General features: G+C 41.7%; 4 protein-coding genes and 1 long non-coding RNA gene across 10 annotated transcripts; 3 read left to right on the top strand and 2 right to left on the bottom strand.

The window, feature by feature from the left end:
* Positions 1-6,302: 6,302 nt before the first annotated feature.
* On the top strand, positions 6,303-99,009 carry LOC134224891 (vacuolar protein sorting-associated protein 16B). Of its 6 annotated transcripts, none has more exons than XR_009983097.1 (8): positions 6,308-6,506; positions 6,585-7,102; positions 7,167-7,194; positions 7,257-7,404; positions 33,794-34,332; positions 84,387-84,579; positions 87,042-87,152; positions 98,810-99,009. XR_009983097.1 is itself a non-coding variant. In XM_062704536.1 (7 exons), exons 1-7 carry the CDS (start codon positions 6,438-6,440, stop codon positions 98,873-98,875), a joined length of 1,578 nt encoding a protein of 525 aa, XP_062560520.1. In that variant the 5' UTR covers positions 6,303-6,437; the 3' UTR covers positions 98,876-99,009. The 6 variants fall into 6 exon arrangements, 3 of the variants coding, with proteins under 3 accessions (XP_062560520.1, XP_062560521.1, XP_062560522.1); XR_009983098.1 differs by lacking the exon at positions 98,810-99,009 and adding an exon at positions 97,556-97,693; XM_062704536.1 differs by lacking the exons at positions 84,387-84,579; positions 87,042-87,152 and adding an exon at positions 97,556-97,765 and having other exon boundaries at positions 6,303-6,506.
* LOC134224893 (uncharacterized protein K02A2.6-like) lies at positions 37,544-38,626 on the bottom strand. The gene has a single exon (XM_062704540.1). It carries the CDS (start codon positions 38,624-38,626, stop codon positions 37,544-37,546), a length of 1,083 nt encoding a protein of 360 aa, XP_062560524.1.
* On the bottom strand, positions 47,122-48,244 carry LOC134224892 (copper homeostasis protein cutC homolog). Its single transcript, XM_062704539.1, has 2 exons — positions 47,508-48,244; positions 47,122-47,415 (listed from the first exon to the last, which is right to left on the bottom strand). The coding sequence occupies exons 1-2, from the start codon at positions 48,054-48,056 to the stop codon at positions 47,188-47,190; spliced, it is 777 nt and encodes a 258-aa protein (XP_062560523.1). The 5' UTR covers positions 48,057-48,244; the 3' UTR covers positions 47,122-47,187.
* On the top strand, positions 89,187-90,444 carry LOC134223565 (uncharacterized). Its single transcript, XR_009982621.1, has 4 exons — positions 89,187-89,789; positions 89,929-89,982; positions 90,141-90,342; positions 90,404-90,444. It is a non-coding gene; the product is annotated as an uncharacterized LOC134223565 (long non-coding RNA).
* Positions 99,010-103,706: 4,697 nt separating the features above from the next.
* Positions 103,707-106,641, top strand: LOC134225342 (unextended protein). Its single transcript, XM_062705331.1, has one exon. The coding sequence runs from the start codon at positions 103,856-103,858 to the stop codon at positions 106,439-106,441; it is 2,586 nt and encodes an 861-aa protein (XP_062561315.1). The 5' UTR covers positions 103,707-103,855; the 3' UTR covers positions 106,442-106,641.
* The last annotated feature ends 14,370 nt before the right edge of the window (positions 106,642-121,011 follow it).

Here is a 121,011-nt window from a genome sequence, read left to right as displayed (position 1 = left end):
AAACGACGATTTGACGAATCTGATAGCTCTTGCGTGGGAGAGCTATCAGATTCGTCAAATTGTCGTTTGAATCTTTGTTTACAAAAGCAGATAAGTCGTTTTGAAAATTTTGTCTTGATTTGACGAATGTGATAGCTCTCCCACGCAAACCAACACCACCAATAGGTAGGTGAAATTTTCCGCTACCTGTTGATGGTGTTGGTTTGTGTGGGAGAGCTATTAGTTTCGTCAAATCGTCGTTTGATTCATTGTTTACAAAAGCAGATAAGTCGTTTTGAAAATTTTATATTGATTTGTAAAGTGAATTGGTCTGATTTTCAATCAATCCACTTTACAAATGTGGGACTTTGCTGAACAGCAACATAGGTAAAAATTATAATAAAATAGGTAGATTTTAAATACATTTAATACATTTAATATATACATGATGCTGAGCAAACAATGATCTTTGTTCTTTTATTTATAAATAACTATAAGGCTATCTGACGTTTAATCATCTTTCTCTTGCACGCGCACGTAAAGGATAGGATTTGTTTTCATACGTAAACGCTTAGGAAACGTTTCCGTATGAAAACAAACCTTATCCCGTCTGTGCGCGTGCAAGAGAAAGATGATAAACGTCAGATAGCCTTATAGTTGCTCAAACCAAAAAAGTATTAGGAAATTTTATATAAATCTGAACTTAATCACCACTGATTTTACTGATTACTGATTCTCAAGAATCAACTTCTCATTGGTACTACTGCGATATGGGCATAACTTATGTTGCAAACAAATTGGAAGAGAAATTCCTACTAAATTAAGCATTCCCTGAGAAAAACAAAGGAATGTATCCGACAGAAAAAGCTATTCTCTATCAGGTAAGGTAATAAGTTTTGGAGAAAAACGCTTGCAGTCCATGGAATTCATGAAATAATGTTTGTTTACAAAATAAATTACGCCCAAATAGCAATCAGTCCCGAATTGTGAGATTTATATATTCTGGAAGAGGGTAGTGCGTCTTAGGGCCGATTTCTTCACCTCCGCTTAGGCCTTAAACCAGGTTTAAACGTATGGGTAAGCACCGCTTAAGAGTTAAGCGAAGGTGAAGAAATTGGCCCTTAGAGCCAATTTATCCACCTCCGCTTAACTCTTAAGCGGTGCTTACCCATACGCTTAAACTTGGTTTAAGCACTAAGCGGAGGTGAAGAAATCGGCCCTTAATTATTGTAATTCCATAGGATTTAATACTTTTTACGGCCTACCGATAACTACCGTTTTTTCTATACAGTTAAGGCTCCGTCAGACGTTGCAAGCAAATCACTCGTGCGAGCGAATGATTTCTGAGAGCACTCGCAATTGCAGTCACACGTAGCAGTTTTTTACTTTAAGCAAATGACAGATTTACTCTCATGCAAATATAAACAAAAACGAAAAACTTGTTTTTCGGCCACAAAATCTAATTTCATTCCTATTTTTGCAGTGCAACACTGCTACCTGAAAACGTTTTCACTTTTGCGAGCGAAAAATTTGCAAGTGCTGCACTAGCAAGCGCAATTTCATTTCTGCGAGTTGAAAAATTTTAACGCTAAGCAGTCACACATTGCAAGCGAGCGTTTGCTTACGAGTTATCATTTGTTTGCATGCAAACACTTTCAGTGTAGTCAGACAGGCAAATTTTTGACAGTTGTCACTTTCTGCGAGCAAAATGCTCGTTGCGAGTGATTTGCTTGCAACGTCTGACGGCACCTTTATCGTTCTAGAGGCATTCCACGGGGGCATGTCAGTCGATCCTGAGCGACCATTTCGAAAATATTTGAAACTCTGCACAGTTTTTCAATTTCATCTAAATCGTCATTTTTCGATATCAAATCTTCATATTGAGTCACGACTAACTTTTCAAAAGGGTGTATGTGAAAATGGTTCAAAAATATTTAAAAAGCTGCACAGCAAAACGGAATGTTCGATTATTATGATTTTTTCAGCAAAGTTAGACAACTAAATAGTGACTCTTAAGAAAATGTGCACAGTAAAAAAAATTTTTTGCCTTTAAAAATATCATTTTGTCACAAAAACTCAAATATCTCAAAACCATATCTTTTTTCGAACGTAATTTTTTAGGAAAACGGTCCATTATATTAGCTATCTACCATAAAAATTTGGTGATGGTAAACTAATAAACAAAAAAGTTATGACATTTCAAACATTTCACAATTTTCACATTTAGTAAAAAAAATTTTTCTGTGTAAGTTATTTCGAGAATTGCAGTTTGATGCAGATTTTATTGTTAAGGGACGTGATTTAAACAAGTTGTTTTCATGATATTTTGATTTAATTATTCATAGCATCTATAAGAAACTTAGACACGATCCAGTGTTGTGATCAAAAGTATTGATAGTGTCATAATTTTCATTGCACGTGACTGGCGAAAAATTCTTTTAATAGTGTTGAAACCTGTTGATAATAACGTTGATAGAAACATATCAGAAATGTTATTTTTAAGACAAAAGCTGCAAAATCAAAGATTTATATACACGTGTACGTCTATAGTTTACCTGCAAAAAATATACCTCTTAGAGAATAGACTTTATGATCGGGAGGAAACGGGTATCTTCAACAACAACAAATGCATGATAGGTACATACCATGACAATGCTCACGAAAAAGCAAAAAATTACTACTACTAAGGTTGTTAAAGATCTTATAGTAATTTTTTTCTTCAGTCAAGCAAATGACACCAAACTAGTCAGTAAAAACTTAAAAGTGATTTTGTTTATTGAAATATTACGAACAACATGAGTAGCCGCTTTCTCGACTGTTGTAGGCCGTTTGATGGAAAAAAGTGTTCAAAAGAGTTACGAAATCTCACCGAAAGCACCATAGATAAACTGAAAGCGACTGGTTATGCTCCAATGTCCACATTGAATACAAATTTACGCATTTGCACGTCCTGCCGTCTAAACGTTGACAAAAGAGCAATCTGTATATCATCGGTTGAGCAGAGCGCAGGAAGTTCGAAAACGACAGCAACTGAGGAATTGCCAGATGTATCGACAACAACTGAGGAATTACCAGAAGTATTAAGTGCTGAGAGCCTTGCCACCGTACCATCAGCGAAATCTGTTTCAACAAATCAATCGGAAGATGAGTGTATCCAAAAGGTCAACATCGAACGCTTTAACGAGGGCATAGCTGGGATAAAAGTGACTCCGATTAAATGGAGTAAGATGGACTACGTTTATTACCCGGAGAAAAAATACCGTGAAATAAACGAAGCTGTACGAAGAAACCTCTTCAAATTAGGACCAGATGATGTGGAAAATACAGACTACGATGAGGTAATTATAAATATGAAGGAAAGGTTCTCGAATGCAGCCACGACAAGGAAAGAAAAATTATTGATTTTGTCGATGCTGCCAAGTTCTTGGTCTATTCAGGATGCCATTGATGAGTTCAAAACCAATAGAAATACAGTAAAAGAGGCAAAACAATTGAAGAATAACTGTCTTTCAACCAAAAATACTAGGTCTAGTACTGCATTAACAGATGAGACAAAAGAAATAGTAGTTCAATATTTTGAAGATGATGAAGTAAGTCGAGCTATGCCTGGTCAAAAGATTATGTATCAGTAAAAAAGATGGAAAGCGTCAAGCAATCCAAAAACGATTAATGATGACGACTTTGAAAGAAGCGTACACACGCTTCAAGGAAATTCACGATAATATTAAAATAGGTTTTCCTCATTTGCAAGCCTTCGGCCAAGGCAATGTAAGCTTCTTTCCAATTCAGGAACACATAATGTGTGTGTGCACAACCCATGAGAATATTAATCTTCTTTTACATAGTTTGAAAAGAATCAATTTAACAAAGGATATTAAAATGTTAACTGGTAGTCTTTTGTGTGAAAATACAACATCAAATTGCTATCTACGATCTTGTTCGGATTGTCCAGATTCTTCATCATTGGAAAATACTTTATTCGCTGAGTTTGAAGAAAAATATATTGATCAGTTATTATTTGAGCAATGGGTGACCACGGATAGGTGTGACATAGAAACTATTGTAAAACCTGTAGATGAGTTTGTGTCATATTTTTGCTTGAAATTAGAAAGTTTAATCCCTCACGATTTCATTAAAACAGAACAATCCAGCTTTTTTAAAAAATACGAAAAATACATTACAAAATGGTGAATTTTTAGTCATTTGTGATTTTTCTGAAAATTACAGCTTTGTATTGCAAGATGAAGTGCAGTCCCATCACTGGAACGTACAACAAGCTACAATTCATCCATTCGTTATTTATTTTAATGGAAGTACGCAAATTGAACACTTAAGTTTTATTATAATTTCCGCAGATTTAAGACACGATTCAGTATCCGTAAACTTGTTCATTGAAAAAATGATTAACTTTTTACGCGTTGATAAGCATAAAGAAGTCAAAAAGATATATTTCATGTCTGATGGAGCAGCGTCGCAGTACAAAAATCGTAAAAATTTTTCGAGCCTATGTCAATTTAAATCAATGTACGGAATTGATGCAGAATGGCATTTTTTGCTACATCACATGGCAAAGGTCCTTGTGATGCTATTGGAGGAACAATAAAGCGCATGGCCACAAGAGCAAGTTTAGCCAAAGAACGTGAGCATCCAATTAAAACTGCGAAAGAACTTTTGATTGGGCAAATCGTAGAAAAGAAAAGATTTAACCAAATTATCATTTTGTTTTACTACTACTGAAGAGTACGAAATAAAGGCTTCAGAGCTCAGCGAGCAATTTAATAACGCGAAAACGATCCAAGGAACCCAAAAATTTCACTGTTTCATTCCATTGTCGGAAAATAAAATTAAAGCAAAACTATACTCAAACTGTGCTGATAATAATTCAAAAGTGTTCGATATTTTAAAAATTTGAATAAAAATAAATAAAAAATAAGTATTAATAAACTGTTTTCATGATATCATAACCCATACCAAAATTCAAACCCAAAACTCTTAGAGTTTCTATAACAACATTGTGTAACTGCCACATTTAATTTAATACTTAGGATAATATTAATTCATTTTTATTTCTTTATACATATAATATTTATACATATAATATACATAATATCGATGAATACATAAATATGGAATATCATACAAACAACTTGTTTAACTCACGCAAGGCCTTTAACAATAAAATCAGCATCAAACTGCGATTCTTGAAAAAAAAAATACACGGAAATTTTTTTTTTGTTTACTATATGTGAAAATTGTGAAATGTTTGAAATGTCATAACTTTTTTGTTTTTTAGTTTACCATCACCAGATAGCTAATATAATGGACCGTTTTCCCTAAAAAAAATACGTTCGAAAAAAGATAGGGTTTTGAGATATTTGAGTTTTTGTGACAAAAATGATATTTTTAAAGGCAAAAAATTTTTTTTTACTGTGCACATTTTCTTAAGAATCACCATTTAGTTGTCTAACTTTGCTGAAAAAATCATAACAATCGAACATTCCGTTTTTGCTGTGCAGCTTTTTAAATATTTTTGAACCATTTTCACATACACCCTTTTGAAAAGTTAGTCGTGACTCAATATGAAGATTTGATATCGAAAACTGACGATTTAGATGAAATTGAAAAACTGTGCAAAGTTTCAACTCAATAGAAAATCATGAATTAAAAATTTTCTTAAATGTTGATGCTGTTGCTTGGAATCGCTCTCTACCAAAATATAAACTGGCCACCCTGGTTCCCGCCCTGACACATGAGATGTTATTAATGTTGTGCACTCCATTAGGGTCTCGCCCAGAGTCTATTATATATAGAGTTACGCAAAGAGTGAAGCCAAATCTACCTATTGAACTGTCAAACCGTCTACCTATCGAGCAAAGTAAACAAATGCTTGTTGGTAAGGCGGAAGTATTGTTATCGCCTAATGATTATTATGGCGAATTAAAACGCATGAATTGATATGTATTAGATTGGCTCTAGAAACAGCTTCAAAAAACTTCAATACACCCCTTAATAAAGTAGCAACAAGAAACTAACGTGTTTGCACTCTGTGGGTGACTTGGTTATCGAAATAAAAAACTTTAGCAGTGAACACTCCCGTGAAGTCACTTTAAGGGTTGAACAAAAATGAAAGTTGCAAACACAATAACAAGAAGATCATTCAGAATAAGTGTAAGAAGATCCTCTTTGCGCAACTCTATATAATAGACTCTGGTCTCGCCGACATTTCTCACCAACACGAACGCAGGTTCGTGGTTGCAAACAATCCCATTTGATTTTGCCGTGACCGCCGTGACAGCTGCTCGTGGCTGCAAACAAACCGAGTAAAAGTGTGAGTGAAACGTGCGTGTACGTACACGATCGCTGAAAGCCTAATGGAATCTGCTGATGGGCGATGGGTCTAGTTTTGTTTCTTCTGTGATTAAAGTTTAATTTATTCCAATGACTCTTTATTAACCGAAATGGAATCGAAAGATGATGATTACTGGAACGACTCTAGTAATAAATCTTTCAACTTCGATGAGGAGGACGTGAGTTAATTTTTGTATATTTTAAATCGTTGCTCAACAGGTCAACCGTATTTTTATTTACCTATTCCCTGTTAACAGGTGGCTGTTCTTGAACTCCCAAACGGATCTAGAAACCGGCGAAGTCTGTTTGGTGACGATACCGCATCGGAAGTCAACTACGTCTATGTCCAAAATGAATTGCCCTTGCATTTGGTAATCTCGGAAGCGGATCTTACATCCATATTAGAAGATCAGTCCCGCAAAGAGATTCCCCTGCCGAAGGGAATCGGCATGGAGGAGGAGGTGAAATGGCTTCGGAAAAAAATGCAGGAATTTAACTTTGCTCCTTCGGCCTCGTTCGTAGTAGCCAAGCTTATTCTAGGAAAATGCTGTTCACTGGAAATGTTCAGATCGTTGCATGAGAAGGAATCATTACTGGACGAAGCCATAGCCAGTGGGAATGGAAACGCTATACTGAAAGTTATGCTTTTCTTGGAGAGTACATTGAAGAAGAAATTGCTCTATCGATTACTACAAACAAGGCCGGGTGCAGTGAATCATTATATAAACTACTTGGCCTTGAGACTACAGGTTACCGAATGCACAGACTTGCTAACGTAAGTAGACAAGAAATGATCGTTCGCGAACAGACTCTTAACGTTGGTAACATTTTCAATTTAGGTACCTTGGTAGACATCATGAAGCAAGTGTAAGTTAAATATTTGAATGCAAACATCACGATGTACTAACCTCATGCGTGAATCGTTCCAGTTGCTGCAATTTTCCATCTATGTACGAAGCACTTCAAACATTGAATTCAAACGACAAAGACTGAAAAAAATCTATTGTGATTACTTCTCACAGCCCGGAGCAAATAGTTTTTACGCTGGTTTGGTTGCAAATTATATCAATCTACTAGGTATGGAAATTATCGATTTTTTACCTTTCTAGTATTTTTTTTATATATGTATAGTAAGTTTGATTCTAGTTCCAGTCTACGACTGTTATGTTCTTACTCCGGAGGTGATATTCCCTTGCTTCGGCGATCGAAATGCGCTGGTTGAATGTTCAAATTGAACTGTCTTTATTCATTTATTATCGAGTTACAGGTTTACCTACGGAAGGTTCTTGGAGTCATTCTCTGGTTGATATCGTGAGCGAATTTAGGGAGAGTACGAAGTTGATAAGAGAGTAGCCAAATGGAGAAGGCGAGTAATGGCCTTTGCTTTGCTATCTCAGCAATGGGTAAACCATTGCCGATGTGGAATATGATCATGTCTATTGAAAGTCATCGAACTACTTTGTGCACGTATTGCATTTGTTGCAATAGCAGTTCGATGGCCTAGGAATATTATATTTTCTCACGATGTATTTGCATTGAGGTTTGTTGCCATGTGAAATGCACACGTTACACCATCCCCCTAAAGGAAGAACAGGAATAATTTATACTAGACTCCAAAGACCTTTCACAGATTTAAATCTACATAGTATAAAATGACAATTTCTTTTCTTCTTTTTTTTTCGAAACATTCCTTCCCCTGAGGAAGAGTTATGTATTATTATATTATTTGAATTTCACAAGTCTAGATTTATGAACTGTAAGACACTTGTTATTACAATCATTAATAGTTACGTTTGAAACTTCTACTTGAATTACTCTATATGGACCTTCGTTAACTTCATCCAATTTATTACGATTTTCTAATTTAAGGTAAACTACGTCATTTACTTTTATTTCGTTTTCTTGAATATTTTCATTTGCTTTAATGGTACGTTTGATTTTACTTTTTTGAATGGCATCCAAAACATTTGCGTGTGCTACTTGCAATCTAAACTTCATTTCTTTATCGTATGCTTCATGATTATACAATGGGCTTATTTCTGATAACATGCTTTCAAAAGTATTAGTTTTTCGACCAAAAAGTAGTTCAAACGGTGTGTAGTTGTGATCAAGGTTTGGAGTTGTATTATAACAAAAACTATAATACGGTATCCAATTATCCCAATCACTATTTCTATCGTTGCAGAAAATTCTCAGGTACTGATTAAAACACCTGTGATTCCTCTCCAACGCGCCTATTGTCTGTGGGTGGTATGCAGCGGAAGTTTTGTGCGTAATATTTAACATTTTACAAACCTCATCAAAAACGGCTTTAAATTCCGTACCTTGATCGGATATTTTTCATTGGACCATTAGCAAGTATACATTTTTCTACAACAGCTCTTGCCACAGTTGACGCAGATTTATCAGTTATTGGTGCAATTATAACATACTTAGTGAAATCACACTGCATTGTCAGGGCATATCTGTTTCCGTTGACAGATAATGGAAACGGTCCTACCGTGTCTATCGATACAACGTCGAAAGGTTGTATTGGTGTAGTTGTTATGATAGAGCGTGTTTTAACTGGGATGAAATGTTTATTCGATAAGCATGAAGAGCAAGACTTCACGTATTCTGAAATTGTCTGTTTCATGTTCAACCAGGAATACATTGCCTTAATCTTCTTGTACAGTCGATTAATACCTAAATGTCCTCCTATTGGTGTATTATGATATTGCTTTAAAACGTTTTCGATTTCGTTAATGTTCGTCAATATTTTTGGCTTTTCATAAATTAATATGGTACAACTCCGAAGAATTGTATTACCTAGTTCTTTGAATGAGTTCATATCCATTAAATTGAAAATGTTATCATTTTTAGCTATAGCTATTCGTTGAATTGTGCTTGTATTCCTTGATTTATTTTTACGTTCGTTCATTTTTGCGACTGAGGCCTCAATCGTTCGAAATATTTGTTGCAACTTATTTATTTTATTTCTATGCATTTGGAGGTTGCGCCCTAAGACCAACTCTCCTGTGAATTTTTTCTTGTATAGTAAAATATTTAAATTATTCATATCGTACCAGAATGATAATTTTGGTAATTCAAAAGCTTCATAGTTGTTCAATGTCTCATAAACATGGAGTTGATCAGGCTCCTGTTGTTGAGTATTAAACTTAAACTTTTTTTCTTTAGTCATTGCACGTGTTGTAACGTACATGTTTTTGAGAGATTCTGTATTAATTTGTACCCTTGAAAGTGCGTCAGATATAACATTAGTTTTTCCTTTTATGTATTCGACTTTGAAATCATATTCTTCTAAATCCAATCTCATTTGAGTGAGTTTGGATGAAGGTTATTTCATGGAGAATAAATACACGAGAGGGCGATGGTCGGTTCGTACAGTGAACTGTCTCCCATAAAGGTATGGTCGAAAATATAGCACGGCCCAATGAATGGCAGTAAGCTCTTTTTCAATTGTAGATTTATTCAATTCGGTACCATTGTGTATTTGGGCAAGCACTACTCCACAGGCTACTTTCGAGGCATCTGTAGTCAGTATAAATTCTTCTCGAAAGTTAGGATATTGGAGTATATTTGGAGATATTAAACATGCTTTTAAGGTTTTAAATGCTTCTTGACATTCAGTATTCCATTTAAATAAAACATTTTTTCTGAGTAACATATTCAGTGGACTGCAAATATGAGCAAAATTAGGGATGAACCGTCGATAGTAATTGCAGAAAGCAACAAATCGACGTGTTTCATCTGAATTGGTTGGTTCTGGATAATTTAAAATAGTTTCATATTTATTTTTATCAGGTTGTATGCCAATGTCGGATACGTGATGTCCTAAAAAGGTAACTTCACTTCTGAAGAACTGACATTTACTTGGGTTTAATTTCAGATTGTGTTTTCTTAAGCACTGAAATACTTCTTGTAGATTCGAGATATGGTGTTGTATGGAACATCCGATGACAATTATATCATCATTTTTGCACATTCCGGAGGGAGACCACTTAGTGCAATGGTCATCATCCTCTGGAAGCTGTTTGGGCTGATATTTAACCCAAACGGCAATCTGTTAAATTCGTAGTGTCCTGTGCTCGAAGAAAAGGCTGTGAGATGTTTACTATTTTCTGTTAATGGTATCTGATGGAACCAGCTGTTTTACATCTACACATCATTAGCGATTAATATGTAAGTAATAAAAATGGGAACTACCGAAACAAAAGAAGCGAAAAACAGTGGTGATCCCCAGGTTCAGATCCTGAACCAGTTGAATTGTCATGAAGAACGTCACGCCGAACATGAAGTGAAGTTGAACATTATAATTGTAATCGTTATGCTGCAATTGTTGATAACGATATACCGGATTTACAAAAAGAACGCGCGGGTGCACAGGCCTGGTAGCGAGTCACTTTTTAGTGACTTGGTCACTATTATGAGTCTAGTCACTAAAAAGTCACTATTTACATCCAAAAGTCACTAAAGTCACTATTTTTTGGATAATGGTCACTAAAGTCACTATTTTTGCATTGCCTGTTGTAAAAAAGTTTTAAAATAAAAATCATTTGTACCTAGGTATTCAGAGTTGGCATAGCACACGCACGATCCACGCAGAGCACACATCTTCCAACGATTTGTGTGTAGAGCGCTGTTTCTCACTACTGCGAACAAAACCAACCACTCACTCCCAAGCTCCATGACGCTGCGCGAGAGAAGGTTTGTGTGAGCAACTAAACATTTGATGTGAGAGCTGCTGCGTTGCGAATGGCTGCCTTCGGTTCTGCGTCGTATCTGAGCGGGAGCAAATGATGGCTCAGTGCCGCAGCGCTGCGCGTACACTGCTGCGTGCACTTTTCTGTGCTCTCGCAGTGTTAAAGAAAAAGCTAATTAATCGGCGTGCTAAGTGTAGTATGAGCGTCGATCAATAAGTTGGTTTGCTTGTTTGGTGTCTTTGCCAATGGATTATTTTCGTAAAGATAAAGGTCCCACATGGGGTGGTTTGAGAAATGTCTTTATAATTCAATGCAAGTAAACGACATTTGCATTTTTTTTTTCTTGAATTAGAAATGAAATGATAATTATTCTAAACGTTGAAGAAATGGACTTTTGCGCTTTTACTGTTTTTCCGATAATTTTGACTTTTGGTTAAAACTAATTTAATTTCAAACGTGACAACAAGGTTGAATGCCGTCAAATTTCCTGGAAGCATAATGTGGAGGCACAATTATTATCTTCTTCTTTTTCTTCTACCGTGATGTGCCCTAATTTCGCGCGCGCCCTAACTTCGCGCATTATAAAATCATTAATTTTTTTCAATTTTTGGGTACCAGTCAAAATTGAAAAATCTGGAGGATATCAAAATATCATTGTTGTTGAATGTTTTTCACGAAAGAATTTGAAAAACAAACTTGGTTTAGTACCCCAAATAAAATTATTTTCAAGAGGTGAGCCAGCCTAGGGCTGCAAACCTCTATAATAAAGACATAAAAAAAAATTATTTCAATTTGGTCCTCCCATCGACCGCCATATTTGCTTGTGCTTAGCACAGAGACGAAGAACATGACCCAAGTAAACAAATGATTTTACTGTACAAAACTGGCTACTTTTTGGAAATATTTGTATCCATTATGCTCAGTTGGATATGTTCATTCATCCGTACTATTGAAAAGTGTGAAATTTTATGTATTTTGTGTTTATTTATCCTTTTGCTTTGTGCGCGAAATTAGGCATATGAGAGTGATTATTGTTTACGTTTATTATTGTTACGTAGTTTCATTTGCAACATTCTGATGAAACAAAAGCAATAAAATGCACTGGACAGTTTTACACTGAATAGAACCCGAAGAGTTCATTCACATACGCTTTTTATCTAATTTTTAAGCGTATAACCACCGACATTGACTAATGCTAATGATGCTAAACTTAAGTCGAGGATAAAACTACAGCAGCTTTTTAGATAATGTATTGAGATTCTCACGTCCGAATGTGTGAGTGGCGATAAAAGGAAAACAAACACTCCTAGATGGTGCTACTCAGCAAAGTTTGGGTAAAAATGAGTATATTTCCATATAATTTTTGACTCCTTCGCAACCATTGTGATGACTCGATCAATTTTGAGGTTATGAGCAGAAGGAAAACAAACATGTATTTACACATGCCGAATTGCACATCAGTGTGTGAGCGTTAAACGTCACTCATCTCTATATAATATTGAAGATTTCTTATATAAAACACATATTTGAAGATGTCCTATGTAAGAGATAGCAGAATTTAAGACGTTTATACATGTCTCGAAAATTAAAAGCTTTTTTAATACACCAGCTAAACATTGATCATACAATGCCTTTTTTTTTTTCCTAAAATATGGTTTATATTTAAGAAAAAACGATATTCAAGAATTATGACTTGCGTCAACTAAAATTCATGAAGTAAACTCCAGGGTCGAAATATAGTGGCATACCATTTCGACTGAAGAATGGGTCACTGACGGCTGTCTGATACCGTTATCTGCATATTTTGAACAATGGATGCATGCTTCTATTTGTCAATTGATTATATTGCATCAAACCAATAACGATATTCAATTCCAAACATGAGCGAAGTTAGGAACACTTTTGCGCAAAATTAGGAACTATCCTATTTTCATGCGCGAAATAAGGAACATACAACGGTCTTAGATTCATACCGCATTTTTTTTAAATAGCAGCCAAATTTGCAAGTAACATTTTTTTTTGAGAAACTAGAATCCTTCTACTATACGATGCAGTAGTAAATGTTCCCAAATGGCCACTACAGCGTCAATGCTTTAGAGCCACAGATGATAAATTCACAGCTGTTATTGATATATAAACAACTGCACCGGTATGAAATAAAGAATACAATAACTTCATGTTATCGTGTGACCAACTCCAAAAAAAATTCCTAACCGAAAATAGAGAAAGAGTAGACACGTGGGGAATAAAGAGAGTCTGAAAAATTCATTTGCATTTTGTTGGTTACATTAATGGATAAAGTGGAACGTATTTCTTATTTCATGATAAAAATAATGAAATAAACTAAAATATTTAAAAATTACATTAATAGAAAAAATGATAATGAACTTGAAATTCAATCGTTGTTGGCATTTTAAATGCCAGCATACTAAGAAGCTAATGAGAAGAAATTTGAAATTCAATCTCAGTAGGCTGACAGGAATTCTAGATGATTCGAACGGTGAAAATAAACGATCATTCAGTGTTATGTTTTTGAGGCGTGAACATGCGAATTATCCTTCGGTGTTCCGCGCTTGTTTTCGTTAGTAAAAGGAAATTCGGAAGACGGATTTGCTTGGCTACGACAGTGGCTATCCTTAATAACACGTAGGTCCCAATTTTGCCGATTTTTAGTAGAATTTCATTGAATAATAATGAATAATAACAATAATGTTGTTCACTTACGCATGCATGGGGAAATATTTTCCTTTATAAGAGTTTAAAAAAAACTTTCACAGAATCAGGCTTTGTGTGCGCAAAATAAGGTACTTCTGCGGTAATGTCTTATTAGCTCAAAATATCATGCGGTATTGAGCTTAATCTATAATTAAAAAACACAATAATAAAGTATAAAAACATCAAAATATCACGCAACGCTTTCTGCACCCTATTTACTCGATTCTTTGGGGAATTATTATTCCCTAACGGAACCGCAAATCAAGTCAATTTTGGGTTCATTTCATTTGAATCTGCCTTCACAGTGGAAAAAAGCCAAATTTAAGTAAAATGCAAGAAATCGGAGAGTACAAACTTTGCCCACCACAACCCACCACAAGGTTTTATCAATTCAAATTTATATTATTTTACTTTCGACATGAGCTTGAACCTCTAAGGGTTCGTTCACAAATTACGTAAGGCTAAATTAGGCAATTTTTGACCACCCTTCGTAACACTTTTTGTGTAAGTGGTTTCATTTTTTGTATGAATCGTGATGCTCGGTGTGATCTCTCCCCTTATATCCTCTCCCCGTTACGTAATTTGTGAACAGCTCCTAATGGTTAAAGTCTTCTACCGTGTAACACCAAATCCACCGTTTTGTAGCTTATTTGACTTCCATTCCTATATAACATTTCATTATAGCAGTAACTTCATTAGACATCTTCCGTCTTCTGCAATGAACGAACTCTACTCTTTATCTCAAACATAGCTAAGCGCAGTGTGATCTGCGTACGCTGCTCTGCGCACTCAGCGCTGCGCGCTTAACTGTGCTCTTATTTTATTTTATCTGCTGTGCGTGGATTTTTGGCTCCTTTTCACTTTTGCTTTCGCACACATTCGATGCGAACTGTGTGGAATAGCCGGGATCGTGCGTATCGTTTGAGTGGAGAAACATAACAGCGCGCACTCCCTCTCTCACTGAAAGTAAATGTGTGCTGTGCGCGAAATCTCTTGCTCTTGATACGCACTGGGGAGTATGCCATCTCTGTGTATTATGATCAACCAAATCAAATGTGTTAACTGGCTTGGTGGTCATGGTGTGGCTACAACTTCTGCCTCTTACGCAAAAGGTCGTGGGTTCAATTCCAGGCCCATTCTATTTCTATCTTCTACGTTACATCTTGACTAGTTCAGGCGGTTCGATATCTGAGCGACAAAGCTCGTTTCTGGTGTCCAATTTACATATACCACCTTTCCATCACTACCACATTAGCAACAACCCGTTAACCAAGACGAACCTATGCCATGAAAACCCATAGATTTCAATAAAATTCCGCATGAACTCGTGGCTAGTCCAGATGCGTTCTCGGCTTACAGTGGGCGAGTGACTGCATCATCAATTCCTTCCCATCCTCGATAGACCGTGAGGACGTGACCAGCGCCGTTATCTACCATTCAAAATACAAGAGCTCTCGGACTGCGTACATTGAAGTTGGAGAGTAAATCCCATGCTTCTATCCATTGGTTCCCTGTGCAATTACGATTGTTCTGGTCAATCACGGAACTACAAAGTGCACGGTCATCTTACCCATGATCAATCAAATCAAATGTGGATCTGGTAGTAATATATTAAATTAGTGAAATATGCACCCGAAAAGTTCCAAGTGTGTTGTGGAAATCGTGAGGTTATTTCCGATTCATGTCAAGTAAACTATGATCTTTTTTCACGAATTTTGTTAAAATGCGAAATACGAACCTCAAGTAAAGAGTACAGAATCTAGAAGTTTTGGTACCAGAACCACATAGTCTGCGTAGAATAATGAGCAATAAGGGCGTCGATGTTAAATGGTTGTTAAATCCGTTTATGGTTGTTAAATCCGCCTTGCGACCTTTCTAGATAAGTCTCGAAGAAAAAAATGTAGAAGTGATTCTATTTATTAACAATTAAGAAAAGATACCCAAAAAACTAGTGTGGAGGTGAATGAATTGGTCGGAGTTTTTAAATCTAAAACAAAACCAAAAAACTAATTAGATTTAAAAGATTTTTTAACTCGAGATTTTTGGCCACATATTTTTAGTTAATTTTGATACTAAAGTCTGCCATTTAGAAATTAAAGTTTATTAGAATTTTTGGATTGGTTTTATTGGATTTTCAAAATTTTTCTCAGAATGCCACGGTGAAAACTTCATTTAAATTTGTTATTAAACCATAGTTCAATAACAGGTAAAATCGTATTTTAAAAATTTCTTCATCATTTTAATTACTTTGTATTTTTTTCAAACAAATGATCATATTGTACGTGGATTTCTCGCTTAACTTTTCAAAAGGTCCTAAGTAACATTTTTTTCATGAATTAATTTGAGTACCGCAATCAACAGACCAATATGAAAGCTTTTGATTGTACTACTCAAATTAATTCATGAAAAAAATGTTACTTAGGTCCTTTTGAAAAGTTAAGCGAGATTTCCCTATTGGACCCGACCGTTCGAAATAGTCGCTCCTTGAACGGTCGTTGAAATCGCCGTTTTCACCTTCACACCCATCTTCATAGTAAAATCTGTCAAAACTGGCAAGTCTGCCACGTGCTTTTTGCTGTTTCCCTCGGACTTCTCTTTCTTTTTCCGATGTTTTGACATCTGTTTCGATAGACAAGGAGCAAAAAACAAGGTAATCTACCAAACATTTATTGAGTTTGGCAAACCTTGCTGGAAAAGGGAACGTTTGAAACAGGCAAGTGAACCGACCTTCGAATCCATTGGTCAAGTAAATCCACAATAACAATTATTTATAAACTTTGTGAGTCCAAATAGTCTAGGAATCTATAAGATAAATTTATATAATTCTTTAGCTGTAACTTCGAGCTCATACTAAACAACAAATGTTGTTGTAATCATCCACATAATTTTGTGATACTCATGAGAGTGTCGCAGACGCTGGCCTCTTGCTTTCATCCTCTCCCTTCTTACTTCTTCTGATAGCATTCTACATAAGGATTTCAAAAATAACACACTAGTTTGCAATCTACGAATTAACAATGCTAATGCAACTTGTAGTTCTATACTGCCGTTTTACGCATAATTGTCCCATGTATATAGGGAATCCCAGCAAACATGGGACAAATATGCGTATGACGGCAATATACCCGGTTCAAAACAACATACAAAAGTCACTCTTTGGTCACTTTTTATTTGTAATTGAAAAGTCACTATTTGGTCACTTTTTTGTCATCGTTGGTCACTAAAGTCACTATTTTGAACGGCATTCATCGCTACCAGCCCTGGGTGCAGGCTCTCAAAGCAGCCAAAAGCGTAGCTGACATATCCAGAATTTGAAGTGCATCCAGTGTGAGCGGAACTATCCATACAAGAGTGCGCGAACAGAAACACAAACGTTTATAAACACATGACTTCATGTAAAATTGTGCCGCGCAGTGTACTGGTGCAAAATATGCGAAAAATGGCGGTGCCGGAATGACGAGAACAACATGTACATTTCATACGAACATTAGCGGTGCCAGAATGACGAGAGCAACGAATGGCATACTGATGGAACCAGCTGTTTTACATCTACACATCATTAGCGATTAATATGTAAGTAATAAAAACAAAAAAAAAACAAAAATTTTTTTTAGTAATATCCAGTGTAAAATTTTGTAATCTTTTAAATGTTCGAAGACTTAGAGGATAACGTACAATATTTAATTAAACTACAAACGAACTTATCAAAATCGAAAAATAATAGAATAAGGACCAATACCCTTCAGGAAAAACTGTTCTTGGCAATTCAACTATATTCAAATATAGAAGAAAGTTTACTTATTCATGAAAAGGAAATTCCAGAGAAGAAACTTCATTTCTTTATAAAAGCTTCTAGGGACGCTCTTTATGAAATTAACCAAATAATAAAACAAAAGATTAGGGAAAACGGTGAGGAAGCAGAATCCGTGAATATTGAAAAAATGGCTTCACCTAAAGTTGACTTGAAATTGAAAACTGCTTTAGTCCAAACTTATGATGGCTCGGCAGAGCACCTTACAACATTTCTTGACGCAGTGACGCTTTTCAATTCTAGTGTAGAAGAAACTTTTGCGGATGCAACTGCAGTCCAAAAGAATGCCGCGGAAACAACCGTTGTTCGGTTCGTCCGTACACGCTTGACTGGTAAAGCCCGTCAGGTAGTAACAGATAATCAGACACTCGCAGAAATTTTAGACGCAGTAAAAACCCACTGCGCATCGATAGTTACTGCTGAAAATTTAATTTCCAAAATGTCTACAATTAAACAAAATGATGATGTATCTAATTGTTTATTTTTTTATTTTATTTTATTTTATTGATGTATAAGGGGGCCGGGGGCCAAGTCACCGATGTGAATTTGAAATTCATATCGTCCATGATACACCAGGGACTAAAGGATAAGGCTTCAAAACATCTTTACCCATGGGGGTTTTAAGTTTTGCGGGATATACTGCTAGTATATCACTGCCTTAGGAGTATGGGCAGGTTGGGGATATTTTTATGATGAATATTAAAGCTGTGGAGAGATGTCGGTTATAATATTTGATTATATGTATTAACTTTGATTCTAATTATAAATCACAAAGAGCTTCCCTTGTATTTAGGCGGTTAAACAAATGTGTTTGTTAGTATGTCGTGTTGATATCTGTATTCTTCCAGTTAGAGTTGTCTGATGTTACAAATTTTAGTTGTCCAGCAAGGTAACCCTTACAAATCCTTACTCCTAAATGATCAGTCTATTCGTCATTACAGTCTGCTGTTAAGGCCTGATCTAAACAGTTCTTATAGTCTCTTTCAATATTGTTCGGAGTATTCAGTGTGAGTGGTATTGTTTCGAAGTAGTTTTCTCATCAATAGCGTTTAAGTAATGTCCCCATCAAACAGAAGAAGCTTTAAAAGTTTGTTCAAAATCTTAATTTTCAATCGCGAGTCAGTGTTAATACAATTATGTTGATGTGTATATGGTATAGGAATTGCGATACATCTCGTTAAATTGGAATTGCTGACTATATTTCAAATAAACACCTTTCATGAAAACGTATTTTGAAACTAAAATATCGTATTACAATTTGATGAATATCAATAATCGTCCAAAGTTTTGAAAATTATCTAGTGAAAGCAGTCGAAATTGAATCGAAAAGCCAAAATGGGCCACAGTTCAGAACCGTTCACCAAACAATCTTAAAAAGTTTGAGCCTGCTATTTTAACAACTACATATTTTGAAGAACCATGTTCCAAGAAAACGCCTGATACTATCTTTGTGGACTTATGACGCCCTTGCATAGCATCATCATCGTCTCGGAACTAGATTCAGTCAGTAAAGATTTCAAACCATTTCGTGAGCTTCCATTTGATGATGGGCTTAAAACGACATTGATTGATCCTCCTCACGACCTTAGGTTGTCAAACTATTAGTCATGTAGAGAAAAGGATAGTGGATGAAAGCATCATATGGTCTATTCTCATGCACATAGGTGGCTAAGGTCTCAGTTAAACGTGACTCTATCTCTTGTTTTACCGTCTAGCGCTGATCATGAGTTCATTCCCTATCGATCGTTAACTGTGTTATAAGATAGTCAACTAATTTTATTTGTCTTTCAGAATACACTTAGTAACGTCTCCTATGCCCTTCAATCTTTCTTTACATTGGAGTATGTATTATTTTTCCTAACCCGAAAATAAAATAAGAGCGAAACAGGTTTGTTTATACGTTGATCCATGCAGTGAAAGTAAGAGTAAAACAACAAAGATTACTGAGAAGAAATAACGGATACAATCACCATATATAATGCAAAATTAGTAAATCTACAGTATCTACTTTCACTACTTACTGTATACTGAACTATGAACTACAATTGGTGCAATGGATGATCGTTTGCTTCCCAGTCTTTTGTGTTAGTATTTTGTTAGTTAAGACTGGTACTAGACCCTGCCGGAACCTCCGCAGCATATACTCAAGAAAATGTTGTTAGATCATGCGACACCTTCTATAAGTATTTGCAAGGAGGTATGATATATCAAGTGTTTAATTATTTTCTATATATTGGCAAAAAATACTCGACGCGTTTCTGTTAATTTGAAATGTTACCGGGTTTAAAGTACATACTTCAGTACTGCTTAATAGTGTAACCATACTCGGATGCAATTAAATTCATCTCGTTTTCGTCTAACGGTAATGTGTTGAGTACTAATAATACTAGCAATGTGTACTATAAAAGAACAAATTATTTCACAATTTTAACAATATACAGACACTTGACTTATCAACGTTGACCCCATCATCCATGGACAGGGAAATGATGATGTATCTAATTGTTGTGACCAAATTGAAAAAAATTACTACTCAATTAAAATCAGTCTATATGACTGACAAAATACCAGAAATTACGGCACACAAGATGGCAACGAAATGTGGAGTAGATGCCCTTGTCTAAAATTTCTGCGAGTGTCTGATTATCTGTTTCTACCTGACGGGCTTTACCAGTCAAGCGTGTACGGACGAACCGAACAACGGTTGTTTCCGCGGCATTCTTTTGGACTGCAGTTGCATCCGCAAAAGTTTCTTCTACACTAGAATTGAAAAGCGTCAATGCGTCAAGAAATGTTGTAAGGTGCTCTGCCGAGCCATCATAAGTTTGGACTAAAGCAGTTCCCAATTTCAAGTCAACTTTAGGTGAAGCCATTTTTTCAATATTCACGGGTTCTGCTTCCTCACCGTTTTCCCTAATCTTTTGTTTTATTATTTGGTTAATTTCATAAAGTGCGTCCCTAGAAGCTTTTATAAAGAAATGAAGTTTCTTCTCTGGAATTTCCTTTTCATGAATAAGTAAACTTTCTTCTATATTTGAATATAGTTGAGTTGCCAAGAACAGTTTTTCCTTAAGGGTATTGGTCCTTATTCTATTATTTTTCGATTTTGATAAGTTCGTTTGTAGTTTAATTAAATATTGTACGTTATCCTCTAAGTCTTCGAACATTTAAAAGATTACAAAATTTTACACTGGATATTACTAAAAAAAATTTTTTTTTTGTTTTTATTACTTACATATTAATCGCTAATGATGTGTAGATGTAAAACAGCTGGTTCCATCAGTATGCCATTCGTTGCTCTCGTCATTCTGGCACCGCCAATGTTCGTATGAAATGTACATGTTGTTCTCGTCATTCCGGCACCGCCACTTTTCGCATATTTTGCACCAGTACACTGCGCGGCACAATTTTACATGAAGTCATGTGTTTATAAACGTTTGTGTTTCTGTTCGCGCACTCTTGTATGGATAGTTCCGCTCACACTGGATGCACTTCAAATTCTGGATATGTCAACTACGCTTTTGGCTGCTTTGAGAGCCTGCACCCGCCCGTTCTTTTTGTAAATCCGGTACCGTGGACCCCCGGTAATATGACCGCTTTTAATCTGAACACTTTTTAATTTGAACCCGTTCGTTTGAACATCGTTCGAATTAAAAATTGTTCAAACGTCATTTACCACGTGAAATCGAGAAAAAAATGGAACATCGTAAAACGGAACGCAGAATCAAAACAAACCAGCAAAGAGAGCAGCCAGAAACCAGTTTTTCTGATGCAAATAGAGTAACCAGAAGTTCAAATTAAAAATGAACCCCGTTAATTTGAATGAGGTAGCGTTCAAATTATCGGGGGTCCACGGTATATCGTTATCAACAATTGCAGCATAACGATTACAATTATAATGTTCAACTTCACTTCATGTTCGGCGTGACGTTCTTCATGAGAATTCAACTGGTTCAGGATCTGAACCTGGGGATCACCACTGTTTTTCGCTTCTTTTGTTTCGGTAGTTCCCATTGTTAAAATAAAATTTCAAACACTTTCACGCAGCAATGTTCTAATGTATGGCATTTATCGCCATTTCATTAATTACTTTGATTTCTTCTACGTATTCAATGAAGTTTTTCACCAGGGTTTTAATTATTGCCGTTATGATTATCGCCAGGGTTACAGCGACGAAACACTTTGTAATTCTCATTTTCTTTAATTAACCACCTTTGTTCACTGATTCTCCTGCTCGCGGTTCGCCATGTTATATTCTTACTCCGGAGGTGATATTCCCTTGCTTCGGCGATCGAAATGCGCTGGTTGAATGTTCAAATTGAACTGTCTTTATTCATTTATTATCGAGTTACAGGTTTACCTACGGAAGGTTCTTGGAGTCATTCTCTGGTTGATATCGTGAGCGAATTTAGGGAGAGTACGAAGTTGATAAGAGAGTAGCCAAATGGAGAAGGCGAGTAATGGCCTTTGCTTTGCTATCTCAGCAATGGGTAAACCATTGCCGATGTGGAATATGATCATGTCTATTGAAAGTCATCGAACTACTTTGTGCACGTATTGCATTTGTTGCAATAGCAGTTCGATGGCCTAGGAATATTATATTTTCTCACGATGTGTTTGCATTGAGGTTTGTTGCCATGTGAAATGCACACGTTACAGGACTGTGCTTAATATCAAGTTGCACGGCCCTCCTTGGTCCAGCGACAAGACGCGCGGCTACAAAGCAAGACCATGCTGAGTATGGCTGGGTTCGATTCCCGGTGCCGGTCTAGATAATTTTCGGATTGGAAATTGTCTCGACTTCCCTGGGCATAAAAGTATCATCGTGTTAGCCTCATGATATACGAATGCAAAAATGGTACCTTGGCCTATAAACCTCGCAGTTAATAACTGTGGAAGTGCTGAATGACCGATTCTATAACATCCCCAGAATGCACAATATCCCAGTTTTTTTTATATCTTTATAAAGATTCCTGCATCGCAGAAAAAAGATTTTGGCAACTAAAAAACTGGTACAGTATGAAGAGAATGGCTCGGAAAAAAACTACTAAGAAGTACCGTGATGTGCCCTAATTTAGCGCGCGCCCTTACTTCGCGCATTACAAAATCATTTATTTTTTTCAATTTTTAGGTACCAGTCAAAATTGAAAAATCTGGAGGATTACAAAATATCATTGTTGTTAAATGTTTTTCACGAAAGAATTTAAAAAACAAACTTGGTTTAGTACACTAAATAAAATTATTTCAGTTTGGTCCTCCTATCGACCGCCATATTTGCTTGTGCTTAGCACAGAGACGAAGAACATGACCCAAGTAAACAAATGATTTTACTGTACAAAAGTGGCTACATTTTGGAAATATTTGTATCCATTATGCTCTGTTGGATATGTTTATTCGTCATTACTATTGAAAAGTGTGAAATTTTGTGTTCATTTAGACTTTCGCTTTGTGCGCGAAATTAGGCATATAAAGTAATCAGGGTGCCTAATTTCGTTTATTGTAGTTGCGTAGTTTCATTTGCAACATTCTTATGAAACAAAAGCAATATAATGCACACGACAGTTTTACACTGAATAGAACTCGAAGAGTTCATTCCCATACGCTTTTTATCCAATTTTCAGGCGGATAACCACCGACATCAACTAATGTTGACTTGAAAAATCTTATAGATTAGTGCCTGCAATAGCTATCGAATCCGATGTGTAAAATGATGTTAAGCTTAAGTCGAGGATAAAACTATAGCAGCTTTTTCGATAATGTATATAATATTGAAGATGTCTTATATGAAACACATATTTGAAGATATCCTATGTAAGAGATAGCGGAATTTAAGACTTTCATACATGATGTCTCTAAAATTAAAACTTTTTTTAATACACCAGCTAAACATTGCTCATACAATGCCTTTTTTTCCTAAAATACGGTTTATATTTCAGAAGAAAACGTTATATTAGGAATTATGACTTGTGTCATGAAGTAAAATCTAAGCAAAGCTTCAGAGGGTCGAAATATAGGGGCATACCATTCCGACTAAAGAATGGGTCACTGACGGCTATTTGATTCCGTTATCTGCATATGTTGTACAATGAATGCATGCTTCTATTGGTCAACTGATTATATTTCATCAAACCATCGTCACTGTGGGTGTGGTGGATCAATCTGTTTTTTTTTTATATTGAATCGTTTGTGCGAGAATTATGTCTCTATTTATGGTTTCTTCTTGTAAGTAATTATCGTCCTTACATTGAGGAGAATTTAAATAACCATACAGGGGGTACCTCATACATTGAAATTTTCTGAAGAGGTACCACAGAAGAAAAAGGTCTACACCGCTGGTGTAGATAATCATCTTTGGCGTTAAGATTTTTGTACAATTCATAATACTATTTTTATTAGATATTTATTTGGGGTCTTGCGAGCAAAGGCGTAAACCAGAGAAATAGACGGCTCACTTAGAACAAAATACTTTCCCGTAAAAATCGTATCTCGTTGATTTGTCTCAGTCGATCCTTTGGCTTATTTAAGGTCAACTTTTGCAAAAACCCATATCTGTTGAAGCCTCTGACTATTTTTAAAAACGAAAACAAAAACCAAAAATTCACCCGATTTTATTTATTTACTAGCTTTATGTACCCGGCCTTGCTCGGAATTGCCAGTTTGATTCGCAGTTTTTTTTTCACAATCGGAAAATGAATAAACCAATTGGTCAACAGGATAATTGCGTTATCTTATCGATACTTCATCATTTGATCAAAAGAAGGCAGATTTCATTTGAAAACATTGACTGATTTTGGAAAAGGGAGCGAACCCATAATCGCCATATTCCGGGCAAACGTCTATTTCTAAAGAAGGACAAACATCCACCGATGCCTTATTCCGAGCAAACGTCTATTTTTAAAGAAGGGATCACATTCACCATCCAGAAGGAAACACATTAATCATTGCTTTTTACGTTGGGCAAACCATGATTTCGATAAATGGTTGAATTGATCGATAACTAAACAATACAATAATGGGTTCAGAAGTTAGGCTGGAGCACACACACAAACATACAAACATTGAGTTTTATATATCTCGGCAACTTATTCAAAACGACGTATGTGATTTTGTAAACAAAGATGCATACGTCGATTTGTCAAATATGATGACACTCCCACGCAAACCAATACAACGAACATGTAGCCGAAACCTCCCCTACCTGTATGTGGCGATAGTTTGCGTGGGAGTGCTATCAGATTGCAGAAATCAACGTTTAAATTTTTGTTTACAAAATCACATACGTCACATACGTTGAATAAGTATCCGAGATATATAGATAGCTAATAGCTATATGTATCCGGCTTTGCTAGGGACTGAAAAGTAAATTATAGAATTAAAATGTCCAATGCTGTAGCACGAAACCCACAGAGGTAGATCTACCGCTCATAGAATTGAACCTTTGTATCAATATATTTTTATATCTTTGTTTGGCCCTACCTTTTCAATAAACATCTTCCAAAAATAGAGAATAAGTGTACCAAATCTGGTTGGAATTTATCCTGGGAGTTACACTGAATTGCTCATTTTTAAAGACAACCTTCCCCATAACTTTCCTTTTCCAAAATGACCCTCCACCTTCTTTGTTATCTTCTCCTTAGAATAGAAAATGTGTGCACCAAATTTGGCTGAAATTGGTCCTGGGAGTTGGGTGTTACACTGAATTGCTCTTTTCTAAAGACAACCTTCCCCTTACCCTCCCTTTTCCCAATGATCATCCCACCCTTTGTTATTTTCTCCTTAGGATAGAGAATGTGTGTACCAAATTTGGATGAAAGCGGTCCAGGGTTCAAAAGAAACACTGAATTGCCTGTTTTCTGAACAATACCCCTCCCCCCAGACCCCTCCCCTCTTTCCCAAATTACACTTCCATGTGATCGACTTCTCTTAGTGAATATGTGTACAATATTTGGTTGATATGGGTACTGGAAGTTGGGAGTAACACTGAATTGCTCGTTTTATAAAGACAACCCCATACCCTCCCTCTTTTTACAATGACCGCCCCACCCCCATTTGTTATCTTTTCTTTAGGGTAGAGAATGTGTGTATCAAATTTGGTTGAAATCGGTGCAGGGGTTCAGAATTTACTCTAAATTACCCGTTTTCTGAACAATACCCTCCCTCCAGACCCTCCCCTTTCCCAAAATCTCTCATATGATTGTTTCCTTATAGTGAATATGTGTACAAAATTTGGTTGAAATCGGTCCTGGGAGATGAAAGTTACACATAATTGTTCGTTTTCTAAACAAAACCCTCCCCTTTCCTAAATGACCCTCCCACCCCTTTGTTAACTTCCCTGAGGATAGAGAACGTGTGTACCAAATTTGGGTGGATTCGGCCTAGTGGTTCAGAAGTAGTTAGCGAACATACATACATAGATTGGTTTTTATATATATAGATTTAATTTATTATTATCAGACTAAAGCCGGAGTGGCCTATGCTGCACATAAAAGTCTTCTCCATTCAGCTCGGTCCATGGCTGCACTTCGCCAACCACGCAGTCTGCGGAGGGTCCGCAAATCGTCGTCCACCTGATCGATCCACCTTGCCCGCTGTGCACCTCGACTTCTTGTTCCCGTCGGATCGTTGTCGAGAACCATTTTCACCGGATTACTGTCCGACATTCTGGCTACTTGCCCGGCCCAACAGCTGATGCAACTCGTGGTTCATTCGCCTCCTCCACGTACCGTCCGCCATCTGCACCCCACCATAGATGGTACACAACACTTTCATTTCGAAAACTCCCAGTGCGCGGTGGTCCTCCACGAGCATCGTCCAGGTCTCGTGTCCGTAGAGAACTACCGGTCTTATAAGCGTTTTGTAGATAGTCACCTCGATTTCGTCACCACCGATAGAAATTCGTGGTGGGTGGCTTACATTGACCTCTCTTGAGCCTCTTCCTATCATGTACTTCGTCTTCGACGTGTTGATGACTAGTCCAATCCGTTTAGCTTCGCTTTTCAGTCTGATGTAGGCTTCCTCCATCCTCTCAAAGTTACGTGCCATGATATCAATGTCGTCGGCGAAACCAAATAACTGGACGGACTTCATGAAAATCGTACCACTCGTGTCAATCCCTGCCCTTCGTATTACTCCCTCCAAAGCGATGTTGAATAGCAGACACGAAAGACCATCACCTTGCCGTAACCCTCTACGCGTTTCGAAGGGACTCGAGAATGTCCCTGAAACTCGAACTACGCACATCACCCGATCCATCGTCGCCTTGATCAACCGTATCAGTTTATCCGGAAATCCGTTTTCGTGCATTAGCTGCCATAGCTGGTCCCGATCGATTGTATCATTTGCGGCTTTGAAGTCGATAAATAGATGATGTGTGGGCACGTTGTATTCGCGGCATTTCTGCCATACCTGACGTATGGCGAACCTCTGGTCTGTGGTAGAGCGTTCACCCTTAAATCCCGCCTGGTACTGCCCCATGAACTCTCTTGCAATTGGTGTTAGTCGGCGGCATAAAATTTGGGAGAGTACCTTGTAGGCGGCGTTCAGTAGTAGGTAGTAGTTGCTACAATCCAGCTTATCGCCCTTTTTGTAGATGGGACACACGGCACCTTCCATCCACTCCTGCGGCAGAACCTCATCCTCCCAAACCTTGGTAATCACCCATGCAGCGCTCTAGCCAGTGCTTCACCACCGTGTTTAAACAGCTCTCCTGGTAGTTGGTCAACTCCAGGGGCTTTGTTGTTTTTCAGCCGGCCGATCTCCTCCTGGATTTCCTGAAGATTCGGAGCTGGAAGTCGCATGTCCTGCGCGCGTGCTCCTAGGTTCATTACCATACCGCCCCCGTTGTCTGCCATATCGCCATTCAGGTGCTCTTCGTAGTGCTGCCGCCACCTTTGGATCACCTCACGCTCGTTTGTTAGAAGGTTCCCGTTTATGTCCTTACACATATCGGGCTGTGGCACGTGGCCCTTACGTGAACGGTTCAACTTCTCATAGAACTTTTGTGCGTTATTAGCGCAGTACAGTTCCTCCGTCTCTTCACGGTCTCGATCTTCCTGCTGGCGCTTTTTCCTCCGGAAAATCTAGTTTTGTCTGTTCCGCGCCCGTTTGTATCGTGCCTCGTTCGCCCTCGTGCGGTGTTGCAGCAATCTCGCCCATGCTGCATTCTTCTCCTCACCTAACTGCTCATATCCGCCGTCATACCAGTCGTTCCTCTGCTCCGGAGCCACCGTGCCTAGTGCAGCGGTTGCGGTGTTTCCAATTGCGGATCGAATATCTCTCCAGCCATCTTCAAGAGATGCTGCGCCTAGCTGCTCTTCCGTTGGGAGTGCCACTTCCAACTGCTGCGCGTAGTCTTGGGCTAGTCTGCCGTCTTGTAGCCGCCCAATGTTAAGCCGCGGGACGAGTCCGACGCGTGTTGATCACCGTCGAGAGTTTTGAGCGCAGACATACTGCAACGAGGTAGTGGTCGGATTCAACATTTGCACTGCGGTAAGTTCGTACGTTCGTGATGTCGGAGAAGAATTTACCGTCGATTAGAACGTGGTCGATTTTGTTTTCCGTCACTTGATTAGGTGATTTCCATGTGGCCTTGTCTTGCGGGGGAAAAAATACTTCGAACTATCATTCCGCGGGAGGCTGCAGAGTTTATGCATCGTTGGCCGTTGTCGTTCGATACGGTATGCAGACTATCCGGTCCGATGGCCGGTCTATACATTTCCTCCCTTCCTACCTGAGCGTTCCTGTCACCGATGACGATTTTGACGTCCCGCAGTGGGCATCCATCGTATGTCTGCTCCAGCTGCGCGTAGAACGCTTCTTTCTCGTCGTCGGATCTCCCTTCGTGTGGGCAGTGCATGTTGATGATGATGATAGTTGAAGAAACGGCCTTTTATTCTCAGCTTGCACATCCTTGCGTTGATTGGCTGCCACCCAATCACGCGTTGGCGCATCTTTCCCAGCACTATGAAGCCGGTTCCCAGCTCGTTGGTGGTGCCACAGCTTTGGTAGAAGGTAGCCGCTCGATGCCCGCTTTTCACACTTTCTGTCCTGTCCAGCAGATTTCCTGCAGCGCTACGACATCGAAGTTGCGGGGATGTAATTCATCCTAGATTATCCTGTCGCAACCTGCGAAGCCTAGCGACTTGCAGTTCCATATCTGTTGAAACCTCTGACTATTTTTCAGAGGCGTCGCGTCCGCATGTGCAACCTGTGCACTGCACATGTTGCAATTTTATCCCCAACATTTAAACTCTAGATAGATTTCTTGTCTTTCTAATCCAAGCATGTATTTGAACTATGTGCATTTGAAAGATGTTTCATGCAAATTTGACTATTAGATACATACGGAAAATATTCATGTTTTTTTTATAGGCGGCATGTGATATGAGGCAACCAAATGCTGCGATGGGGACGCGTTATATTTTTCTCTACGATACCGAACCGACCCACCGACACCCCATGTTGTATCAACACGGAACCTTCAGTCGAGAACGTTTTGTCATGCATCATACACGCATTATTTTGTACACAGAAAAAAAATCCATGGTAACGGTTACTATTTTGTAGACTACGCCATGTTTTTAAAACAACCACAAATTTTCAGTTAAATTAACCAGGCATTCGGACAAATTCACCACTGATTCAGTTCATGCAACAACATTCCACCAGGACCACAGTTGATTTTTACTGCGCGCATGGTAAAATCAAACGGGTTTGTTGTCTGCTGAAAATCGTCGGTGCATATTCTTAATTTAACCCTCGGAATGGTAGTTTCGACCGTAACATTTTTTTGCGTGTATGTGTGGATCATCTGCTCTAACCGCAATCAGCGATGTATAGGTAGTCAAAGCGTTCCTCGCAGGCAGTACAGTGAACGTTCGCTAGTTGGGTTTTTTCTAGTTGGGGCGCTTTTTAGTTGGGGGTTCGCTAATTGGGGCGAAACCCAATTAAAAAGCAGCTAACCAGCAGAATGTGATGTGAAAAACGCGTTGACGTTTTGTTTCCGTGTTTGAGAGAGAGAGAGAGAGAGAGAGAGAGAGAGAGAGAGAGAGAGAGAGAGAGAGAGAGAGAGAGAGAGAGAGAGAGAGAGAGAGAGAGAGAGAGAGAGAGAGAGAGAGAGAGAGAGAGAGAGAGAGAGAGAGAGAGAGAGAGAGAGAGAGAGAGAGAGAGAGAGAGAGAGAGAGAGAGAGAGAGAGAGAGAGAGAGAGAGAGAGAGAGAGAGAGAGAGAGAGAGAGAGAGAGAGAGAGAGAGAGAGAGAGAGAGAGAGAGAGAGAGAGAGAGAGAGAGAGAGAGAGCGCGAGAGAGAGAGAGAGAGAGAGAGAGAGAGAGAGAGAGAAGAGTAAAGCGCGAGCATTTCTGCTTCCTCAAAGCGTTCTATGACGAAAGTTCCCCTTTGTATAAGCAACGCGAAGCAAAAGCGCTTTTGATAGGGACACGGCAGGTATTTTCGTCTGTTCGTCATAGTCTCGAAAACCAATAAAAGAGACGCTTTTTTGTAAAACTCATACGTACCAAATCGTAAGCTCAGGAGAAACGTTCTGCTATAGTGGAGTTCTAGCAAATGTACGTTGCTTTCGTTGGTTTTAGTCCCTACGACGATGGACGGAAATACCTGCCGTGTCCCTATTTGATGTTAAATGGGATGGCCCGTTTACCCATCCACTAATCCTGACGACAATCTGTCCGATAATACTAACGTGACATTAGCTCAATTTAAACAGAAATTGTCATCTGCTAATAAGCGCAATAAATTCTGTTTACAAATACGCCTATTATATTAGACATTGAAGTATCCGACAATATTAACATATTGTAAACAGACATTTCATCTTCTGATGAAAATCTATATTGTCGCAGAATTAGCGAATGTAAAACGGGTCAACATTTTTAAAGAAATTTATTTTTAAAGGTTTTTTTTTTCGAGAAATCCAATATATTTAGTTAGGGAAGGGGTAAGTCAAACGTCAATGGTCCACACAAATTTATGAAAACGACATCTGTCGGAAAACTTCTCGACATCTGTCCAGTCCTGAATATTGATCAAAGATATAAATTGTAATTAGAATAATTATTAATTGAAAAGTGTAAGGGCTATGAACTTCATTGTTCTCTTTATTGTACAGCTAATTACAAATTATTATTAGAGCCTTTGCATGATTGATATATTCCAATTTCCTTTTCTGCATTTAAAACTTCCGTCTCATTTTACGAATAACTCAAATTAGAATTGAAAGTGCCAGTTCAATAATTTCCGAATAGATATACACCCGGTTCTTTTTTTACACGGGTGGGTTTTAGTTGATTACGACCTTAAGCGTTGATGAAACTAGGAGTTAACCCCATGAAAAAATTCACAAAAAATCAAAGAAAATTTAGGTGATATTTTAAAAGCTGTGAAAAATCAGGTTAACCGGGAAATTAAAGAATACCAACCGTGTAAAAAAATATTGGGTGTATTGCTTATTTGTCACATTGGAAACGATTCTGATGATAGTAATTTTTAATTTTACTTACATTTCTGTGAAGCTTAGTTAAGTTTGAGTTAATTCAGAAAATAAGAAGTAGCTTAGAACCAGTAAGATGCAACAAAATAACCAAACATATTGAGAAACGCGCTGGAAAATTATTTGTTTATCATTTCAGGTCCCTTTTATGTGTTTTTCTCGAAATATTAAAATAGTGCACAGGTTGAAGAATTGATCACGCGACGCCCCTGCTATTTTCAAAATCGAAAACAAAAACCGAAAAATTCACCCGATGTTCGTTCAAAATCAGGTCAATCTTAAAAAAGCAGCACTTTTTCGGTTTTTGTTCTAAATTTTAAAAATACTTAGAGGCGTTAAAAAATATCGAAATATCAATAAACATCATCGCCACAAAACATTATCGCCCCACGTTAAATGCATTGTGTTTGGACAAGTGGCAATCAGATGGCGGTAATAAGCAAACGTCAAACACAGCAAATCTGAAGCACTATCGGTGGCCGATCGACCACCTACAAGTAATTAAACCTTGGAAGATAATAAAAAGGTGAAGGATGGTACATGTGTTGAGTGAGGCGTCTGTTTCTCTGTTGCGTAAAGTTACCAGCCCCAAGATGGCGAGTTCGATTGTCGGCACGGTTTAGGTAGGATATTTTCGGGTGGGAAACATTCTCGATTCACTGGACATAGTGTATTCACTGTGCATACCATACCACACATACATATTCCTTCAATGGCAAGCTTGAAAAACACTTTTCAATCGATAATTGTAGAAATGTTAAGATGACACGGGAAGCACTAACAATCATCAAATCGTCATCATTTTCATCATTGAATGCTTAACTTTTTTCTACAACAAATATGATTTTGGAAAAGTATCACCGGAGCGTGCTTACTCGCAATCTACATGCTGATACATTTACAGTTACATCAAACAACTAAAAACCGAAATATGTCGCTTCAAAGTTGCGAGGTGATAATGCTAGAAAGAGACGAAAGATAGGAAAAATAACACTGTGTTTAGTGCCTCTCCGAGTCACCTTAAGGCTCTATAAACCGTAATCAATCCGATGATGACGATGATTTTATTCGAATCCGCACTAATACTAATAAAGTTTTGAACTAAATTCAATATTTTGGAGCTATTTGCCGACTTACCTCAATCATTGCATATTCATTACATTTTCATATTAATTTTTCACTTATCCAAATTAACAATCACTGAGGAATTGCTAGAAAAACGGTGAAAACTGCTTTTTCCTAGGCCGACATTCGCATTGTTATCGAACGCATACTAACTCCGAACGTTCGGAACAAACACATACACACGCACTTGATTTTTCAGTTGATCTTTTCCCACTGTTTCCTTGATTTAATCACTCCTAAAACATATTCACTAACTGAGCTCCACCTTTTTATTCAATCTTGACTACCGATTAATTCACTTCACGTCCAAAAACTGTCGAAAACTGCTTTCCAAAAATCGAAGTGAGAGACAAATTTGAAGACCGTATTGTAAATGCAATAAAATGCGGAAGATTCAAATTCACTAGCGCAATAAGTGAAATGGTGAGAACAAAATCTACGCGATGCAACTTCATTCAATTCGAACAATACAACGTATACGCCAGCCACGTCCACGCCAACACGCAAACAAAGGTGTGCATACACAAGAAAATAATCATCGCTTCACCGTTGCCAGATTTATTTATTGGAAAAAATCATTACTGTTTGTCGGATCGAACAAATAAACCAGAAATAAATATTTAAACGTGTTATGTAAGCTTCTGTTACATTCCAAGTGGTGTATACAACAATTTTAACCGGTAAATACCCATATATTTGATACACCTCGAACATATGTTATAATATAAAATAAACATTTCGTCAAGTCTGGCAACATTATGCATCAGCTGGCATATTTTTAACACCCCATTTCCACCCACCCCAGTTGTAAACAAAATTTATTTATCGCTGCTGCACTTTTCCGTACCAATTGCCTCACTATTACAAACAAGCGATACAGTCATTAATTTTCAAAACATTGTGATGGAGTCTTGAGCCTTAAAAGAGCATTGAAAAGTAATTGAAAAGTCTTTACCCTCTACAAGCAAAGATTGGAATAATTTGGATTGGAACAATTTGTCAAAGAAAAGTTTTTTGCCTTTCTCGTACAACAAAGTTGTACCAGAAGGCTATAATTTCACTCCAAAAGCCAAATTTTGATAGAAGGCTCGGAGACCCATAGTGTTATATACTGTTATATAATCGACTCAGCTCGAAAAACTGAGCACATGTCTGACTGTGTGTGTGTGTGTGTGTGTGTAGCCCCGGGAATTTTTTATTGTTAAACACGTTTCATATAGAAGGACTTGACCGATTCGAGTGCAACTAGTTTCATTCGACGGAGAAACTTTCCTAGTTGGACACTATTGTTTTTGTTTGCTAATAACTCATTCGATTTGAATAATATTTCTATTTTTCTTTTAACAAATACGCTGTTTACATGCACACTTTAAGTCATTAATCAATTTAGCCATGACGCAATCCATTACTCTCATAATAATTGCTTAAAAATGACTCAATTATTGAGTAATTTATAAGCAGCGTGATAGAGTTGCATCAAATATTTTAACCGCCAAGATGTAGGCAATTAGCACAGCATTTACAACATTAATTCTAATCCAACATATCGAATCGAGAAAGGCATAATCACCACTTGGGGATAAATTTGGGTTTTTTTCTGTAATTCTAGAACTCCAAGTGATGGGGCAACACTCTGGTAGTTCAACAATCGAATCAATGTTGGACCGTTCCGTCCTGGAAACCTTATACTACATCTGCGGTCGATACAAATGGGGTGACACATCCCTCCAAACCAACGAAAACCCCTTCAAACTGGCCGAAGCCCACCAGGTAGCGCAATCTCAGTTTGAATGGATAGCTCTGAACGAGAGAGCCAAGCGTCAAGCGTGGATGGACTTTGACTACATTTTTGAAAAGAAGACTTGGCTTAATTTAAAGCAAAGATCACTTAACATCCACATCCCCATCGACAAGACTATCCTAAGATTGTTCGCTCTGGATGCGCCAGATCCAGTGCTAAATAATTTTCTCGTTAAAGTGGAAGATCCTCATCGTAGACTGGCCTTAGCAAGGCATGTCCATGCCAAACGAGGAGTAGTGGATGCACTGGTGGCCTTGAAGGATCGCTCAGAGTTGGAAAACTTTGCCCGATCACTGGAAAGTGGAACTGAAGAAAGATACTATGCGGACAATGCCATTAAATCGTTGGTAAGTAAACGTTACATGACAGTTGACACTCAGCATTGATTAACTTCTTTGATTTCTAGAATAATAAGTGGAAAAATGATGCCATCAAGTTAATCAAATAACTTTGTTTGGTGAATAAGTAAGGTTTTCCAAATGTTTAACAATCGTAGTGCATATCACGATCCTTAAAATACGGTGATCTTTGTACCGAGAGTTGGTAATTTCTCGCACTTCCTCTTCAAATGTGTAGAGCCTTTTCCAATGAAAAAAGGGATTGATCCACACTCGAGAGCGTACCCAACAAACAATTTAAGCTGAACAAGCTAGTTTTTTTTAGCTGAAAAAACTTATTTGCCACGAAACAAGCTTTTCTTCAGCTTCCAATGTTTGTTGGGTATACACGTGCGTGTAATCAAGGCGAGAGACACATGATTGATGAAGATAGAGAATTTTTTTCGGCCGCGTGTGTTTTGCAGTTGTGTATAAAAAGGTCTACACAGATAAAAATATGTTGTGATTTTAAATGTATTTTCATGCACATATTTGGAGCATGCAAATAAACGTAACATTCAATCGATCTCACTATTCTTTCATATCGAAATAAATTTAAACGGTGCTTGCTTGTAAAATTAAATCAAATTTAATTGAATATCGAATGTTAATTCGTTTGATGGGATAAGCTGCAATATAACACGTCGTTGAATTTTCAAAATTATTTGATGTGTATGTAAAGGCGGTCAACGTTCATTTACACAGGGGCTATCTATATACCACGTGGACAATGTGATATCGGATCTTGTAGAAGAAAAACCACGTTTAATTCGTTCTACGGTCTGCACTCAACTGACTATATATTTTTCTTTATTCTCTATATTTCTTGTACATCTACGCCACAGTATTTTTTTTTTAAATTAAAAAAAAGACTTACTAACACCGACACTACACCCCCCTTTTCCTTTATAGTCTTGTACTGCACGCATAATATAGTCATCCAGATACTTCGACCGCCTTATTACTCGTCGGGTTCGCTCCTTATCAGCTGACTCCGGTATTGCAAGACGACTGTCTGTGTCGAATGCATGTTCTACGTTTTGTTGTTACCAGCGTTAATCTCTGCCCAGAACATGCAATTGATTTGCATGGGTTGTTTTGTAGCATACGACACAAGCTTACGATCCACCGATGATGTCATTCCTGCCGCTCTAGCTCGCTACCAAGTCGCTTCTTCGACTTGCCAACATCGGCATCTGCACCTGAATCGATAACTGAATCGACAATCGACAATTAGCCGTATCCGTTTCGGCTTCAAAGAGTTTACCTCAATACCAGCGGGACGCTTCACGCAGCTTTTTTATAAAATGCCCAAATTCGCCACATTTTATGCATTTTGCATTCGTTGCTCTGCAACCAACATCACCTTTAAGAGGTCCCTTCCTGCCACACGCAGAGCAAGCTCTATTCATCCACTTTGTTGCTATTGTGGGCCGGAATTCCGAATTAGGCCTTGGCCTCAAAAATTGCGGACGCTTGATCACTCTATTGATATTATCACTGGGATGACAAGCTACACCATCTTTGTCACATATTTTCTGAGTCACCAATACGAGTGTACTGCGAATGCAACATAAACAATACCGAGGGTGAAAATGATATAAAAAGAGCAAAGGCATAGACAGTACCTTGTGCAAGTGGCATTCTGGAGAATTGAAAAGTTATAAAAATATATAAAAATAAAAACAAAAATAAGTTGAACATTCCTAAGTTTGGAGCATGGAATCGAATATGGAATAGTTCTAATTTATAGTTTCCTAATTTTTTTTCTATTATATCATAATTGTATCATGTTGCATTATTGAGTAGTATGGGCGTTTTGCATCATATTCTCCTGTAGAAACGTAAATATTCAAAATTCGCGCACATACAATTGCAAAATAAATCAGTATTGGGGTAGTTTGACACTGGGGGATAAACTTATCACCCAAAAAAGAACGAACAGGCAAACCTGTCAAAATCCATAGTGAAAAAATTGGGTGTCGGTGCCTTGGATATTATCCTAAAACTTACTTTCTCTATCAAGTTCCTTCATCTTCTGTTTAACATCAGCGAGAATTGTCCCCAGGGTAACTATCTCGTCCTGAGTCATGTCCTTCGCTAAAATGTGTCGACGCAGTTCATTCGATTTGCAACTTTCCACAATCTGCTCGATCAATCTGTCATTAGTGCTGTCCAATGAGAGCTTGAAGTAGCTTGAAGTTTCTCCTTGTCCTGCTCATGCCCATTTGTTGACAAAAAAGAACGAGCAGGACGGGAACAACAACAGAGAGCGATTCCTGTCTGGCTTGGAACCGTTGGAGGTCGGACCCCGAAAGTTTGGACTGGGGCCAACCGTTCTGGATGTGGTGGTAGACTTTGCGTAGCAGCGGATCTGCCTGGGTGCTTTGCGCGACGCCTCTGAAATGAAGAGGCAACACTTTAATGGAACTAGATATAACTGACCTGAGGTCCTGTTCCAGGTTGAGGCTTGCGATGATGTAATCTTCATCGGGCTTGACGTGCTGGTTGATCAACCAGGAAAGCAGGTCCGCGTTGCCGAACTTGTGAGTGGGCACGTACTCGATGTCGAAATCGTAGAGCAGCAGGTTGAGTGCGAAGCGTTGAAGGCGGTTTGCGGTGTAGACCGGAATATCTTTCTTGGATCCGAAGATCCGCAGCAGAGGCTGATGATCCGTTTGCAAACGAAAGTGCCGTCCGAAGAGCATCTTGTGGAACTTCGTAACGGCGAAGATGATGGCCAAACCTTCACGGTCCGGCTGGCGATAACCTTGCTTCGCTTTCGTGAGTGCCCTGGAGGCATGCTGGACAACCTTGATGCTACCGTCGGGGAACTTGTGGCTGATCATCGCTCCTAGTCCAATGGAGGAAGCGTCGGCAGAGACGATAATATCCCGCTTCGGATCGTAGTGTGTGAGGTGCAGATCCGAGGAGAGGATTTGATTGATTTCTCAAACGCCTTTTGGCAGTCCAGAGTCCACTGGAATTTTGCGTCAGCTTTGAGGAGATTATCGAGCGGATATCGTAGGTTTCGCATGTTGGGGACGAACTTGCCGTAGTAGTTTATGGCCCCCAAGAAGGACCGTACACCGGATACATCGGTAGGAGGCGGTAGTTTGGATATCGCTTCGATCTTGGCCGGATCCGGGCGTAAACCGCGACTGTCGACGACGTGACCCACTTACTGTACAGGTTGCTTACGAAAAGTGCACTTGTCGACGCGGATGGTGAAACCGAATTCCTGGATTCGCTTCAAAGCAGCTCGAAGGTTGCGATCGTGTTCTTCTTCTGTTTTACCTCCGATGATGACGTCATCGAGGTACCCGGAAGTGCATTCTAGGCCGGCAAGCATCGTGTCGATGAGCTGTTGGAATGCACCAGGTGCAATCTTCACACCCGGCGGAAGACGGTTGTAGGAATAGAGGCCACGATGCGTATTGATAGTGAGCAACTTGCGGTGCTGCTCGTCAACTTCCACCTGTAAGAAAGCGTCGGACAAATCTATTTGGCTGAATACCTGACAGCCAGCGAGCTTGGCGAAGATGTCGTCTGGAAGTGGAAGCGGATACTGATTGGGTTGGAGAGCAGCATTCAATCCCGTGGAATAGTCTCCGCAAATCCGGATGGTACCGTTGGCTTTGCGAACGACGACAATAGGAGCGGCCCATTCGGAGTAGTCGACAGGAGTTATGATGTTGAGTTTCTCCAGCCTATCGAGCTCCTGGTCGACGGCATCGTACATCGCGAATGCTACCGGACGCTTCGGGCAGAAAACGGGTCGAACACTTTCTTTCAGCTCCAATTTCACTTGGGTTTTACTGCACAAACCGAGCTTTTCGCTGAAGACGTTCGGAAAGGATGACTCGAGTGAAGCTGGGGAACCAGAAACGCTGCAACAGAAGGTGTCCATGGGTACAGACCAGAGACTGAAGCTGTCAACAAGATCGGAACCGAGCAGATGTAGTTGCTTCTCGGAGACGCGGACCAGCTCGCATCGTGTACTTCCTCCGATCGTGACACTGCACTCGAATTCTCCATCGAGCGGCAGGATGTTGCCTAACGCTGTATTCGCTTTCACTGTAGCTGGTGCTAGAACAGGACTTCCGAGCTTTTTCCATATGTTCCTGCTGATGACGGTGATGTCGGACGCCGTGTCAAGCTGCAACCGTATCTGCGTTCTGGATATGACAACGGAAACAAATCTGCGCCGCTGCTGCACGCTGCACATATCAACGACCACCACCTTGCTTGAAACTTCCCGCATTCTGCGTCTGCTTCCAGGTTTACGGGACTTAGCACTGTTGCAGTACCCCTCACGGTGCCCGAATTGGCCACAATCGTTGCATTTGTGGGTTTTGTAGCCACAGTCCCGAACGAAATGTAGCACACCGCAGAGCCAGCACGGTTAGTTTGGCTTTTTATCAGTGTCACTGGAAGGACGTTTTTGTTGTTCACGTTCACGCTTTCCAAATCGTTTTCCGCTATCGAACTTGCGCACTGCTTGGACTTGGCCGAAGAGAGTCGGAGATTCGATCATCGCACTTGTGGTGTATCAGTTTCCTGCTGCGGAAGAATCGCCCCAATTCACGACCTACCCGGACGACGCACACGATGTGAAATGACCAAGCTAGGTGCCAGGCTACTGCGATGATAATCGTGTTGCTGTAACGGCGCAAGGCTGGCGTGTTGCCAGAATAGCAAACAGCAATCAAGTAACGTTTGGAGTATCTAAATCCAAAGTACGTGCTATGAACTCCCACATCTTCCCTTTCCTCCGAAAAAAAAAACTATTTGCCCTAGAAAAATGAATAAGTTATGGATTGCATTTGGTTACAGCAATGTATAAGCACTGGTGTACCGACGTGACAGCTCATAGAAAGTAATTCAATTTATTTTCCCACAATATGATTAGAAAACATTGAATACTATCGCCACCTTGATTAATGCCTGTTTATGGATATTTTAACCACTGTGTATTAACAATGACACAAGTGTATTGCGGATCTTTTCAAAATTTTCCATTTTGCGGATTCCGCAAAGTTCTTCCGCAGCTGTCAAAGTTCTACCGCAGGCCTGGAAATTTTCAATACACTGAAACAAAAACCTGATATTTGGCGTTGTCATCATAGAATGCTATGCCAAACAGTAGAAAAGTATGAAGTGACAGCTGCGGTAATTTGAAAATTGTTCCGGAAAGAGGAAAGTTTTCTCTGGGACAGCAATAAATGTTTCGAAAAGATTTGTAGTGGTTTTTCCAAGCCTACCAACAACTTACCAACCATTACGATCCCAAAAACTAAATTTTGTAGAAATTCAAGCCTCGTTACCTTTGTTCTAAAAGGTTTCAAGAAACTGTTTACCCGCGATCCACAAAAGACACTCATCAGCAACACAACATAACTGATGCATTGAACTGATCACTGTCTAGTTCATCATGAGCACGCAAATATCACTAAGTGCTTGTAAAATGTTATTTGGCTATCTTAATTATATTTTTTTCCAATATTTTAATTCACAAATGCTCAATTTTCATTGACACAAAAACATCATACACTGAAACATTGTTCCGATCCGCAAAATAGCAAAATAACAATCTTCTTCTTTATCTGTCCATGTGTTATAACACATTATTACCAAACGTTATCGACATTTTTCGTCCTTCGTTAGGGTTATTTTGGTTCTTTGGTAATATGTATACCTGGAAGTGCATCCATCTTTGAAGAATAAAAATAGAAATGCTTCTCTTTCATTCGATTGCTGAGTTCTGTCCTTCTGTTTCCTTCATAAAAGGCATTTGCTCCGAAATAACGAGCACTGGTTTCGCCACCATGACATTGGCAAAGCTGCGAAACAAGATTCGGGTCACCATCTGTACGTTATTTGTTTTGAAGCAAAATAAACAGCTTATGTTTAGGTTTTGTCGCTATGATATTTGCTCAGCGATTCGAAAGATTCGTCTGCAGAACACCATTACTCGGGCATCTGTCAATGCACCATTTGCTTTGGAGCAAAACAACCAGCACTGAAAGTTTTTTCTGTCATCACATTTGCAAAAATGCGAAACAACGACACTCGGGTAACCATCAACTCGTCATTTGCTTTGAAGCAAACCAACCAGGACTGACGTGTTTTTGATTCAGCGGCTATGACATTTGCGCAGCCATTCGAGATAATCTCACGTCTGCAAAACAACAGTTGGTCATCCGTCAAAGTCTCATTCATTTCAAAGCGAAACCATCAGCACTGTCTTGTTTTTGATTTTGCCGCTTTGTTATTAGTCTCCCACAAACCTAAGCGATTTCATCGTCGCGATGACGACAACTATTATCGTTGGGTCACTGCAGGCAATGTTCTATCTACGCTTCCATACTAATGGCGACAGAATCTCTATCGCCATGCGATAGAATCATGTCGCGACTGTTGCGTCGCGTAAGTTTGGGAGAACCTGTTAGGCTATTAGCGCAGCAGTTCAATAAAATCGCATACCTGCAGAACAACACTCGGGTATCAGTCCAAGCGCCATTTGCTTTGAAGCAAAACAACCAGCACTTCCGAGTTTTTAATCAGGTCATGACATTTGCAAAACTGCAAAACAACAACATTTAGGCTTCCGTCAATGCGTCATTTGCTTCTATGCAAAACAACCAGCACAGTCTTGGGTTTGATTTTGCCGCTATGACATTTGCGCAGAGATTCGAGAGAACCGCACGTCTGCAAAACAGCAACACTCGGGCATCTGTCAATGTGCCATTTGCTTTGAAGCAAAACAATCACCACTGCGCACTGCAGGTTCTTGGTTAGGCCAGCATGACATTTGCAAAACTGCAAAACAACAACATTTGGGCATCCGTCAAGGCGTCATTTGCTTCTTTGCAAAACAACCAGCATTGTCGATCTGTTTTATAGCTTCCCAATTTGCGTAAAGATTAAATAAAATCAGACGTCTGCAAAATGACGACTAACCAACTATGTTGCTCGCAAAATGAGTTCACTGCAGCACTATACTCACCGATACACTTTGCACCAAAACTTTTCCCGACTCGTTAGAAAAATATTCAGAAAAGTTACAGTGTTCAAGGGGCGATTCTTCCACAACGAAAACAATTCCAGGAAATTTATCTTTTTCTTTGAAAAAATAGAAAAAGTCTGGCAGGATCGCCATTTGTGGTGTATCAGTTTCCTGCTGCGGAAGAATCGCCCCAATTCACGACCTACCCGGACGACGCACACGATGTGAAATGACCAAGCTAGGTGCCAGGCTACTGCGATGATAATCGTGTTGCTGTAACGTCGCAAGGCTGGCGTGTTGCCAGAATAGCAAACAGCAATCAAGTAACGTTTGGAGCTGGGAGCTGCGGATAGAGTCAAAACGATTGTCAAAAAATCTCCAAAGCAAGGTGTCAAAAAGTATCCATCGCATCGAGAGAGCTTGTGAGCCTTCTGAGCGGAGACGAGAGAGTACACGTGTAAATCAACTCATACTAATTGTAGTTTATTTCTAATAAAACTCAAATATTTGGTGTAATTTCAAACCTATTGAGGAATTTTTAAAAGTGAACAGCATGATTTAATTTTACGATCGGCACAATAATTTATGCAATGCAGTAAATCGACGAAATCTTTGAAATTAATTTTTAAAAGATAAACATAATGATAATTCAATGTGAAAAATCGTAGCGTGTACATTGAACACTGAGAGGAAATTTGCGGGTTTCAAGCAAAATATCTTGAAAATTAGAATCGATCGAGTCCGCAGCTCCCAGGTTTGGAGTATCTAAATCCAAAGTACGTGCTATGAACTCCCACAGCACTGTCATGTTTCAAGTTGAACAGGCGCTGACACTCCTCCGAAAGCTGCCCTAACGTGACGTCATTGTTGTCCTCGATTTTTGTGAGGAGACGAGTCCGAATTTCAACGTCATTCTCCGATTTGACATCGGTATCGTCGACTGATTACCGATTCTTTTGCTCCGAAAAGGCACTTGAGCTTTGCTACTGTCTGCGCGAAGGTAAATTCCTTCGGAAGTTTAGGTAATATGTAGCTTACATACCTTTCGTGTTCGGTTAAACCCAACTTTCGCTTCATCGTCCAGCCTAGCCGCATCCTTCTCAAACAGATCGTCATAACCGGAATACCACGCAGCGAATGTGACGTTGTTTTCGGTCTCGAACCGGCATTCCTTTATGTTGCTGGCCAAGGAGTTAAGGATTTGTTCCGGGTTTGGTGGTACCTGTACATTGACGGACGATGCAATACTATTAAGGAACTGTTGCTGTTGGTGGGGCGGGAAAGCTATATACTGCATATGCTGCTGGGCAGTAGAAACGGTAACGAACGGCTGCTGGTGGTGTGTTTGCACTCCGGGAACGAAATTTGGCTGCTGTGCTGCTGGTGGACCACTGGTGCGGGAATATTCAGCGGATTAATTTGCTGCCGCTGATTAATTGCTCCCGGCGGGTCGACACCATTCCTTCCACTTTGCTCACTACCGTCGGCCATCGCACTCCACTTGCGTTTCTTTCGCGCGGGTGACGAAATGATGGGTTAGTTTCCTTTTTGCGATGGAAAAACTACCCTCACTCGCGAATTCTCGTCGCCACTTTTGTACCGCGGTAACCCCGATGGTGTTTCGGATTGTTATCCATACATCAGGGAATATAACGCGCACGAATTGTTGAATTAAAACTAATTTATTCGCAACGCCGCGGCTTACATTGGGCGGCTACAAGACGGTAGACTAGCCCAAGAATACGCGCAGCAGCAGGAAGTGGCACTCCCAATAGAAGAGCAGCTAGGCGCAGCGTCTCTTGAAGATGGCAGGAGAGATATTCGATCCGCCATTGGTAGCACCGCAACCGCTGCCCTTGGCACGGTGCCCCCAGATCAGAGAAACAACTGGTATAACGGCGAATGTGAGCAGTTAGTAGAAGAGAAGAATGCAGCATGGGCGAGATTGCTGCAACACCGCACGAGGGCGAACGAGGCACGATATAAACAGGCGCGGAACAGACAAAACTCGATTTTCCGGATGAAAGAGCGTCAGCAGGAAGATCGAGACCGTGAAGAGACGGAGCAACTGTACCGCGCTAATAACACACAAAAGTTCTATGAGAAGTTGAACCGTTCACGTAAGGGCCACGTGCCACAGCCTGATATGTTTAAGGACATAAACGGGAACTTTCTTTCACAGAAAAAATAAAAATTGTTTCAATAAATATTTTGCACTTTCATTGTAAAAAGCGTTCAGATCTCGTTGAACTGAAAGTAAAATTGATCCTAAGAAAAGTGTTTTGTTTGAATCAAAAGTATGTTTTACCTTAACTTAGAGCACATTTAAAAGTTCTCTTTTTCAAAAAATAATTTTACAACTATCATATCACCAACGCTGGCTGTCAAAATCATGACGACGTTGACCAGTACCAGTGATTTCAACAAAACCAAAATAGTCAGCTTCGCCTAAGTTATGCACATAGAGCAACATTTTTATTTATTTACTGTTTCGCTGTTTCGCTATATCTGCTTACGATTCCTTACGAGAACTTCTGCAAGGTAAGACAGATACCAAAATTCTTTCCGGTAAACAGTGAAACCTGATTATGCATTTTCCACAGCGAGCGGATGTTACCAGTTTTTACGAGCATGCCTGACGAACAGACAACCCCAGTTGGGCAGGAAATGTATTTGAAGAAAAACACCAAAAACAAGGTAGGTAAAACAGTTTGTTAAACATTTGGATTACGAATGACACAATAATCTTATTTTGCTTCATTTGACTCTTTAGATACCGAAAAACGACGGAAGACTCGGAAGAGCATTCCATTCCAGCAAAAGTCCGCAGAAGTTGTGACAGTTTCTACGAGGAAACTTACGAACGCGGTCCATCAGTCCCAGCAAACGTTAATCTCGCCCCGTTTTAATCAACCACCTTTTTTGAGAGCATAATGATTTTAAATAAAGAATAATGTTTCGAAACATGATTAGATAAATTAATTGAATATTCAGAAAAGAAAATTCAAATGAATGTAAATAACAGTCCAAACTTTTGATTTCGAAAGTAAAACATACTTTTATTTTTAAGGGTGTAAGCATTACGGTTTGACAATTCTACAATGTTCAAACTTTTAATTTTAGAGTGGTACGGAATTTTTGAGCCATGGGTGAAACAAAAGTCCGTGTACTTTTATTTTGAACATACACAACTCTCTACGAAAAAGAACCAACGCAACTTTTTAATTTTACGAACGACTTTTTTAATTTTAGTAATGATTTTTTTTCTGTGTACGAACGAGCGTGAGGTGATCCAAAGGTGGCGGCAGCACTACGAAGAGCACCTGAATGGCGATGTGGCAGACGAAGATGGCGGTATGGTGATGGACCTGGGGGAACGCGCGCAGGACATAATTCTACCGGCTCCGGATCTCCAGGAAATCCAGGAGGAGATTGGCCGGCTGAAGAACAACAAAGCCCCTGGGGTTGACCAACTACCAGGAGAGCTATTTAAACACGGTGGTGAGGCACTGACTAGATCGCTGCACTGGGTCATTACCAAGATTTGGGAGGAGGAAGTTTTGCCGCAGGAGTGGATGGAAGGTGTCGTATGTCCCATCTACAAAAAGGGCGATAAGCTGGATTGTAGCAACTACCGCGCAATCACATTTCTGAACGCCGCCTACAAGGTACTCTCCCAAATGCCGTCGACTAGCACCAATTGCAAGGGAGTTCGTGGGGCAGTACCAGGCGGGGTTTATGGGCGAACGCTCCACCACGGACCAGGTGTTCGCCATTCGCCAAGTACTGCAGAAATGCCGCGAATACAACGTGCCCACACATCATCTATTCATCGACTTCAAAGCCGCATATAATACAATCGATCGGAACCAGCTATGGCAGCTAATGCACGAAAACGGATTTCCGGATAAACTGATACGGTTGATCAAGGCGACGATAGATCGGGTGATGTGCGTAGTTCGAGTTTCAGGGGCATTCTCGAGTCCCTTCGAAACCCGCAGAGGGTTACGGCAAGGTGATGGTCTTTCGTGTCTGCTATTCAACATCGCTTTGGAAGGGTTAATACGAAGAGCAGGGATTAACACGAGTGGTACAATTTTCAATAAGTCCGTTCAGCTATTTGGCTTCGCCGACGACATAGATGTTATGGCACGTAACTTTGAGAAGATGGAGGAAGCCTACATCAGACTGAAAAGGGAAGCCAAGCGGATCGGACTAGTCATCAACACGTCGAAGACGAAGTACATGATAGGAAGAGGTTCAAGAGAAGACAATGTGAGCCACCCACCGCGAGTTGGCATCGGTCGTGACGAAATCGAGGTGGTAGAAGAATTTGTGTACTTGGGCTCACTGGTGACTGGCGAAAATGATACCAGCAGAGAAATTCGCAGACGCATAGTGGCTGGAAATCGTACATACTTTGGACTCCGCAAGACGCTCCGATCGAATAGAGTTCGCCGCCGTACCAAACTGACAATCTACAAAACGCTCATTAGACCGGTAGTCCTCTACTAAGATTGACATCAGCTACTCCGGAGTGTAGAGCGGAGCAGATTCTTCCGGAGGGACGGCTTCGTTCTTCGATTGCCGACGGAACCCAGGAGGAGGGAGCGCTGGCCATTCGCTGGTGGATGGTACCGATGTTGCTGGAGCTTGAATCGACGCAGCTGCCGCTGCCGGTGGGAGCATTGGAATCGCACGACGGGGCCGGGATGGCTGGAAAGCTCACCTCGTTGACTACAGGAACACGGTTCTTCTTCTTAAGGGTCCTGGTGGACGAATTTTCAGGAACTCGGCTCGCTTTGGGCAGCCCTTTGTGGTGGCCCGATGTTTGTCGCCACAGTTGGCGCACTTGGGATCGGCCACCTCCATTTTGTCGCACTCGTCAGACGGATGGGGTTCGCTACACTTGTTGCAGCGCCGCTTCATGCGGCAGTTCCTGGTGCCGTGCCCGAAATTGAAGCAGTTGGTGCACTGCGTGACGTCGCGGTGCACTTGCCGATATCGCTCCCAGTCAACGACGGTGTAATTTCTAACGGCAACTAGCTTCAGGTTCTTCCAGGTAGTGGAGCCATGCTCCAGATGGATCAGGTAAAGCTGGTCGCGATATCTTCTCGGCTTATCGTGACGAGCAATCTTGTACACTTCAGTCCGCAACTTTCAAGCTCTGTTTGGAGCTCTTCCTCCTTCATGTGAAGTCTTCGCAGCAAAGCCTTGAGCGACTTTGTGCCGGGGTGGTCATGAGTGTAGTACTCATACTTATGGACCTCCAGGAACTCCACGCCGGATTTATGGTGGTCCTTGTTGACCGGCATCACCTCGCTGCAGAGCCGAAATGTACATTTCAGCCGTTTAGCGATAACCTGGCGAATTTTCGGGTGCAAATCACAGGCGGGCACTTCTCCTTCCGCTGCAATTGCTGCTTCTTTCTTTTCGGCGGTTTACCGGCGTTGTCAAGCGGTAGAGCAGTGCGCTTAGGCTCTTTTCCCGCGACCGAATCGGCCACCGATTCTCTCATGACGGGTCCGGGAGAAAATAACGCCAACGCGATAAAGCGTGCTGGTGAGTGTCCGAGTCGATTGATATATAAATCTTCGAAACCCAACGAAAGATAATGGCGCTAGTAACGTTCAAAATCTTCCCTTTCAACGTAACGCTCTCGATTTCCAAAAATTTAAATGACATCGATTATAGTGAAGAAAGCCGTTAGTCCTACGACAAAAATAGGCGAAATAACTCCGGACAAAAAGTAAATTATTTGTAAAATTTTATTAAAGTTTGGGGTAGTTTGCGTATCATGTTTTTTTAGCCTTCAGTTAACGAATTTGTTTCTTGATTCTCTTCACAATCATCTCATCACACACAAGTAAGCCTTCGCTGTCAGCTGTATTCCCACCCATTGAAAGCACAGCTTCTTTGGAGCACTTTATCTGTGACCGAGAAGATGCATGAATCACCTTGCATCCTGTTCGTTGGACTATTTCCTGTGCATTATCCGGCGTCACTCCTGACCCGGGCATAATACTTATTTGTAGTTCACTGTTCTGAAAAAAAAAGATCAGGTGCATACATGATATATAATATAATTTGTATATATAATGACATATATACAAAGCAAACCCCTTAAGCAACATACATTTGCGATGAAGTTTGTCATTTCCACCAAATTTTCGATTCCTGTCATGGCCGTACTTTCCAATCCACTGCTCAATAGTGTTGTGAATCCCATCGATCCAATCAGTTTTAAATTCGCCAGCATCTTACTTCGCTTAGTGCAATCGAATGCCCTGTGGAATGTTATCGCCTTCTTATGTTTTAACGCCTCTGCAACTATCAACTCGCAGTTCGCTCGATGTACATCTCCATTTTCATCAAGCGCTCCAAACACAAACCCATCGGCGTTGTTTTCCGCTAGTATTGCTAGGTCGTGTAGCATGATCCGCATCTCAGGTCCACTGTAGCAGAAATCACTTCCCCTGCGGCATCGTATCATCGCGTACAGTAGTACATGCCGATGTTGGCTATTTTGCTCGACGAAAGCGCGTACCTCACGAAGCAATCCAACGGACGGCGTTAAACCGCCTTCACTCAGGGCAGTGCATAGTTCCAGACGATCAGCTCCCCCGAGAATCGCAGCCACAGCAGACTGGAAGGAGTCGATGCAGATTTCTAAAAGTGTTGACATGGTCGGGTACTCGTAAAAGCTCGTAAACAACTGGAGCACAAATTTGTATTTATCATCCAATTAAATAAAGTATAGTCAACACTCTCAGGTCAACACGAAGCAACTGAAGACAAAATTTTCAAAACGACTTATCTGCTTTTGTAAACAAAGATTCAAACGACGATTTGACGAATCTGATAGCTCACGCACGCAAACCAACACCATAAACCAGGTATCTGGCACCCCCTATCCTACCCACTACGTTTGACAATAGCCAACATCTTTGAGTTTCCCATTGTTCTATTGAAATTGAGTTTCCCACTGACAATTCTATTTTGTAAACAAACCATTATTCCAAACTGATTTTTTCCAAATGGACCTAAATATTTTTCACCATTTTTCGAGAACTTGTGCGAAAGTATGAATGCGAGGTGTGTTTGAACAAGACTATTGAGCCTTTAATAAATTTTCATATTTCGATCGGCGATTGGCGAAGGCCAAAATATCACGATATTTGAAACATATTTTCAATGGGAGGTTTTCGATGACTAATCATTACGTCTTCGTGTTAAATTAATCGATGATTTTGATGCTGGCATCAAAAACATGGCCGCTTCGCAGACCCCTGCCATAAACAGGTAGCGGAAACTTTCACCTACCTATTGGTGGTGTTGGTTTGCGTGGGAGAGCTATCAGATTCGTCAAATCGTCGTTTGAATCTTTGTTTACAAAAGCAGATAAGTCGTTTTGAAAATTTTGTCTTGAACTAATCATGAATATTGTTTTGTTTTGCCGTATAGGGAGAAGGACCACTTAGGCAGCACCCCCTATTCCCGTCTGCAGAGTGTCCCAAAAAACACTATGTTTGAAAAGTCATGGTGCTCAATCCTAAAAAGATTTTGACGTAGGACTACGTCTGTGTTTTCTATATTGGGGTACACTTTACGATTGCGAAAATCTGGGACCGTCACGAAAATATGATAGACTTTAAACTTTAATATCTAAGCCGTTTCTCGATGGATTTTCAATTTTGGACCATTCGATCAAGGATGAGTCAATGCTTCTTTGTATTTGAAAATACTGATTTTTAACTATTTATTATCGATAATTGATAAAAAGTTTAGAAATAGGTAAACTAACCAATCACGTACATGCATCACTAGCACAGACATCAAAAATCAATCACTTGCGGGTTTGGATCTAATCCTCAGTTTGAACAAGATTTTACGCATAGCAGACGCATCAAAGCGATCTTAGCGGAGAGAACACAGCATCACGTAGACGCTATTAACATTTTCAAAGAAAATCCATCGCATTGGTAGTGGTGCTCGATGTGTTGCTGCAGATCATTCAACCTCAACGAACCAAAATTTCATATTAAGAAAAGGTTGACCATAAAAATAGCACTGTGGCGATCCCGCACCGCCAGTGCCGATGCTGAAAATTTATTACAAATTGTGGTGTGAGTTAGTTGGAAAGGAACATTTGGAAAAGAAAATTGGTTCTTCTCAGGACCAACATTTTATAAAAAGAAAGAGTTAATTGCAAAAATAGACTGTTTCGGTGGCATCGGGTTTGGCGTGGTAGCTTGGTTGCTGTTAGTGATCCCATCCATTAAAATTTTCTACATCATCTCCCTCCGACGCGCTATCAAATTCGCTATTTACGATTGAGTTTTGAACTTTGAAGAAAGTTTATTTCGGATCAACTTTCTTTTGTATAAAATCCATGAAGACGCCACTTTGTGAAAACTATCTACCTACAGCAACTACCCATTAGTGAACGTCGCTTGGACAGACAGATGTCAAGAGATAATGTTTGGTAATATGAAGAAACTTCGTCTTGAGTCAAATTTCTGTTGTCATTCCTCGCAACAATACGCATCAACAACATCTCATAACCAAATTCAGAATCTTTCGAGAAAGTTTTATTGGATTCTTAGAATTCATAATTCTCCGAACGGTCCGTTGTCTGTGGAAACCCGATCGAAATGGCTCGCGCGCGCGGAAAAGCGGCTTTCTTATATCTAATGAAGTAATCCCATTAGCCCCGCCCCTTCATAGTAGTAGTAAAATTCTTCTTTATTTACACATTTTTTGTTCTATAATTATTTTTGACATGTACAGTGATCGGCCGGCTTGACCCTCCAACTTCAATTTTAATTATTATTATTATTATTATTATTTTTATGTTTCTACTTAATTTTTAAAATATAATGTATCATGACGGCCTTCAGGAGGCGCTAGTGTGTTTTTTAAAATTTGATAACCTAACTACTATGTACACTAATATTTTCAATAAAAATTTGATAACCTAGATTGGAACTAGCGCCCTAAGCGCTTCTTGGTCCGAGTGCAAGCAACGGACCCTGGACTTTTCTTTACACTCACCGAAGCGTCAATGTATGATTTTAATCCCAGCCAGACGGTGGACCTCAGATGTTCTTGTCCTATGATGAGTGTTGAGGATCATTCTCAGGAACGTGTTTTGCACTCGTTGAAGTTTGAGGTGGTGGGTTTTAGCGCAGCTCTCCCAGACCGGCATGCCATATTCGATCACAGGGAGGATGATTTGCTTGTAGACAGCAAGCTTATTTTTCAGCGACAATGACGACTGGCGGTTGATCAAAGGGTACAGTAGTTTCAACAAGACGTTACACTTTGTCACCGTTTTGTCAACCTGTTGCCTGAAAATAAGCTTGCTGTCGAGGGTCAAGCCAAGGTAGTCGGCCTCATTGGCCCATTCCACAGTCGTGCCATTGAGGATGATTTTACAGTCCCCAGGCGGAACAAGTTTAGGGGATTTGGAGTGGGGGAAAATGATGACCTGGGTCTTCGCCGCGTTGATACAGATTTTCCAGCTGGTGAGGTACTCTGTCAGGGCATCCAGGCCTCGTTGGAGTTTTGCCACTAGCGCTCTGATCACTCTACCGTTGTAGACGATGGAAGTGTCATCTGCGAACAGAGACAGAATGCCGCCTTCTGGAGGTTCTGGCATGTCGGAGGTGATCAGATTGAAAAGCAGGGGCCCGAGGATACTGCCCTGGGGGACGCCTGCGACGATGTTGTGCGCATTGGAACTCGCTTCGCTGATTGAGACCCGGAATGTCCTGGCCGACAGGTAATTGTTGATGATTTTCACCAGGTAGCTGGGAAGATTGTAGCGATGTAGTTTGTACACCAGGCCATCATGCCATACATTGTCAAATGCCTTCTCGACATCGAGTAAGGCCATGGCGGATGTTTTTGAGACAAACTTGTTCCGTCTGAGGACGTTGGTAACTCGGGTCAGTTGGTGTACAGTTGACCGACCGCGTCGGAAACCAAACTGTTCCTCGAGCAAGATGTTGAGATTTTCGGCAGACTCAAGTAACCGATGATGAATAGCTTTTTCGAATAGCTTGGATAACCCTGAGAGAAGGCTGATGGGTCGATAACTTTTGGGGGAGGAAGGATCCTTCCCAGGCTTCCGGATGGGGATGACTTTCGCTGACTTCCAAGACGATGGGAAGTAGCTGAGCCGGAGACACTGATTGAAGATCAGCGAGAGGTGCTCAAAGAACGGAGCACTCATGTGTTTGAGCTCGAGATTCAGGATGCTGTCGAAGCCTGGGGCCTTCATGTTCTTCGACGATTTGATATAGGCCGTCAATTCGTCAGCTGAGATCTCCAACTCCTCCGATAAGTCGTTGGGAATCAAATGGATGTTGTTAGCATGCTCGTTGACGGCTGCTTCGTGTGGACTGACGATGTTTTGCCCAAGATTGTGCGAGCTGACGAAGTGACGACCTATTTCAGTGATCTTCTCTGCAGGAGTTATCAAGCGATCCTTAGAGCCATTATTGTCTAGTGGGATCAAAGGAGGAATGGGTGATTCGATTGCAGCGTGCCTTAAGCTCAGGCAGTCCAGTACGCTGAAACTGCCTGCGAGTGACATTCCGCAATCGAATCAAATCTTTGGTGAGTGTATCGATGTTTAAGGAGTTGCTTACCGTTGCCGAGCCTTCGGGACATGCTGCTCCCGGGCCACCGAGATTGCCTCTTCGATGGCGCACAGCTGGTGGTCGATACTTTCTGGCGTCTCCGGACGCACCTCGTAATCGACGAAATTGTCGACGCACTGCTGGAACCGCTGCCAGTTCACTCGATGGTAGTTTCGCCTTGTTATCTCGTGCCGATTTACTGAGGATCCAACCTCAGCCACCACAGGATAGTGGTCCGAGCTCAGTTCTTGGAAGACGACCGGCTGGGAAACGTGATCATACATGTTCGTGATGTAGATGTCGAGCGTAGCATGGGCCCCGGACCGTGTCAACCGGGTAGGGCTGTCAGGGCTCAGGATGGTGTAGTGGCCCTCTAGTTCGTCGTTGGACCAGACGACTCCGTTCCGGTTGGAGACGGTGTTTCCCCACGATTGGTGCTTTGCGTTCAGGTCTCCGGCGATGATGAACTGCCCTGCCGCCGAGTGAGCTTGACTATGTCCCTTCGTAGCTCAGCCGACGAGCCATCGTCGACTTTGGCTTGTGTGGGACAGTAAGCCACGATGAGAGTGACGACTCCGACAGAAGTGGTGACTTTCACTCCAACGGCTTCGATGAGTTTGAGCTTGAAGTCCGGCAACAGGCGGCAGGCGATGGTGCTTCGCAAGGCGATTGCCACTCCGCCCCCTCTGGAGCTTGTTCGATCGAACCTCACCAACCTAAAACCCGGAATTGTTGCACTTACCTCGGGCTTCAGGTGGGTTTCGGTGATGAAAGCCGCGTCAATCTCCTTCTCCTGAAGGAAATCGCTGAGCTCGATGATTTTGCTCTTTAGTGAGCAAGCGTTCCAATTGACCAGACCCACCCTAGCAGCCATTTTCAATGACGAACATACCCAGGGTGAAGATCTGGTCGAAGCGAGTTTTGCAACCGCGTAGTCGCGTTGCCAGTTGGGTGAAAATCGGAACTAGCTGCTCCGATGTGTAGAGCGGTGGGTCGCCCTCGGCCGGAAGGGGCTCATTATCCTGACGACGGAATCCAGGGGGAGGAAGCGGGGGCCAATCGCTGGTGGATGGTGTTGGAACTTGAACTGATGCTGCAGCAGCCGCTAGCCGTTTGTGTGGCTGCAAAGGTGGAAGAATTGGTATCGCTCGCCGGGGAGCCTGGATGGCCGGAAAGTTCACCTCGTTGAGAGCAGGAATTCGGTTCTTTTTCGGCAGGGACCTGGTGGAGGCCTTCTTCCTGATTTCCAAAAACGCCGCCCGCTTTGGACAGTCCTTGGTTATAGCACGATGCTTGTGGCCACAGTTGGCGCATTTGGGATCAGCAACCTCCATCTTGTCGCACTCATCGGTCGGATGGAGCTCGCCACATTTGTTGCAGCGCGGTTTCATGCGGCAGTTCCTGGTGCCGTGCCCGAAATTGAAGCAGTTGGTGCACTGCGTGACGTCGCGGTGCACTGGCCGATATCGCTCCCAGTCAACGACGGTGTAATTTATAACGCCGACCAGCTTCAGGTCCTTCCACGTGGTGGAGCCGTGCTCCAGGTGGACCAGGTAAAGCTGGTCGTGATATCTCCTCGTCTTGTCGTGACGAGCGATCTTGTGCACGGCCATCGGTTTCAATCCGCAACTTTCGAGCTCAGCTTTCAACTCCTCTTCCTTCATGTCGTGGAGTCCTCGCAGCAAAGCCTTGAGCGGCTTCGTGCCGGGGTGGTCATGAGTGTAGTACTCATACTTGTGGACCTCGAGGAACTCCACGACGGATTGATGATGGTCCCTGTTGGCCGGCATCACTTTCACGCCCTCGCTGCAGAGCCGAAAAGTACATTTCAGCCCCTTAGCGATCAGCTGGCGAATTTTTGGGCGTAAATCCGGCGGATCGCCCTTCACAAACACGGGCGGGCACTTCTCCTTCCGCTCCGGTTGCACCTGCGGCAGCTGCGATTGCTGCTTCTTCCTCTTTTTCGGCGGATTGCCGGCGTCATCAAGCGGCAACGGCGAGAACACGTTGCTCTGCAAAAGCTGCTTGGAGGGGTTACCCGCGCCTCCAAGAGCAGTGCGCTTAGGCACTTTTCCAGCGACCGAATCGGCCACCGAGTCTCCCATGACGGGTCCGGGAGAAAAGAACGCCAACGCGACAAGCGAAAACGTAAACAGCGAACAAACGAGAAAAAAGAACACTTCGAAAAAATGCGCGAGCAAAAAACACGTCCGTACGTGTTGCTGTCTCGAACTAAAAATGCTCTGTGGCGTGCTGTGCTCCTGTTGACCGCCCCTTCATAGTAATAGTAGTAAAATTCTTCTTTATTGTTTCATTTTCTGTTCTACAATTATTTTTTTACATGTACAGTGCTCGGCCGGCTTGGCCCTCCAACTTCAATTTTAAATTTTTATGTTTACATTGTTATTTAAGTGTTAATATGATATATCATGACGGCCTTTAGGAGGCGCTGAGGTGTTTTTAAATTTGATAACCTAACTACTATGTACACTAATATTTACAATAAGAAATTTGATAACCTAGATTGGAACTAGCGCCCTAATTGGAGCCTGATCCGAATGTAAGCAACGGACCTAAACTTTTCTTTACACTCACCAAAGCGTTCATGTAAGGTTTTATTCCGGCCAGACGGTGGACCTCGGATGTTCTTGTCCTGGGAGGGGTGTTGAGGATCATCCTCAGGAATTTGTTTTGGAAGTTTGAGGTGGTGGGTTTCAGCGCAGCTCTCCCAGACCGGAATGCCATATTCGATCACTGGGAGAATGATTTGCTTGTAGACAGCAAGCTTATTTTCAGGGACAATGACGACCGGCGGTTGATCAAAGGGTACAGTAGTTTCAACAAAACGTTACACTTTGTCACCGTTTTGTCAACCTGTTGCCTGAAAATAAGCTTGCTGTCGAGGGTCAAGCCAAGGTAGTCGGCCTCATTGGCCCATTCCACAGTCGTGCCATTTGGGATGATTTTACAGTCCCCAGGCGGAAAATGATGGCCTGGGTCTTCGCCGCGTTGATACAGATCTTCCAGCTGGTGAGGTACTATGTCAGGGCATCTAGGCCTCGTTGGAGTTTTGCCACTAGCGCTCTGATCACTCTACCGTTGTAGACGATGGAGGTGTCATCTGCGAACAGAGACAGAATGCCGCCTTCTGGAGGTTCTGGCATGTCGGAGGTGAACAGATTGAAAAGCAGGGGCCGAGGATACTGCCCTGGGGAACGCCTGCGACGATGTTGTGCGCATTGGAACTCGCTCCGCTGATTGAGACCCGGAATGTCCTTGCCGACAGGTAATTGTTGATGATTTTCACCAGGTAGCTGGGAAGATTGTAGCGTTGTAGTTTGTACACCAGGCCATCATGCCATACATTGTCAAATGCCTTCTCGACATCGAGTAAGGCCATGGCGGATGTTTTCGAGACAAACTTGTTCCGTCTGAGGACGTTGGTAACTCGGGTCAGCTGGTGTACAGTTGACCGACCGCGTCGGAAACCAAACTGTTCCTCGAGCAAGATGTTGAGATTTTCGGCAGACTCAAGGAACCGATGATGAATAGCTTTTTCGAATAGCGTGGATAACCCTGAGAGAAGGCTGATGGGGCGGTAACTTTTGGGGGAGGAAGGATCCTTCCCAGGCTTCCGGATGGGGATGACTTTCGCTGACTTCCAGGACGATGGGAAGTAGCTAAGCCGGAGACACTGATTAAAGATCAGCGAGAGGTGCTCAAAGAACGGAGCACTCATGTGTTTGAGCTCGAGATTCAGGATGCTGTCGAAGCCTGGGGCCTTCATGTTCTTCGACGATTTGATATAGGCCGTCAATTCGTCAGCTGAGATCTCCAACTCCTCCGAGAAGTCGTTGGGAATCAAATGGATGTTGTTAGCATGCTCGTTGACGGCTGCTTCGTGTGGACTGACGATGTTCTGCCCAAGATTGTGTGAGCTGACGAAGTGACGACCTATTTCAGCGACCTTCTCTGCAGGAGTTATCAAGCGATCCTTAGAGCCATTATTGTCTAGTGGGATCAAAGGTGGAATGGGCCGAGGCTTGGATTTTAGAATTTTGGTCATTTTCCAGAACGGCTTAGCATAATCTGGGAGAGTGCGGATCTTATTCGAGAAGTCGTTATTTTTGAGGTCCACCATTCTGGCCTTGATAATTTTTGTGATTCGATTGCAGCGTGCCTTAAGCTCAGGCAGTCCAGTACGCTGAAACTGCCTGCGAGTGACATTCCGCAATCGAATCAAATCTTTGGTGAGTGTATCGATGTTTAAGGAGTTGCTTACCTGCCGAGCCGTCGGTACGTGTTGCTCTCGGGCCGCCGTGATCGCCTCCTCGATAGCGCACAGCTGGCGGTCGATACTTTCCGGCGTCTCCGGACGCACCTCGTAGTCGACGGTGTTATCGACGCACTGCTGGAAACGCTGCCAGTTCACTCGGTGGTAGTTCCGCCGTAACTGCTGGTGCCGATTGACCGAGGAGCCCAGTTCCGCCACCACCGGATAGTGATCCGAACTGAGCTCCTGGTATACAACCGGCTGCGAGACGTGGTCACTCAGGTTTGTTACGTAGAGGTCGAGCGTTGCGTGGGCACCGGACCGACTCAGCCGAGTGGGGAATCCGGGCTCAGGATCGTGTAGTGGCCTTCCTCCATGTCGTTGCTCCAGATGGTGCCGTTTCGATTGCCGCGACTGTTGCCCCAGGCTTGATGTTTGGCATTCAAGTCGCCGGCAATGATATACTGGCCTTGCCTCCGCGTCAGCTTGACGATGTCCTCCGAAGGGCAGCCGATGATCCATCGCCGGCTTTGGCTTGCGTTGGACAGTACGCCGCGATGAGCGCGATTGTGCCGACCGAAGTGGTGATTTCGACACCGATGGCCTCAATGACACTGAGCTGGAAACTTGGAAGCAGACGACAGTTGATGTTGTAGCGAAGAGCGATGGCCACACCACCTCCCTGGTCGGCCGGTCGAGTCGCACGATGCGGAAGTCCGGGATGTTGATGTTCACCTCCGGTTTTAGGTGCGTTTCGGTGATGAACGCCACGTCTATTTCCTTCTCCTCAAGGAAATCCTTCAGCTCGATTGTTTTGCTCTTTAGCGAGCAAGCGTTCCAGTTGACCAGGCCCACCCTAGCAGCCATTTTCAATGATGAACATGCCAAGTGTGAAGACCTGGTCGAATCGGGTTTTGCAGCCGCGCAGTCGAGTGGCGAGCTGCGCGAAGATCGGCATCAGCTGCTCCGGAGTGTACAGCGGGGCAGATTCTTCCGGTGGGACGGCTTCGTTCTCCGACTGCCGACGGAACCCAGGAGGAGGAAGCGGGGCCATTCGCTGGTGGATGGTGCCGACGATGCTGGAGCTTGGACCGATGCAGCTGCCGCTGCCAGTCGCTTGTGCGGCTGTAGCGGTGGGAGTATTGGAATCACACGACGGGGAGCCGGGATAACTGGAAAGTTCACCTCGTTGATTACAGGAACACGGTTCTTCTTCGGAATGGTCCTGGTGGAAGCCTTCTTCCGGATTTCCAGGAACTCGGCTCGCTTTGGACAGCCCTTTGTGGTGGCCCGATGTTTGTCGCCACAGTTGGCGCACTTGGGATCGGCCACCTCCATTTTGTCGCACTCGTCAGTCGGATGGGGTTCGCCACACTTGTTGCAGCGCGGCTTCATGCGGCAGTTTCTGGTGCCGTGCCCGAAATTGAAGCAGTTGGTGCATTGCGTGACATCGCGGTGCACTGGCCGATATCGCTCCCAGTCAACGACGGTGTAATTTATAACGCCAACCAGCTTCAGGTCCTTCCAGGTAGTGGAGCCGTGCTCCAGATGGATCAGGTAAAGCTGGTCGCGATATTTCCTCGCCTTGTCGTGACGAGCGATCTTGTGGACGGCTACTGGCTTCAGTCCGCAACTTTCAAGCTCTGCTTGGAGCTCTTCCTCCTTCATGTCGTGAAGTCCTCGCAGCAAAGCCTTGAGCGGCTTCGTGCCGGGGTGGTCATGAGTGTAGTACTCATACTTGTGGACCTCGAGGAACTCCACGACGGATTGATGATGGTCCCTGTTGGCCGGCATCACTTTCACGCCCTCGCTGCAGAGCCGAAAAGTACATTTCAGCCCCTTAGCGATCAGCTGGCGAATTTTTGGGCGTAAATCCGGCGGATCGCCCTTCACAAACACGGGCGGGCACTTCTCCTTCCGCTCCGGTTGCACCTGCGGCAGCTGCGATTGCTGCTTCTTCCTCTTTTCGGCGGATTGCCGGCGTCATCAAGCGGCAACGGCGAGAACACGTTGCTCTGCAAAAGCTGCTTGGAGGGGTTACCCGCGCCTCCAAGAGCAGTGCGCTTAGGCACTTTTCCAGCGACCGAATCGGCCACCGAGTCTCCCATGACGGGTCCGGGAGAAAATAACGCCAACGCGACAAGCGAAAACGTAAACAGCGAAAGAACGAGAAAAAACACTTCGAAAAAATGCGCGAGCAAAAAACACGTCCGTACGTGTTGCTGTCTCGAACTGGAATCTGCGTGACCCCCTTCATTAATCGTTATGAGTGCACATTATATTTACACCATATCAGCTCACAAAGGGGCGGGGCTTACGGGTTTAATTTATTAAATACAAGAAAGCTGCTGTTCAGCTCGTGAGCCATTTTGATCGTGATTCCACAGAAGGCGGTTCGACATTCGATGCAGCGAAGCGGACCCAGCAGCACGAAGTGGGTGGCAGTGTGGCAATGCTGCAAATTTACACAAGCGATTGGATGCAGTTAGTTATTGGAATGGGAATTGGGACAAGAAAATTGGTTCTTCTCAGGACCAACATTTTACGAAAAGGAAGAGTTAGTTGCGAAAATGAACTGTTTCGGTGGCGTTGGGTTTGGCGTGGTAGCTTGGTTGCTGTTAGTGATCCCATTCATTAAAATTCACTACATCATCTCCCTCCGACGCGCTATCAAATTCGCTATTTACGATTGATCTCATAACCAAATTCAGAATCTTGCGAGAAAATTTAATAGGATTCTTAGAATTTGTCATTCTCCGAACGGTTCCGTTGTCTGCGGAATCCCGATCGAAATGGATCGCGCGCGCCGAAAAGCAGCTCTCTTATATCTAATTAAGTAATTCCATTAGCCCCGCCCCTTCATTAATCGTTATGAGTGCACATTATATTCACACCCATATCAGTTCACAAAGGGGCGGGGCTAACGGGCTTAATTTATTAAATACAAGAAAGCTGCTGTTCGGCGCGCGCGAGCCATTTTGATCTGGATTCCACGACGTTCGATGCAGCGGAGCGGACACAGCAGCACGAAGGAATGGGTGGCAGTGTGGCAATGCTGAAAAATTATTTCACCCTTTGGAGGCTTAGCAAAAAACCATCAAGTGGCGGTCGGACAGTTGCAACGCAAGGTGTCTACAAGCGATTGGATGCAGTTAATTATTGGAGTGGGAATTGGGAAAAGAAAATTGGTTCTTCTCAGGACCAACATTTTATGAAAAGAAAGAGGTAATTGCGAAAATGGACTGTTTCGGTGGCATCGGCGTTTGGCGTGGAAGCTTGGTTTCTGTTAGTGATTGCATCCATTCAAATTTACGGGTTTAATTTATTGAATACAAGAAAGCTGCTTTCCAGGGCTCGACCCATTTTGATCTGGATTCCGCAAAAGGCGGTTTAACCATTTATAAGGCTATACATTATATTGCCACCAACAAATTATATGTTTTTCTGTGTATTAACAAGAGCTCTACTTATTATTTCCCATGTAGTGACTATATTTACTACCTAGTAATCCCCCAGATGAATTCGAGCCATAAAAATTGAAAAGTCAATTTGAGAACGGCTTTTTACGAACAGATCGTAAGTTTCGAGTGGAAGATGGATTTCAGTTATAATTCGTTGAAAAATGACGGCAAAGATATACTTTTTCCCATTGGTAATAATTATTTTGAATCTCATGTGCTAGATTATAGCGTGATTAGCGTGAAAAATACTTCGCCTTTCTTATATATTTGGGTTTTGGATTTTTGACAAAATTGCTTGGGAAAAAAGTGCAAAACAAAATGTTTTTCATTTGTGATACATTTTCCAACTAGGACTCTTCGCTAAAAATGTAACGTGCCTTGTTTTGATTTGTTTTACGTAAAATCTATTTTTTTTAAATCTCATTAATTTTTGCATTTTTCCCCGCTTGCAAGGCAGTGGCAAATAACATTCTCCGACATTGTCTGCAGAATTTCCATCTAAATGGCTCGCGTGCGCCGAAAACCAGCTTTCTTATATCTAATGAAGTCATTCCATTAGCCCCGCCCCTTCATTAATCGTTATGAGTGCACATTTTATTTGTACCCATATCATTCACAAAGGGGCGGGGCTAACGGGCATAATTTATTAAATACAAGAAAGCTGCTGTTCTGCGCGCGCGAGCCGTTTTGATCGGGATTCCACAAAGAGCGGTTTGACATTCGATGCAGCGGAGCGGACACAGCAGCATGAAGGCGTGGGTGTCAGTGACTATGCGGAAAATTTATTCCAAATTTTGGAGGCTTAGCGAAAAATCATAAAGTGGCAGTCGGACAGTTTCACCGCAAGGTGCCTTCAAGCGTTTTGGATGCAATTAGTTATTGGAAAGTCGCATTGGGAAATGAAAAATGGTTCTTCTCAGGACCAACAGTTTATGGAAGAAAGAGTTAATTGGGAAAATGGATTGCTTCGGTGGCATCGGGTTTGGCGTGGTAGCTTGGTTGCTGTTAGTGATTCCATCCATTCAAATTTACTGCATCTTCTCCCTTCGAGACGCTATCAAATTTGCTATTTACGATTGAGTTTTGTACTTTGAAGAAAGATTATTTCGGATAGTCGGATCAACCTTTTTTGTATAAAATGTTGGCTTTTGTATAAAATCAATGAAGACGCCACCTCAGTGGAAACTATCTACAGCAACCACCCATCGGTGAACGTCGCTCGGACAGACAGATGCTAAGAGATAATGTTTTGTAATATGAAGAAGCTTCGTCTTGAGTAAAATTTCTGTTGTTATTCCTCGCAACAAAACGCATCTTAGATAAACAACATCTTATACCCAATTCAGAATCTTGCGAGAAAATTTCATAGGATTCTTAGAGCTTGCCATTCTCCAAACGGTATGTTGTCTGCGGAATCCCGCTCAAAATGACTCGCACGCGTAGTAGTAGTAAAATCCTTCTTTATTTAAACATTTTATTTAAACATCTTGTTTTGATTTGTTTTACGTAAAACCTAATTTTTAAAAATCTCATTATTTTTTGCATTTTTTCCCGCTTGCAAGGCAGTGGCAAATAACATTCTCCGACATTGTCTGCAGAATTTCCATCAAAATGGCTCGCGCGCGCCGAAAACCAGCTTTCTTATATCTAATGAAGTAATTCCATTAGCCCCGTCCCTTCATTAATCGTTATGAGTGCACATTTTATTTACACCCATATCAGCACACAAGGGGGAGGGGCTAACGGGCTTAATCTATTGAATACAAGAAAGCTGCTGTCCGGCGCGCGCGAGCCATTTTGATTCGAGCGGTTTGACATTTGAGTAGCGGAACGGACACAGCAGCACGAAGGAGTGGGTGGCAGTGTGGCAATGCTGAAAATTTATTTCAAATTTTAGAGGCTGAGCGAAAAATCATCAAGTGGCGGTCGGACAGTTGCAACGCAAGGGTTCGACAAGCGATTAGATGCAGTTAGTCATTGGAAAGGCGCATTGGGAAAAGAAAATTGGTTCTTCTCGGGACCAGCATTTTATGGAAAGAAAGAGTTAATTTCGAAAATGGATTGTTTTGGGCGGCATCAGGTTTAGCGTGGTAGCTTGGTTGATGTTAGTGATTCCATGCAATTAATTTGAAATTGCATCATCTCCCTCCGTCGCGCTATCAAATTTGCTAGTTACGATTGAGTTTTGCACTTTAAAGAAAGTTCATATCGGATTGTCGGATCAACCTTCTTTTGTATGCATAAAGACCTTTTTGGAGGACACCATCCTCAAAAATGGCTGAAATAAAGGAGAAATAAGCAGAATCAGAAGTGGCGTGAAACCAAACGCAAATATATTTATTTGAAACGTTTGGTTTTCGCCCGCGATGTAAGCGTACGTGGCAAAGTAAGGATTGTGATGTCCCCGACTGAAAGCCAGTCGAGTGGCTTCAGCGGCCGATGAGTAATATTAATTCCACGGTTAGAGACTCAAAGTCCATCCAACTGGGAACAACTATTCAACTTCTTGATTCAGTTGGCCTCCGAGCAGTTTGCTCAATGTTAATAAAACGACACAAATTATTATGGCAAATACCATCAATTTTGAATAGCTACGTAGTCCTACGTCACCTTTGCGTACAACCCGATTGCGCTGCACCTTTAAGTTTTTTTCCAACTCTTTCCAACTTTCCAATAACGAATCTCAATAATTTCAATATTTTTTCCACTGGGTAACATAAAGGAAGAGTATATGAATCATCGACACTGATTTGATATGCAGAAGCTTGCTTCATAAGGGCCACATGATCGATTGAAAACTAAGTGCGTACTCTTGCCCCACTCTACTCTACTTGAATATTTTTTGGGACTTTGGGGTAAAATACGTAGGAACCGGTGGGGCAAGAGTACGCATATGAATCTTCAAGTTCTGATGTCAAACCCGTATCTCCGGACGAAATAAGACTTCTTCCAAAGCGTAAAGATCCACAACAAAGAAAATAGGGACAGAATTCGAAATTATAACAAGTTTTTAGGATAAGTTGAAGTAAGGTACCCCGGGGCAAGTGGAAATACGGGGTAAGTGGATACTATGACTTCAGATGAATCGATGAACGTTTTTAATGGCAACAATGTTCTAGGAAGATGAAGCAGAACTATAAACGAATTCACCCGACACAAAAATATTTGGAATCAAAATCATTTGAGGCACCATACTAATGCTATTACTTGATCATGACTTTGAACTACCGGGAAAATCTATTACTTTAATTTTAATTCAATGGATTTCCAACTAAATAGTCGTTTCTAAATTTATCATTGATGTGAAAATTGATTATTTCGAGCAACTAAATAATTGTGTGACATCGAAAACGATTCAAAATTTTTAATTAAAGCCAAAATCTGTCAGTTTCATTTGCCCTTGAATTTTATCATACACGGGGCAAGTGGGACATATTTGAACAACATTTTCGATAAAGCTATTTTAATTGTTTTTAGATGGCTGTCTAGTGAAAAATAACTTCGTCATTCATATATCATATGGATCTGAATCAGATACAGTTTGATTTTGTTTTTAAAAAGTATTGTACAGTTATTTACCAATTGTGTATTTTACATTCTGAAAATTATCTCCCGCATGAAGAAGAGCAATGGCTATAACTATGCGATATTCTTCTGTTCACAGTGCAAATAATCTATTTATTCTACAATAGGTCCACAGAATGTGTCTTGCGTTTTGTTATTTTCAAACTTCGCATTAGATTTTCAGATAAATAAAGTGCTTATCACATAAATTGGCTATTTTGTTCTGTTACAAATTAAAAATTCTGCGCATCGCTGAATAAAGACGTTTCTTCTGAAGTATTGATTTATGTAATAATTTGTGTTCTAAAAAGAGAAATATTTTTTCATACGAAAAGTGAATGAAGATTTGCTGATCCTTGCCACCTAAAACATTTGGTACAAAAGTAAGCTAATGAAGAACAATACAACAGTCAAATAAACAGTAAATCGGCTGTTGTCTTGTTTTCATATCTACTAAGGCTGTGAACCATTCCACCGATTCATTTAACTTTTAGTTAAAATTTGACAGTTGGTGTTACTATAGTGAATTTTTTCAGCAGTGAGCACGCCGGAAAACAACAAAACACGACACAAATTGAGCCTAAATCGCCTGTTTAGCGAATGTTATTGATATAGGTGCATGTTATTAATAATGGAACAGATACCCTATATGGGAAATAATAAGTAGAGCTCTTGTTAATAAACAGAAAAACATATAATTTGGTGGTGGCAATATAGTTGCCACTGCCTTATAAAGGATTAATTCGCAAATCGGACCAAAGCCTAAGTTTAATTTTAGTTTCATTCTCCAAATGAGACAGACCCTTAATAGACTTTCATTGATTAAAAATAGTGACGCGATCTGCATTACATTAGGAGACTTCTGTTCTAAAATTAATTTCATATCTGCCACAACGTGCTCTGCTCTCATGCTCTGGAGTGAATCGATTGAGCAAACGAGAGCTATAAAGTATGATTGTGTCCAAAGTAAATTTATCATGGCAAATGCTGACACGATACACAGAATGTTCGATTCCAGCTAAATGCTATTGTATATAGGTTGAACGCTATGTTGAAATGTTGAATGTTACACGAGACAAAACATTGATAGGGCGATCTTGAAAATTACGATTTTATTATTGGACTATATGTTGTCGGGGTTCAGCAAAACCGCACCAAGCGCCTTTTTTACTGAATTGTAATAGTTAGTGGCATAGGGTGGAAAGATAACCTATACGATTCATTGTGATCATTTGGATCTGCTACACGAAAACTTGTGGTAATTGGTAATTTTTCATCGGCGCTTGGTGCGATTTGGCAGAACCCCGACCATTTGAATGATGGAAGAAGGCTAACCGACGCTTTTATATATAGGCCATATGACAAATTGGCTTAGTCCAGTGCACCCTACAGATTTTATTCTCTGTTTATAAACGCAGATCGTTAGTGTCGAAACCATATCCTGTGCCCATATCGTTCAATGGTTGCCGTTTGTAGAAAAGCTGTCCGATCGATGGAGGGATTATCAAATTTCAATTATGTTTATCTTTGATTTCTTTGAATATATGCAATGTTATTCGATCACGGGCCTAATCAAATTGAGCGATCGTGAGAAATATAAATATCAGCATATATTGCACATTCAATTTTATGAAAATAATGATCTTGTAACACTTTTACCGATTAATTGATTGACGATAATATGTTCAAATTAGTTTTTAGAGATAGGTACACATAGGGATCCTACATTCAGAGATATGCGAAAGCGGCCATCTTGAGCCAATCGAGCATTGAGAGCTGTCTAAATCTGAGCCAAATGAACATTGTTATTGTCGCGGATTGGAAGGTATTGCGTTTGTAATGGAAAAGATTTAACGAAAAGTTTTGTCGAATAAACAATTTGTTCTACATTGGCAAGTTGAAGTGTCTGTAGTTTATGCATGGTTCTTTGATCATTTGTCATTTCATTTATTTAGTTTACATCTAAACAGATAGCACTGAATCAACAATTGATCATTTGTATTGCACTTTTATTTTAGTGATAATGCACTGTTGAACTTTAGATAACGAAATCTGAAAATGCCATTATACGCAAAGTTATGTTCGTGCTCCAACATTCTGCGCCACGGCAAGTGCTGGAAGCGTTTGTTTACGATAGTAACAGCGTTGCTAAATCGTCTGGAAAAGTATTCCCACATCTCTTAATATAGGATCCCTAGGTACACATATTTTTAATAGATTTTGAAGATCTTCTATTAAAATATGGTAGCATATGTTCTATGAATAGTGAAGATACTTCTAATAAGAAGTTTAAAACTATGATATATCCAGCTTGGTCGCCCTTGGCAAAACAATATTATTATAGAGTGTTGGCACTTCCTCAGCAAGCATACTGAGAATTTTCACCTACCCCGGGCAATCTGAATGTCGATGGGATTTAGGCTCTGTGGATCTCACTCGCCGGTTAACCTAAAATCCTATAATAAACGTTTGCCGGATGTATTAATTATGGTTGTTCAGGAAACTTCTTACATTACTGCAAGTTCCAACAACCACTGTCTTTTGGATGCTATGAAGGTTATGAGATAGTTCCAGCTCTCCTAAGGATATCAGAAGAGATTTCGGGACGATTCCGGTTGCTGAGATAACAACCGGAATTATACGCACGTCCTCCAGGTGTCACATCTGCTTCAACTCCTCCGCCAAGTCGTGGTACTTCGTTATCTGGTTGGAGAATGTTGTTTGAACATTATGGTCTAACGGTACAGCAATGTCGATAAGGGTTACCCGCTTCATCCTTTTGTCGTAGACCACAATATCGGGCCGATTGACACGCATGAGGACATCCGTTATGATCTCGCGATCCCAGTACAGCATCACGAAACTATTTTCCAGAATTGGGACAGCCACATATTTGTAGTAGCCGACAAACTGGTTAACCAAGTTGTGCTTTAAAGCAAGCTGTTGGTGCACAATCTTGGCTACTTCGTTATGACGACCGAGATAGGCTGAATCAGCTAAGGATGAACCAGCCGGATGACACCATCTATGCTTCTGGCTCCAGCATAAAATTCACGTTGTTATTTTGCTGTGGGCGTTATTTTCTGATACAATATTGTTACCAAATATTCAAATTTGTTTTGCACCGTACTAACTGTGTTGTGTTGAATGACGGTCTTATTACAATTAAATTGAAAATCGAACACATTTTTCACGGCACGGAATAGGTGGTATATAACGATAATAGTAATAAAATCATTCAAATCGCTTAACAACAATTACTCCATCACAGAAAATTAGTCCTGAAATGATGTTTTTGTTTACTAATTTTGAATTGTCAGTGGGGCCCACCGCGCGCTAACCCCAGAGATGTTAGCCACCATTTTTTCCCATTGGATAGATAGGCGATGACAGTAGGGTGGGATGAACATCCGGACACGATATGCTCGATCGTCTCTCCTGGTGAATTGCACTTCCTGCAGCGGTCCTCCACGTTTTCGTGCAATATATAGTGCCGATAGTTCTTCGTCACAATTACCCGGTCCTGGATGGCTACCATGAATCCTGCTGTTTCTGAGAAGAGTTCACCAGCTACGTATTCGACGCCGCTTTGTCGATATATTCCAGCTCCAGTTGATGGGGGTGCGTCCCATCCAACTCCGTCTGCTTCCACGATGCGATCATCTCGTCAACAGATTTGATTTCGCAATTCAGCTGATAGTCCTCCTGCGCCAGATGCAAGGCACTGAATCCGTGGTCAGCTTTACACACAGCGATATAGATTTCGTGCCGGTTCTGGCTTTCCACGAAGTATCTTCGCAACTGCTGAATCTGGGAAACACATGGTGTTTGTATATCGGTGGCGCCTCTTCCTCCTACTGTACGTGGCAAGGTGACTCTCTCAATGGACGATTTTGGATGACGCATGCGATGCTTAGTGAATGCACTCGTACTGCTCGTTCTAACGCCTCCAAGTCAGTCTTGATCCACTTCACCACCCGGATGCTGTATGTCAACAAGGGCACGGCAAACGTTTTTATCGCCTTCACCTTGTTGCCGACCGACAAGAGGCTCTTCAAAATACCTATTGTGATTATGGATGGTTCTTCGACAATATCCTACCGACTCTTACAGAAGAAATAAGACGAATGTGGTTCCGTCTTTGGTCAGCTAAAAAGCTGAAATTTATTCATTACTATACATTCTTTAATTAATATAATCATATTTAAGCCCCAAACGCAATACAACGGAAACGGAAAATTTGACAGTTTGCCCATATATTTTCTGTCAAATTTGCCGTTTCCGTCCGTTATATTGCGTTTACAAATTTTACAAATTCGGTTTTCAATTGCTAAGGACACAAATATTTCTATCTGACACATTTGACAAACATCTGATAACAATCAGTTCAGGACTTATAACACTGATTAGTCGAAAGGGATGCTCATGTTCACATGGTAATAGATTTGGATAATGTTTGAATTTAATATACGTTAATTTACGTAACACTCCCTCACGTAACAAATCGACGACGTTGAAGTTTTACGATAGAAATGAATTTGATCCTTATTTCAATGATATGGAAATGCTAAGTGTAGAAGCTGTTAAACGATTTACAATGATATGGAAATGCTCAGTGTAGAAGCTGATATATCTCCACTGGCTTCCACACTGATATTCTTCCCTCCCCCTTCTATCATGATTCATGAATTCTATCATGAACATGTACGTCAAAGTTTGGAAGATGATATTAGCATTTCCATATCATTCTTATTTCAATATCTAATTCTCTAATAGTACTGAAAAACACGTTGTGAACAATTAACTCAAATATGGACTTTACAAGTGGTTACTGTTAATGAACTACAGCATTGTCTGGGCATCTCCTCATTCCTACTCAGCTCGAACACTTACAAGTGGTTGCACGGATATACATCACGAAATCTGTTTTGGTTTCTATTCTAATGGTCTATAAACATCAACACAGTATCATCGTACCGGCGATGACAACCTTCAGGCTCTCGGCAAACAGACGAGTCGGCTGGGATGACAATGACAACGTCAAACGTTCAAACAAGGGGTACTGCTGGATAGTGAAGATGTGTGCCGTACGGATGGGGTAGGCAACAGTCCACCCGGGTATGGCAACCTTGGTTGACTTATTCTCCATCGCGTCGCACGTCCAGCACTGCCAATTTTGTTACCGGCCTTTCGTAGACACCGCTTACCGTTTTCACTGTAGCTGACCTAATTCGTCCATCTCTGCCGACATTTGTACTAATAATCCTTCCCTTGGGCCAGCAATTTCGTGGAAGGCTAGGATCTACAATGATTACAATATCGAGCAATAAAGTTTCTAAGAGCAATAAAGCATGAGTCGGTACTCAGACAGTTTGCTATTTCCACGTGAACCGCTCGTGTTGCTAGGCAAATGATGATCATGCCCCACCTCTTCTCTCGTCTTCTTCCAATAGCGACATCCATGGGACCGAAAAAGTTCAAACCGACATGTGTGAAGGGGCGCGAGAAAGCTGCCAATCTTTCTGGTGGGAGATCCGCCATCATTGGTGGTTGCGGAATTGATTGATCATTCATACATTGCTGGCAAGTTCTTCGTACAGTTCTGTAGTAATTACGAAGGCGAGAAATTACGAATTTCTGTCGGATTTCGTTCACAATGGCTTCGTGGTTTTGGTGGTTGAATTTCTTGTGATAGTGGGTGATTAACAAGGTGGTCATAGGGTGTAAAATCCGGTTTAATGTCCCATTTAGTTCCATCATCTGCAACATTTTGGGGCCCTCCTTAGCCGTGCGGTAAGACGTTCGATTCCCGTTGCCGGTCTAGGCAATTTTCGGATTGAAAATTGTCTCGACTTCCCTGGGCATAAAAGTATCATCGTGTTAGCCTCATGATATACGAATGCAAAAATGGTGACTTGGCTTAGAAACCTCGCAGTTAATAACTGTGGAAGTGCTTAATGAACACTAAGCTGCGAGGCGGCTTTGTCCCAGTGTGGGGATGTAATGCCAATATGAAGAAGAAGAATCTGCAATATTTTGTTTCGATGGAACCCAGTACCAATCTTTTACGTCCGATCTATCGAGTATTTCACTCACATCAGTCACAATTGCGAAGGACACAAATATTTCTATCTGACACATTTTATTTATTTATTTATTTAATCATTCGCCTTCGACTGGGTCGTACAGACTACTACTTAAAATCTAAATTATTTCGAACTATATTGACAATTAACAATGAACTCAACACATCAAAAGAAAAACTATTATAAAATACAATGAAATACATAGAATTTGGAGTAGCATTTGATATTATCACGATGGTTGAAATCTTGGTTGGTAGGTCTCCATACAGGATTCGAGCAATGTAAGATTTCTCTACATCACACACCAGGCGGCTAATTGGTTGCATCCAGCGCAGAATCACGATGACGGGCGTCGACAACCACTTTGAACGACACATAATCAAGAGAAGAGAGATCTTTCCGGGGGATCAGTGGCGTAGCCAGAAAATTGGTCTGAAGGGGGTTTTCTGAACATTTATTTTTTCGAAAAAAAAATTTCTTCCAAAAATTTTGTCTCTGGGGGGGGGTTTTATACCCAAAACCACCCCCGTGGCTACGCCACTGCGGGGGATACTAGGCATTTATGTATGAAACTTGTTCGGCTCCTAATGATTCGCACACCATAAGCTTAATTTCATCTTCTGTTACATCACTCGCGATGTTTGAAATAAAAAGCTGGACAGACTGATCGTTTATCATTTCAGCAGGAATATATCCATCATTCTAGTTGAGGATAAATGCTGGTTAAGCATTGTTTGATTCGATACAGTATTACTTGAAGAATTTGAAACCAAAGTAGTAACTATCTTGCTAATACGCTGCACTTCCGTTCTCAAATCAACTATTTCATCTTTTATTGTCGATTCGTTGATATTCAATGTTGAAGGCTGTCTTAAGCGAAAGCGGCCGGTTTCAATTGTGTGCCTACAGCTGTCACACATCCAGAAAATGTTAGAATGCAAGCAAGCACACCCTTCATCATAATTCAGTCCTCCACATTTTGCGTGAAATTGACGCCGGTCCTCACAGAACCCATCGCAAGATACGACGATATCTTCAGCGCAAAATTCTTTATTACATTTGCCGCAATAATGATCCATCATTAATTGGTCGTTTCGTCCAAGCAGTTGGGGATGTAACGAAGAATAGCACAAACAGAACGGCTACTGTTTTAATCGTCCGGATGGCTGATGCAGCTGCTGATGATACGAAAGCCGACGATCGATGCAAAGCGAAAAATAGTTCGTTGGCGGCTTCGTGGTCGTGCGAGTGCAGTGATTTCACGGCGACGATCAGTGTTTAATCACGATAGAAACAGTACTCCAAATGCTATTTTTCCTGCTTGCGATTGATCAACATAATTCTTAATTTACACGTACAGTTCACGAAGTACAATCGAAACGCTTTAGTTAGATATTGCGTTAAATATTACATCAATAAGTCGAGCACAAAAATAACATGGACAGATCAAAACAAGAGTCAGAACATTTGACAAACATCTGATAACAATCAGTTCAGGACTTATAAATAACACTGATTAGTCAAAAGGGATGCTCATTAGGCTTTCAGCGATCGTGTACGTACACGCACGTTTCACTCACACTTTTACTCGGTTTGTTTGCAACCACGAGCAGCTGTCACGGCAAAATCAAATGGGATTGTTTGCAACCACGAACCTGCGTTCGTGTTGGTGAGAAATGTCGGCGAGACCCTAATGTTCACATGGTAATAGATTTGAATGTTTGAATTTAATATACGTTAATTTACGTAACAATACCGTTGACACGATGCAAGAACTTTTCCTGCAGCTTTTTCTTGATCATCGTATGGCGAATTCCTTTCAGTTGCAGGAAACCTAGGAACTTTAACGTTTCGCCTTCAATCATGTTTCGAATCTCCTCCTGTTCGTTGACGCGGATACTGTCGGCATCCACCAGGTGACCCCGGTGTAGATGTATGGATCGACATTTATCGATTACCAAACTCCATCCGGGTGTCGTTGCTGAATCCCGTTACAAGCCGCAGAAATTGGTGCAGCTTCTCCACAGATTCCGCAAACAGCTTCAAGTCGTCCATAAAGAAGGTGTGGATAAATTTTGTACTCCTTTCCCCACTCTTCAAATAAAAGCCATAGTTGTGTTGATTGAGTGCTCTGCTAAGGCTGTGAACCATTCCACGGATTCGTTTAACTTTTAGTTAAAATTTGACAGTTCGATGGTTATTTCGCCGTGGTTAAAAATAACCCTGCTCCGGAGCATGGTTAGATTTGACAGTTCGATAGTTAAACTTTGTTCGCGAGAAAATTGGCGCCAAATCCATTTCGTTCCAAATAACTATCAATCTGTCAAAACTCAAATGGGTCGGCTTCGGAGTAAAATTTTAACCACGATGGGAAAATAACCATCGGAATGTCAAATTTTAACTAAAAGTTAAACGAATCGGTGGAATGGTTCACAGCCTAAAAGGGTTTATGGCAATTTATTATTATTATTATTATTTATTTATTTAATTCACCTGACAGCAGTCTACATGAATGCCTTACACTGTGCCAGCAAAATACTCTTTAATGGGTAAAAAAGTACCCACTATGAAGTTAAATAGTTCAACTCATTAAAAGAGTAAACATCGTTTACTCATTAATGGGTAAAAGGCCTGTACGTCAAATTCAGGGGTATTTTTTACCCATTATCAAAAAAAATATTTTTGCGTAAATGGGTATTTTTTACACTTGTTTTCAGAAATCATTTGAAATTTGATTTTTAGGAAATTCACCATACAAAAGTCACATTACAGGGGGTTCATGGTTGGGCCAATGTAATAATTTCTATTTTATTTCAATACAAATTAAGCGATTTAGTTTCATAATAAATATCAAAACTCCATGTTCGCTTGTCTGCCTCAGCGGGTCGCATACCATCGTTATCTGTTCACCCACCGGACCGAGTGTACTATTTAGATCGATATTTTATATCTTCTGTCAGCCTCAGCGGGGATACAAAGAACATCTACAGTGGCTTCCTCTGAGACCAATCCCGGAATCGACGCCTTTCCAAAGTTCATATATGAACATATAGAATCATCTTTGATTGCGTTCGTGAACTAAAATAGGTTAGATTGCTTAATTTGTATTTAATAAATGAAAATCGAAAGTTCTTACCATTCTTCCTCCATGTAATCCATAAATGCAAATTGTTTGTTGCATCCGATCCAAATTTTCAAGGGAAATTTGCTCGATTTCTCGAGCGAGACTCGATCCTTGTTGAGGCGGGAAGACCAAACCATCACATTCTTCGGACGCTTCTAGTAACTAGTGAAGCCTGCTGAATCTTTCGTCGTCGAGTTATTGAACGAGAGAAACGAAAATGCGCAGACTTTTTCGTTTGAAATAGTACTCAAATTTTGCACAAAGTAGCAAGCCTTTAAATTTTAATGGGTCAAAACTACTTACCCACAAATGGGGTAACTTACAACGATGGGGTTACACTTTGACTTGATCCCAGCCCAGTCAAATGCTTTTTCAAGTCTGTTCGTTATTTTTTAAATCTGGACAGTAAGGCTAGAGGGAGATGCCCCACTGCCGGACACATAACCCATTTAATTCAAAACTCTATTTATCCGGAATATGTTTACTTCTATATCCTTCCTGGATTCCTGGTTGGCTACAGCGTCGTTACACCTATGCCTGGCGTATTGTAGAGCTCTATAATTGTCGGTCTTGGGCGATGTTCCTCCAGTTTCCCTGAACGTTTAGGGTCCCCAGGTCCGATTCCACCGAATGCAGCCAGCGTGTTCGTGGCCTTCGCCGGCCCCTATCCGGATCTCTGTTGAATATTATTTTCGCTAATATTTCTTCCGATATTCGCACTAAGTGACCAGCCCACTGAAGTCTGCCGTATTGTATACGATTCACAATATTTTCTTCGTATATTTGATACAGCTCATGATTCATGCGTCTGCGCCACACACCATTTTCTAGTTTCCCTCCGAGTATTGTACGCAGCACGATTGGCCTCTTTTAACGTCCACGCTTTATGTCCATAAAGGGTCACTGGTAGAATCAGAGTTTTGTATAGAGCAAATTTAGTTTCCGTCTGCATGCTGTGGGGCCTAAGCTGGTTACGTAATCCGTAAAAGGCCCTATTCGCAGCAGCAATACATCTTTTCAATTCACGGGCAACGTCATTGTCACATGTCACAAGCGTTCTAAGGTAAACAAATTCTTCAACAACTTCAAACACATCCCCATCAAACACTACCTCAGCACCAACACCACTAGGTCTTCCTCTAGTTTTGGTAGTGGTAGTAGTTGGAGTTTTCGAAAGGAAAATGCTGCTTACCATCTACTGGTCAGTAATCCGATGAAAATGGCATCACGTCTAATATTTTAACCACATAATAATTATTGTACCATGCAAGATTCCATGATGGTCAGCATGCAAATGTAATACTTATTCCTTCGAATAAGCCATTTTATGAGACAGATTCTAACAACTGATCGAAATTTTGAGTGGACGGCTCGGTCTTTGTTTTGGTAAATTTGCATGCAAACCATCATCATTTCGTCATCATCATCATCATTTCATTCCATTTTCCCAAATGTTCCTTGTAAAATGTAAATATTAGTGTTAGGTCTCCTGTCATTTGAGCTTTTTATAAAATGGCTTATAGTGCTTCCCATTTCTATCTGCTTTAAGGCTGTAAGTCACGGGGGTTTTGATTGAGATGAATTGACTGTTTGCCAATTGAAACGTGTTACCTTGACGCTTGGCGTATGATGTCATTGAAAAGATTCCACTCACTAATCGTGCATATACGATGTCCGTGGGACCTTGCATTGATGTTTGCAGTACCATCATAAGATAAGACCATGTAAACGGCTTTTTTTTATCAATTACCTACGTACAACAAATGGTAAGTTGCTTTAGTGGAAGATACTGACATTAAACCCTGATTGACTGATAATTTTCAACTGCTGCATGAGAAAAAAAAACATTTTGTTTTGAATGGGTAAAATGCGGACTAAACTAGAATAATCTTCGCTATTATCAGAAACAATCGCTGGTTTTGAATTTCACAAATATGATCAACACGTTTTCACGCGTAATGGAAAGTTAAATCCTATATACAAATTCAATATTAGTACAATTTCATATTTATCGAGTTATGTATCAAGAGAATGACTAATGTCCACGCTTGATGGATGAGTAGTTTTTTTGCAGTGCTGCGTATGCTCATTGCTGATAAAATTGCAAAAAATGAGTTGAGTTCAAAGCAATTTGAACTTCAATACTTTGTTTTCGATTGATATATTAATATGTGTGCATATTATGAATTCAAAGAGCAGTAACCCTACATTATACATGCAATATACCAGTCAAATAAAAGCTTTCAATGAATTATTGGCAGTGGCCAGAGGCGCATCCACGTTCCGAGTCGTGGGTAGGACAAATCAAGCTATGTCCATTTAGAATCCGGAATAATAAAATCATCTGTATCTCGGTAACGGATTGACGTACAAATAAGGTTAATACATCAAAACAAGGGTAATTCACTGTACTTTAAGGAACAATTATTGATACAAATAATTTCTTCTTGTTTCTAGTGAAAATTCGCACCTTCTTCTTTATTCCTCTCATCAAAAGTTGCACACATCCGGAGTCAACTTCCTTGACACATTTCTTCCACATTTTGTTCATCTGAGTCGCGACCCGAGCTGTTTTTCCACTTTTTGCACTTTTCTTAAGCTTCCGCTTCATTACTGCCCAAAATGTCTCGATGGGCCGGAGCTGTGGGCAGTTGCGTGGATTTATGTTTTTATCGATGAAATCTTCGTTATTATCGCGGTACCACTGGATGACTTCCCGGCTGTAGTGGCAACTCGCCAAATCTGGCCAAAACTTCACGGGACCTTTATGGGTTTTATTCGACCGCGGTTTGTTGAGACATTCCTCCTTGTACAGCTTCGAGTCCATCGCCTTATTCGTCACACAGTTACATATCCCTTGCCAAAATCATACGTTTTTTTGCAAGTTTGTCCAAAAAGCAAACTTAAACTTCGCAGGAACTACTCCTCGTGCCGTCACCATGTAGAATTTTTGGCTAGGAAGCTGTCCGAAATCCATTTTGACGTAGGTTCCATCGTCGATGACAGGATTATCAACGTGGGTGTGCAGACTTTTTTTTCTTCTTTCGGCTTCCATCTGGAATAATTTTTGACACGCTGCACGAAACTTCGTGAAATTTATACCACAGCAAGTGGGCGTCTAGGTAGACAAACTGCTGTAAAAGAATTCTTGCAGCGGTCACTTTTCGTGCCGCTGCAATACAATAAATGATTCCGGATTCTAAATGGACATAGCTTTAGGTAATACCGATTTGGGCACAAGTCCTGATATTAGCATTAGCACTAGACGATTCGCACAAATTCGAATGTTTTACAAGCCTAGAATATTGTTTGCGAGTTGCATTATTTCAAGCCGTTCAAAGATAATGATTTGGGACTAATCGCTATCTCTTAGATGGAAGTAAAGCACTTTCCAACAGTCGATTTCGGTTCTGGTCACGTTCTTGCGAATGCTGGAGAAGACAGAAAATGAATGTTTCAGATTCATATTCAAACTGACAGCCCCGAACGATTTGAATCACTGCTGATTTTACCCTTAGACAAGGCAAGTGAATTGAGCAAGTCGCTTGAATCGAACGCAAATTGAACGTGTAAACACTTAAATTTAATTCACTTGCATGAAAAAGAAAGTTGAACATGTTCAACTTTTGGCAAGTCAATGAATTATTGGCAGTGGCTGATTTTCTACTCGCCGCTTCCACATCCAGGCGCTATCGTATATGCGCAAATAGCCAGCATGAGTTAACCGCCAGAAACTTGTATGGCGAAAAACATCTAACGCGGGTTTTCTCAAAATTAGGAACTTTTCATGAAAAACTATTTGGTACCGGTTATGAAGGATGGTGTCCGCTACTACGCCGACCAAATATTTTTTTCGATTAAGGTGCTTCATTTTGAGAAATCGAACCTTAGATGCCTTTCGCCATACTGATTTCAGAAAGTTAACTCCTAGTGTGCCGCTGTAAGCACGCTCAGAGCAGACGATTCATTAAAAAAATGATCAATGTTCCCCCGGATTACGGTAAGTCACTAAAAAGTCACTATTTATGCACCGCCGATTCCCTATACACATGGGACAATTATGCGTCCAGCGGCAGTATAGTATATGCGCAAATAGCCAGCATGAGTTGACCGCCAGAGATTTGTATGGCGAAAGCCATCTAACTATTTTGTACCGGTTATGGAGAAAACTGTTCGCTACTACGCCTATCAAATATTTTTTCGATGAAAGTGCTTAGTTTTGAGAAATCAAACCTTAGATGCCTTTCGCCATACTGATTTCAGAAAGTTAACTCCTAGTGTGCCGCTGTAAGCACGCTCAAAGCAAGGCGATTCATTCGCGAATCGGACTAAAGCTCCAGATGAGACAGACCCAGGCTTATTATTTATGTTTTTCGAATGAGTTATTGGCAGTGGCTGATTTTCTACCCGCCGCTACCACATCCAGGCGCTATCATATATGCGCAAATAGCCAGCATGAGTTAGCCGCCAGAAATTTGTATGGCGAAAGACATCTAACACGGGTTTTCTCAAAATGAGGAACTTTTCATGAAAAGTATAGATAGTGGATAGATAGTAGAATCTATAGATGAGCGAAAGCATGGCTGAGTCGATTTTTTTGCCCGTGCACACGCGCGTATGACGTCACAGCCCTTAACGTTTCCATTGAAATCGTGACGTCATGCTCGTTTGGAGACACGTTTGACAGTTCGTTTGGAGACAGAGGATTTATCTTCGCTCATCTATATATTCCACTATCTATAGATTCTACTATCTATAATGAAAAGCTATTTGGTACCGGTTATGAGGGATGGTGTCTGCTACTACGCCTACCAAATATTTTTTCGATTAAAGTGCTTAATTTTGAGAAATCGAACCTTAGATGCCTTTCGCCATACTGATTTCAGAAAGTTAACTCCTAGTGTGCCGCTGTAAGCACGCTCAAAGCAGGCGATTCATTCGATTGATTCCTCTGGTCTATAAAACCAAGTGTCTATAAAACACGTGCGCGCAAAATTTCGAGGACAGGTGCATATACACATTAGAAACTGTTTGTCGGTATGACTCACAAACACGCTTATCCACATAAGTACACACGCAAGCTATTTTTCAACATTTTTATTTATATTCTTGTTACTATCCAAAATCTGGAAAATCCAAATCTGTCTACAGTGCGCTTTACTCAAATAATGCGTATATGTATTTACCACATCCGATATTATTGCACCACGTTCGAAAAAAAATCAGGTTGCGCCAGCCGGTTTTGTCCAGATTTCACCTGTATGAAGTGAATGAATCGCCCTCGCCTACTACTACAAATCCAGTTATTTTTAGGATTCATCGGGACTCTCGGACGCACACCGTTCGCATCACTTCATCGATGTGCAAACAACTTTGGACGTGAGTATTTATTTTTCCGTGAAGCGTTTTCGTTCATGCGAACTTATTATGTACATCCATATATACTTATCAATATTGTTTCCATATATATACGTATAAATAAAATTCATCGGTGAAGCACTCATTCTGTTGTCAATAATGAACTAGAGACTCATAAGAGCATTTTTATCGACCGATCGGAACTGTTATATAGATATATCATGGTTCCAGTTGAGAATCGAGTTTCGAACTCGCGTAAACCGATTTTATTCGCGTTCAACTTATAGCGCATCATAGACGAATCCAAGTAAAAATAAGAAGAAGATACACGACGGTGTTAACTTTGACAGATCCTACAGTACAGCATAGGGATTAGGGAGATAATTTAAAAATGCTTATGATAAATTCTAGACAAATTGTAATGGATTATTTTAGGTAACTCATTTTGCACTCACCGCATCAAAACAAAGTCGCTACTGTATATGTAGGTTGACATGTGAGAGGTTTTGAAGGAACTGGTCTACGGTGGCGCTATCTACTCGTTTCATAGCGGCAAATTTTGCTTTTTCATTAATCCATTAAAATCTGATTGATGTAGGATACGGAAAACAGTTCTGAATTACATATTCGAAAGCTTATCAAAATTATTTGAATATTTTCCAAAAATGTATCTATCATATACAGTTCGGAACTTTTTCCGTATCATACTTCAATCAGATTTTAATTACATTTTGACTAGAATTTATTATAAGCATTTTAAAATGATCTTCCTATGCTGTGCTGAAGGATCTGTCAAAGTTAACACCGTTGTGTGTCTTCTTCTTATTTTTACTTAGATTCGTATATTGCGCAACTAGTGCTCTCAAGGATGGCAACTCACGAAAGGATGAACCGGTTTGCAAGATTTTCTCACTAATCGATTTGTCTTGAGATCAGCTGTGTTTGTACATACTAAGGGGCAAACCAGAATAAACGCAACGCGACAGTGCAATGTGACAGCCTGTTGGTAATGATTGTTATTCTTTTACGTAAGTCTCGTCGCGTCGCATCGCTCGTCGTGTTTAATCTGGCTTACCCTGATTGGAGTTTGATGGGAGATGGGAGTTTGCAAATGAAATTGAAACTGTGAAAATGCCATCTTCAACAGACGTTGTAGTTTTAAAAATTCGAACAGTTTCGTTTGGAAATTTATATTAATTTCCCGAGTTTTACATTTTATAACTGTCAAAGATATAAAACAGGAAATGCATATTCAGTAGCAGTTATAAGCTGCACATGTTTTATACTGGAAAACGAAAAAATAATTTTCCGAGGCCAATTCTGTTGGCCAGAAGAAGGAAACCCCCTCACGAAGAACAACAAATACTAGAGTTCCCTCTCTACACCACGGCAGGCTACTGACTGATAATTCTGCCAGCAGCTGCAGTTCTCTTTATTCAACAATAGGTATATACAATAATCCTTAACAAACTTCCTTAATCTATACCAAAGAGCAACTACAACTAACCGGCGCCCGCTTCTTATCCATCTTCGATCTACAACGAAGCGTCGCACACTACCTGATATTCCAACAAATTCAAATGTCAAACTGTTATGATTTCATCTTTAGTCCATCCACAAATAACAGATATTTAGGCTGGTATAGCATATGTGTGTAAATATCCGCAACCGTTGATTCAAATGCATCGAACATTTGGAACGCGATTGGCAATCGTTTGGAGATGGCGCGATGATCATTACTATGTAAAACGCAGCCTAAATACAACTGTGAAACATATTGGCTGCGTTAGACGGTTGCTTATCAGTTGCGTTCGTATGTACTGCCGCAATCAGTTGAGTAGACGGCAGTAGTGAGTCAACGTATATCATTTCAAAAGTTTTTTTTTTTGTGTTTTAAAATTTAGTTTATTTTGTCAAATTCATGTTAGTTTTTATATTGTTGTTTCGAATTCAAAAATCTACAGTTAGTTCAAACTCTAAAGCGTTTACATCAATTCTTCCATTACAAAGATTAACGTAGCAGATGTAATTAATTAGAAGTTTTAGAATTTGTACACGAGCTGCTCTTCGTATGCCTGGCAAAGCGGGCTTCGCGAGGTCTTCAAACGAAAGTCGTCTCCATCCATCCGTTACTTCCGCCAGCTTCTGCTGCAGGACCGTCCATGCCGGGCCGACACGAGCACAGGAAGAAAACTTGTGTTGAAATGTTTCGCGATTGCCACAATGCTGGCAGTTCTCGTCAGCTGCTAATTGCATCACGTGTAGCAGTTTACGGTGCTCGGTTTTCCCGTTCACGAAAAGATAGAGTTGTGTACGTTGTGCTGACGATAGCTCTTTCATGCGTATATTGCGCCACGCGCGTGGCCAGTCAACTGCCGGACTGTTGCGTTCCACCTTTGGTAGCTCAGTTTGCAGTACGAAATGCTGGTGGATTTGATCGGCGGAGGGGTTTTGTAAGATTTGGCGAGGAATGTGGGATAAGTTTGAAAGGATTGATTTGATGTCGGGATTGTCTATTGGAGTTGCTGGGCGAGGATTTGCGTGGAGAATAAAGAATTTATAGTGAGGAATGGAATCGATCTCTGTTATGTGTCTATTTATTGCAAGACTCTTTGCTTTCAGTGCTGGGACTTGTAAGCCTAAGCCACCGTGGTCCTTCTTCCGAACAAGTTGCATAATGGGAACGCGGGCGAGTATTCCTCTCCATAGGAAAGACCCCATCGTCGATGTGATTTTTGCTGTATGCACGCCAAGCGGAGGCAGCACCGAAGAGAGGTATAGTAGCCGTTCGATAACTGCAAAATGTTTACTTTTCAGTTAACGAATGCCGTTCGATAACTGCAACGCATTCTAGACGTCAAACGATTGTCAATCGACGTCAGATGCAATAAAACTGCATCTGAATGTGCAGCGCAATGCAGCTGTCATTAAGTCTGACATCAGTTTGAAGTTTAGCGGTCCGATAACTGCAAAACTGTTGCAACTATCGAATTGCAGTTAAAAAGCATTGCAGTTAAATGACTTGCAGTTATCGAACGTCTACTGTACCACGATTTCGACGTGCCGAACGTATTCAGCGTGATTACCTTCTGGTGCAGTGTAAGCTTACGCAAAGATTGTAGCCACATTTGTTGCGCATTCCACCATCGCATTCCAATTCATCGATGTCATCAAGCGTATTGAGTTTGCGAAGGAAATACCCAAAATTTTGACTACATGAGTAGTTTGTAGCCACTGGGTTTCATACATATTCCCTTCGCAAAACCCAACATTTACCGCAACTGTTTTGCGCAAATTCAGTCTCGCACCGGCGGCAAGACCAAAACGACGAAAAACTTCCCTCATCGCCTCGATCTGCCACGGTGACGTTACGATGACGCTGATGTCGTCGGCGTAGGCAACGAGCAGATCATCCCCACACACTTGCTCAAGCCTACACACCAATGGATGGAGATAGAGCACGAACAGATGCATGGATAACGGGTCGCCTTGCCGCACCGACCGTGTGATCTCAAACGATCGAGAGAGGTGCCCATTGATAAGCAGCCGGGATGTGGACCGACTGGCTATGTTCGAGAGAAGAGAGATGAGTTCCTCGTTGAACCCGAGCGACCACATGTTTCGAAAAGGAACGAGTGCCGCACCCGATCGAAGGCGTTCTCCAGATCGAAGCTGATGAGCTTACCAGCGCGACGGTGATAACGGAGACTGGCGATCCGATCTTTCAAAGTGAGAGTGGCCTGGAAGATGTTTCGCTCTGCGTTTGAGCATTTCTGCCCGTTGCTAAGGACGCGGTGGGCCTGCATGACGCGTTCCATCCTGTTTTTCAGGATGCGGGAGAGCAATTTATAATCGCTGTTGAGCAGCGATATGGGTCGGTACGCTCGCGCTGTGTTGTCGCCTCCCTTCTTCTTCACTAACACGATGACGCCCTTGTAACTAATGGGGCAGCCCTCACTTCGGCACACATGAGACTCCCTCCTCAAAACCTCAGGGTCGGCATACGCGCTTGAATCTCTCGCGACCAAGAAAACACCTGAATACCGTTAGCAACTTCACCCACTTTATTCAGCACACAGGTACCTTCACTTCTCCCACTTCCTTAACCGTCCATCTCCTACCTTCTTCACCTTCTCACTACTCTTCTTCTGTTGGCGGGGCCCCTTCTCCGGTCCGCTGACCTCTAGGCCGTTCTTCCTACGCTCGCCTCTGTACTGCTTCCGACTCCACGACGATGTTCAGCCGCCTGTCGTCCTCCACCGAGCTATTCGCGGACGAAATTGACGGTGTCGCGAAGCTCCGAATAAAATGGCGGCGGCCACGGACAATTGGGGGACGTTATGCCGGGGCTGATCCTTATTGGACGTTCGGACCGCTTTCGGGGCCGCTTTCGGATCCGGGTACGTAATGTCGAGACGGACACTGGTCACGTTATCTAGCTGGTTCAACCGGAACAATCACGGGCAGTTCCGACGTTGAACCCACAAAGAAAAGAGGGGTCCTGCGAGCACATTGGGGGAAAGTAAGTAGCGTCTTAGTTTTGGAGGGGGTTGGAGTTCTAGTCGAGGGTTTTTACCTGGATGATTACTTTAGCTTTACAGTTTCCACTGTCTCACAAGGCTTCACTTTACTTCCTTCTACTGGTTTATTAGAACTGGTTGTTTTTTCAGACGTCTGTCGTGCTTGGATATCGCTTTGGAAATGATTCCAAGCAATGGCGTATATCCTTTCAGAACCCTCGACCAAGCAAACTTCCCCTCCAAGCCTTTTGCTTATCATGGCGCCTTCTACGCCACCCCCCAATGGCCGTCCAGTTTTCCGTGATCCTGCCACTGGTGGTGAATAGCGGAACTATGTGTGGTGTGGCTGCATCCTTTCCGGTGGGTGATGGGTGGTTGTGATGCTTAGCGCATATTCAACTTTCTTCTTGGTATTGTCTAACATATATTTATTACACGGAATGAAAACGCGAAAATCTCACACATCTCGAAACGACAGACACACCACTGGTTACACTCTCCCCCCGCTCGGGTTAAAAAAAATCAGAGAAGCTGATTTTTTTTTTTAATACACTCAAACAACAACTTTGTGACGCGTACCTCTGAACCTGACTTTTCACCAACACAACTTAACTTACTAACACACTCTTTTTTTAACACAAACCAAATCAGGAACATCTCAAACTCGCTCAGAAATAACGAATCACGGCTGTAAGCTAGGGAAAGAGTAGCACTTCAAAAATAGATTTATTACGGGTCGGGGTCATAAGGTATCATTGTTGTTGATCCAACTCCACGCTATTTCAAATTGATTAATTTCTACTGACCATCAACATCTTTCGATTCCGGTCTCCAGCGATCCCATTCAACTATTTTTATCTCGAACCAATATTGAAGCGAAACTAACTAAAATATCTACAAGTCAAACTACATTTAACAAATTAAAAAGGGAAAATATGTTATTATAAACCATGCAAATTGTGTTTTACAACATGCAACACATTAAAATTAAACAACAATAATAAATTAAAGAATTCCGGAATAAAATATTTACAAAATGTACAAAGTTACTCATGAGTACGGTGAGATATAAAATCTTCACCCTTTACAATATTCAGCTATGTCGGAGTTAGCCGTTATCAGTATGAATCAACTGTGGCTATTTTACGATAACGTTATCGGCTTATCATTGTGTACGTGCGAAAGTCTGTGAAGAACCAAACAATTACCTATTGTATGGTGGCTATGGTGCAACGTGGCTGTAAAGCGAAGGTAAGTTTTTGCTTTTTCCCTAGAATAAAGTGCGCGTTTGGGAAGATTTATATCTTTTTGGTGACATTGTGTCTATTTATTGGGCCCAGTGATCATTTGAACGATTTTTCTTCCCTAAGATCTCTTTATTCATTAAATAAAGTAAAAACTTTTCCTAATAAACGGCATGCTATGAAGGGTAAGTACTAGTGTACGTTTACAATGAAGTGATTTAGAATGGAGTGCTTTTATTGTGCTTATTGAAGGTATCCTATTATGAATGATGGGCTATGGATTTTTATCTGGGTTATAAGTGAGAATCTCCGGGCTATGGCCATTCACATTTCTCCACACGCTCACATACCTGTGTTATGCACTGCTTTCATCAAGTGATGCAGTATTGCAGTTTCAGAAATTTGTTGATGAAAATTGCATACAAGTCAAGTGATTGCAGTAGGGCACAAACGAGACCATTTTGAATAAATTAAACAAACAAACATTAATTTACAACACATTTTAAAATGACAAAACAATATGAATTGATTACAATTTAAAAATTTCGATTTTTGGTTGAATGCATTCATGAATTTAATACCTATTTGATCGCAACTGATTCCATCCTCGATTCAGGATTACGCAGTACGATTCAGAACACCCATCCAAATGAATGAATTGACAGATTGGATATCTTCCTCGTAACTGACCTCCTATCACTCAAGAATCAGGCTAATTGTTGATACCATGGATTTTTAGGTTTTCAAGTCCGCTGCAGAGAAGACTCCCAGCGACCGACCGTTCAGATCTGCGACCTCATAGGAACTGGTTCCTCTCTTTGCGACGATGACACACGGGGTGTACTGTGGACCCAACTTCGCATTGAAGTCCTTCCCGGCGACTGATTGAGCAAAGCTCCGTTTGAACACGCGCTGTCCGACAGTGAAAGAAGGTGAGTACCGTTTGTGGCGTAGGTCATATTGCCGTTTCGTGTTATCATATGTCTTTTTATGTTGTGCCTCACCAACTCTAAATTCTTCCTACTGATGTTCTTCATCCGATTAGCTCGATCCTCTTCGGAGAGCTCACTCTCTTCCTCTAGCCGGTAATCTGACCCGCGAGTAATCATCTCATTTCCGAAGATCACACGATGAGGGGTGAGTTTTGTTGACCCATGCACGGTATTATTTAATACGAACTCAATCTCTGAGACTTTAGTGTCCCAGAGCCTCTGATCTTGACGGACGTACGTGCGTATCATCGCGTTTATGGTTCTGTTTAACCGTTCTGCCGGATTCGCTTGACTCCGATGTCGCGCGTTAGCCCAGTGCTGGATATCATATTTTTTCAGCAACTCCTGGAATTCTTTGGACATGAAAGTCGTCGCATTGTCCGTGATGACGTACTGTGGGACTGATAACTTGCGGAACCAGCGTTCTTCCAGAATTGTGCACAGATTACCGGATGCAATTTTCTTCACCGGAGCAAGCAGGCAGTACTTAGAAAAAATGTCTAAGACAACTAATAAGTGGGCATTGCCCTGCTTGCTTCGGGGGAGAGATTGTATATAATCCATGCATACAATCTGGAAAGGACGGGTCGCAATTCGTTGATTGCCCATTTCAGGTGCAGTTGATATTGTCGAATGTTTGCTCATTTTGCAGTTTTCGCAGTTAGCTACATATTTTTTTACATCGGCGCTCATTCTGGGCCAATAGAACCTTCTCTTAATTTTTTCGATGCACTTCTCAAAGCCGATGTGCATCATTCCATCATGCTCCTCTCGCATTATCCTAGTTCGTTCGGATTCGGGGACACACTCTTTCCAATCGAACCTATAGTCCAGCATATCGGATTGAGAAGCTACGAACTTGTACAGCTTCTCATTTTGGATGCGAAAGTCGATATACTTTTCTGGATCCTCATCAACCGCTTCGAACAGATCTCTATACCATCGGTCCGACTCATCTACATCCAACACTTCGATAGACCGGGACAGAGCATCAGGAACAATGTTCTCCTTCCCTTTTCGATGCTTAATGTCCATGTCGTACTGTTGGAGAGTGATGCTCCATCGGCTTAAACGAGATGACGATCTCCACTTGGCTCGCATAATGAATGAGAGTGCCGAGGAATCTGTCACAAGGGTGAAGTGGGTGCCTTCTATGTAGCATCTAAACTTCTCAATGCAGCGAAGGGCAGCTAACCCTTCCTTCTCCGCTGCATGGTAGTTGAGCTCGGCACCTTTCAACTTCTCTGAGTGATAAGCAATGACCCTCTCAACACCATTTTGGTTCTGTGTCAGTACCCCAGCCAAAGCATTATCGCTCGCGTCCGTTTGCACGCAAAACGGTACGTTGAAGTCGGGATTTGCCATTACGGGGGCGGAAATTAGCCTTTCTTTAATAGCTTTAAACGCTCCTTCTGCTGCCTCGTTCCACCGCACTCTTTTGGGTTTGTTTTTCAACAAATCCGTTAGAGGTGCGGTAAGTTCGCTGAATGTACTGATAAACCGTCGGTAATAGTTTACCATACCGAGGAATCTTCTAAGAGACCTTATGGACTTGGGGGCCTCAAATCCCAAGATCGCTTGGACTCGATCTGGGTTAGGCCGCAATCCTTGTTCAGAAAGGATATATCCTAAATAAGGCAATTGGTGGCAGCAGAATTTCGATTTTTCTAAATTGATATATAAATTCGCCTCTTTCAGCCGTCTCGCTAAATCCCTCAACTTCCGAATATGCTCTTCGAACGTGTGACTCGCCACCACTATATCATCTAAATAGACAAATATAGCTGGTTCGAGCTCACCGTGCCCTAACACTTTGTCCATCAGCTTACTCAGTGTCGCTGGGCTATTCACCAGTCCAAAAGGCAACCTTTTGAACTGAAAAAGTCCCTTTCCAGGCACTGAAAAAGCTGTGAACCTTCTGGACTGTCGATTTAAAGGCACTTGAAGGAAGGCCTGCGACAGATCAATGGTGGTTAAAAACTTGAATGGACCTAACTGACTCAAGATCCTGTTCTGGTGGGGGAGAGGATATGCGTCTCTCTTTGTCCGTTCATTGAGTTTCCTCGCATCGAGACAAAGTCGCACTTCTTCGCTCTCTCGTTTCTTAACGGGAACAACTGGTAAAGCCCAGTCAGATTCCGATGGTTCAACAACTCCGTCCCTAATCATTGCATCTAAAGCTCGATGGATCCCTTTTTGGATTTCCGGACTCCAAGGATATGGGTTCTTACGAACTGGGTCCGCGTTCAAAAACTCGTCCTTCAGTTCAATTTTGTGCTCGATAAGGCTCGTCTTTCCAAGGTGGCCTGGACTGGATACTAAGAATAATCCTTTCACTTCCTCCAGTTGCCGTTTTTGGTTTTCATTGAGGTCATATTCATTGATATCTATTTTTGTTTCAGCCTCATCGATTGCATCAACGGATTGCGAGAACGATGGACGAATGCCAAAGGCTCGCCAAAAGTCATACCCTAGAATGCAACGACGATTTAAGCCAGGAGCAACCATGACAGGTATTATTTTCGTTAGACCGTTGAATGTAATCGGAATGTCTGTTGTTCCTAACACTTCTAACTCTTCTCCTCCGGCTGTCTTTAGGCTCATTGTGGTGGGTTTCAATTTCAAATTTAAAGAACTCAGTAGTTTCTTACTACCTGTCCCTAACACTGTTCTTGCTGCTCCACTATCTAACAATCCTAAGAGAAAAATCCCTAGCATTTCTACTCTCACGAATGGTCTGGGATCATCGCTGAGAGTAACCAACATTGTTGCCACTTCGACATCATCAGACGGATCTGCACTCACACGAGTATAACCGAGTTGTTCGAGAGTCTCTACAACTGCTGGCTCTGTGAGAGGTCTTGTGGAGTAGTTTGGAAGACTGTCTTGCCTCGTTAGGCAGTCTTCTGATCGTTTTTTGACTCGCAATACGGACAGTGTTTCGTTGAGAAACCTGGAAAGCCGCAACGCTCGCAGAAAACTTTCCGTTCCTGTGTACACTTGTAGCCTCTCGGCTGCTCAGAAGGGAAATGAGGAAGGAAGTTGTCACGCACTGGGTCGTAATTTAATTAGCACCGTTATATTTACTGCACCACCTAGCACTTACCTTGGTAGGAGCATCTATTGTCGCGTCACGTCACGGAGGAGAAAGCCAACCGAGTTCACGGACGAAAGAGGAAGAAAATTCAGAAATGGTCGTTTTCCAGGGCGGACTACCACAGACCGAGGCTTGAATACCCGTTTTGGGCACGAATCGAAAGAAAATTACAATATATATCCAGGGAGTGCGTTCTTAAATGAAATGGCTATACGCAATAACTATCTTAACATTATTGGTTTATTTGGCCATTAAGCCTTTCTATGGTGAGAGGGACAAGGGTACTTGCGTATGGTTTGATGTTTCACGTTGGCTAGCATGCTGCTGGAGGGCCCTCCGACGGAATCTGGGTTGCGGCTGCCACTCACGAACCGATCGAGGGTACGACGGTCGCTGGACGAAGGCGGAATGGGGCCACTACCGTGCGGCGGCATGTCGTATCTAGGAGCTCTGCCTGGTTGAACGTTGGGGAGGCCACTCACGGACCGATCGATGGGGCTACGGTCGCTGGACGAAGGCGGAATTGGGCCACTACCGTGCGGCGGCGTGTCGTATCTAGGAGCTCTGCCTGGTTGAACGTTGGGGAGGCCACTCACGGACCGATCGATGGGGCTACGGTCGCTGGACGAAGGCGGAATGGGGCCACTACCGTGCGGCGGGATTTCCTTTATTCGTGCACCACCCACGTCGCTCCGAACCTCGGAAAAGAAATGGCGTCGTGCCAGTCCGCGTGGTTACCAGGTCCTGGATTCGCAACGTCCTACGCTTTCCGCCAGCGAATTTTAGCTTCAGACCGTCCGTCGAGCTTTGTACGAGGTTTCTACAAGGTTGGTCGTCACTGGTCGTCGTTGTCGCTGGGGGCGAAAAGGAGTCCTCCGGGAATTGCACCCGAGGCCACCGAAAATAAAGAAAAGGCCCGGAAACAGACACGGACCTGTCCCACAGGATTAGTACCACATAGTCACTCTCTCACCATGCCCTATACTTCACCATTTTCTATTTTAACAATAGCATAGACAATTACCTTTTCTTGTGTTTATTCACCGGCTATCGGTGCGGGTTGATATTTTTTCTTTTGTGTTCACTTCAACTATACAATTTATACAAAGAAAAACTATGAACTAACTATGTTTCTACTTTCGTATTTTACGCAAGCCTTACTATCCACTGGCTGTTAAATTGTTCCCAATTTCGCTAGAAATGCACTTCTGGTAATATATTTATAAATTTTAAACAAATGAAATCTGATCGGCGCGCACTTCTGCCGTCGGTGGCAGTCGATACGGAAGAGAACGACCAGGACCAATCTTTTAGCCTTTACACCCTCTTTCGCTGGTTCTTGAGTATTTTGAGAAGAGCCGAAGTTTGACAGCTTCGCACTTCTCAAAAGTTGGCAGCAACTTCATAGCGGTGGTGACAATTAGGTCAACTCCGTGGGTAACGGGTATGAGCTCTATCTCACCCACGGAGGGAAAAGTGTGGAGGGAGCTCATAGAACTGGTGATAAAGAAATTACGGGAAGTACATAAAATCTTTTTGCTTCGAACAGCTGGGATCGCCACCAGTAAGGCTGTCCTACTACATTGATTTGGAACGGACTAGGCGTTAGGTGCTTACTGGCGTGGGGGTCGAGATATGGGGATGCTTGTGGAGGAGCTAACAAGCTACAAATTGGAACCAACGGTTACAAATACCCCGTCATCCCAGTTCAAAATGAATGCTATTCATTCATTTTGACTAGGCAGGAGGTTTAACATAAATAAAACCGTAAATCAACATATAAATTATTTTGATTTTCCAAAACAAATTATGTTGCATATTATTTGGCATCACTGCCGACGCGTTACTCTTCGACGATTATGTCAAGAAAGCGTTACGGTGTCTTTCACCAATACAAAAGCACAAGAAATGTCAAACGTAGAATCAGAACAACAAAAAAAAACGGAATAATAACTTGTTATGGAAGCAGTGCGAAGCAACAGTAAGTGGAATCGATGGCAAATTAAAAACGGAACAAAACAAGTGGATGGGAATTTAACTTCATTTGTAACAGGTAAGTACCTCAAAGTGATTCGTTACGATTTGAGAATGGGTTCATTCAATGCAGGTTTCAAAAGCTGTGCGCACAGCCGGCAGAACTGATAAAAATCGTAAAGTTATGGTACCATTAATTTTTATTTTTGTTTTTACAGCCTGCTCGCAGAAAAATGCAGTGAAAGCAGCCATTAGTATCGAAGATGAAACAGGTATGAATGTTTATTGTTTATTGATACATTTAACTACTCTGAGCTTTCGATTGCATTGACTAATACATTGTTTTGTCATTACAGATGTAATTGAACGATGTTTTGTACGATATATATTGCAAAAACAGTAAGTAATTCATTTTTGGTTTCTTTTTCAGAATTCCCCTGGCTTTAGGTCGGCGGCGGAGAAAACACCGATGGATTTGCCGTTTTCGTCTGCCAGCTCGTAGGCGGACGTACCAACCCGAGCTATGACGGTGCATGGGAGGTAGCAAGGTCCCAGCTTGGCATTATAGTGATGGGGGGCAGATGACTGGCGAAAGTTTCGCTTGTACACCTTTTGCCCTACCATGTACACAGGTGAGAAAGTTTTATGACGCAAATTGTAATCATGTGAATTTTTATTGAATTGTTTTTTTAGGTTTTTGTAAACGAGTTTGTAAATAGACTGGTCAATTTGAAGCTTCTTTTCAAGTCTTTCTTCATCCGAAAATTCCTCTACATCACGATCGACTTGATGTTCGTCTCCACGGCTAACAATCTCATGACCGAATAGTATTCGATATGGACTGTAACCAGTAGCACCATGAGGACTGTTGTTGAGGACGTACACAATTTCCGGAACTCGGGTGTCCCAAAGTTGTTGGTTAGTTCGTGCATATGTTCTGATGCAGGCAGTTATGGTGCGATTGAGCCGCTCCTCTGGGTTACTTTGGCTGTGATGCCGCGGATTCGTCCAGTGTTGCACCCGGAATTTTGTAGCAGTTCTTTAAAATTGGAAGACAAAATGAGGACGCATTGTCTGAAATCAGGATTTCTGGGGTGGAATATCTCCGGAACCAACTGTATTCCAGTATTTCACAAATTTGAGGGGCTGTTATCTTGCGCACGGGAAATAATAGACAAAATTTGGAAAAAGATCCATCACCACGAACAAATGGGCTTTTCCCGTTTTGCTCCTTGGTAAGGACTGAATAAAATCAATAGCGATTATTTGGAATGGTTTAGTGGCTAATCTAGGGGCACCAACCACCGGATTTTGGGAACGATTAGGGGGTTTGCACTCCTTGCAAACAGAACATCGACGAATATGTGACCGCACGTCGTTTCCTAAATTTGGCCAATAATATTTTTTCTTTATTCTAGCTATGGTCTTGTCGGTTCCCAAGTGGAGGGAATCATCGTGCTCTTCGACGAGGATATTCTCTCTCATGTCCTGGGGAACACATATTTTCCAAACGAATCGATAATCGAGAGAGTCGCCTTGAGTTGATACGAGCTTCTTCAGCACACGGTTATCTACTCGAAAATCTTTATATTTTTCGGGGTGTTCGTGAACCTTATTTAGCATCTTTGTGTACCATTCGTTGCTGTTTTGGGTTAAAGAAAGTACTTCTACCGCACGTGATAATGTGTCAGGTACGACGTTATCAATTCCTCGACGATGTTTAATGATCATATCATGTCGTTGGAGTTCTATGCTCCAACGACAGAGACGTGAAGAGGTGCGCCAGCTGCTCCGGAGAATATAAGTGAGGGCCGAAGCATCAGTGATCACCGTAAACTTCGATCCCTCGACATAACAACGGAATTTTTCAACGGATCTAAGTACGGCCAGGGCCTCTTTTTCCGTGGCAAAATAGCGTTGTTCTGGGCCTGTTAACTTCTGTGAGTAGTAAGCAACCGGTTGTTCCATACCATCTCGATCTTGGGTCAGCACCCCGGCGATGGCTGTATCACTGGCATCGCAATGGATACAGAACGGTTTGCTGAAATCCGGATTAGCAAGTATCGGAGCAGTAATAAGCAGCTCTTTAATCTTCACAAAGGAAGCTTCTGCCGAATCATTCCATCGGATTGATTTTGGCTTATCCTTTAGCAAATCTGTAAGTGGGCGTACTACCTGGCTATAATTGGCAATGAAACGCCGATAATAATTACTCATGCCCAGGAATCGTCGCAAAGCACGTATGCTATTGGGACGTTCTATATTAATAATGGCCTCCACGCGATCTGGGTTTGGCTTTAGCCCTTTTGTGGATAGAATGTACCCCAGATATGGGAGCTCATGTACGCAAAATTTGGATTTTTGTACGTTTATGGATAAATTAGCCCTGTTTAAACGAAAAGCCACTTCTCTGAGTAACATGAGGTGCTCTTCAAAGGTTTCGCTCAAGACGATAATGTCGTCTAGGTAGACAAAGACTTTAGGCTCCAGTTCACCGGCACCCAAGACTCTGTCCATTAGCCGTGACAGTGTTGCAGGGCTATTCACTAGTCCGAAGGGCATGCGGGTGAACTGGAAAAGTCCTCTACCTAGAACTGAAAAGGCGGGCAATTTACGCGATTTGGGATAGAGAGGGATTTGCAGAAACGCTTTCGACAAGTCAATTGTCGAAATATATTTACATGGCCCTAAACGACTGAGAATTCTATCTGCGTGTGGCAACGGGTATGAATCTCTAACTGTCCTCTCGTTTAATTTTCGTGCGTCAAGGCACAATCGTACTGTCCCGTCGGGTTTGTCAACGGGGACTAACCTCAACGCCCAGTTACTGTAGGACCGCTCTATGATGCCGGCTTCAAGCATTTTATCCAATTCCTCATTTATTTGCTCCTGACGTTTTGGAGAAGTAGGGAACGGGTTTATGCGGACTGGAGCTAACTGTTTGGCCTCGTCAGTTAATTCGATACGGTGTGAGATTAGTGGCGTCGTGTCTAATTGACCGTCGACTGCCGCTTTGAATTGACTTTTAACCAACTCTAATTCTAGAAGTTGTTGGTCGGTCAGAATACAATCTTCTGGAGCGATTTCAATTTCCTCTACCGCAACTGATTGGATAGTTGGAACAATACCAAACGTCTTCCAAAAATCCGTACCTAACAGGAGCCGTCTCCTGAGCTCAGGCACAACCAGTGTAGGGATTAGTTTGGTTTGACCGTTAAAACTTATTGGAAGGTTTACATAGCCCGTCACTTCTAACTTTTGTCCACTGGCCGTGACCAGATCGACATTAGCAGGGAATATTTTTAATTTGCTGGATTTAATCAATTTTAAGGAACCTATGCCTAGAATACTTCGATGCGCTCCACTGTCAAGTAGACCGACAATAGGGACATCGAAGATAGATACTTTCACGAAAGGGCGATCATCGTCCTGCACATTAACGAATAACTCTTCTAGGTGGGCGTGCTCGGGGGTCGTAATCAGAGTCGTGAATTCGGTAATAACCGGATTCGTTAAGGGATTGCTGTGAGGGATTTTGAAAACATTGACTGGCCTGCCCTCTCAGGTAGTCTATTGGAAGTTTTTTCACAATAGGGGCAATTTTGGTTTCGACCTGATGCAACCCGCATCGGAGGCAGAATTTGTACCTAGGTTGAATACATTCTGTAAAGTTATGGCCGGGCTGTCTACAATTAAAGCATATCCCTTCCCTAGGAGGCACGTAAGTATCAATCCACGAAGGTATTTCCTCCTCTACCTTTGAAGTTCTAGGCTCCTCTGGCTTTTTCTCTCAATTCTTGGTTTCCTTGGAATTTCTCTCGACGGTTTCCTCGAAGGGTGTTCATCTTCCGAGGCTTCTTTCTGCGACCGATAAAAATTTCGCGATTTGTATAATTTCTTCGACATTTCGACCGGGGGCTTGGACATTTTATGAGAATCTCTGCTAATCTCATTCACCTGAGTCTTATTTCGCGGCGGCGGGTGCTGATCCTGCGTGTTTGGGGCGTATTTGTACCAATAGGTAGCGTCCAACTGCCTCCCAAACCTCTTCAGATCGGCTAAATTATTCACGTTAGACGCGACCGCGTGACCCTTGTAGTCCGATCGTAGATTTCGGTATACGATTTCAAATTTCTTCCTTCCGAAATCGGTTTCGTAAGGGAATTAAATATTTTCAACATTTCCGTCAAATAATCCGAAAAGCGTTCTTTTGGACCTTGTTTCCGCGAGATTGCTTTAATCTCGGCCACGTGATCGTGATCGGGACTGAGAAACTCCCGTTTGAGTTCGGCTACCAGTTCGTTCCAATTCGCGAAATCTTCATTTTCCATGCCAGACATAAACCACGACTTGGCATGATCTTTGAAAAGATATATCGCGGACCGAAATAGTTCACGTTTAGATACTTTCTCCGACTTAGCATAAAATTCAACTTCTTTTATAAATTTCATCAAATTTTGGCCATTATCTCGACCATCGTACCGAATGTTCCATTCCGCTATCGGTCGAGTTTTGGGTAGCGCGCGACGATGTGGGTTTCTCTGGTGTCTAACGACCGGAGCATCTGACGATGATGCAGAACTTTCTGGGTCGGACTCAGTTACTGAATCCGACGTCTCAGCCTGCTGAATCGGCTTAGACTTCGATGGTTTATTCAGTGGAAATTTGCGGATCACTTTTTCCGAACGATTCGTATCCGGGATGGACTCTTGACGAGGCATCGCAAACGGATATTGTGGAAACGCGAAGGGATACAACGTTGCGAGCATACTCGGAAGTGCTTCTAGGTTTGTGTTCGAAGATTGTTTGTACGATTTTAATTCGCGGCGACTCGACGTTAGGGGAAGACCTGAACCACCCTGAGCCCCCTCATTATCTTGATCTTCTTCTTCGGACGATTGTGGAACTTTCTTCTTTGATTGTTTGGTTTTTTTCTGAGAACTTTTTTGTACATTTTTGGATGGGTTATTTTTAGATTCACACTCAACCCGTATGTTTGAAATCGAGCGAGCAATTCCTTCCATCACATTCTTTCTAACCGAATGTAATGGTGAGAACATAGAAAAATAGGTGTTCATTAGTCCTCGAATCGTGCAAAGAAGCTTATCAAAGTCTGTGAGATCTTCGTCCGTCTCAGCATATTCTTGAGCGCGGCGAACTCTGGCAAAATAATGCACCATTCTCGATTTCAGACTGTCTCTGAAACCTTCAAAATGCACTTCATTATCTAAATAACTTCTAATTTGCTCTAAGTTTTTGTCAATCACTTTGATTTCCGCATCTACTGTAACATCACACCTAAGAAAATCCACATCCACTGCATTTTGCTCTTTTTCGTCCTTCAACCGATCCCTGAGCCTCCTCTGAATAGCAGATCGGGACTCAGCGGGGTCGTATTGCACTGCTCTGATAGTCAGTTCGTATTCGATCTCGTGCTTCTCGAGATGATGAACCATTAATCGCTTATATTGCACCTCGAATTCCAAATCCATGTTGCTCAAACAACTGCTTCGTTGGAAGAACGAAAAAAAAATATCCAAAAAACCGGAAGTGTTTTTCTTCCCCTCCGCTAGGGGGAGTGAAAAAATGATTTAGGGTAACTAATTATTTTTGCTGGGCGCCAGTTTGTAGCCTCTCGGCTGCTCAGAAGGGAAATGAGGAAGGAAGTTGTCACGCACTGGGTCGTAATTTAATTAGCACCGTTATATTTACTGCACCACCTAGCACTTACCTTGGTAGGAGCATCTATTGTCGCGTCACGTCACGGAGGAGAAAGCCAACCGAGTTCACGGACGAAAGAGGAAGAAAATTCAGAAATGGTCGTTTTCCAGGGCGGACTACCACAGACCGAGGCTTGAATACCCGTTTTGGGCACGAATCGAAAGAAAATTACAATATATATCCAGGGAGTGCGTTCTTAAATGAAATGGCTATACGCAATAACTATCTTAACATTATTGGTTTATTTGGCCATTAAGCCTTTCTATGGTGAGAGGGACAAGGGTACTTGCGTATGGTTTGATGTTTCACGTTGGCTAGCATGCTGCTGGAGGGCCCTCCGACGGAATCTGGGTTGCGGCTGCCACTCACGAACCGATCGAGGGTACGACGGTCGCTGGACGAAGGCGGAATGGGGCCACTACCGTGCGGCGGCATGTCGTATCTAGGAGCTCTGCCTGGTTGAACGTTGGGGAGGCCACTCACGGACCGATCGATGGGGCTACGGTCGCTGGACGAAGGCGGAATTGGGCCACTACCGTGCGGCGGCGTGTCGTATCTAGGAGCTCTGCCTGGTTGAACGTTGGGGAGGCCACTCACGGACCGATCGATGGGGCTACGGTCGCTGGACGAAGGCGGAATGGGGCCACTACCGTGCGGCGGGATTTCCTTTATTCGTGCACCACCCACGTCGCTCCGAACCTCGGAAAAGAAATGGCGTCGTGCCAGTCCGCGTGGTTACCAGGTCCTGGATTCGCAACGTCCTACGCTTTCCGCCAGCGAATTTTAGCTTCAGACCGTCCGTCGAGCTTTGTACGAGGTTTCTACAAGGTTGGTCGTCACTGGTCGTCGTTGTCGCTGGGGGCGAAAAGGAGTCCTCCGGGAATTGCACCCGAGGCCACCGAAAATAAAGAAAAGGCCCGGAAACAGACACGGACCTGTCCCACAGGATTAGTACCACATAGTCACTCTCTCACCATGCCCTATACTTCACCATTTTCTATTTTAACAATAGCATAGACAATTACCTTTTCTTGTGTTTATTCACCGGCTATCGGTGCGGGTTGATATTTTTCCTTTTGAGTTCACTTCAACTATACAATTTATACAAAGAAAAACTATGAACTAACTATGTTTCTACTTTCGTATTTTACGCAAGCCTTACTATCCACTGGCTGTTAAATTGTTCCCAATTTCGCTAGAAATGCACTTCTGGTAATATATTTATAAATTTTAAACAAATGAAATCTGATCGGCGCGCACTTCTGCCGTCGGTGGCAGTCGATACGGAAGAGAACGACCAGGACCAATCTTTTAGAATTTACACCCTCTTTCGCTGGTTCTTGAGTATTTTGAGAAGAGCCGAAGTTTGACAGCTTCGCACTTCTCAAAAGTTGGCAGCAACTTCATAGCGGTGGTGACAATTAGGTCAACTCCCGTGGGTAACGGGTATGAGCTCTATCTCACCCACGGAGGGAAAAGTGTGGAGGGAGCTCATAGAACTGGTGATAAAGAAATTACGGGAAGTACATAAAATCTTTTTGCTTCGAACAGCTGGGATCGCCACCAGTAAGGCTGTCCTACTACATTGATTTGGAACGGACTAGGCGTTAGGTGCTTACTGGCGTGGGGGTCGAGATATGGGGATGCTTGTGGAGGAGCTAACAAGCTACAAATTGGAACCAACGGTTACACACTCAGTGAAAGTATGCCCTGCATCATGACAATTAAAGCAAACATTTCTCTTTAAAGGGATGTATGCGTTAACTATCCTTTGAAGAGCATTTGTTCCACTAGTGCATGGAACAGGACTTTTCTGGCGCTGTCGATTCTCCGGTATTGGTTTATGGAAACTTTTACCATTTTGAAATTTTTGCTCCTGCTGTGGTCGCTGTTTCCATTGACGTGTTTGGGATTGTTGGTTATCCGACCTGAACGACTGGTGCACATTAGTGACACCTCTGTTCTGGTCACTTTTCTGGTACCTGTCTTGCCTATCTCTGTACGAATGCAGTTGTCTAACCTCATCTATGTGAATAGTTTCTTTTCGATTGAACCTACTGTCTCTTTTCTGGTACATGTGCCAATTAATTGAATCGAACCGCTTACCGAAATCCCTCATTCTAGGTATCGAATCAATGTTCGCCGCCAGCATTGCTATGCGACAGTCCTCTCGAGTGTTTCGGAAAAGAACATCAAATTTCCGTTTCTCATCCCACGGAGTGGACATGCTACGGAAGATCCGGACCATGTCCAAGTAAAAGTCCTGGAACTTCTCCCTGGCACCTTGCTTCCGGTTTCCAGCTTGCCGTTCATAGACATAGTCGATGTCGACAGGTAAAAACTCTCTCTTCAGCTCTCTAACCAACTCATTCCACGATCCTAACTCACCACAGACTTCATGAACCAGGATCTCGCCTTCTGTGTGAACAGATGGTGAGCTCCTTGAAACAATTCCTCATCAGAAAAACCTTCTGACCTAGCATTAAACTCTACTTCTTTCAAAAATTCGTTCAACTTTCGTCCGTTGTCCATTCCGTCATATCGCACGGACCATTTATGAATCGGAAATCGGTTCCCAATTCTCTGGCTTCTCATGTCATTCATGTTTCTGTCATCCAACCTAGCTTCTACTTTCTTCCTATCCTCTGAACTCTTCAGTGTGTCTAACGATTCATTCCTCTTCTTCAACCAATCTAGAAAATTCACTGGTTTATCTGTACTCTGCTCTACTTCTTCATGCGACATGGCTTGTTCCTCAATCCGAGTGCTATTGCTCGTCTTAGTGTGAGAATCTATTGGTTGGCTAACAGCTTGATTAGCTTCTAACACATTCATACGCTGTACTAATAGACCTACCACCGCAGTTAGTTTAGCAATTTCTGCCGCTAATCTATCCTTCTCATTACCTCCGGTTCTGTTCGGTTCTCCACCTACAGCACCTAGCACGTTTTCCTCGCTTCCTTCCGCTCCTCTCTCGTTTTCTTCTCTAACCGGCGTATTAACAGCTGTTTCGGTTTCGCATTGGTTTCGGATTTCATTCAAGCTTTCATTAATTATCGCTAATTCTGCCTCTCTCACTTCTAGGAGGTGAGAGGTAGCTGAGAAGTAAACATTTAGAAGCTTCACACATTCTCCCGCTATCACTGCCAAACTATTCAACTCATCCTCTTCCTTCGCGTAGGCTCTGAGCCGTTGCATGCGGAAAATGAGATGAATTAACCTAGTTTTGTACAGCTGCTCTGGTGCTCTCTTTGTACCTCGCTTAATCAAATGATTCTTTATGCCATTCATCTTATCGTCGCACACTTCAAGCTCTGCTATGACCGATTCGCTTACGAATGGCCATTCAACATCCGGTTTTCCTTTCTCTTCTTTCAGATTAACTCTCAGGGTTCTTTCGGACGCACTCCGCGACGACTCTACCGGCAAACCACGGATCTTTAGCTCGTGTTCCAGCTCATCCACCGTTAGATGGCCTGGATTCATCGCATGGTATTTGGACAACAATCGAGGCATCTCCATCTCGGACATTCTACCAAAAATCGGATTGAAAAATTTAAAAAGAAACTAGAAAACTGGTCTAGCTGTACTTATAATAAGCAAATTTGAAAATCCTAATTGAAAAAACACTTTCGTTGCTTGAAAGCTGAAAATTGTAATTGAAAAAAAAACCTAAAATTTGTTCACGCTCCCTATGAAGCAATTAATTTTAAAAATCCTAGTTTTAGCTCGCTTATGATTTATAAACGTTTCGTAAATGTTCGGTGGTTTACTTCGCAGACTCAAAATCACACTACACCAAGCCTTTCCGGAATTCACCGCGAAAATACTCCAACTTCCAAACTCGTATTCTTTTAGTTTGCTTTTATCAATGATTGGTAGCTAAACTGACCATTCACTCACATCCACGACCCCTCTTAATGAAAAGTTGTATTGAAGTTCAATCTTCAGTCGCTCATGTGTTTTGTGTGCTTTTGGAAAAATTGGTCAATGAAGTCTGGACGTTTTCCCAGAGACTTCTGCAGACACGCTATTGGTATTCAAGTGTACCCGGGCACTGAGAATTTACACAAATTTCAGTTGGGCGCTAAGTGTAACTAATGGGGCAGCCCTCACTTCGGCACACATGAGACTCCCTCCTCAAAACCTCAGGGTCGGCATACGCGCTTGAATCTCTCGCGACCAAGAAAACACCTGAATACCGTTAGCAACTTCACCCACTTTATTCAGCACACAGGTACCTTCACTTCTCCCACTTCCTTAACCGTCTATCTCCTACCTTCTTCACCTTCTCACTACTCTTCTTCTGTTGGCGGGGCCCCTTCTCCGGTCCGCTGACCTCTAGGCCGTTCTTCCTACGCTCGCCTCTGTACTGCTTCCGACTCCACGACGATGTTCAGCCGCCTGTCGTCCTCCACCGAGCTATTCGCGGACGAAATTGACGGCGTCGCGAAGCTCCGAATAAAATGGCGGCGGCCACGGACAATTGGGGACGTTATGCTGGGGCTGATCCTTATTGGACGTTCGGACCGCTTTCGGGGCCGCTTTCGGATCCGGGTACGTAATGTCGAGACGGACACTGGTCACGTTATCTAGCTGGTTCAACCGGAACAATCACGGGCAGTTCCGACGTTGAACCCACAAAGAAAAAGAGGGTCCTGCGAGCACATTGGGGAAAGTAAGTAGCGTCTTAGTTTTGGAGGGGTTGGAGTTCTAGTCGAGGGTTTTACCTGGATGATTACTTTAGCTTTACAGTTTCCACTGTCTCACAAGGCTTCACTTTACTTCCTTCTACTGGTTTATTAGAACTGGTTGTTTTTCAGACGTCTGTCGTGCTTGGATATCGCTTTGGAAATGATTCCAAGCAATGGCGTATATCCTTTCAGAACCCTCGACCAAGCAAACTTCCCCTCCAAGCCTTTTGCTTATCATGGCGCCTTCTACGCCACCCCCCAATGGCCGTCCAGTTTTCCGTGATCCTGCCACTGGTGGTGAATAGCGGAACTATGTGTGGTGTGGCTGCATCCTTTCCGGTGGGTGATGGGTGGTTGTGATGCTTAGCGCATATTCAACTTTCTTCTTGGTATTGTCTAACATATATTTATTACACGGAATGAAAACGCGAAAATCTCACACATCTCGAAACGACAGACACACCACTGGTTACACCCTCCACGAAGGCATGGGGGAGATTTCCGTTGAGTGCTTCATTCATAAGCATGTTCAACTCACGGTGGATGACATCGAACATCCGGAGGTAAAATTCTCGTGGGATCCCGTCGGCACCGGGGGATCGTTTGGGTGCGCTCGCCCTGATAGCAGCCAGAATTTCTGCTGTTTGTATCTCCTCCATGCACGCTTCGTTCAGTGGGTCGTCCGGTGGGATAACACGTTCGCAAGCAAAATCGTCCCCGTTGTTGGCATTGCCGTCGTTTTCTGCTGTTTCTTCTGAGTACAGGCTCGAGAAAAAATCAAACAGATTTGCCTCGATCGCTTGAGGCTCGACGATGATTTCGTCTTCTCCCGTCTGTAGCTGCGAGATCGTTGTTTTCTTCCGTCGTCTTTCCCCCAGCTGGAAGATCGACATTGGCTCGCCGGCCACGTGCATCTCGTTGATGCGCGTAAACATGTGGGAGAAATTACGCTGCAGAGCCAACATGTCCCCTTTCAGCCGGTTGATGGTGGTGATCATTTGTGGCTGCTGATAATAGCCGTCGTACGCTAGCCGTAGTTGCGCATAGAGGTGCTGATGCGTATCGTGGAACTCCTCGTAGACGACACGAGATTTCCACTTGAAAAAGGATATAGTTTTTGGCTTAGCGTTCGTCAGCCACCATTGCATACACGACGCGTAGTTTCTGCGCTGACGAGTCCAATATTGCCACTTATACTGAAACTCGGCAACGTTTTCTTCGGTAAGAAGATGCGGTCTAAGGACCCAGAAACCGCGCCCGGGCTCGTGTCCCAGTGGGGGAAAACAAAGTCTGAGCGTTAGCGCCTTGTGATCCGTGAAACAGCAGACGTGCGTGTAGGCCGACTGCAGTTTGTCGCGAAGACCACGGCTGACATAGATCCGATCGAGTCGAGATCGCGCGTTTCGACAGACATAGGTAAAACCTGCATCACGTGGACACAACTTCTCCCATACATCATGTAGCTGTACAGCTGTTTTGAGGGACGGACTGGTGTTCGGGCTAGACGAATCGCACGCACGCAGCACGCAATTGAAATCGCCAGCTACGATGACGTTCTCGGTGTGGTGGCGGAGATAATAGGCAAGCGTGCCATTGAAGAACTCCTCTCTAGCAGCGCGCTGAGCAGTGCCGGAGGAAGCGTAGACGTTGCAGATCGTTGTGTCGTGCACTCGCAGCGCGATTAGTCGGCTGTCCAGGCTCTTCTCCACGTGAGTGACATGGATGTGCTCCTTCACCGCAACAGCTGTGCCTCTCCTCGTGTGGTCCACATTCGCGAAAACGACAAAGCCAGGCAAGGAAAGCTGTTCGTTCTCGACTTCCTGCAGACACACGATATCGAGGTTTTGGCTGCTTATGAAGGTTCGGAGTGCGTTCAGTTTTGTGGGGTTCGTGATCGTGCCGATGTTGATGGATGCGAGGTTGTAAGACGTGAGAGCCATTTATGGAAGAAAGTCCACATCCTGCTCGTCGTCACCGTCGTTGCATCGCTGTTTCTTGCCGGGCGGGCGTCCTCGGCTTCGGCTGCTTCTCGTCGATTTGGATGAATCGTCCGTGTCGTTGCCGGCGGTTCGGTCTTTCGATCGCAACGCGTTTGCTGGCTTTTTGAATATGTCAACCAAGACCACTTCAGCGGTCTGTGGTTGTGTGCGCAACGACGACGATGTGCTGCGCGCGATTTGTGTTTGCAACGGGTTGGGAGACACCGTTCGTGCAATGGGCGCAGTCGGCTGGCTTGCAGTTGGGTTTATTGAGCTAGTTTATTGAGTTGGGTTTATTGAGCCGGGGGTTTTACACCGTTCACCTTCTTCGGTGGTTGTCGTGGCCCAGTTTGCTTCGCCACGTTCGCATAGCTCTTCTGGACTAGAAGCTTTTTGTTCTGGACACACGATATGCCAGTATGCGCTTGCTCTTTGCAGTATTTACAAGAGACGATCTGCCCCTTGTAAACAATGTAGGCCTGCTGTCCATCGATCGTTACCCACGAATCGATGTTTCGATGGACTAGCATTCGGGCCGACCAAATGCTGAGCGGTATTCCACCGAACTCGAACCCTTCTCCCCATGTTAGCTCTCGCAGCGAAAACACTTCACCGAACGCACTCAAGAATTACACGATTTTTTCTTCGGGGACGTTTTCTGGCAGGTCGTGTACTTCAACTTCTACACATCCATCTTCCATGGTGATGCGAAGCTTGTATTTTTTCCCCGCGTGCTCCACTTCATGCTTCTCGTCATGTTCTTGCATTATTCGTTGTGCGAGCGCCAGGTTGTCAACCTTGACGAACGCACATTGTTCACCTCTGTGGCACTGTAGTCTCAACACTTCTTCTTTCTTCAGGCCAAGTACCGTGCGGCAAAAGCCGTGAACCTTTTCGAATGACGGCTTCACCGGGAAACTCGAATAGTCAATACGAAAGGTATTTTCTCGCCTCATCGCGGATCACTAAAACGCGCGACGCGGCACAGACGGAATCGAACTTTAATCACTGTATTCGATCACTTGACTTTCCAAGAGCGCAATCGGAAACACGTCTGCACGTCTCAGAAGCTGAGCGGTAACTGAGAGTTTACACATGATTTTCAATAAAATTTGTTCTAGCTTAAAGCCCTAAAACGCACTACAACGGAACGGCGACGGAAAAGGAAAATTTGACAGAAAATATATGGGCTAACTGTCAAATTTTCCGTTTCCGTTGCCGTTCCGTTGTATTCCGTTTGGGGCTTAAATATCTGTTATCTGTGCCTTCACCTACCTATTGGTGGTGTTATTGGTTTGCGTGGGAGAGCTATCAGATTCACCAAATCGTCGTTTGAATCTTTGTTTACAAAAGCAGATAAGCCGTTTTGAAAATTTTGTCTTGAATTATTCTGATTTTTTACGAAACTACCGAGAGATTGAAAAATTGATTCATGCCGCTCCTTTATTGAATTTGAAAAATCACAAGAAAGCATCTCTTTCCACGGGGTTGCTATATACTTGAATAAGAATTGAAACTGTTATACCCTTATTTAATTTGCAGCTGCTGATGGAGATACTCTGACTATAGCAGAGCGAGTGAACATTGTCAAAATGTGAGTCACTCACCGCGATTATTTTTCACAGTCGCTAAATAGCAATCCAGGAACAAAAATATAGATCACTGTCGTGCGGAACGGACTACGCACAGAGTCTCGAACGGATAACAAGAAGCATCAGTTCAATATTCGATTCGGTTGTGAAAATTAAAATATGACAAAAGCCAGAAAGCTTTCGTCGCGAAAAATTAGTAATCGATTCGAGGTCATCGTCGCGTCGGTGGTGCTAGTGGCATTAACCGTGGTGTTGCAATCGTGCCGTGTGTGTGCAGCAGCAGCTCCTAATCTTGCTGACGAGCAAAACAAGGAACAGAGCCAGCAGATAAATGGTGTTCTACGGATACAACGTAGTATCGGTGCTGGTGGTGACGGGGGAGGCGTGGAGAAAAACAGTGTGGCAGAAGTGGCAGCGGTAATTAATTCGGGTCAAAACCTAGTACTCCATGGCATTCGGGTTGAACACGCCAAGAAGGAACCGGTTATAGACGACGATGCTGTTCCGTCTGTGTTGGCGCAATCGTCCGTGACGCTCCGGCTATTTGGCACTGGACTGAATGAGAACACGGTGGTGATTTTTACACAGGAACATAATGTGTATGGTGGTTCGTGTCTGGTTCCGGTGACGAAGAAGTTCCGCGTTAACAAGGACTCAATTAGCGAACATAGTGCATTGGTCACAATCGAGCTTCCTCCGACCACGAGTGGGAAGTATTTTTATGTATGTGCAAAGTATGAGACATCCAATGAGACTGCTTTTGAACAGTTGGCCCGGTCGGTGGAACCGTTTATCCATCAGGGCTCCAATCCGTGGATGCGTATGACTAGCCACGAGTCAATGTTGCCGATTTGGTGCGCGATTTTGATCATCATAGTGTGTTTGATGTTTTCCGCTTTATTCTCCGGTTTGAATCTGGGACTTATGTCGCTGGATAGAACTGATCTGAAGATTTTGTGTAACACGGGAACTGAAGAGGAAAAGCGATATGCTCGCGCCATTCAGCCCGTCCGCGATCACGGAAACTATCTGTTGTGCAGTATTCTGCTGGGTAATGTGCTGGTCAACTCTACGTTCACCATTCTGCTGGACAGTTTAACATCCGGATTGGTTGCTGTCCTCTGCTCGACAATCGCGATTGTGATCTTTGGTGAGATAACTCCACAAGCTGTCTGTTCACGTCATGGGCTGGCTGTCGGAGCTAAAACAATCATAATAACCAAAGCAGTAATGATGATAACTTTCCCATTATCCTATCCGACATCGAAAGTGCTCGATTATTTACTTGGCGAAGAAATTGGCAACTTTTACAATCGGGAACGCCTGAAGGAACTCGTTAAAGTCACGACCGATATCAATGACTTGGATAAAGATGAAGTGAACGTTATTTCGGGTGTTCTTGAATTACGAAAGAAAACCGTGGAGGAAGTTATGACCCGCATAGAGGATGCATTTATGTTGTCGATGGATGCTGTACTGGACTTCGAAACAATCACTGAGATAATGAAATCCGGTTTCTCTCGTATTCCCGTATACGATGGCGATAGGAAGGATATTGTTACCCTGCTTTACATCAAGGACTTGGCGTTCGTCGATCCGGACGACAATACCCAACTGAAGACGCTGTGCGAGTTCTATCAGAATCCGTGTCATTTCGTGTTCGAAGATACGACTCTGGATGTGATGTTCAAAGCATTTAAGGAAGGCCATAAAGGTCACATGGCATTTGTACACCGTATAAACAACGAAGGTGAAGGTGATCCGTTCTATGAAACCGTTGGATTGATCACACTAGAGGACGTCATCGAGGAACTGATCCAGGCGGAAATTATGGATGAAACGGACGTTTTTACAGATAATCGCCGCAAGGTACGCCGCGAACGTTCCAAACTTCGTCAGGACTTTACCGTATTCGCACAGGGACGTGATACAAACTCTCAGCGTTTACGCATTTCCCCACAGCTCACATTGGCCACGTTCCAATATTTGAGCACATCAGTGGAAGCATTTAAGGAGACTGTTTCTGAAACGATTCTTCGTCGTCTGCTGAATCAGGACATTGTGCATCATGTCAAACACAAAGGAAAAGACCGCAACGATCCGAGCATGTTCATCATCACCCGTGGAAAGCCGGTGGACTTTTTTGTGCTTATCTTGGAAGGTCGCGTTGAAGTGACCGTCGGCAAAGAGAACTTAATTTTTGAAAGCGGCCCATTTACTTACTTTGGAACGCAAGCCTTGTCCCAGAATGTAGGCGTGGACATCCCAGTGGACTCGCCTCAGCAAATAATGGGTTCGCTGCAATCCCTCAACATGGACGCAATGCTGCGTCACACATTCATCCCGGATTACACGGTCAAAGCGGTATCCGAGGTGGTCTACATTCAAATCAAACGTAATTTGTACTTAGCGGCCAAACGTGCTACCCTAATGGAGCGTTCGCAACGTTTCGGTTATCAATCATCGATGGAGCCGATCGACGACGAGGTAGAGAAGCTGTTACACTCGCTGGATGAAGACGATCGCAGCTACGGAGCGGATACCGTGGCCAATCTACACACTCCGAAGGCCAGCAAACCGACCAGCAATGCCCCGTCGCCGACGACGGTGCTATCCGACCACAACAATGGACCAGTGCCGCCCGGGAACCTCGGAGTCAGTATCATCAACAGCATGCGCAGCAATAGCCTCGCCGTCACGTTCGACGAATCGGAGAAACCGCTGCTGACCCGTTCCAAATCTTAATGTTCTATCTTCCTCACTGAAACTGTTTTTTTTCGAGATGTAAGTTGATAGTCATGTTTGTAGTCCTGGTTGTAGTCAAAGATTAATATTATCATTATGGAAATCAAATCAAAGCTATTATCTATATAAGATAAATTAATAAAATAATACAAAGTTTTATAATTTTTTCTCTAAAAGTTGGTAATAAAAAATTAAAAATAGTTGATTTTATATGACAAATGGCGGAGAACTTTTGGAAAATAATACTTCTCAACATTATTTCTGGATCAGATGACGTATTTAGGTAAATTCATTTAAACGAAAAAGTATTTCTATCATCCTTTCAATAAGTCAGTGTAGAATTGTAGAATCACTACGTGATTTTGTATCATGTAATGTCATTCAGCCTGCATTTGTTGAAAAACATCTCAAGTGGTTGCTTTTGTTCAACAATGCGTTACACTTTCTATTCCCTCGACATTTGTATTTTATTTCAATTTCTTATTCTACTATCTACTAGTTCAGTTGCCGAACGTGTTGTTTCTACAAATGCCAAATGCCAGTTTTTCATATTATTTTATCCTATACTACCTAACGCAACATTTTTAGTTTATTTTCCCTAATGCGGCTTTTCACATTTGGCGTAGAAAGGGTAACTGTTCGAGTTTTTCATTCATTTTCATTCAGAAAGTTCGGTTCGGAAGTCCCGACTTCCGAATTCTAAGTTGGTGCTACGCCGACAATACATTTGTTGTAGGTAGGGTTTGCAGAAGTCGCAGAAGTCGATCTCAATAGATAACGAACAACGATAAAAGAGAGGCGAAAACTGTTCCGAATCATAACAAGTCATGATAATAAATTTATCAAACTTGTATACAAGTGCGAAAAAACAGAATCGGATAGGCAGCCCCCACAGAAAAATGGTAATTTTCGCTTTGTTTTCGCTCCTTTCATGTTGGTTACTGCATAGCTGTGTAGAACAAGATGAAATGCATCATCAGAGCCAGTGCTCCCCACATTTGGAGCTTTCTAAAGAAATTTATCATGGGGTTTAACATCCCGAATCAGTTCTCTATCATGACAGCTTGCAAAAAAAGTTTCTCGCGGTATGCTACATATCGTATATGTATACAGAGATGATAAGTGAGAGACTTTGCTCTTTCTCTATAGGATTCAATCCCTGGTTGTAGGATATCCTAAGTTATGTCGCTAAACGATGTCCAATGCAATGAATTATTGGCAGTGGCTGATTTTCTACCCGCCGCTTCCACATCAAGGCGCTATCGTATATGCGCAAATAGCCAGCATGAGTTACCCGCCCGAAATTTGTATGGCGAAAGACATCTAACGCGGGTTTTCTCAAAATTAGGAACTTTTCATGAAAAACTATTTGGTACCGGTTATGACGGATGGTGTCCGCTACTACGCCTACCAAATATTTTTTCGATAAATTCGAATTTTTGCTTAATTTTGAGAAACCGAACCTTAGATGCCTTTCGCCATACTGATTTCAGAAAGTTAACTCCTAGTGTGCCGCTGTAAGCACGCTCAAAGCAGGCGATTCATTTGTGATTAATGAATCGCCTGCTTTGAGCGTGCTTACAGCGGCACACTAGGCGTTAACTTTCTGAAATCAGTATGGCGAAAGGCATCTAAGGCTCGATTTCTCAAAATCAAGCACCTTCATCGAAAAAATATTTGGTAGGCGTAGTAGCGGACACCTTCCTACATAACCGGTACCAAATAGTTTTTTATGAAAAGTTTCTAAATTTGAGAAAGCCCGCGTTAGATGTCTTTCGCCATGCAAATTTCTGGCGGTTAACTCATGCTGGCTATTTTGCGCATATACTATAGCGCCTGGATGTGACAGCGGCGGGTAGAAAATCAGCCACTGCCAATAATTCATTGCATCTGTTATACGAAAACTTTGGCGAAAAAAATGGAAATTTTTCATTGGCGCTTGGTGTGATTTGGAAGAACCCCGACCGCATGTCCGACGTCCGTTTTATCCAAAAAGTATACATTTCATCCACACTTCAAAAACTTTTCAGATACATTTTTATTGTCAAAAATCCATGAAAATTTAATATTTTCTACTATACTTTAGTAGGATAAATAAATAAATAAATGTTTGAAACTGACTTGTTTGCACTCTGTAGGTACCTAGCCTGAATTTGAAAGATATGGAAGTGAACACGCCCGTGAAGTCACTTAGTGGGTTGAACAATAATGCAAGCTGCCACCATAATAACATGTGCATTATTCAGAATCAGTGTAAGCTGATCTTCTTTGCGTAACTGTACTATCGGAAACTTTGCTAACGACAAGCCATCCTAGCGATTAAGTATAAGAGTAACGTAATATGTTCAGGCGCCAAATGTCAACTTTTTTATTGTAAAAATTACGCGATTTGGTAGTATTTTGCATGTTACGCCTAGCTTCCTAAAGGATATAAATTTATTTCATCAAATTAACTGTAAAAAAATAATTTTGTTTTTCTTCTGTGTATTATTTAGGGTCAACATTTTCATTAAATTCTAAAATCTATCACTCCGTATTAGACCTATGTCTTATTATAGGATCAATTGTTAGAAGACTCAGCCAGCTTTGCCTATAAACTCCGGGTGTCAATGGGTTAATACAAAGCGCAAGTGTCGTATTAAAAAATGTTCAATTTATTCCATAGAAAGATTTTTTTTTTGCAAACAGGTTTCTCAAAATTTGTCATATAATATCCATTATAGAAATTAAGTGAACGATTCCACGTCCATAGTTGGTTTGCGATTTCCCTCGAGCTCTGAGAGAATCGCGTGTTCGTTTTTCATAATAAAAAGTAAAACCCCTTCAATATATTGAACATCTCTTCCTTACTCATAATCGAAATTGTAACCAACTAGAATACGTATCAGAAAAAGAACTACACAGTACCTAACCTTAGGTGGAGTCACGAGTTCAGTTCCTTTTGTAGAACAAATAGAAAACAGACGATCAAAAGACGCGTCTAAAGCACTACTGCTATATAGATATGGCATTAAACAAGCGTTATGTTTAGATAGAGGAGAAAAGAAGGAAAAGCAGGTATTAGTTTATTTTATGATGTTACACAGATTACACATTTAAACACAAATCGTCCCAGAGCATTTCATTGCTGTAATTTTAAATGGAAGGAGTACTTCGTTTTGCATTGCAACCAATGCAGAACTCAATTTTGCGAATAAAACTTAGTTCTCACACAATCGAATTGCACATGCGTAGAGTTTTCATTTCAAGCAAAAATTTCGTCATACTCAAATCTTATCCATCATTTTCGTGATGACCTGATTCCCGTATTTCACTGTTTGCTATCCCCAGTTCACAAAAAAAAAAGATGACATTTCATAAGGCTTGAATGTAGCGTAATTAGTATGGCATACTGTTTGCTGTAATCGTATGACTTATCATTGGCTTGGTTAGTTTTCGCTTATTTCTCTCACCTGCGTTGTCAGCCAAAATTCACAAAAAGCTGAAAACAAACTGCAAAAATGATTCATCACCGTATAGAAACAGAACGTGGGCGGAATTTATCACCACTGAATGCGTCTTATTCTACGACTGCTGCAGCGGAAATGTAAGTATGCACATCAGAGTTGTTCTTTTTGGCTATCTTATTTTTATTCCCAAATTGTAATTCTTTGAGCTTGTTTAGTAAAATATCTTCATAACGTAATTTTAATTGATTTAGTATTACATAATTCATTTATTTACACTTGATTGTAAAGTGGTTGAATTAAATGCAATAGTACACAACAATCCATTACTAAAATCAGGGCTGGTAGCGAGTCACTTTTTAGTGATTTGGTCACTATTTTGAGTCCGGGGGAACATTGATCAGTTTCCACCACTTTCAAGAAATGAATAAAATATTATTTCCTGTTATCACAATTACTTATTGTGAGTAAGGTCTTAACTAAACTTTCTATTGAAGGATATAAACTTCGGATGAATTTGCATTTATTTTTCGCCAAAATTTGAACAATAAAATCAACATTAATTTTTGAACGCACAGCATGCTGCCAAAAAAGCACTCAAAACAAGTAGGTATAATAACAAAACCAGTACTGGAATTTCTCATTTTCAATGAGAGATGTCACGCGATATTTACATATCTGCCCCTTTCAATATCTATAGAAACGCGAAGGATGAATGGCATGCTACAAAAATCTCAAAAAATATTTGTCCCGTGACAGGGCATGAAAGTGTGCAATATCTGCTTTATTTTTGTGTTTATTACCATTTTCAACTCGGTGAATTAAAGGAACATGATTAATTAATCGACTAGTCACTATTCTTCGCATGTACCTATTGAAATAATTTAGAAATATTAATTTTAAAATAAAGCACTACATTCTTTCATGGCTGCCTTTCATGCGAAATTGATCAAAGAACCCACGATTCTTTCATTTGGTCGCTTGAAATAGAAAAAGGCGCTTTGCTCTCTGTCTTATGACGATCACGACCTTTTCCAGTACTGAACAAAACAATTAAGCTCGTACCTACCTATAGTTATGTGATAAGCAATCTTATTTTCTTGGTTAATCCATAGTTTTTGTTTCGAAATTTTGTTATATATAGTTGAAAAACCAGATAATTCCACTAGGGGGCCATACACTAATTACGAGAGCAGCTTTTTTGAGTTTTTCAACCCCCCTCCCCCCATGTAAGATTTTCTTCATACAATTTAGTTTTTATTTATATGGATCGTAAGAAAATAACAGACCCCTCCTCCCCCCATAAGTGCTTACCTAATATGTGTACGACCCTTAGCGGTGGGTGATGATGTTTTTCTCGAAACAATCGATGCACATCGCTTCAGCGTGAGATTCCAACTATAATTGCCTACCTTAAGGCGGTTGCATATGCTTACTCCAAATTGAAAAATCAAAAAAATCGGCAAAAAAACAAACAACAAACCTATTTATTTGAAATTATCGAATGATCAAGAACAACAACCTTGTACATTCTACATGTAGCAGTACTTGTTTTAAGAATATAAAAAACGAACAGTGGGTAATGTCTGTGACATAACCGCTAAGTGGACGTAGAACTTGACTTGACCATGCCTTTGAGATACATAATATGTCCAAATTTCTCACATCTACTATTTTGGATAAATAGTCGGCGTTGCATACCATTCCTTGGCAAAATCTTCTCATCAAACCGACACAGAAATCAAATCTACCTCGAACAAAAATCATCAAAAAAAATTCAGGAAGTATCTGTCCGGTCACGAAATATTAGCCTCGACAGTGGCAACCTTCCCACTGAAGGACTGCCTGAAATGAACCACAAGTTGGCTCAGCAGGGGATGTAGACTGTATCTCAGCCCTTCCACTGAAGGGCCTTCTAATCCGTGCGATAGCGACAGAAGGAGAACATCATTTTTAACTCTTAGAGCCTTGAAAAAGGCTGTTTGCTTCGGCTAAGTGCAAAAAGTAAGTGTTATGAACAGATGAAAAAGTAGTAACCCACGATATCCCTTATTTGGTAGTAACCGTTTATCCTAGTAACCATGTTTAGAGGTAGTAAACGGAATAATAAAACTTTTCATTAGTTCTTCAAACTACATCCAATACGGACGTGTTTTCTTTAACTCTCAAGTGGTTATGGGCCCAGAGTTATTGGCCATTGTTTGAAGAAAAGATATATCGCTCAGTTGTCAGAATTGTCCGAGAATGGTTCTTCCAAGGGATGATGCGAATATTCAAAGCGGTAGGAGTACTAGCGGAAGTGGAACTAGTGGAGGTGATGGTGCAACTACTAGTAGAGTGAGTGTGCATTCAATTGCTCCGGTTCGCACGTTCGGAAACGCAGTTAGTCTACCGGCGATGGAGAAACTAAAGGGACGACAGAATTATGCTTCCTGGTCTTTTGCGATGAAAATGATCTTGATTCGTGAAGGAACTTGGAGAGCGGTAAAACCAATAGATGTTCAGAACGTTGATCAAGACATGTGTGAGCGAGCTTTGGCGACCATTTGTTTAAGCTTGGAGAAACATAACTTCAGCTTGGTAAGAACAGCGAAGACAGCAAAAGAAGCTTGGGACAAGTTACAGCAAGCATTTCAAGACAACGGATTAATAAGAAGGTTTGGATTACTGGATAAGCTGACATCAATCAAGTTGGACGAATGCGAAAGTGTTGAAGATTACGTGGATCAGTTAGTGACAACAGCAAATGATTTAAGCGAAATCAGCTTTGAAGTTAACGATTAATGGCTCGCGTCTTTATTGTTGAAAGGGTTACCAGAGTACTATAATCCAATGATTATGGGATTGCAAGCATCCGGTATCAATCTCACAGCTGATGTGGTGAAAACTAAAATCATTCAGGATGTGAAAGGGCCGTTGAAGAATTGCGGTACTGGTGGAGCTCTTTATACGAAATCAAAACCGAAATACTTGAAAAGCAACCAGAAAAATGGAGTCTGTTTTACATGTAACAAGCCGGGGCATTTTGCAGCAAGGTGTCCACAAAAGTCTACATCTACATCGAAATCCAAAGCAAAGGCATTGTGTGCATCATGGACGATTGGATGCGGAAGTGAAGACAGCTGGTTTTTCGATTCTGGGGCATCCTCTCATATGACGCGGTCAGAAGATAGTTTCGTAAAGCAAATAGATTGGGTACATCCTATCGATACAGCAAGTGGTCAATGCATCAATTCTATTGCAAAAGGAACAGTGAATTTGGAATTAGAGAAAGGACCAATTCAAGTTGAAGATGTATTGATGGTTCCAGAGTTGTCAGCAAATCTTTTATCCATCAGCAAAATTTGTGAAAAAAAATATGACGGTACTATTCAATTCCGATGGTTGTCAAGTACGAGACAAAAATGGTGAAGAAGTCGTTGATGGAATTCAAGAGAATGGTATGTATAGGCTGCTCACGAAACGATCTCAAAAAGCATATTTATAATGACCGACATGGAATTGTGGCATAGAAGACTTGGACATTTGAACAAGGACTATATCAGAAAACTTGTTACCCTAGTGGATGGACTGGAACTGCGAGTAACAGACATGCCTGATTGCATAGCTTGTGCGCAAGGTAAACACAAGAGAAGTTCATTCCATTCGAGTGTATCACATGCAACTGATTTATTGGATTTGGTACATTCCGACGTTTGTGGTCCGATTGAAGTTCCTTCCATTGGAGGGAGTCGCTATTTTGTGACATTTGTAGACGACGCAAGCCACAAGGTGTTCCTGTATTTCATTGAGTCAAAGCAGCAAGTCAAGGAAGTTTATGAGCAGTTCAAAGCATTAGTAGAGCGCCAATCTGGAAGACGTCTCAAGATTCTACGTACAGATAATGGAACAGAGTATGTGAATTCAGCATTCAGGAAGCTCATGCAGCAAGATGGGGTAATTCATCAAAGGACTTGCCCAATTACTCCTGGACAGAACGGAAAAGCAGAACGAATGAATCGTACACTGGTTGAAACAGCAAGGTCTATGCTGAACGACGCTGGATTACCAAAAAAGTTTTGGGCGGAAGCAATATCAACAGCAGCGTACCTGATAAACAGAAGCTTTAGCCGAACTGTGGAATCAAAAACACCGGAAGAGGCCTGGAGTCGAAGAAAACCCAATTTGAAACATTTACGCATGTTCGGATCTAGAGTGATGGTTCATCGGGCAAGACAGAAGCGAAAAAAGTTCGATTCGAAATCTGTAGAAGGCGTTTTCGTAGGTTACAGTGAACATTCAAAAGGTTTCCGAATATACATTCCAGCAGCAGATGATGTCATCGTTAACCGTGACGTGATATTCATTGATGAAGGACGGCCGTTGAAATTGACAACTGATGTACATGCGCAACCGATTGAGTTTATGGAGTTACATTCCTGGCTGGACATTGAAATGGATCAAGAAAATATCAGTAACATCAATGATGATGTGCTTTCAGATTCCAACATACAGCCTAATCTCGCGCTCCCACCGCAATCAGAACAATCAGTTGAAGGGCAACTATAGGATTGAGGTCGGGAGCGCATTATTCCAGGCAAGTATTCAGATTTTGTGTATCTCAGTTCAGCTACTGGTCCTGATGATTTTGCAGACACCAATCTAGTAGTTGCGAATTCGGATTTGACTGAGGACCCGATCAACTTCACTGATGTTTAGAAATAGATGCCCTTCATAAGAATAATACCTGGGAATTAACGGAATTACCAAAGGACAAAAAGGCAATAAAAAATTAATGGATATATAAAACGAAGCTTGGGGCAAACGGAGAAGTGAGTCGATACAAGGCCCGACTTGTTGTGAAAGGTTATTCCCAACGATATGGAATCGATTATGAAGAAGTGTATGCTCCTGTTGTGCGATATGCCACAGTCAGATATCTTATGTCATTGGCAGTTGAACATGATCTAGATATTGAACAAATGGACGCAGTGACCGCTTTTCTCCAAGGCAAACTTATGGATGAGGTGATATTCATGGAACAACCCCAAGGCTTTGTCAAAGACCCATCAAAGGTGTGCAAGTTGAAGAAAGCGCTATATGGTTTGAAACAGTCAAGCCGAATATGGAATCTTCAGCTTGACAAGTCATTGCGAGAATTTGGTTTGGAGCAATCAGAAATGGATCCCTGTTTATATTTCAACATCACTGGTGGGCGAATGATTTTTGTGACAATATACGTGGATGATTTCTTGTTATTCTCAAATGATGAAGCTTTGAAAATGAAATTGAAAGAATTTCTAAATAATCGTTTTCAAATGAAGGATTTAGGTGTAGCGGAGTTATGCCTTGGTCTTCGAATATCGCGTGATCGGTGCAATGGGAAGCTTTGTATTGATCAACAACAGTACATTGAAGACATTCTGGAACACTTCAACATGACGAATTGCAACTCAGTTTCGACACCGGCAGACCCGTCAAACAAACTAGACAAGGCGATGTGTCCTAACGATCCATCAGAAGTAGAAGAAATGCGAACAGTTCCATACAAAGAAGCAGTGGGTTCGTTGATGTACGTGGCATGTGCAACAAGGCCGGATATTGCGTTTGCTGTGAACATGGTGAGCAAATTCAGTAACAACCCCGGTCGACGTCATTGGGAGGCAGTAAAGCGCATTATACGCTATCTGAAAGGAACAAAAAACCATCGTTTGCAATATTCGAAGAATGGCAATCCGCTTTTGGCAGGCTACTCGGACGCAGATTGGGGAGGAGATTTGGATGAACGAAAACGATACGTTTTTATCCAAATGGGAGGAGCAATATCATGGAACTCTAAGCGACAGGATGTTGTGGCATTGTCCACATGCGAAGCTGAATATATTGCATTATCCAGAACTACGCAAGAAGCTCTCTGGTGGCAGCAATTACTCAAGCAATTCAATATACAGCATAAACTTTCAATTATGTGTGACAACCAATCGGCTATCTTCGTTACCAAAAATCAAGGATTCAATCCAAAAATGAAACACATTGCTATTCGTTACCATTTTGTCCGTAACACGCTAAATCAAGGAAATATACTTCTGAATTACATTTCAACAAAGCAGCAACCGGCAGATGGATTTACGAAACCCTTAACTAAGCAAAAGCATGAAGATTTCAAAAAGATGATCGGTATCGTGAGTTAAGGAGGAGTGTTATGAACAGATGAAAAAGTAGTAACCCACGATATCCCTTATTTGGTAGTAACCGTTTATCCTAGTAACCATGTTTAGAGGTAGTAAACGGAATAATAAAACTTTTCATTAGTTCTTCAAACGACATCCAATACGGACGTGTTTTCAAATAACCGCGAATTTATAGTGATGGTATAAAAAAGACTGAATGCTCTGCAAGCGAATGCACTTTTCTTTTATACTACACAGGATTTTGTTTTTACACGATTTTTTTTCGCTCGTATTTTTGATCGTGTGACTTCAATTTACCACCAAACTCTTCGCAACATGTTTCAAAAAATCCAGAATAAATCGAAGAAAAATCACATGTTAATTAATATGCGTTAAACATTTAGGATGAGTGGAAAATTGAGAAAATGTAAATCGTGTAAAAACAAAATCCAGTGTACTTAATTTTGAATCTTCTCTGCTTCCCACTTGGTGGGCCAATCAGCTAGTGTCTTGTATCCCGCTTCTTTGTCATCCAAAGCGTCATCATCATCAACGCGTTCGTGAAGGGCTTCTTCTTTTTTACGCTTGTTGCTCGCTGCTGGCGTCTATTTCCTAACGGGACTTTTTGCTTGATACAGGCCAATAAGCCGGGCAAGCGAGTTTAGAATTGCAGTTCAGGTGGTTCCATGGATACACTCTTGAGCATTGATTAAACAAATCGGGATCAATTTGCGATTTGGGCGTAACTTATTTTGTAAACAAACATTGTTTTGTGGATTCCGTAGAATGCAAGCATTTTTCTCCAAAATTAATTCCCTTACCTGCTAGAGGAAAGCCTATTCTATCGGATACGTACCATGGTTTTCTCAGGAAATGCTTGCTGTAGCTGGAATTCGTCTTCCAATGTTTGTTTACAAAATAAGTTACGCCCAAATCGCAAATCAGTCCCAAAATTTTATTAGGAGAGGGGCGCCACTTGTCATTTTTTAACCATTCTGAAGCATGGCGCATTCAAAACATGGCTGTTGAAGGACATGAACACCCGTCTTTTAAGTGCTTCCGCAGAAATTGTTTTTGATGTTGATTTAAAAAAAAAATTATTGAAATTTTTTTAAAATGTTTTCCCGGAACAGCTTTTGCAGAGATTCCCAAGAAACTCCCGCAAGAATTCACGTTGCGATTTCCTTCGAAGTTTATTTAGCTATGATCACAAGAATTTCTGTGAAAAATCCTGAAAATTTAACAACAGATTTTTCGGAAGTTTTTCAGCAGGAAGTCACCAACCAATTTCTGTTAGAATTTCCCAAGTGATTTCTGTAGGAATTAATTAGGGGTGTCCACATACAGTTACCGAAAATTTCCTGCATGTTGTTTTTGAGGAATTCACAAAAATTTATGAAAAAATGAAATTCCGCATAAATTTCCGGGGAACCTTTTGCAAGAATGGAGAAATTTCCACAGGTGTTCTCGGAGAAACACCCGTAGACAATTTTGAAGCGACTTCTTCAGAAATTCCAAGAAGGACCATCTAGATGAGTTGTTATATCAACTGCTTTTTCCTTAATCCTATTTTCAATTTTGTACAAACATGTGTAACGTTGAAGTTAAAACATATACTTAAAATCAGTAATATTATAAAAACGAACTCGAAAAAAGACGTTCACTAAATTGTGGTAATATTTAGCGTAATATTCAACATTGATATTTAACGTGTATTTGCTTAGAATTTTGTTTTGGGTCGCACGGATTTGGCGCGGAAAGGATTTTCATGTCGCGCGGAAATGACGTGGATTTGATTTTAGTCGGCGCGGATTTGGCGCGGAAAACATTTCAGGATCTCCGTAACAACCCTGCAATTTCTATCCCGAAGGGTATTGAAAGCTTTGATATTGATTTCTATTATTGGCTCTCTAAAGAACCGTTTTTTGGACATACATGCTGCATCATGTGGCTTTTCTTCAGCCTGTCTCGGCTCATCACCGATGCCGGCCGGTCTCGGCTAGAGATGTCGCAAATTAATCGATTACTTCGATTAATCGATTCATCGTTGTGATAATCGATTAATTTTGAATCGATTATTACCCAACGATTAATCGATTCAATAATCGAGATGAATCGTGAGTAATCGATTAGTTACTAATCGATTAATCAGAATTTTACGACATCATAAGGATGTCGAAAATTAATTGATTATTTCAATTAATCGATTCATCGTTGTGATAATCGATTAATTTTGAATCGATTACTATACAATGATTAATCGATTCAATAATCGACAAGAATCAAGAGTAATCGATTAGTAACTAATCGATTAATCGGGATTTTACGACATCTCTAGTCTCGGCTCGACACTGCTGCTGCTGCCGGTATCTGCTCAGCATTGCTGCTTTGTCGTGTCTGTAGGGTGGACTGCTGCTGTACTGGCTAGGTTTCGGCTGATGAAGGTGGCTTCGATGGTGTCGAGCTGAAAAAGCGGTCGGTGCAGACTTCATTCCCTGCTGAAAAATGTGAATGCTGTTCAATCGATGATGCGGTTGCTTCGCTTGTCCCGGTCAGAATGAAAGGAAAAAATCGCGTTGCACTATTTTATGGTTTCTCGGCAGACCCAGCGGCTGCTCATTCGCTGGTGTCTGCACCAATCAGAACGTGGTAATGGAATGATGCAAGAATTATGCGGTACCCATATTTATAGGTTCCCTTGATCTCAATGTTTTTCATTGGAAACAGTTTCATGCCTATTGAAACAAGTTTCTCGGGTTATATCAAGCATGGACATGAAAGGCATACTTGAAATCTGTCGATTGAGGGGCTTACGGCAGAAATTCGTCCACTGAGACGAATGCTATTAACGTTTAAAATCTTTCAACACAGCGTAACGCGGTCGATTTGAATATTTTGAAATGACACCCGGTATAGTAAAGAGAGACGTAAGTCCTACGTCAAAAAAGCTATAATAAAAGCCAGCATGAGTTAACCACCAGAAATTTGTATGGCGAAAACCATCTAAGGCGTGATTTCTCAAAAGTAGGAACTTTTCACGAATAACTATTTGGTACCAGTTGTGTAGGAAGGTGTCCGCTACTACGTCTACCAAATATTTGAAGGTGCTTAATTTTGAGAAATCGAATCTTAGATGCCTTTCGCCATACTGATTTCGGAAAGTTAACTCTTAGTGTGCCGCTATAAGCACGCTCAAAGCAGGCGATTCATTAAAAAAATGATCAATGTTCCTCCGGATTACGGTAAGTCACTAAAAAGTCTCTATTTTTGCACCGCCGATTGTATTGTGCAAATGTGTATTGTGAGTAGCGACAGGCTACTTCCGATTCGGTGTATTGTGAAATGAATGGAACTTGTTAAAATGTGAAGTGCTGAGCTGACTTTGTGTACAGAGTACAGAATGAATTATTGGCAGTGGCTGATTTTCTACCCGCCGCTGCCACATCCAGGCGCTATTATAGTATATGCACAAAATAGCCAGCATTAGTTAACCGCCAGAAATTTGTATGGCGAAAGACATCTAACGCGGGTTTTCTCAAAATTAGAAACTTTTCATGAAAAACTATTTGGTACCGGTTATGAAGAATGATGTCCGCTACTACGCCTACAAAATATTTTTTCGATTAAGGTGCTTAATTTTGAGAAATCGAACATACCGAAGAAATCTAATACCGTCAAGTCGCCATTCACCGTGCATTTTAGGCAATTAAGCAAATCTTAGAGCTCTCCAAATAATTTAAATTGAAAATTATACTCTCGAACACCGTCACGAACCTTAAATAATTGTTTTAATTCGAATGAAAATCAAAAACTATCTGTTTTTGGCAAGATAGATGGTTGTAGATAATTTCTCAGTGATATATTAGAGTATCCTTTCGCCGTTTTAGGGCACCATTCACCGTGTGGATAGGTACCCATTCACTGTGCATAAGAACTTTTCATTTAAATTAATTAAAATATTAATTTAAACATTGATTTTAAAATGTTATTCGTGTTTTTCATTTAGTTAAACATAAACAAGTGAAGTTTATTTACATAAATGACATAATCAAAAGAATTATATTGGAGATGCAGAAATTAATTCTCATTAGCGTCACGTAACTCTTATGACCAACAAGTCATCCCCGGAAAACCATTGCTTCTGCTCAACCTGTTCAACATAATGGCGGTATCATTCATAGTACTCACGATCAAGATTTTTTTATGTACATAAAAAATCTTGCTCACGATTTCGATGGCCGGTGAATAGACACAGTTACTTTCTGGGGGATCCATTCGCCGTGCATTTTTATTTGGTGGAGAATGAAGTGTTACCGACATTTTTGGCTTAATTTTATACGTAAAATAAAAAAACAAACCTGACACTTCAATTGCATGGATATTTAGAGGTAAAGAACAATAAAACATTCACTTTTTCCACTGATATTGGGCGAGCGCAGATTATACTTGATGGCTGGAAACAAAGGTGGAATCAGACAGCCGCAGGATGTTAACAAATTCTAACGTCATAACAGCTGTTGGAACAGTTATATTTCACAGTTATTACTCTTTTGAACTCCTTTAATGGTGCTGATGATGAAAAAAAGTATTTTTCAATATTTTCGTAAACATAATGAAAATTACTTTGAACCCCACGGTGAATGGTGCACCCACGGTGAATGGCGACCTGACGGTAGATGCCTTTCGCCATACTGATTTCAGAAAGTTAACTCCTAGTGTGCCGCTGTAAGCACGCTCAAAGCAGGCGATTCATTGAGAAGTTTTGGAATCAATGAATCGCCTGCTTTGAGCGTGCTTACAGCGGCACACTAGGAGTTAACTTTCGGAAATCAGTATGGCGAAAGGCATCTAATGTTTAATATCTCAAAAATAAGCACCTTAATCGAAACAATATTTGGTAGGCGTAGTAGCGGACACCCTCCTGCATAACCGGTACCAAATAGTTTGTCGTGAAAAGTTCCTACGGTTGAGAAAA

This window comes from Armigeres subalbatus, chromosome 3 (genome assembly GCF_024139115.2).
Source record: "Armigeres subalbatus isolate Guangzhou_Male chromosome 3, GZ_Asu_2, whole genome shotgun sequence".
NCBI lineage: Eukaryota > Metazoa > Arthropoda > Insecta > Diptera > Culicidae > Armigeres > Armigeres subalbatus.
This window is presented reverse-complemented; position numbering and strand designations above follow the sequence as displayed.

Coding starts and splice junctions, on each gene's coding strand:
- LOC134224891 (XM_062704536.1), top strand. CDS start 6,438: ATGGAATCGAAAGATGATGATTACTGGAACGACTCTAGTAATAAATCT. Junction 6,507..6,584: donor TCAACTTCGATGAGGAGGAC/GTGAGTTAATTT, acceptor CCCTGTTAACAG/GTGGCTGTTCTTGAACTCCC. Junction 97,766..98,809: donor GACATAGTCGATGTCGACAG/GTAAAAACTCTC, acceptor CTCTTCTTTCAG/ATTAACTCTCAGGGTTCTTT.
- LOC134224893 (XM_062704540.1), bottom strand. CDS start 38,626: ATGCGGGAAGTTTCAAGCAAGGTGGTGGTCGTTGATATGTGCAGCGTG.
- LOC134224892 (XM_062704539.1), bottom strand. CDS start 48,056: ATGTCAACACTTTTAGAAATCTGCATCGACTCCTTCCAGTCTGCTGTG. Junction 47,416..47,507: donor TGACAAACTTCATCGCAAAT/GTATGTTGCTTA, acceptor TTTTTTTTTCAG/AACAGTGAACTACAAATAAG.
- LOC134225342 (XM_062705331.1), top strand. CDS start 103,856: ATGACAAAAGCCAGAAAGCTTTCGTCGCGAAAAATTAGTAATCGATTC.